The sequence below is a fragment of the Protopterus annectens genome, chromosome 3.part0, assembly GCF_019279795.1.
Source record: "Protopterus annectens isolate FY-2018-M chromosome 3.part0, PAN1.0, whole genome shotgun sequence".
NCBI lineage: Eukaryota > Metazoa > Chordata > Ceratodontiformes > Protopteridae > Protopterus > Protopterus annectens.
This window is the reverse complement of record NC_056731.1, coordinates 1787786761-1787930939: the sequence shown is the minus strand read 5'-3', so window position 1 is coordinate 1787930939 and position 144179 is coordinate 1787786761. Positions and strand designations below refer to the sequence as shown.

The 144179-nt window shown below is 38.8% G+C and overlaps 1 pseudogene; it reads right to left on the bottom strand.

Annotated features, from left to right (window-relative positions):
* Nucleotides 1–55735: 55735 nt before the first annotated feature.
* Nucleotides 55736–55889, bottom strand: LOC122797358 (annotated as a pseudogene).
* Between the last annotated feature and the right edge of the window lie 88290 nt (nucleotides 55890–144179).

Sequence of the window (144179 nt, the reverse complement as noted above, 5' to 3'; positions counted from 1 at the left end):
CTTGTTTTATACTTTCCCTACCCAGTCATGGCAAAATGTGTCTTGTAGCTGATATACTGCAAATTGGCTTTGTTCTGCTTTGACACTTTACTGTTTTCTTTGTAGTACAGCCCCTCCCCTTTCCTGTTCTGCAGGTAGCTGCTTGCAGCCTTGTTAGCTGTTGTCAATGGCCCACTGTAGGCTCCTAGGTGTTAATTAGTCATTTGTACTCCAATTTCCCTGCTGCAGCATTTTCTTATTTCTTTCCTATATCCTTCCTGTTTCAGCTGCAGTGCACGCCTCGCAAACCCATTTACCGGGTTTACGTGCGTTTTCATCTCTGTTCACATGCATACTCGGTTACCTTGTGTACTCTCAGCTAAGAAAAGCTATGGCAAGTTCAACACACCCCTATCCTGCAGCTTTGCCTAGCTAGGGGCACCCGTTTGGCAATGCTCCAATGTGCTTGCAGCAATGGCGACACACCCCTCTCTTGATGTCATCTTTCTCTCAAGGGCACATCTCGGTGTTAAAATGCTACACTGTGAGGTGCATCCTTACACCAGCGGGGAATCTATGATTCATTATTACTCCTGTCATTTGCATGACATTGCCTACTAATTTCTAGCTACCACGCATAACACTGTCACAGCCCCTTAGCAACCCTTGCTCCATAGTATGGTGTAGCATGCCTGCCATTGACTATTATGGGGAAATCGTGATATGTGTTACATTGCAGTTTTATTCTATATTCTTATATTTTCCTTGTGATCCCTTTTGCGCACTGCTGCCCTGTGCTTCCACGTCGCTATAGTGCGACTATATATATTAAATGTTAAATTTTATATTTTGTACATGTTTTTTTTTTATGCCAGTGGCTATATATTTAGCCATTGGCATATATTAACAATATAATACATGTGTTTGGTTGGCTATCATGGCTCCGATTTTATGTTTGCAAAAATGTAAACTGTTTACTATGACTTACATTTCTGCCACTTCCTGGATCACTACATACCTTCATTTGCATGCTACACTGCTGCACACGGGGTAATTAGCATATAGGGCCCGGGAGTTGTGCAGGCGTAGTGTACACGGGTAATGCACATGGGAGCAGCTCGTACCTGGATCGCTCAGTGGCCATATCTGGTGTTAGAATGCCGACGCTACGCCTGCACCTGGAGCAAGCTTTATGAATCCCGGGGAATGTCTTTACCTTACTTTGCTTGCTTCTAACACATTAGCACAAAATGAATGAATTCCTTTGCAAGTCTTTCACATTTTTTTTTAAAGACTTATGATCTCTTGAGAATCAATACTTTCTTTTAAAAACTTTCTTTACTACATGTAGGCAGAACTTGGCTCTTGGTAGCCAGTTACGATAATGGCTTTATTTTCAGTACTCACTTTTCCCCCTTTATTTTTTCAGTGCAAGGAGTTTGTGATTTCATGATAAATTTTCCCAATTTTTTTCAGCCCAAAAGTTTCATAGCAGCAACATAAATTGCTTATGAATAAACTTAGAAAATGGTAGATATGTATATGCATTATACCAGATAATAATCCAGTCTGCATTTACATTTATCTTTTGAAGATAATTGGGTCCATATTTGAAGACATAACATTTTGAGCAACAATTTGAATTCAAAATGAGTAATACAAAAAAGATATTGATATTTTCTTATGAGTAGTGAACCAAGAGGACTCTAGTCCTTGTCTACCCAGGTTCATTTAAATATATCCAGATATCTGTACACTGCTTTGTTAATCAAGTTAACACAGATAAAGTCAAGCTTGTACTAAGAGTCCAATTTTTTCTCAAAGATGCATTACACATAAGTTCCCTGTTCTCTAACAAAGATTTTTCATCATCATCATTTTTTTAAATAAATTAGGACTGCCAGGAGAAAGTTGCCATAGAAAAATGTATTGAACAGACACAGACATTTTTATAACGGCATAAATATCAAGAATAAAAAGATCCAAGTGAGAGATGATTTTTGTAAACATGTTAGATAATTTATTCATCGAAGCTATTAATCTAAACAAAAGTCCTAATTTCTAAATGAACAATCTCATCATCTTGATCCAGAGAAGGGTATTGTCAAGTGGGAGAATAAAGTGTTGGAAGTCATAATTAAATTAACAAATAATATTGCAGGTGCATTGCGCTTTCACTTGGAACATAATATTGCAGAAACACTGTAAAATAGGAAGACTTACCCCAAGTAAAAGTTGATCTTCTTTTTCTCTACCTCATCGATAAAACTATATACAGTGGCACAAGTCCTCCTCTAAGTTGTAGGAAAAGAAAACTCTGTGCCACAATAGCTCCCAGATTAAGAACTTGCATGTATCTACTATGCTATCAAACTCTGTATCATCTACAGAATGTTTTCATGATCCTTGGGCCCAGTTTATAGTACTTACTCCATAGTAGAATTTGCAACATAAGAGACTTCAAGAACATAGAGGGAAAAAACTTCTCATTTCTACAAAATGGAGCATCCTGCTTTAGTTTCACAACCATGTTATTATTTAAGTAACCTTACAATGACTAATTCCATCAGTCAATCTTTTCATAATCTAATGTTCATATCTATATAATGCATCCAGCAGGACCTTTGAAAATTATAAGATAAAAAAATCCCAATTTTTTTAGTAGATTTGAAGAAACCACAAGACCCTACTTTGGAAATATGTAAATGATGCCATGCTCTAATGATTTGTATTAGTTTCATAAGTGAATGTTATGCTATCAGTGTTATCTGTCTGCAGATTGTTACAGGCCTAACCAATAACCAGAGGTCATAAGAAAACCTGTACTTGTATCTGTGAGGTAAAGACGTTAACCATCATGTCACCCTTCACCCTTAAGATATATATGTATATATATTTATATATATATATATATATATATATATATATATATATATATATATATATATACATATATATATATATATATATATATATATTATATCTATGTATCCACACACACACACACACACACACACACACACACACACACACACACACACACATGATGTATACTTTCAAAAGTCATTACAGAAGTATTAACTTGTATATGTTTGCAAACATTATTACAATGAAGCTGTTCTTTTAACATTGCTACACATAACTTTATTCTTTCTTCTATAAATTATAGGTTTGGGCCTCTGCTAAAATAGGTCCATCTCTAATCATTCCACTCTTCTGGTAAACTATCAAAATCAATAACATTCTTGAGAGAGTGAAAAATGACTTGAGATTCAAAGGTCTGAGTCTGCTTTTCTCCATAGCAACTGATGGATTTCTTTTTTAACTACTTTAACAACTTTATTCATTGACTTGAAAAAATATCGGGAAAATATGTGAAATCAATTTTTTGTATCCAGACCTGCCTTAATTTTAAACATAGCTAAGTCAGCATTAATAGTGACATGTTAACCAAAGTCCTGTAAGTACATGTCACTTAAGTACTTGAGTTTGTTTAGTAAAGTACTAATGGAAAAAGCCAATGAGGGATTCATTTTTGTTACATTACAGAAAAGAAAAAAACAGCACAAAGCAGAACTGGTCAGAAATAAGGCATACACATGCAAAACTTCAACTTCAAACTACTTGCATCTGAAGTGGAAAGCTTCACTATTCCCTTGCAGAAGGATAATGATATCCAGGATGCGGAATCCTACACCAAGGCCCTCTATATGCATCTTCAGGATTGCATGGACCATGCTATCCCAAATAAAACCAAGACTCCTTCCTCAAGCAAGAAGAAACCAGTCTGGTGGACCCCGGACATAAACAAACTTTACAATAAAAGGAGGAGACATACAAAAAAAGGCCAAATCTCAAGTAGAAAAATCATCCCTGATCAGCATTAGTAAGAAATTGAGGGCCCTCATCAAGTCAACTAAAGCTAATTTTGAAAAGAAAGTTGCCAAGCATGCCAAGGATAACCATAAGGCTTTCTATGGCTACGTCAAAAACCTAAATGGCAACACTCAGGTCTGTTCTGAGCTAGTACAAAATGGAACAAAATACACTGACACTTCTGACATTGCCAACATCTTGGCTGACAGGTTCAGTGCAAATTTCTCCCCCCCACCCCTCACCACCTACAGGGCCTATTACCATTCTAGGGGATTGTGTAAGTCCAATTATTATTGATACATTGGTTAACAAGGCTCTATCTAAAGCTAAAAACACTGCCTCCATGGGACCAGATGGTGTCCTAGGCTGTATCATAAGCGAGCTCCAAAAGGAATTAACCTCGCATCTTAATACCCTGTTCAGTCTCAGCCTCTCCACAGGATATGTGCCCATAGAATGGCACATGGCAATAGTGGTCCCACTACACAAGGGTGGGGCCACAACTGACCCTGGGAACTACCAACCAATAAGCCTGACCAGTCTGATCTGTAAGGCTATGGAGCAAATCATTATGGAACTCATAAATGGAGAGATGGGAACCTCCAGTCGTTGGACCCCACACAGTTCGGCTTCGTCAAGGGCCGATCATGCCCCCTGAACCTGGTGGATTTCTTTCAGACAGTTACTCCGGCTATAGATAAGGGAAAGGAGGTACACACGGCTTACCTTGACCTTGCTAAAGCATTTGACACCATTCCCCATTCAGGTATTATTGATAAGCTCACCAGCCTGGGCATAAACCCTTATGTCACAAGATGGATCACAAACTGGCTCTCAGACAGATCCCATAAAGTAAGAGTAGTGAGATCTCTGTCCCAATCCAGACCAGTAATGAGTGGTGTGCCTCAGGGCTCTGTCCTGGGGCCCCTCCTGTTTGGCATATACTTCTCAGAAGTATAGGCAAGCACGTAAGGGCTGTGGCTGACTAAGTTTGCAGACGACTGCAAACTGGGTGCTATAACAGAGTCTCCGGCCGACATGGAGATCCTCCAGAAGAGCCTAAATGAGACTGATGCATGGTGTCAAAGCCATGGTCTCAAGCTAAATGCAAAAAAATGCGTAGTAATCCCCTTTGGAAAAAAGAGAGTACCCGCAAACTACCACATAGGAGGTAATCCCCTGAAATCTGAAGAAGTAATAAGGGATCTAGGGACCCAAGAAGATAGTCAGCTTTCCTTTGATAACCATGTTGCCAAAGTGGTTAGAAAATCCTTCTATGTGACCCATCTGATCACGAAAGGGTTTGCATCAAGATCTAAGGATGTAATGGTGCCCCTCTACTCTTCCCTCATCAGACCCATTATTGAGTACAATGCACCAATTGGAATGTACCTGGCTAGACATCTCCAGCAGCTGGAGAGACCACAAAGGTAACTAACCAAGAGGATTACTGGCCTCAAACAGTTGCCCTATGCAGCACGATTGAAAAAGCTAAGACTGTTCTCTGTTGCATACCACTTTCTCAGAGGTGATCTCTGTCTAACGTACAGAGCCATGTCCAACTCAGAATTGTTGAACATGCTCCATCTTAGCAAAACCAAATCCACTCGAGCTACATGCTCTAGGGATATAAACCTCAACACAACAATGAATAGAACATGCTGGAGGGATAGATTCCCTTCACAGAGACTTCCCTTACTATGGAACAGGGTCCTGATCTACATAAGACAGAGCACCTCACTATCACTCTTCAAGAGGAACCTTGATGAGTGGATGGGTAACAGAAAGTTCACACCGGGGATCACACCAACAGCACTACTAGATAGGGGCCAAGGGTACTAGCTGCTAATACAAGGGTATAGGGAACTACTAAAGGGGCGGTGAATACCGCACAACTTGGCTGGGCTAATATATGCCTTCGGGCAGATAGCCCAGTACCAACCTATGAACCTATAAAATATGTGAATTCTCTATTTCTGTATTCATCTCAAATTGCATTCTATTAGCAAATAGTTTTGATGTTCCCCTTTGTCTTTCACTTTTCCTAGCCACCATGCAATTCTCTTTCATTACTTCATTAGCATAGCTGTATTTCTCCTTTCGTCCTTCTGCAAAATCCTTTTTGCTATACTTTTTAAGTGCTTTATTCCCCATATTTCTGTTATCCAACTGCATCATTACTCTCCTCATTCACCTACTTAATTTTCTAACCAAGCTTGCTTACCCCATTTTCACCAATTCTCCAGCTTCAATGCTTTACAGCCACTCACGATCAGCCAATAAACCTACTCCAATAAAAATCACATCTCAACTCTTCCCTCAGTACCCTATCATGTGTTTTCTCTTCCTTTCAAAGGCTTGAACTATGATATATATAACTGCTGTTTGCATACAGCCTGGTCCTGTTCCATCCTGGATCTTATAATTTTCACATATCCCATAGGAAATGCACAGTCTATTAAAAGCAGGGGACAGATTTCACCTGTGCTTGTGAAAACCTTTACAATCTCTGCTAGGTGCCTTTCTTTTGATGACACCACACATTACTTGCTAGAGGTTAAGAGGTATTGGCATCTTGCCATAAATGATGAAGATGGAGCTGTGACCTCAGATGATACCTTACTCCACTGATCAGAAGAGTAAAAACAATGACTGAGGCCTTCACACTTATAGGAACATTGTCACTAAACAGACTTTACACATGTATGGTGAACTCAACTACTAGTTTCTTAGGCAAATATTTACATAGCTGTTACTACAAGGAATAATGAAACTAGTATAAGATTAGCACAAAGGAGATGGTGAAAACAAATGGATTTGAATCAGTTTAGAACTAGTACTTGCAGTTTCCTTTTAGCTAAGTAACATGTAACTTATACATGCCATAATGATATAATTTTAAAATAAAACATTACATCTGTACTGTGTAAATGATTGTCATTCAGTAAGCAGGTCACTATATATCTAAGAAATCAGTAACAGAACACAAATTGAAATTAATAATGTGTTTTGTTTTAAGTTCTTGCAGCATTCTCTGCAAGAATGCCTTTTTTAGTTAAGTCTGTTGACTAGAAACCTTGCACAATGCACTGGTTAGTCTCTTCTTTTGTTTGTATCATATTTTTCTAATTTGTTAGTGACATACTTCAGCTGCATGTTTCAGTAGGTAAGTAAAACTATTACTATTTTAACTGAAGCAGAGATCCAAAACATTGTACAAATAATTCTGAGCAGTATTCATATTACTTATGGCTATTCTCCTCTGCATTACTGTACTTCTGGCAGGTGACAGAGAGTCAGTTGTAATTTAACACCTAGACAAGCAGAAATATGCCTAATCTGGCAACTGGTATAATATATGATGTTATGATCCATGGTGAGTAAACATTAATATGACACCTTCTGGTTTCTGATTTGTAATTGACCTACAGGATATTATCTATATGTGCTCTTATTACCTGTGAAATGGACTTGGGCAATGGATGTATTCTTCAGAGACAGGACAAACACTTCCTCAAAATCCATATCACATAAATGTCTCACCAAAAGAGGTGTTTGATTAAATTCTCGTATGCAATTATTCTTTTTCATTTGAATTAAGCACATTTATTTATTCACTTAACATCAAGTACTAGTACACAAATTTATATTTGATATACAGTCAAGAAAGGCAATCAAGTATAATCTTTAAAATTACATAATACAGTCCACCTGTTTTATTTTTCTGAAACTGATCTCATACTCTTTATGTATAAAAATGTATTTTCAAGTTATTCATTGCAAGCATGAGCTTACAAGCTCCATGAAGTGGAAGGAACCACTATGAACATTAATAAGAAGATGAACTAACACCATCTCCAGCATATGATTTGTAATGATTTACCGACTGACAACACACGGATAATGAAATTTATGTAACAGCACAGGTAAACAGCTGTTCATGCTTATTGAGCTAAGCAACTGCTATCACAGTGTCATTCTTTTTCATTCCACATATTGTTTTGCTCACCTCTTCTACACCATTTTAAAATTATCTCTTAGAAAAGAGAAATGTGCTTTTCTTGTGCATTTCTGGCATGGAGTACATTTTTGTACATATTTTATGCATTTGAATCCACAGTTCTTTAAATATGTTGATTCTGTTATTCAAGATTGTGATGTTCAATATTTTGTATGTTCTTATTAAGCTTCCTGCCAAGGAGATTCTCAAGCAGCTCAGACATATCACCCAGTACTAGTAGGACACTAACTATGTCCCTAAGTAAAAAGTCCGCATGTAACACAGGAGAAAGTTTGTCATCATCCATCCACAGCACTACATAATTTCCTAGTTGAGGTCCGTTTTATGTGGATTCCTACCTGTGCTCCCTTTGTGTTATATGAGTTTTTGCTGGGGTCTTTAGATTTGTTCCATATACAGACGACAAGTCTATAGGTAAAGCAGACTGCTTCTCATCTGCTGATACATATATGTGCAGCATGAGCGTGCATGAATGCTTCTTGGAATGGAACATGTCACATCTGGATCTAGTGATCTGTCTTCTTCTTGTTGAATTCTACAAAGGTTCTAGCTGTTCTGTGACCATGAAATGAAAGTACATGTATGAACACATGACTGATGCACATTAGGGATCATGTATTGAGTTATGATATAAAGACAGGTATATCTGAAACATTACACTATTCAGCATTGATGTTGCTTCAGGGAACTTTAGAAATGTCCATAGGCCATTTGGCGCTATCCCTGTTACCACAATAAAATTAAGTCAAATGTTTGCTTTTTGCTTGTAATGCTACCACATTGCAGAATGGAACAGAGCCTGCTGGTTTTAATGTTTTCAGTGAAACAAATTTGAAAGTAATTGGCCCAAAATAATTCAATTCCTGATGACTTAACTTCAATGAACATGGACACTGGAGGCCTTTTGATTTATTTTTCTTTTATGCACAGTCTACAAATCACTCTTAGCTCAACATTCAAAAAGTTACACTTGCCAGTAAAGAACCCAATATATTTTTTTTCTCTAGGTTACTTTAGAACATTTATGTACTGTATGTCAAATTTGCATTGAAAATGTTTGGAAAACAAAAAAAAAAGATCTTTGTTATTAGCATTGGAGAATTAGGTAAATCATCTTTTATGAAAACTGCTACAATGCATACAATCATTATTTCAGTGAACAGTGTCATGGTTAAATAAGCATACCTACTGTGCATTTAACACATGCTGATGACTATAAATGTTGATATGTTGAAGACTTATAAAACACTTTATTACTTGAGTTTATTGGAGTATGTTGAAGAGAAATAGTATAATATGGCCACTGGACTTATGGTTTGTTCTTTCTAATCCATTAGTGTGCTGCATATCAGAACTGCAATTAAAATGACAATTTGTTTATCTAAGATTTGCCCTCTGTATCTTGCCCACGATGACAGAAAATGATCATTTGTACCTAGTAGATATTCTTTAATTGCAAAGCCTAGTAAATGCATAAAAAACAAGTATCTTGGTAACACACTCATGACTCTTGACCCTGTGCTAGCATTATGTTCATAAAAGCATTAACAATAACAAGAAGTGAGGACGATGAAAATAACATGCATATTTTGGTCTGCTGGCAACTTTTTTATCAGTATAATTCTAGTTTAAGTTAGTTTAAGAACAGGGTGACTACAATACCTATATTCAGCATGATGCAAGAAGGATCTCATATGAGTAACTGGTGTAAAAAACATATGTGAAGCAAAGAGAATTTCTGAATATGTTTACCATAAGGAAGACAGCACTCATGGATTTTGGCACTCAGTGATGTTGGGCTATTTTAATGGCAGGTAAATTAACATTTTTGGAGTTTTGAAGGCCAACATTATAACCTTATCTAAAAAGGTAAAGGAACACCAGAACTATAAGTGTGTGCATGCTGATTTGTGTATGTGTCTGTCTGCATGTGTCACATGTTTCAGTCTGTCTGTCTGTATATCCATCTGTCTGTTGGTCTGCCCCCACACCACCCAAACTTATATATCCTGAATTAGCGTACAGAATCCACAAGCAAAAGACGTTATAAGCAACAAAATCCACACGCTAGCTGCTAAAACTCACAGTACAGAACCAGCAAATAACCAACGAACTGCAGAAGTAAAAATCAAGTAGATTTAATGGTTTAGCGCTTTCTCTCGCTAAAGGCGAGCTTCATCAGAACCACAAACAATGTACAACAACTTCCTTATAAGTCAAAAATGGCGCCAAAAACAGCCACAATACAGGAAGTATTAAAATTAAAGACATATACACATAGTCTATTCAAAACATTTAAAAATCAATAAATTAAAATGACACTAAAGTGCATGTAGTGCGAATAAAACAAAACAAATGTATATAATGCAAAATAGAACCAAACAAACTACTGTTGACCCTTCATATCAGATATATAAATTACATTTTATTATCTAACAATAAAGCAGACCTAATCGATATACTTTCATTAATGCCTGGTGGAGTTGTAGCATCCAAGTGTAATTGCCACCAGAGCTCTCTGTAAGACAAATAATTTTTTACATCACCTCTCCTAGGGTTTCTTCTAACTGTCTCCAAAATAGCAAATTTGAAGGTGTGTGTAGCACCTAATTCCTGAATGTGCTTACAGAGGGCATTTTTCAAATCTAATTTCCGTATACTATATAAATGAGAATAGATCCTTTGACGCAATTGTCGTTCTGTTTTCCCTATATAATAGGAATTACACATTTGACATATTGCGATGTAAACAAGCATGTTTGACCTGCAATTACCCTTACTAAAGTATACTTTGCTTCGACCTACATTGTGTAAAACAATACTACATTTGTCAAATATATGAATGCATTGTTTACAAGTACCACATTTAGAAGAATGCAAAGCTGAATTCTGACTAGGTACATTCGTGCTTTCCAAGATAGATTTGAGATTCCTGCCCATTTTGTAAACAAATCTGGGTTCGGAACCCAAAATATCCACAATGCCCTGGTTTGTAGTCAAAATATACCAATTTTTGTATATAATATTTTTGATAACATTGCTGTATGGACCATATTCTATAACACACACTCTTTGTAACCTATCATGTCTATCCATAGACCTTAAGTTATCTACTGTAGAAACAGAGGATGTAGGGATTTTACTATTGGCCCCTAATAATGGGGTATATTTCTTGCCCCATTCATTCAAAACATATTCAGCAGTGTCGTCCAAAATTTTTATGTTATACCCTCGATCCTTGAAAAGAGCCTTAATATATTCAATTTCTTTAACCACATCCGGGTATTCAGAAGTCATCCTAATGGCTCTGATACATTGCCCTTTAAAGATGTTCCTCTTCATGTTAAAAGGATGACAACTATTATAGTCTAAATATGAGTTGGTAAAAGTATGTTTTCTAAATACAGAAGATTTAAAGCTACCATTTTCTAAGGAAATATAAGTATCAAGGTAGGCCACACCTATATCACTATGTGTGGAAGTAAATTTCAGAAAACTACTACTATCATTCAAAAATTTCATAAAAGATTCAAACAATTCAACGTTTCCTTTCCATAAGATGTATATATCATCAAGGTAGTGGGAATAATAAGCAATATGATGGTAAAATGCACTGTTGAACACACAGTTCTCCTCCCAATCAAGCATAACCAGATTAGCAAACATGGGGGCACAAGCTGCCCCCATGGCTACTCCTCTGGTTTGCTTGAATATTTCCCCCTCAAAATACACATAGTTGTTGTCTAAAACTATGCTCATGAGATCCACAAGTAAAGATATCTTGTCCCAGCTCAAATCTGTATGTTTCCTCAAACTACTAGAAAAAGCTTCTAATCCTTCTTCCCAAGGAATACAACTAAACAGATCTACAACATCTATAGAACAAAATATAATATGATCTTGTTGGGTATTCACTGGGAAATTGCGAAGAAATTCCCAGGAATCTTTAACCAAGTGACCTAATTTGTTATAGATAAATTTCAAAGTGTGATCAATAACTTTACCTATAGGAAAAGTTTTAGATTTACTGCCCGAAATTATAGGGCGTAACGGGGGGTTCAAGTGGTCCTTGTGGACCTTCGGAATGCCCACTATGGTGGCAAGAACTGGATTTTCCACCACCATAAAATCAAATAGATCCTTGGTAATTCTTTGATGTAGCAAATATTCCTCTAAATACATCTCTATTCTCCTATAGGCTATATTCAACTCGTTAATGGAAGAAATATGGTAATTGCCAGACTCATGGAGAATGTTGTGTATTAAGCCACTGTAGGCGGTGGCATCGAAAAGAACTATGCCTCCGCCCTTATCGGGCTGTGCACACGTTTCCAATGAGAAGAACAAATGTCAAGGTACTGTTTCAAATATGGTTAATGATTCTTTTTCACGTAACCATCAGTTTTTTGACAATACAGCTGAAAAAATTACTGTTAAGCCTAAATCTTTACAAGATTTTATAAGTCATGACTGCAAGTTTGACTATATGACAGATGGCAAGACACATTTCAAGCGCCAAGCTGTTAAAGGTACTTTGAGAGATCTTATTTACCTTTTAGGTAAAAAACTGAACAGTATTAACGCTATCAAACTTGACAATGCTTATTTGAATCATTGTATGGCTCTTAAAATAGTCCCAATGGGATTAAGATTTTTTAAATTCCCACTGGGTATTGATATTGATGTTGATGTGGAAACTGAATTCAATACACTGTTTGATTCTTTTGGGGTTGGATTTATGAAGCTCTTGATTAAGCATAATGATATGAAACTGTGTAAATTAATAACTGAGGTTGAGAATTTAGACAATACTATTACACAGGATCTTAATTTTAATCAGTGGGAGAAGCTTTATCATAAGCAATTCACCTTAGCGGAAGAAAGGGCTAAGAGGGCGTTTGATCGGAAATGCAAAAAGATAGTGAGAGACAAGGAGCAATACAGTAGACATTTGAGTTATAGGTGGGGTACTGACAAGAAGGATACATATGTAGGAGCTCAAAACAGACAGGTGGAATCTGTTTATGAAGATAATACTGAGCAGGATTTTTATTCACTTCCATACAACAAGAACATAGGCAATTGGAGGAAGAGAAGAAATTGGAGAAAGAGATAGTGCACTTTTCAACTGATCCTGAACAGCAGGCTGTTAGTGGAAATATTTATAGTCAGGAGTGTATTGCTGTTATGGACGATGTTATACATGAATACAAGAATTTCAAAATCTTTAATTACAGTAATGTACAATTGGTACCAGCGCATTTTAGTCTCCTCTCTAAAGGGTTGAAATTCATACCCACCCCCAGATTTCGTGTTGTTGATTCTTTACTAGACATAAAGAAATACACTAGAAAGCTTAATCTAGCTCTAATGTTTGAGAACAGCAATACATCAGAGATTTATACTGGTGGACCTTTGAAGAAAAAGAGTACCTTCATTCCGACCAACAACCCTGTAGTTTCTATTTTTGAGAAGAGGGTTATGAAGGAGATCTATTCTCTTAAAAAATCCACATATAGAAAAAAGAAATTTATAGATCAAAGGGAAAATCTGTCATTTGATGAAAAGACAATTTTAAGTGATTTATCCTCAGATCCCACTGTCAGGGTTATGAAGCCCGATAAGGGCGGAGGCATAGTTCTTTTCGATGCCACCGCCTACAGTGGCTTAATACACAACATTCTCCATGAGTCTGGCAATTACCATACCTCTTCCATTAATGAGTTGAATATAGCCTACAAGAGAATAGAGATGTATTTAGAGGAATATTTGCTACAACAAAGAATTACCAAGGATCTACTTGATTTTATGGTGGTGGAAAATCCAGTTCTTGCCACCATAGTGGGTATTCCGAAGGTCCATAAGGACCACTTGAACCCCCCTTTACGCCCTATAATTTCGGGCAGTAAATCTAAAACTTTTCCTATAGGTAAAGTTATTGATCACACTTTGAAATTTATCTATAACAAATTAGGTCACTTGGTTAAAGATTCCTGGGAATTTCTTCGCAATTTCCCAGTGAATACCCAACAAGATCATATTATATTTTGTTCTATAGATGTTGTAGATCTGTTTAGTTGTATTCCTTGGGAAGAAGGATTAGAAGCTTTTTCTAGTAGTTTGAGGAAACATACAGATTTGAGCTGGGACAAGATATCTTTACTTGTGGATCTCATGAGCATAGTTTTAGACAACAACTATGTGTATTTTGAGGGGGAAATATTCAAGCAAACCAGAGGAGTAGCCATGGGGGCAGCTTGTGCCCCCATGTTTGCTAATCTGGTTATGCTTGATTGGGAGGAGAATTGTGTGTTCAACAGTGCATTTTACCATCATATTGCTTATTATTCCCGCTACCTTGATGATATATACATCCTATGGAAAGGAAACATTGAATTGTTTGAATCTTTTATGAAATTTTTGAATGATAGTAGTAGTTTTCTGAAATTTACTTCCACACATAGTGATATAGGTGTGGCCTACCTTGATACTTACATTTCCTTAGAAAATGGTAGCTTTAAATCTTCTGTATTTAGAAAACATACTTTTACCAACTCATATTTAGACTATAATAGTTGTCATCCTTTTAACATGAAGAGAAACATCTTTAAAGGGCAATGTATCAGAGCCATTAGGATGACTTCTGAATACCCGGATGTGGTTAAAGAAATTGAATATATTAAGGCTCTTTTCAAGGATCGAGGGTACAACATAAAAATTCTGGACGACACTGCTGAATATGTTTTGAATGAATGGGGTAAGAAATATACCCCATTATTAGGAGCCAATAGTAAAATCCTTACATCCTCTGTATCTACAGCAGATAACTTAAGGTCTATGGATAGACATGATAGGTTACAAAGAGTGTGTGTTATAGAATATGGTCCATACAGCAATGTCATCAAAATATTATATACAAAAATTGGTATATTTTGACTACAAACCAGGGCATTGAGGATATTTTGGGTTCCGAACCCAGATTTGTTTACAAAATGGGCAGGAATCTCAAATCTATCTTGGAAAGCACGAATGTACCTAGTCAGAATTCAGCTTTGCATTCTTCTAAATGTGGTACTTGTAAACAATGCATTCATATATTTGACAAATGTAGTACTGTTTTAGACAATGTAGGTCGAAGCAAAGTATACTTTAGTAAGGGTAATTGTAGGTCAAACATGCTTGTTTACATCGCAATATGTCAAATGTGTAATTCCTATTATATAGGGAAAACAGAACGACAATTGCGTCAAAGGATTTATTCTCATTTATATAGTATACGGAAATTAGATTTGAAAAATGCCCTTTGTAAGCACATTCAAGAATTAGGTGCTACACACACCTTCAAATTTGCTATTTTGGAGACAGTTAGAAGAAATCCTAGGGGAGGTGATGTAAAAAATTTTTTGTCTTATAGAGAGCTCTGGTGGCAATTACACTTGGATGCTATAACCCCACCAGGCATTAATGAAAGTATATCGATTAGGTCTGCTTTATTGTTAGATAATTAATTGTAATTTATACATCTGATATGAAGGGTCAACATTAGCTTGTTCGGTTATATTTTATATCATATACATTTGTTTTGTTTTATTCGCACTATATGCACCTTATTGTCATTTTAATTTATTGATTCTTAAATGTTTTGAATTGACTATGTGTATATGTCTTTAATTTTAGTACTTCCTGTCTTGTGGCTGTTTTTGGCGCCATTTTTGACTTACAAGGAAGTTGTTGTACATTGTTTGTGGTTCTGATGAAGCTCGCCTTTAGCGAGAGAAAGCGCTAAACCATTAAATCTACTTGATTTTTACTTCTGCAGTTTGTTGGTTATTTGCTGGTTCTGTACTGTGAGTTTTAGCAGCTAGCGTGTGGATTTTGCTGCTTATAACATCTTAAACTTATATATCCTTGATCACACCAAATTGAAGAAGGGGAAAATCCTCTCCCCTAAAAGGGGAAAACTTCTGGTACAACTCGCCAACAGCGATTTCTTATGGAGGAACTGTGATGGTCAGTGTGTTGAAGCTCAGGCTCTCAAAGCTCAAGTGTTCAAGCTTCATCCACCCATATGATAATCATATATATATATATATATATATATATATATATATATATATATATATATATATATATGATTTAGTTGGAACAACTAACATTCATGTCGACATCCTGAAAGTAAACCACTTTACATTGAAAACTGAAACTTCAGCTATCTGTTAAGATGCACCAATGATAAACCCCAGTGCATGCTACTTTAAAAATAAAAACTATGTGGGGGGAGGCTGTACTCTCCACACCCCCTGCTAACTATTTATACTAACTCCATGATTACATAATCCCCAGGGAAAGGGAATATTCCCCTACCTGGGGATTGTCGATCTCGCACACTTATAGACTATCTGTATAATCAACCAAATGTGGTCAATTAAAACACTGACCAAACTCGCTGTTGACCAAACCAAAGGAACCCATATATATGTATATATATATATATATATATAGATAGATATATATGTGTGTGTGTGTGTGTATATGAAATAACTAAAATAAAGATGTGTGTGCATGTATGAAATAACTAAAATAAAGACACAAAGGAAAAAAGAGGTAGAGATAGCAGAATAGAAAAATGTCCAGCAATTGGCTTTGCTGATGATTTAGCTTTGCTTTAACTAAGCTTTCAACATGCTAAACAGCAATTAATTTTTTTTGAAAATGCAGTGAAAGTATTGAAATCAGCAATAAATTATAATAAAATCAAGCTAATTGTGTTTAGTACTGGTTAAAAAGATAATTATGCATCTTATGGGGAAGTAAGAAGAAAGTGGTATGCATTGACACATGTAAATATTTAGGACTAGTGCACTCTGCAAATATAAACTGCAAAGTCCATACAAAGGAGGAAATTATTTTTTATATATATATATATATATATATATATATATATATATATGTATTAATTACACTGGTTTTATGAAATTTAAATGTGTATATTATACACCCATTGGTAACAACAATGAAGGCAAAAACAAATATATGTTTGAGTATGAAGATAAAGTTTGGATTTTGGGAAGAACGTGGATATTTATAACTTGTTAATTCAAAGGATATTACTACCACTATTTATCCAAGCTCTGTATATAAAGTGAATTAATTCATTTTTTTATAAAAAGTGTAGTTTTACATACTGTAGTCATAACACATTGTTCCATATAAAAATGGACTTGGATGAACTACTAAATAAAGTTATATGAGAAAAAGAATGCTGAATGTTGAAATACAACCATATAGCAAATGCACAAAGGTTAATAAGTTTGGCCTTAAAAAGACATGGAATGGAGTATATATAAACATATTTTGGAAATGTAATACTGTTATTTTGGAAAATATAATACTGAGCAATGAGTATCTCCCCTATATAGAAATTGTTAAAAAAAACTTGAAAGGCAAATGATTTAGAAAAGATTTACAGAAGAAAAGGTTTATGCAAATGAGGAGATAATACATAAGAATAATTTCTACCAGAATATTTTATAACATAGGTATAAATATTTATTTATATAATATTTATTTGACATTTGCTGACTGGGAAAGTCTAACTTGGTCAGGAACCCATTTTCAGCAGAGGCCAGGGGAGAAAAACTCCACAAAGTATAACAATTGAAGATACAAATAAAGATAGAAAATAGAAAAACATTTTACAAAGATGAAAAATAATTATTCAACAATAAAAACATTTTACAAAATTGATTTGCAGTGATAATTACAATTCAAATGAAGTGTAGTTTACATATTATGGGTGGTTTTAAAGGCATATCACCATTTATACAACACAAGTTTGAAGTATTCAAAGAAAATATAATGGAATCAAGAATTAAGATGAATCTAGGGGTGCCATCCTTTTTCTCCAGACAGCTAATAGGAAAAGACTTCCCATGTGTGATCTTGAGATGCAGAAGATAAACCAAACAACATAAGGACTGCTTTCTTTAAAAAAGGATTTGGATCAAACTATGAGATGTATGTAATGGAAATGCAGATGAAATGTCTTAAATCTTAGTTTTGTAGACAGAATACAAATGAAAGAATTATCCAAATTCTTGTATAAGGTAGAGAGAGTAAGAACTAATCATATGAGAAGCTATGATTACCAAAGGATTTTAGAACATTATATGTTTATATGGAGGCATATTAACAACAAAATGGACATTGCATATTCACTTTTTTATTATTAACCACGTAGTAACAGACAACATACTGCTAAAAAATATTAACTGAGTGACAAATAATAACTGAGAAAGAAATTTTGCCTTTAAAAATGTATAGGGAAAATCTGTAGAGAAAAAGGGAGACATGAAGTGATCACAGAGAGACATGAAGTGGTAACGGACAAATGCATTAATTAATGTATGGTAAGACAACAGTGTTTGTTGTCAAACTGTTAAATGATCAAGTTTCTTGAAAGCTAAGACAGAAGTTGTGATGGATTTTTGGAATGTGTCATAGACAATCAATACGGTCATAGAAAGTTTCCATGGAAAATGTAAGACAAAACTGACATCGACAATTAGATTTCTATTATTAGTACAAATAAAAAAGTCAGAGTTTTGAAAAAAAAGCTTGAGGATAGTTATAAAATAGTTAATTGAATAAGTTAATTTGTTTGGTCATGGAATGAATATTAATAAATTATTAATCTAATTAACTTAAGGTATTTTGTAGTACTGACTATCAACTAGTACAGAGTAATATGTCAGTTATCACAGAGGATTTATTCTATGAACTGTTAAAGATCTACTTTCTGTAGTCCAAGTTTTTTTTTCTTCATTTGTCTACTTTCTGGTGCTTAGTAAGCCATTTAAACAAACAATGCTACCAGTTCACCACCAAAAAGGAGCATGTGGGCAACTGTCATAAGAAGCATAAGAACAACATTAGTGCTTAGGACTCCTTTGTCACCACAACCTCCTGACTATTTTTATATATGTGTAATTACTATCTACTGCCCTATATTTTAAAGTGCAATGTACTTGCATACTTTGTATATCACCATGACTCCCTCTCACAGCCCGCCCTCCCCAAACCTTTTTCCATTACTACCAGTTTTCTTGCTCACCATTTTTAATGCTTTATCATATTCTTGTGCACTAATTCTTAAGCTCTCTCCTATTAGTTTCTTTCTTTTTGATTCTATCTGCACCATTTCCTGCTGGTCTCTGTTTTATCAATGAAACCCTATCTCTGTTCCTAATAGCCACCCTCTATTCCCACTCTTGGTCTAGTTTGTCCTACATCTTTTTTCCTTTTTAATACAATTTCTACCTTCCTCAACTCTATATAATTGCAACTCTTTGTCTACTACAAGCCCTATTTCTTAACTATCATACATCTATTTTTTTCTCTGCAGTTAACTCCTGCTCAAATTGCCAGTAAATCTACTGATTGTTTTTTGTTAACAAGTTCTAGCCAGGTTCAACCCCCTCTGTTTGCCTACCCTACCCCCAATTCCCACCCATCCATTTCATGTACACTTATATCTACACAGCTCCACCCATCTCTCCTACTCCAATCAATCCTCCCACCTATTTACACTAACTTAAGCTCTGTTTTTAAACACATAACTACTACTCACATCTTACACCAAATACGCTACTTAGTTTTAATATCAATCCTTCCTAGCTCCCACATGTCTCTCTACCTCTATTTAATACTCCCCACTTCAATGACCTCCTTATTTACAGTACTTACACTCTCATTATCACTTCCTCAACTCAGTTGTAAATTAAGGAGTCCCACTAATACTTACTCATCCAGCAACCTAATACACCATCACAGTTTCCATAAAATGTCTCCTCATCTGGTTTCATATAACCTACCCTTTTACTTTTATATATATCACCCAATCTCATACCTCTCTTTATCAACCCCTGCAAAAAAAAAATATATATATATATATATATATATATATATATATATATATATATATATATATATACACTCTTCTGTAATATCTCTTCTACCACAATGTGGTGACATTCACCCTAACATTGGTCCTACAACTACTCACCATTCCAATACTCCCAACAAAAAATAAATATCATAACCCTCAATATCAGAAGCTTATGCAACAAAATTTCTACTCTTCATGCTTAGCTAGACCAGTACAAACCTGACATACTAGCCCTTACTGAAAACTGGATAAAACCCAACATTCATGACTCCAAAATCCTACCTCCCAACTATAGGATAATCATGGGATAATCATGTCTGATAGATCCCATAAGGAAAGTGGAGGTATAACTCTTCTTTATCCTGATAAATTTGATGTGACACCCTACAAAAATACCCCTAAGTTCTCCTCATCAGAATTCCTAATATCATTTTGAAACATCAATAACACTAAGAGAATCTGCTTAATTGTTCCATGCATCCCCCCAGGGCTCAACACTCTTATTCTTAAAGACATACTTTGCTGGGCCACTCAAACATTCCAAAATGAAACTATCATATTAGGAGACAAAAATATTGACTAGCATACTTTAACTTCCCATCAATCCATTAACATCAGCCTATGTGGATTTATTCAACTAATTTCCTACCCCACTAGGTATAATAAACTCTACCCTCAACATTCTACCTTAAACTGGATCCTGGTATCACACCCTTCTAACGTCACCAGTGTTGGTACATATCCTAATTCACTTAGTGACCACCTACCTGCTTATGCCAGTGTAAACACACACCCTTCAAAAACCCACTTACTAAAATCTGTATGCAATCTCTCTAACTTCTCTAAAGAGATATTTAATGATTTACTTTTTAAAACAAACTGGCCTACACTAAAGGTACTGCCACTAGATGAGGCAGTACACTACTTTAATAACTGTTTTCTAAACCTATTAGATAGCTTAGCTCCAGTCCATTCCAAAAGAATCAAAAACATTCCCATGTATGGCTTACTAAGGAAAGTAAAATCCTAATGAAAAAGGGATGCAGACTGGGCTGTATGGAAACATGGACTGCATGAGCTGTATGGAAATAAACCACTAAAAACAGAATAGGCAATGACAAGGAAATAGATGAAAAAATTGGTGTCTAATTACATTTGATGAGTCACTAAGGGGTAAGGTTAAAGGAGACCTAAATTTATTTTTAAAAAGTGTCAGAATCTAAAGAATTTATTGGAATTCAGGAAGCGAAGTTCCTTGAGACAACAAGGGATGTATAAATGTGAGTCATGTCCCTTTTGTAAATATATTGATGTAGGAACTCATTTTTTGGTCAGAGGACATAAATATAAGTGTAGGGTCAGATACAATTGTAATCCTACAGGTATTATTTATTTAGCCAAATGTCAGTCCTACTCTTGTTTTTATATAGGAAATATCTCTCTCTCTCTTTCTCTCTCTCTCTCTCTCTCTCTATATATATATATATATATATATATATATACATTTACCTTTATAACGTCAAATCACATTTGTGCGAGTATTCATATATTTGCATTGAAAAAATGAAACTGAAAGCGACAGTTGTTAATGTTCGAAAAGCAGCAAATCAAACAGCCAATTCGCTGATTTTCTAACATAAATGTCGACAAAAAAATTAGATAAAGTGTAATGCAGGGGGGCAAGCCCCTCTGCACCCCCCTACTTAATTATTCTAACTTCGAGATCACACTACAGTGGGGAAAGAAACCATTTCCAACTTGCCACTATAGTGCAATCTGCCCCAGAATGTCGAATGTGCAAGGAGCGAATCTCACTGTGCATTCACTCATTGCACATTCAAACCTTTTTCCATTCGATGTTTGCAAACCTTGCAAACTGTCTTTCGGCTAATTGTCGGTCACCCATGTGCAATACGCACATGTAAAGGTAAACCATATATATATATATATATATATATATATATATATATATATATAGCAAATTAAGGGAACATCTGTATGAACATCTGTATAGCATTAGGAAGGGTAAACCTGAAAATGCATTAGCAAAACACTCAGTAGGTCATCCAGGACATTCCTTTTTGTTCAAGCTAATAGCCCATGTGGAGTATGATGGGGGGGGGCACTGCCATTTGTATGATGAGAGGGGGCACTGTCATTGAGATTAGAACAACGGGAGTTATTTTGGCAGATCAGGTTGTATGCCTACAGTCAGCCTGGATTGAACGATGTGTGTTCTATAGCTTGCATGTTGAAGTTGAGAAGTTTAGCATGATAATACATTTTACATTTTACATACTTAAGTTTTTTAATTGACATTTTTAAAAAACTGTTATAACTTAGTTTAACTGATTACATGCATTTTGTAGGAAGATGTGGGTTGTTGAATGGGGAATTAATGAATTAATTTTTTGTATTGTCATGTGACTATTTACACACTCATGTGATATGTGAACAAGTATTTATTTGCTCTGTTCTGGTTACTGCTTTTGTCTGAAGAAGTTTAGTTATTAAACTTTACGCAAGCACTTATTTGATTAAAAGTTTGTAGGCTATTTCTTTGTCATTGCCTATTCTGTTTTTAGTGGTTTGCTTTTGGATTTTCCAGTTTGTTTGGTTGTTTTGGTGTCCAGTGGGATGGCAATGGAAATTAGTTCAAGTGCACCGCTTTTATTTTCAGGTGACATTGTTACATCAGAAGGCAACTCTGATATAGGGATATTGACTTTTCTCGTTAATAATCATCTGAAAGGTGTGACTTATCCAAAGCCACCCCCTCCCAACAATGCTTTTAGTGGTTCCAGTGAAGTCAATAGATAGCCTATTTTTGATACTAACTCTGAGGGTGATGACATCATCATGACACCATGTGATTTTATGTCTCCAACTGGTGAAGGCGATAATGGCCACCATCAAAGTGAAAGGCTGCAGAACCAGAATAATGGTTCTACTAACAACATGCAGAACCAGAGCTCCTCTTCAAATTTTCAGAACGTCCATGGCCAACGTCATCAGAACTTTTCAAGGCACAACAACCAGAGGAGGAACCGTCATGGACGAGGGCAACCGAAGAGATAATTCCTTTTGACTATGGTGATTATGATGACTATTGTGGTATTGGACAGAATGAAAGTGAAGGTATCAAAGTGTTTACTATTATAGAAGGTGATTTCAATGTTTGTAATTACTTGACCATCAGAAGTGGAGCCACTTTAGAGGACATTTTAGCTAAGGGAATTACTTTGTACTGTCTCATCGATATGATTTGGGTAGAACTCAAGTTGACCCGAAAATGTTCACCCGTAAGTTAAATTTATTGTTTAATGAGCAAAGTCAATAGAGTTGTATTCAAAGTACCAAGTACTTACAATCCACCGTTAAACCCTGTTTTAGATATGTTTGAACGAGTGTGTGAAGTTGATATAAGGAAAATGTTTTGTGATAAGAGGAATAGAGTAATGGCTTTTAGCAACATTTGTCATGATGAATGGGAAATGTTAGAGTTCCTGAAGAATAGTGGGGTTCGGGTGATGAAACCAAATAAAGGGTGAGGGCTAGTGTTTATGGATAACAATCAGTATAGTGAACGTATGTCACAAATGCCGAATACTGACAATTATGTATGTGTTTCTCTGAAGGAGTTGAACACAGCTTATCAGAGAATTAGGATTTACTTAAATGACTTATTCATAGAAGCCCGAATTGATATTGATTTATACAATTATTTTACTATGCCAGCCCCCCATATCTCCATTATATTTGAAATCCTGAAAATCCACAAGGATTTACAGAATCTCCCATTACGTCCCATTGTTAACAGTATGAATTCCATCACATATTCTCTAGATAACTATGTGGATTAATTTTTAAAGACAATTTTGGAAGATGAACCTTACCTATGTAAAGATTCTTGGTACTTTTTTGAAAACATTAATAACCTTGTGTTTGATGATGACTATAATTTTGCAACAGTGGATGCAAAGGACCTTTACACTATCATCCCCATGATTTGGGCATTGATTGGATAGGCCTCTTACTTACAAAAATCATGATTTGTCCTTAATTCAGGAACTGTTGGATATAATTTTGTCCAATAATTTCTTTTTGTTTGAAGGCAAGTATTTCTTGCAAAGAAAGGGTGTTGCTATGGGCTCCCCATGTGGGGCTAGTCTTGCCAATTTGGTTATTTCCTACTGGGAGAGTGAATTTGTGTTAAAAATAATCCATTTTTAGAATTGGTTCATTATTACACCCGATACTTGGATGATACCTTTGTAATTTTTAAAGGTGGACAAGAACGTTTTGCAGAATTCATCCAGTATTGTAACAGCACAACCAAATTTTTGGTGTTTACTCATGTCTTTCATAGTGACAGAATTGCCTACTTGGATGTAGATTTGTTTAAGGATAGAGAGAACAAATGCTATAAAGCAAGGAGTTTCAGAAAGGTGACTTATTCCAACTCCTTTCTGCATTTTTCCAGTGCACATCCACTGTATCAGAAAAAGTCGGTCGTGAAATGTAAACTGTTTAGAGCAGCAAGGATGTTTACCAGCAATTTAGATTTCCTTGCAGAGTGTGACCTATTGAAAAACATGTTTATGAAATGGGGTTACCCTGCTCAATTATTGAATGAACTTATAACGAAAGTACATGCAAAGAGAATGTCAGGGCACTTTAAGGCTCTTTTGAACAATTAAAATTCCCCCTAGAAGGAAATGACACAGTAAGGGTCGATAATATTGTTATAACTATATTAATTTTTGTTTAACATTCATTATACCTTTTAGTTTTGATGCCTTCAACATAAAACAAATTTTATTCATGAATTAATTAGTGTCTAATTGCATCCAATAAATCACTAAGGGGTAAGTTTAAGGGAGACCTAGATTTATTTTTAAAAAGGGTCAGAACCTAAAGAATTTATTGGAATTTAGGAAGCAAAGTTCCTTAAGACAACAAGGGATGTATAAATGTGAGGCATGTCCCTATTGTAAATATAATGATGTAGGGAACTCATTTTTTGGTCAGAGGACATACATATAAGTCTAGGGGCAGATACAATTGTAATTCTACAAGTATTATTTATTTAGCCAAATGTCAGTCCTGCACTTGCTTTTATATAGGAAAGACTGAGCGTAAATTAAGGGAATGTCTGTACGAACATCTGTATAGCATTAGGAAAGGTAAACTAGAAAATGCCCTAACAAAATACTCAGTAGATCATCCAGGACATTCCTTTTTGTTCAAGGTAATAGATCATGTGGAGTATGATGAGGGGGGGGGGGCACTGTGATTGAGATTAGAACAACAGGAGTTGTTTTGGCAGATCATGTTGTATGCCCTCAGTCAGCTTGGATTGAACGGTGTGCTCTATAGCTTGCATGTTGAAGTTGAAAAATTTAGCATGATAATACAGTTTAAATTTTACAGACTAAAGTTTTTTAATTGATATTTAAAAAAAACTGTTATAACTTAGTTAAACTGATTACATGTATTTTGTAGGAAGATGTGTGTTGTTGAATGGTGAATTAATGAATGATTTTTTGTATTGTCATATGACTACACAATCATGTGATATGTGAACGAGTATTTATTTGCTCTGTTTTGGTTACTGCTTTTGTCTGAAGAAGTTTAGTTATTAAACTTTATGAAAGCACTTATTTTATTAAACATTTGTCGGCTATTTCGTTGTCATTGCCTATTTTGTTTTTAGTGGTTTGTTTTTGGATTTTCCAGTCTGTTTGGCTGTAGGGAAACAAAGCCATAAAGAGAAAGATCTCATTACTTTCAAGTATCTGCGTAACCAAAAAAAAAAAAAAAAAAAAACAAGTTAGTAAGGATAAACAGACTTACTGTAATCTTCTTCTGTTTAAACATAAAACTAATCCAGAAAGATTCTGGTCCACTGTCACAACTCTACTCCATCCTGGAACCAAGAAGCAATCCAAGATTTCACTCAATTCCCCAGCCTATCAAATTGCTGAAGATTTTAACATTCACTTCATATAGTCTATAGTTAATCTTATCTCTAAATCAAGTGATACCTGCCTCTCTTCTCCTTTGGCTACACCAAATTTTGCTCTCTTTACTGACCACCCACCCCCACCTTTCTCTCTTTGGAGAGAAATCTTTACTGAGAACAATTCCACTTTCTCTCTTCAGCCAATCCTTACAAGTCTCATAAAAAATCACTGCTCAAACTCAAACCTTGCTCTACCTTTGCTGACAACCTTTCACCTACTTACCTAACATTAGCAGTTGACTCTATAGCTTACCCTGTCAGCATTCTGGTAAACTTATCTATATCTGAAGCTAAAGTACCTACCATCTGGAAAACATTCCATTTAATTCCCATTCACAAAAGTGGTAATTCCATAGAACTTACAAATTTTCATCCCATAGCCATACTTTCTCTAATCTCTAAAATAATGGAAAAATTTATCCATATTCAACTATTGAAATCCTTACAACTTTACAATCCACTTACAAACATGACTTCTGTCCTTGCCACAGTACAAGTACAGCTTTCCTAGCCTTCACCAATCATGTAAACAGAGCCAGTGACTCAGGCTGCTATGTCTCTGCTCTGTTTCTTGATCTATCAAATACTTTTGACATCATCTGGCACTCTTCACTTTTGAACAAGTTATCAAACCCAGGGGTTCCCCTCACACACTAAATTGGTTCCATAGCAACTTATATAATTTTGAACAGGCTGTAAAATGGTCTAACATTATTTCTAGCAAACCCCAAAGTTGTACCTTAGGAATCTATTTTAGGACCCCTCATTTTTAATATTTTTTTACAAATGAGCTACACTTAGCTGCCGCTAGTGGAACTCTCATTCAATATGCAGATGACTCCACAATAGTCTGTACCTCTAACACACTGCCCCAGTTTTTCTACAATACTCAGCTAACTTTTTCCTAAGTTGAATCCTGGCTCACTAAATGCCACTTATTCCGCAACCCTAAAAAGAGCATGTTGCTTCTCTTTCTGCCAAAGAACTGTACTACTAATCAAAATTTCTTCAAAATTCACTCTTCTGACAAAACCACCATTAAAATTGTCCATCACACTAAGCTACTTGGTGTAATTATTAATGCTCAACTAAAGTTTGATCTCCACATAAAACATAACAAAGAAATCCCATCAGAAACCTGGCACTTTATATAGAAATAAACACACCATCACCTCATCTGCCAAAGTCACCTTTGCCAAAACTTTCCTTCTACCCTCCCGTCTCTATGGAGCACCAATACTTACCAATTTACAGGGCACTTCCAGATCCAAAATGGAACAATGCTATAATAAGGTAGCCAAGTTTGCCACCAACTCAAAAACCAGAAACCATCACTAACTGGCACTAGAAAAACTAAACTGGATAGAATTCCCCAACTACCAACTTTATACACAACTTATAGCACTCCATAACTTGGTCTGTAAACCTCTAACCCACTCATCTCTAAGCAACATCATGAAGCCATACAAACCAAACAGATCACTTAGGTTCACAGATAAAGATCTTCTCACTACATCCAAGCCCTCTAAGTCAGCTTGACTAAGCCTCTACTCCTACTACATTTCAAAAGCTTGGAATTCTCTTCCACTAACTGTGAGAGCTACTTCTAACCTACCTGCCTTTAAATCCATGCTGAAGCAACACACAATTAATTCCTGGCTGTACCATTGTGACAATCCAGGCTAACCCTTTTCTCCAGATTAGACCATATTGAATCTCTCTATCTCCTTATGAACTTCTTTAAATTGTGTCTTTTGACTTGCATTTATTGGTCATTTTGACTGGTTATCAAACACTCACAACTATGTGCTTAAATTTTGGGCTATTGCATTTATCATGTTACTGTATAACTTTAAACATTTACTTTATTTGTATATTTATTTCTTTATTTGTAAATCTGTATTCCACTTCTTGTAACTCTTATAATCCCATATCTCTCAGTATATTTTTGTTATTTGTTCAAAGTTTGTATATCTCTGTAATTTGGAGCTTCTCTCCACAGGCCTTGGCTGAAAATGGGTTCTTTTTGACCCAGATGGATTATTGCAGTAAACAAATGTCAAATAAATAAATAAATAAATAAATAAATAATGTGTTCAGTGGCTTTCCCTGTTATTCAGTAACAAAAATATTCCTTGAGGGGAGCAAGGATGACTTGTAGGTTGTGATGCTACAAAGACATAATGTCATATGACCAGGTAAATCACAATACACTAAGGGGGTATCCTAAAAGAATATAAGATTGGATGCAAATTAAGAAATTCTATTCAGTCTGTATATACTGAGGGGCACCTCTGGGTAATGGGTGGGAAGGTTAGGAGATAAGGTTATATAATGAAGTCAGAGATAGATGCCTTTTGAGTCCGTCATCGTTCAAGCTTGCAATTAATGTAATGATCTGTAATATCAAAGTAGATGGAAGAATATTAGTTATGTACAATTTTAAAATGCATTATACTGTTAGTCATCTTTAAAAAAGATGACACATATGATTTTGTTAATGATGTAAAGTTTGTGGAATGCATAATTGATGTGTTAAGATGCAGACTTGCACGAGTAGAATTGCATTCAACTTTGATGCATGTACAGGATCTGGTGAATGACATAAGATATGGAAAACATGTACATTAATGACAAAGAAATTGAACTTTTGGGGGTGAGGAATGGAAATAAAAAGGTAAACCAGCAGTGGATGGGGGATAATTTTGAAAACAGATTGAAGGCATAAAGGTGATGAACAATTTTCTGGTAATAACATAAAACATGATGGAATAAGAATGCACTATCGAATTACCAAACATAGAGATGCCTTATCTTCAAGAAGTTTGTTTGCTAACTCCCTGCACTGATATTTTCTAAATTATTTTGGAACAAAATTATTGACTGACATGTTCTAAAAGGAAATCCTAGCTTATTACATGATCCTGGAAGGTGTAGAATGCATTTGTCGAGTTTTATTTCTTTCACTTGATGCAAAGTTACCTGATTTGATGACAGTTCCCCTGTGACATGTGGCAGACCTAGGACATCAAATAAGACAAAAAATAACTTAATGACATTGCACTAAGCGGGAGTCAGTGTAGTGGTATCATAAGAGAAAATGACTAATGAGTTAACAAAGTAACTTAAGACAAATACATTAGGGAATTTAAGGAATGGCAAGATAATATAATGTGACAAATCAGCTTGGGGTGCAACAAGACACTAAAATAAATCAGTGAAACCCAGGAGTTTTTCTCTGTATTACTAACATTCTGGTCCATATATGCTTATACATAGCTATAAGGTATAAGTGGTGGGGAAAGTTGCAGTTACTGGTTATTTTCACACCTTAGGAGCTTATAGCATCACAATTTGACAATATGCTGCAGAAACTATGGTTAGGTAGTGTCATGCAGTACACACAACAAAGATTGTAAGAAATGGCTAAAAAGAAAAGATGAATGATTTTACTTTACAGACATTAGTTCAGATGAAAAGTCACAAGTTTAGGGTAGAAGATGGGTTATTAAACAGCTGTAGGAATATAAATTAATGGATTAAAGAAAGGATTTCAGGCAGGTCAGAGGAGGAAAGGCAAAGATATATTTAAAAAGTTTTTAGGGTGTAGTAGGTCTCCAGTGTGAAACTGGAAGAGGTGTAATGAAATGACAGACTTGAAGAGGTTTTTTAAGTGCATGGAAAAATATTTGGAAGATTAAAAGGAAAGCCGAAGAGATCTATAGATAAAGAAGGATACAGCAGTATGTGGAGTGATAGTAATACAAGAAAAATAAGCTGCTTTTATATAGGATGGTATAAAACAATCAAGTAAATGAGATAGATTATTAAAAGGCAGATGAATAAGTGAAAGAAGGACAAAAAAATGAAAGCAACGGTTATCAAATCATTCATATGTGAGTCTCAAGGTGGAATAACTAGCAGATGTAGGAAAAGGTAAAAGCTGTAGGTTGTATGAATCACATTGGAAAAGGAAGATTTGATGAAACTTACTATGGAAATAGTAATAGATCTAACGGATAAGAGCTAGAAAGGAAACTAAATGGTGAGTAGGAAATAACAGGATGCAAGTGCAGTAATCTGCAAAGATAAGTTATTGAATGATTGGGTCTATATTAGCAACTCAAACAGTCAAATTGTCGAGTGCAATAAGATCGAGACATATAAGTCAATCTACCAATTCACCAAAATGTTAAAACACTAAAAAGCATAACATCGAACCATCATAGTTGGTCAACACCTCCTCCCTGGCTCCGCATTGAATACGTAAACTAAAATACGTGATTGAAACCCTACAACTAAAATCCATAATAGTAATTTAATATAATATAATATAATATAATATAATATAATATAATATAATATAATATAATATAATATAATATAATATAAATGCTGCCAAAAAGAAGCACAGTAGCAAACCAAGGCTGACAACAAAAATCAGCATAAATCCAGCAGTCACTGAGGCTTATTCAAGCAGCAGAAATAAATGCTAGTTCAAACAATGACTGAATCCGTGCCAAAGACAAGTAAAATCCAAGCTGTTTTATTGGTAAGCACTTTCACCCTGTAAGGGCTTTGTCAAACCATAAGAAACAAACACTGAATAAAATCAAGTCACATTTTATAAGGAAATAAGAAATACAGAAAACTATATATATATAAAAAATATACATCTGTATATAAAGGCAAATATAAAACATTTATTAACATTCTAAAATATGTATGTTTATCTCACAGTGAGTCTCCTATTCTTAAGAACAGGTTTCTCACTTAGATAAATAAATGACATGTGATGTATTGCAATTAGCACTAGTAGAGAATGTCCCTGATATATGCCCTGAAGTTAGGAATCCACCAGTTAGATTTTCTGTTAGTTATACGCAAGACATAAACAGTATAAGAGAGGTTTTGAACAAGAATTGGAATCTACTTTTACTTGATTCATAACTTAAAGACATTGTTGGTGAGGAACAAGTCTAACCTACATAGATTACTTTGTTACCCTCGCCTATCTACACAGCCTAATGAGTGTTTGAACAATATTGTGGGTACTGTTCCGTGTAATTGTTGTAATTTTTTCAGATTTGTAGATACCACCTCCCAGTTTATTCACCCAGTTACTTCCTATTGTTTCAGGTTTCAACTCAGTGCTAATTGCAATACATCACATGCAGGGCTGGCCTTAGACAAAATGGCACCCTAGGCAAAGTAGTGCTCTGGCGCCCCTTAAATGCCACCTGCACCACAGTCATGAAACACCCCTATCTGAGCCACACCCACAGGGTCACTCCCCAAGAAAGCCACTCCAGTCATTTCCTTAAATTATTTAAATGCATAAGAATAACTACATTACAAGGTATCTTTACTACAATTACCTCTGCATAGTATTTTCTACTTTAAATACCAGAACCGGATCACAGTCAGATAGGGCCCCAGGCAGGGTAATAGACTGCCCCCAGAGCAGCTGTTCCTGCAGCAACCCCCTTCCTCCAGCAGCAGCCCCCTCCTCAGCCATTCCAGTGTTCCATTATTTGGTTATTTCTCACCAGTTACCATGCATACTATACTCTTATTTGCTTCTACAGTGATTACAGATATTAAAATAAAGTAGCACAAACACAGGTAGCCATTTGCTAAACAATACAGTCTTGCAATGAAAACAGACTTAGCATAAGCAGTAAACTTCTCTGCCCTTGAAACTCACATTCATTTTAATGGAAAAACTCATTCATTGAAACGGCATGAAAACCCACATTCATAGAAAATGCATCTGGCCAGTGAAGAATTAAGTTTACCTTTGTGCTGTTTTCAAAACAGACTCCTTGCACACATTTTTTTAGGGCCATGCATACATGTATTTGTTCTTTGAGTCACCTTCCTGATTGCACTGAATTATATTTCTTGTATAGTACAGCACTACTTAGCTTTAAATTTATAGTTTTAAACATTTTTTAATAAGCAATGAAACTAAATGTATGAACCAATAGCTACCCTTTTCATAAAATTTCAACCATAAAAGTCTACTCAATACTTCTGTCATTGCAATCCACCACTATTACTCCATACAGACAATCTCTGCAGAAGTAAAATCATCTGAATTCCACATTAAAGAAATCTGTAACTAACGAAGAAGTTGCTACGGGCAAAACAACTTCACATATCAATGTTTCATCTACAAATTCAGTGCCTGCTGCCTTTGAAGAATTAGTTGCCTATATTACATTACAAAATTGGTAAGTTGCTAATATTGCAATAGGAAATGACTAACAAACCAGCAAGTTCATAGTCACTAGGCATCTCATACAAAGGACATATTCAGGAGTGTAGAATCCCTATCCCCCTTGTAATGCACCAATTAATCCACAATCATATGGGCAATGCAATACCAGCACTCCATCTACATGGTGTGGGAGAAGAATCCACAGCCGTCAGCACCAAAGGCAATTATACTACTAACATGCTTTCAGATTTTACAACACAGTGTGCCATTTGATAAACAAAAGCTAGTTGCACATAGAAACATTTACACTCGGAGTGTTTTAAATTTGTAGTTTTGAACATTTTTCCAGTAAGCAATGAAACAAAATGCATGAACCAATAATGACAAAACTACCCATTTCAGAATATTTTAACCATAAAAGGCCTCTCAAACACCTGTCATTACAACCCACCACTGTCAGTCAATAAGGACAATATCTGCAGAAGTAAAATTCTTATGAATAATTCTACATTAAAGATATGTGTAACTAATGAAGAGGCTGTTACTAGCAAAAAAAATTACATTTCAGTATTTCATCTACAAATTCAGTGCCTGCTGTCCTTGAATAATTAATTGCCTACATTAAAGAAAAATTGGTAAGCTGGTAGTATTGCAATAGAGGATGACTGAGAAACCAACAAGTTCATAGTTACTAGGTATCCTAAACAAAGGAGGGCACACTTTGGAATGCAGAACCACTATCCCCCCTTAAAATGCACCAGATAATCAGCAACTAGGGCACGGCATACCATGCTTCTATACCTCTCAACCTCTTGGCACAAGAAATCTGAACAAAGGCTAAAATTATGGGGAAGACAAAGGGCCCCAAACAGGGGCAGATTATAAATATTGCTCTTATAGACCTAGAAAATTGATACAATAACAGCATTTGTCTTAGCATGTATTTTCTGAAGGAAATGAAGGGTGAAACTCAAATGTATGACATTTAGTTATTTAAATCCTCAATGATTTGCCAGAAAACCACAACTTTTATGAGGAATGGGCCAAAATATGAGGCAAAAATCTGGACAGTTTAGAGGTATGTATAACTGTCAATCTCTTAGTGCAAAAAATCTGGACAAAGCCTAACAATGTGGATACAATGGCTGAAAAAATAGGGATAGATTTTAAATATTGCACTTTTTAACTTTGAACATTGCCAGAACAAGATTTGTGTAAAAATTAACCAAGGTCTGCTGTGTATATCTATTAGGGGTCAGATGATTCCAACTATCCAGAAAAGCAGCAGCTGTGACAACCACAAAAGTGAAAGCCAAAGTATGAGAAAAGTTTTTCAAGACCATGGAGAATGACTCTGAATAGCATCACATAATTTCTGGCAAACCATTAGGTGACTGATGGTGGATACTGTCTATACTGCTCCTAGCAAGGGTGCAAAACACTCAGACCATGACTGATGACACTGTTAGAATGTTAAGGAAACACTTTAAGGAACTCCTGAACATGCTAGTCTTTCTTTGTGGATGCACAGTCAGAAGCAGCTCTTGGGGTTGGATCCATTTTTGTAGAGGAGGAATCCATCTGAAAATGCTAAAAAAGCAGGGTGGTTTGGATGTCATTGTTTGTACATGTTTTGTGCCCATGTTGTGTGAAAGGAATAGGAAACAGAACCCCTAGACTAACCATTAACAACTGTGATTCCTACCTTCAGAAAAAGGGACAGAAGGGTGTGTTCTAACTAGACAGAGTTACTGCTTCACAGCTGGGATAGCCAGAGAGAGTTCTTTTGATAGATGAATCTCAGTGAGAAGCATTGTTGAGTCCATCACAGCAACATCTTCATCCTTGCACAAATAGGAATTCACCAGTATGCTCTGCATAGTGGATCTGGAGAAGCCATATAAATGTATACACTCTGAACGCCTTCTCTAAGGTATGGGGTCTGGGGTCCTAGGAATGCAGTTACATATTATTTGGCCCCTGTACTTAAGGAGGCGTAGTTGTGTACACACACAACATCAAGTCAAACATGTTCAGATCAGCAGATGATTCAACCATAGATATGGTCTCAATTCTCCCTCCTGCTCACTGTTTTCTAGGACAGGATTGCAAGATAGAGTTAAGATTTGAAGAATATCCAGTCTTGGGACATTAATTTTTCTGCTTGTAAATGATATTGTCTTCATGACCTCACATTAACAGGATTGCCAGCAAGCACTGGAAAGTGTTCTACAGAGTATGAAGCAGCTAAAATAAAAATTAGCTCTTCCAAAGCAGATAATTATTTTCTGGAAGAAAAGGTGACTGTTCTTGGCAGGTGAAAGGCAAACAGCTATGATAAGGAGGAGACATTTAACTAACCTGGTGTTTTGTTCATAGGCAAGAGTGAAGGGAACTAATTGATGACTGCAGCTGTGACAGAGCTTAGGCCATTGTACCAGGCTGTGCTAGGATGGTGAAGCAAGAGCCAAGTTCTGGACAAAACTAATAGTTCACCAAGCTATTTCCTAATCCACATCCTGGTGTAAAAGCCTCTCATGTAGTGATCAAACAAATGAGATTATAAAAGCAAATGGCAGAAATGAAGTTCTTTCACAAAGCGTTTGGGGTCAGTAACCATGATTGAGATCACTGAGCTACTCATTCTAAGTACAGACAGTGCTACATCTGTAGGAAATGTGACAACTGATGGGTTTGGGTGCCTAGTAAGGACGGCCCCCTAGGCACATCCACACAAGATGTATACCAAGCTGCCCCACTAGGAAGAGGCTGCAGGATTGCTTATAGCAGGGACTTAGACAAATAGTGCAATGCCAATTTGCATCCCTGCAAAAAAGTGTTGAAATTCAGAAATGATGCATAATGCATGTCTTTTTAGTTGTAAGCCACTGCATGCAGAGAATTTTTATTTATTTTTATTTTACATTTGTTGAGCGGGCTAGTCTAACTGGATATATGTCCATTTTCAGTAGAGGCCCAGGGAGAAAAACTCCAAACATACATAGTGGCAATGTTATACATATGTAAAAAAAAGACATTTAAAATCACATAAAGTGAAAACATTGGTAAAAAGAAATTATAATATGCAGGTTATAAACTCTGAAAATATTACCGTAAAAAAGAAATTATACTAAAAAGTTATTAGAGTAAAGAAAAACAATTATAATACATACAGTAGTGGGTATGAAAAAAAACAAATAAAGAGAGAGAAAGGGTTTTATGTTATAAAAAAATTACTGAGAAGAAAAGAGTAGTACCTAGATTTGGTGGTAAAGGATAAAAGAGTTTGGAAGGTGTTAGAGAAGGATGGATATCAGTCATCAGAACTTCTGAATATTAGCACTGTGCAAGTTCTCAGTGTCAGTCTATGAATTGCAGTCTAAATTTTTTACAATCCCAGATAACAGCTAGGAATTCCATAGGATGAACTAGGGAGTACTGACTGGAAATGAATGCCTGGTCTGCTATGAATAGAGCACTACCACCATTACCTTTAGTAGGATGTGGTTTAAAAAAAATGGATGTAGGCTTATCTGAACTGTTTTTCTATTTTATAAATGGGTCCTGGCTGAAAATGGGCCAACGTAGATTCATAGGTAGGTACTAGGCTATTGGCCCTAGGGCCTGTATAAGCCTAGCCAAACGGTACCCTGGCTTTTGTCACCCAAGACAATTATTTTCCTGTTCCCCTGTCAAGCAGAGCCACAGAAGTGATCCCAAGGGTGAATTTAATATCTCCCATCCAATCATCAAGATTTTTCTTGAAGAGTGCTAATGAGGAGCTTTGTTTGATATAGATAGGTAGTTTGTTCCAGAGTATGGAAATATGGGAGCAGAATGCTCGCCCAAGTTTGAATAAGCTGCCAAAACCTACTAGTTTGGTTTATTGATCAAGGATGACATCTACCTGGCAGGCAAGACTTTAGAGTTTGTTTCATTTGGCCACAACAGCTCTTCTCCTGTATCCTCATATGGACCAGGGCAGGAACTCTCTTGTAACAAAACCAAGCACACCCGGAAATACTCTCTGTTGCACAGATACCAGACATACACCCCTTCCCCTGAGGAGCACATCCTCAGTGTGCACCTGCATGGCCTGCCCAGCACACAAACAATTAGTGCAGCAACATGGGAAAGTGGAGATTAGCCGAGCAAAATCTTTCATGAGATGCTGTATGATGGCACCTCACAAACCTTCAAGTCTGTAGTGCAGACACGTGCCAACTCTTGAAGCTGGCACAATTTAAGGAAGGAGCACACAACTGTTCTTGTTAGGAGACCCTCACAGTGTGGGTGACAGTGGAGATTGCCAAGGGAGGAACTGCAGAGTAGAACTGAGAGTGCTATGTTCTAGCATACCTAAATATAGCAGAAAAATTCCATTAAAAAGGCAAATTACTCAAGGTTAGCTGCTGTCTTGGACTTTAAGAACTAGCCCACTAGTACTATCACAAGGTGCTCTTCTTTCCCTGGTTCTATCAAGTCATTCTTCTAGCCTGTACAGCATTCATAATGGCACCCTTCTCATCATACTCTCTCTTTACCCTTCATCTACATCAGAACAACCTTATCCCTTTTTGCCTAATGTATGCCAGAGTGAAGGATTAGAAATCAAATCTACAACCTGATAAAAATGGGACACCATCCCCATGATAAACTATAATGCAAGCCCTCTCACTATACACACGCAGACCTCTTTTTAAAACCACCACAGGAGAAAGCCTTTGCTAGACTAGGCCCAGCTCTTTGGTATCAGATACTCAAAGAAGCGAAGCAGAAAATGGCTCATTACTGAAACATTACCACATACCTACCTTAAACAAACAGATTAAATCTTCCCAACTAGGCAAGACATTATATTACAATGATTTGGGACATTATCAATACTTACTACCCATTATACCTTTCAGTCAGCCCCACAGTACCCATTTCCGACTAATCTAAATTCTACACCATCTCATAAAACACACAGACACACACCTTTTTTCTCATACACACATACCCATACTCTCTCAAACAGTAGCACATCACTTTACCTCTCAAACAGAAAGACTTAATTCAAATTCCATACATACACATACAGTTTTCCTCACATACAGAAGCCCAGTTTAAATGACACACACACACACACACACACACACACACACACACACACACACACACACACACACACACACACACACATACACACACTTACCTTCTTTTTAAAATGAACGGCCACACGCGCACATATCGACTTAACCCATCTTTTAACTTTACTACCAGTTTAACTTCTGCGCGATTGCAGAACGCCTTTACATCTACGTTGGCGTGCATGTATGAGATGTGTGTTCTATCTTAAAGGAGAAGACTCGTCGTCATTTAATTGCCAAAGCCTCCTGGCCAACCTGCAGGCTGCACCTACAAAAGTGGGAGTGTGCTCGCCCCTCCCCTTCGCCCTATGGTTCTGCTGCCAGCATAATTGAAAAATAAATACCTGCCAGTTGCGCCCAATATACGGATGTTCTGTACGGCGCCCTAGGCGGTTGCCTAGTTCGCCTATGCCTAAGGCCGGCCGTGATCACATGTCATTTACTTAGCTAAGTGCACTGCTTGTCACGCATTCTACATAGGCAAGACAGACAGATGCCTACGAGACAGAGTAAGGGAACACCTTTATCACATTCGTACACTGTCTCCACGCAGTGCACTTTCTAAACACATTATAGACAGTGACAATACACATTCATTTTTATTTTTAGTTATACAGATCAATGAACCCAGTGTTAGGGGAGGGGATATATGCAATTATACTGAAACACTGGAATTAAAATGGATTATCAGACTTAGAGCAGACTGGTGACCAGGTCTGAATGACAAAATTCCGTTGAAACCTGTTCTTAAGAATAGGAGACTCACTGTGAGATAAACATACATATTTTAGAATGTTAATAAATGTTTTATATTTGCCTTTATATACAGATGTATATTTTTATATATATTTTTTTTATATATATATTGTTTATATAAATATATATATATATATATATATATATATATATATATATAAATATATATATATAGTTTTCTGTATACATTTTTTATAGACGTATTATTTTTGCATACTGAAAAAGTTTTAATCAGGAACAGGAAGTGATGTCAGCCCTATTTCCTTATAAAATGTGACTTGATTTTATTCAGTGTTTGTTTCTTACGGTTTGACAAAGTCCTTACAGGGTGAAAGTGCTTACCAATAAAACAGCTTGGATTTTACTTGTCTTTGGCATGGATTCAGTCATTGTTTGAACTAGCATTTATTTCTGCTGCTTGAATAAGCCTCAGCGACTGCTGAATTTATGCTGATTTTTGTTGTCAGCCTTGGTTTGCACCTGTGCTTCTTTTTTGGATCATTTATTTATTTTATTAGTAACAGGAGCATTTGGGCCGTGATAACACTTACTCTTATAGTATAATATAATATAATGTTTATAATATAATAATATAGTATAATATAATATGTGTTTGTTGTGAAGTTTAGTTGTAGGGTTGTACATTACATCTTTAACTTTATGTATTCAATGCAGAGCCAGGGAGGCAGTGTTGGCCAACTATGTGGTTCGATGTTATGCTTTTCAGTGTTTAAACGTTTTGGTGAAGAGGTAAATCGACGTATATGTATCGATATTATTACACTCAACAATTTAACTGTTCAAGTTGCTAATATAGACCCGAATGATCTAGCAGAAGAAAGTGGGACAAGGAATGAGGTAGCTAACTTTACTGATATCCAAGAATATGTAAAGTTAAACCTCACACCAAATGTCCACTGCCAATAAAGTTAAAAAATGTAAAGGGTAAAAAGTATAAAAAATGGCAGGCGACGACCAGACTGAGTCACACGTTTATTAAAACGAAAAGACAATAAAAACAATAAAATCAAAGTTCACAGATAAGCGATTTCGGGTCTCAGACATCCATCAGATAACAATTGATGCATCAATTAGGAATTTAAAACACTGTCAACCAATCAACAATCAGTATTGTACCCTCCTACTCTTTAATGCTGGCTTTAAAGGAGCAACACCATTCAAACCGGGTGGTTTATCAGCCCCCAGTCTAATTATACATTTAATTTCACTATATTCAGTATAGTTGACCAAGTCCTCCCCCCTAATGTGTTTTTGCATAGTTTGTAAAACCATAAACAAAAACATATGTCCTGCATTCATTTTTATATGCTGATACAATGCATTGTGTATATTCTCCAGTATATTCTCCTGTCTTGGTCAGGTAGTTGCCTGCCACTTTTTATACTTTTCAACTTTATGAATACGGGACCACATTTATGATATTATGTTGGTGATATAGAGGTCAGAGGAATCATGACCAAAGGTCAAGCATGCTGAAAATACAATACCCATCTTCTCCTTAAAAATAAGAAATAGGTTCTTTAATAATAGTTAGCATGTCTGCAACAGATGTTTAAATTGAGACAATTTCTTGCTAGACAGCCAGAGCTGAACATTTTATATCTTTAATTTTGCTCTACTATATTTTTCTTTTCTTACTCAATAAGAAATATTGACAGAAGAGTTTACTTCAAGTGTAACTCAGAAGTAATGTGCTATATCATTAAAAAATAGCTTCTACTTAGTATTTGCTAATCTGCAAGAATGGTAAGAACATTTAGCAATGGGTTCACAATAACGCATTTCACTTAGCATCTTCTAATCTGCTGCATTACCAGGTAAAGTCTTACTTAGAATCACTTCCGTGAAAGCTCATTGGGATCATGCATCATTCACTTAATGCTTATTCTTCTTCAATTGAGTATTTCATATATAAACAAATAGATTAATTAATGAATTAATTAATGGTAAGGTGATGGAGAGTTTTTATAGTCCACAAGCTTAAATTCTCTTGATCATTTAAAACAGTTGGCTGTTACTGATGAATATAAACATATGAAACTGAGCAGGTTGTGATATTTTACTTAGATTATTTAGATTTGTGGAGTCAAGACCCACCAGTTTTGTAGATGTACTTTATGGCATAATGAAAAACAAACATTGATGTATTTTACCTCTTCATCCATTACTAATTTGCATCATTCAATGCATTAGTTTATCAGCACATTAATAGTTATTGCTACAAATAATAAAAACATCTAAGTCATTAATCAGACTTTATAGAAGCATTTTTCCTTTAGAACATGTTAGATGTTTTTAGTCATTTTGTTATGTTAGCAATAATGTACAATAAGTCCACATATGCTAAATTTTACCTTTAGAATTATAAAATGTCATTATGTCGCATGATGGCTTGCTTCTATTATTCATATTTGTGAAGGCACTCTGGTGTTTTTCTTTTCTTGCAGCATGAATAATTCCCTAGTATCCTTTCTAAAGTCTTAAGACACAGTGTGATCTGTGCAGTTAACAAGACTGCATAATAAAGGCTTTAAATGCTGTAGACTAGCTTATAGTAATAACAATTTATTGTTATTCATAGGATAGTTTCTCAGTAATAATATAGTGTCCTGCAGAGTCTATTACACAATTTTCTAAGGATGAAAAACAGCTCATTTTAAAAGGCTTTGTTTTGAGTGTTTAATGTGTAAATACTTAAACCAAATGTAGCTAAACAAGATATAGTGTAAGCTGCAGCCTTTTGAAAAACAAGCTATAAAGAAACAGTTTGCAGTAGTACTTCAACCTATTTGAAGAGAAACTGCAATTAAGCAAACACATCTTAGAACATATAACTGTATGAGTAACCCCCTCAATTCCTGCTTGCAAAGAGTTGTACATTCATTTGCCTTTAAATTACTTCCCTAAAGTGGAATAAACTTCAGGAAATGGGAGCAGCCTGTTTTGATATAGAATAAATGATTCTCCATTTCCTGGGGCAGTGTAATGTCAGGGTAAGGATACACATGTGGAAAGTGTCTTAGATATAGTACAGTACAAGGGTCTGGATGAAGGCAGAGAGACAGACCTAATATACTATGAAATGTCTGTTTTTGTATGTACTTTTGTACCACCTTATAAGATGAATGCTCACAAACTCTACCCACAACATATAATTGCTTTTGAAACACAGTCTTTATGAAATACAATACTGTGACAAGTTCTGTGTGAAGTTTAGGCTTAATGTTTTAACACTATTAAGAACACAGTTTAAAAACTATTTAACTGGAAAAAAATCAAGCATTCTATATTTGTTTTACAATTTTTTTGATTTACTGAAATAAAATATAATGCAGAACAATATACTTATTGGCATTTTTATTCATCATCATCATCATCATCATCATTATCAGAGGTCGCCACAGCGGATCACCTGCTTCCATTTCTTCCTGTCCTCTGCATCTTGCTCTTTCACACCAATCACCTGCATGCCCTCTCTCACCACATCCATAAACCTTATCTTAGGCCTTCCTCTTTTCCTGTTACCTGGTAGCTTCATCCTTAGCATCTTTTTCCCAATATACTCAGCATCCCTCCTCAGCACATGTCCAGACCAACGTAATCTTGCCTCTCTGGCTTTGTCCCCAAACCTTCCAACCTGGGCTGACCCTCTAATATACTTATTCCTAATCCTGTCCACCTTCATCACACCCAGTGCAAATCTTAACATCTTTAATTCTGCCACATCCAGCTCAAATTCTTGCCTTTTTGTCAATGCCACTGTCTCCAACCCATATAACATAGCTGGTCTCACTACCCTCTTGTAGACCTTCCCTTTCACTCTTACAGGTACTCGTCTGTCACAAATCACTCCTGACACTCTTCTCCACCCACTCCATCCTGCCTGTACTCTCTTCTTCACCTCTCTTCCACACTTACCGTTACTCTGAACTATTGACCCCAAGTATTTAAACTCTTCCACCTTCGCCACCTCTACTCCTTGCATCCACACCATTCCTCTATCCTCCCTCTCATTCACACACATATATTCTGTCTTAGTCCTGCTGACCTTCATTCCTCTTCTCTCTAGAGCATATCTCCATCTATCCAGGGTCTCCTCCACCTGTTCCCTACTCTCACTACAGATCACAATGTCATCTGCAAACATTCATGTTTTCTTTTATTTGCAAATAATACGCTTGGCACTTTAGATTTCTTCCTAAATTCACATGTTCTTGTTTAACAAGTATATTTTATTATCATGCACCTGTTGTTACACAGCTGCTATGTTTTTATTTGAAATTATTACAGTACAAGCACTGAAGCAAGGAAAAGGCTGGCATAATGAACTTTCTCTTTGCAGCATGATGGATTCTGTTTTCTGGCAAAGCTCACCCAGACTCTGCCACTACTTCCTGTGAGGGAAAGGTCAGTTTGCTTTTGCTTTATTACATTTTGCATTACTTTATTGCCTTCTTCTATTTTGTATATTATAGTTTCTTTTCTTTACACTGTATTTTACTTGTGTTCTGCTTTTAACTGCATATTAAAACTAGGAAAGACATCACAGCCGTGTCTCTTGTGAGTCACACAGAAATTTGTGTTGTTAAACTGCCTGTTATATTAATTTGACCACATATCTTCTTCCCTCTCTTGTTTCATTGACTACTGTGACTAAGCACAAAATTATCATTTTGTGAAATCACTCTCCTTCAACTATTTAAATTTACTGGCCATCCCACTGTATTCCACAGAACCAGAACACAAAGTGCCCACCCCCTTTCAATCTATCTTGCTCTTTTAAAATTAGTGTCTCTCCACTTTGACAGATAAAGCTTAAGTTGCCCCCTCATTCATATTTAACTGCTTAGTGCACACTGAAGTGTTTAGGATATTAACCCATTTTCCATCTGACTTTTAAAATCTGCAACATCTATTGCAAGACCACTAATTATTAGAGAGCCCACATTCTTCCTGTCAGTAGTCATCTTGGGATTAGTGCTTCTATTTTCTCCTGGTGAGTGAAGGAGCACAGAGACATTATTTTTTGGAGAATGCTGATCACTATAAATCCTAATAACTGCTTCAAGGGTGACAGCTAGCTTATATTCTGCTCCTGGTGAGAGAAGGTGAGAGTGTATTGATTCCTGACTGTTTCTGATTAGGCAGTGAGTGTCTGTGCTTGGCTTTTCTGATTGGTCTGATTGCTATTCAAGGCATCTACCAAGAAAAGGCTACAACAAGCCTACAGACCCTTTTATCATCTGGGACAGGGTCACCAAACAGGCTGTGACCTGCTTCTCATCTTGGGATTGGTGTTAATGTTTTGCTTCTGGTGAGAGAAGAAGCAAAGGAGCAGAAGCACTGTATTCCAGCAGAGTAAAGTTGTGATGAAACCAGCACTAGTAGTAGACAGGCAGTAGCCATTCATGTGACTACCCTCTTTTCATCATTCTTAACAATCAAATTCTTTGCTTTCAGTAAGTACTTCTTGATTTGTTTCTAACTTCAGAATATCTGCCTAAATACTTCATCCTTAAATTTTCAGAGTCTACTTATTAGTTTCACCTCAAGTGTTTGACAATGCCCTGTATAGACACAGACACCTTGAGTGACATTTTTCCTGTAAAAACACAACTGAAATTTCAGCAATACCTAGTTGCACAAAGGACAACTAGTTTGCAGTAACAAGCACTGTCCGCAAACGTGCAAACCGGATCCTCTTGACATTGCTTTATACTCTCAATCCAACTGTCTAATCAATGAAAAAGGGTCTGTTGTCATGGATATGAACTTTTCCACTATCTCTGTTACCAGCTTGGTGGATATGGGCATCCTGAGGCAATTCAGAAATTGACTTATGTTTACTGACAACCAGTTAATTCTCAAAAAATCTGAAATGGTATCTGAGAGATGTATTCACACAATGTCACTGAAGGCAAAACTCTCACATAAAAGTACTCCTAATGTCAATAAGTTTGTCAGCAGTACACATACTGCACCCATCACACACAATTTAAAGCAGACATATAGACCCACATATGCTGAGGCACTTAAATGTAAACTTCTTAAACCCCAAAGACCTCCTAGATGAAGTACACATAACAAATCCCCTCAACAGCCCCGAATGCATTCTTTCAAAACAACTTCCACATCAACACATACAGCTACATCTCATGGAGTGCCTACTTCTAAGCCCATAAGGCAAACCACCACACAATCCAAAATTCTGCTCATTGGAGACTTCATTGTAAGACACATTGATGTCCCTCTCACCAGGCTGAGTAAGGAGAAAGTCATGGTCAGTTGTTATCAGGGATTAGGATCCATCACATTACATATTTAATCAGGTAATTTGACCACAAGTACCGGTATGACTCAGTCATAGCCCATGCGGGTGTAAATGACTGGAGACGTACATCCCTAGACTATATGAAGAGAAACATCATTGAGCTCTCAGAATATGTGTCCCAGGTTGATATGACCCTAGAACTGGTCAGCATTTTACCTTCTCCAAGGATGATGCCACAATACAAACAAAAGATGAATGACTTTAATAATTGGCTTAGCTTCTGGTGTCATTCTAAGGGGGTACAATATTTATCAGCATGAAAGGATATGGTCAACAGACCACACTGCTTTGCCAGGGATGGTCTGTACCTCATCCGTCTAGGCTTTCAGATATTAACTAAAACATTGTATTCTCCATAATGCCTTTTTTAGGCAATGCCAAATTGAAAGTACTTCCAACATAGCAAATCAAAATCAAGAAAATCTAAAGGTAATACAGCTCAATACTAGGAGTCTAAACAGAAAAACTCCACTACCTAGAAGCTTTCATCACCCGAGAGAATGTCAATGTCTGTGCTGTCACTGAGACATGGTTTAAAGCCACGGACAGTACACCAGCAGTGCAAGCTTATAATGCCTTCCACACATTTAGACCTGCTAATACACAGACAGGGGCTAAAGTTGAAGATGTCTTGATTTACATCAAAAATAAATATACATCAAGGCTGGACAAACAGGACAATGCACTTGAGCTACTCTATGTTCAAATCACCATAGGCAAAATCCAATACCACTTCCTTGCAAGCTATAGGTCCCCTCTATGAACCAGGAAACCCTTACCATGTATTTAAACTTACTGGAAACACTCAGCATCTAACCCAATACCATATTCTTGGATTACTTTAATTATTCTGCTATTAACTGGGAAGCCTACATGACACCAAATGTACAGGCAGAGATTCCTGGATTTTGTAAACACAAACTCCTTGGACCAGATTGTCATACACCAACCAGGGGTTCACCATACTGGATCTGGTCATCATTAATATGAGAGAATGCTGCACACTCCCCAGTGTAATATCACCTTTGAAGGAAAAATAAAACCTGGACCTCCAGCTAATCCTGGAATATTCTGGAACTACTATAAGGCTATGTTCCTGCTATTAAGTGATAACCTGACAAATTTCAAGCCCCCATAAACCCTGAGAACACTGCTGACTATGAAAAACTGTTCACAGAAACCATGCACAATCATGTCAATATCTGCATAGAGGGAGCTGTACACACCAAGAAGAAGTACTGAACTAACTCAAAAAACAAGCTACTCTGATGGAATCACAAAAATCAATAAGACTGTGTAACAGAAGGAAGAAAATCATGGCAAAAATTAGGAGGTGCAGCACCCAGCAAGATAAAAGCATTCTCATAAAACTACACAAACAATTTAGAGGACAAATAAAGTCTATTAAAGCCAAATCTTAGGTAAAATTGGCCTCCCAGGCCAAGGGCAACCACAAGGCATTATTTGGCTATATCTGCAACCTAAAAGGCAATGCACAGTTGTGTGCACAGCTCATTTTAAATGGAGCAACCTGTACTGCGCCAGAGATACCTGGAGGTCCAGGTTTTATTTTTCCTTCAAAGGTCTTTCCAGGCTTGATAGTTGTTGCTGAAGCACCTACCAAGGGGAGAAAATGCTGAGAGAAGAAAGGAGCCACTTTTGAGATTTTAAGTATTTTCTTCTGATTTTTTGTTTAAAGTTATTGCTTTGCCACCTACTTTTCGGCATTTTCAGTCTTGCTAAAGTTGATATCTGTATTAGAAACAGTATTTAGAACACATCTAGAGCCTGTTTACTGCATTTCCTGTGTTGCACTTAATTTAAAATCAGTTTTCTTAAAACTACATTTTATCTGACTCTGACCTAGCACTCGAGTGTGGGGTCATTTATTGCACTGTTCTGACTATTTTGCTACTTGTGTATCTCTGCTACCTTTAAACTAAAACAAACAAAAAAAAAAAAAAAAAAAATATTGTTTTTTTTCCCACTTACTGAAATTTAAGGAAGTTCAGTTACAGATTTGCTGTTATGAACTGTTTGTAAGTTTCTTGGAGGCCAGTGCTTGCTTGGGCTAAAGGGAAGCCTCTGTGTTCACCAGTGGCAGTGGTTAACACTGAGCAGCCTGCCTGTCCCTGTAGGAGTGGTTACTGCCTAGAAGCTGTAGTTTTATTGGCCATTTTGGGTCAGTTCCAAACTCCTTGATTTCTCTCTCTTAAAACCCTGCTGCCTCATGGTGTTGGCATCTTTCCAGGCTTGATAGTTGTTGCTGAAGCACCTACCAAGGGGAGAAAATGCTGAGAGAAGAAAGGAGCCACTTTTGAGATTTTAAGTATTTTCTTCTGATTTTTTGTTTAAAATTACTGCTTTGCTGCCTACTTTTTGGCATTTTCAGGCTTGCTAAAGTTGATATATGTATTAGAAACAGTATTTAGAACACATCTAGGGCCTGTTTACTGCATTTCCTGTATTGCACTTAATTTAAAATCAGTTTTCTTAAAATTGCATTTTACCTGACTCTGGCCTAGCACTCAAGTGTGGGGTCATTTATTGTACTGTTCTGACTATTTTGCTACTTGTGTATTTCTGCTACCTTTAAACTCAAACAAAAAAAAAAAATAAAACAAAAAAAAATCTTGCTTTTTTCCCACTTTCTGAAATTTAAGAAAGTTCAGTTACAGATTTGCTGTTCTGAACTTTTTGTAAGTTTCTTGGAGGCCAGTGCTGGCTTGGGCTAAAGGGAAGTCTCTGTGTTCACCAGTGGCAGTGGTTAACACTGAGCAGCCTGCCTGTCCCTGTAGGAGTGGTTACTGCCTAGAAGCTGTAGTTTTATTGGCCATTTTGGGTCAATTCCAAACTCTTTGAACTCTCTCTCTCTTAAAACCCTGCAACTCTCTTTTTGTGAGGTCTTGCGCACAGAGCAGCGTCGGACAGCGCCGCTTAAACAGGTTTAAACCATTCCCAGCTCCTCAAAGTCTGCTCTTCACTTTTTCCCTTAGAACTGCTCTAAATCTCAAAATAAGCACTCTATTTTCATTCTAAAGCCCTGCACTTGTTTGTACAAGTAATCTCATAGGTAAACTCTAATAAACTTAAGCACTACATCCTCTTATACTCCTTTTAAGCACTTGCTCCCTATTGGTTCTTTCTAATCAGTCAATAAGTAGTTCCCTATATTATTCAGGCATGTCCAAAGGTCAGTTTCACGTTTACTCTCCAGTCCAGCTGGTGAATCTGGGAATCTTGAGGCAATGTTACAACTGCCTTATGTATACAGACCACCCTCTCCTCCTCCCAACAAGCTCAAATATATGTGAGAGATGCAACTATATAGCCAAACTGGTGGCTAAGCTCTCTCAACCAAGTACTGGGACAGTCTGTCAGGAGGAGAAGGTAACTACACACACCACAAATCCAGTCTCACATAGACCTATCGCATCAGCAAACCAAACACATAAAAACACAAAAACATACTCGGAGGCTCTAAATAAAAATCTGCCTAAGCAGCAGAGACCTCCAAAACAGACATACAAGCAACCCCTACCACGAAACAATACCAACATAGCACATAGCTCACAAAGTCAGTGTGCCACACAGTCACAGCCTTTAAGGCTAAATAACATACCTAATGCACTTGTAATAGGTGACTCTATTGTCAGACACACTGACGTCCCACACACCAGACTGAACAAGGAGAAGGTCACTGAAAGCTGCCTGTCGGGTGCCAGGATCCGCCACATAACACAAGCACTCAGGTGACTCCAAAGCACGTACAAATATGACTCCATCATTGTCCATGCTGGTGTGAATGACCTGAGACATACCTCCCTGGACTACATGAAAAAAGACATAGAGGTGCTCTTTGATCATGTCGCACAGGCCGGTATGACCCTGACCTTGAGTAGCATCTTACCCTCACCAAGAATGATGCCACAGTATAAAGACAAAATGACCAATTTTAACAATTGGTTAAAGTATTGGTGTCATTCAAAGGGGATCCAGTGTCTGTCAGCCTTGGATGACATGCTCGACAAGCCACGTTGCTTCGCTAGGGACAGCTTGCACCTGTCACCCCTGGGTTTTTGAATACTGGCAAAGGCTCTTGCCTCCTCCATAGTGCCTTTTTTAGGCAAGGCTCAAAAGACAAACCCACCTCCCTAGTCAACATAAAGAAAAAAAAAACTAAGGGTAATACTGCTCAATGCCAGAAGTCTAAACCTCAAGATGCATACACTCGAGACTCTCCTCAGTATGGAGAATATCGATATCTGTGCAGTAACAGAAACCTGGTTCAAGGCTCCAGAGAGCACCCCAGCACTAACAGGTTATACTTCATACCATGCTTTCCGGCCCCAAAACTCGGACCGAACCACAAAAGGAGGGGGAGTATCCATATTTATCAAAGATACCCACACCTCCGGGTTAGTGGCACTGCACGAAGCATCGGAGACCATCCATGTGCAACTAACAGTGGACAAAACTGCCTTTCAGTTTGTAGCCTGCTACAGACCACCCTCCCAAACACAGGAACCTCACTCAGCTTTCCTGAGAACACTTGAGAATATGAAGGTCTCTCCAAACCCCATTATATTGGGTGACTTCAACTACCCAAACATTGATTGGGAAAACTACTCAAGCCCAAACACCCTCGCCCAATGGTGCCTAGAATTTATAAACTCAAATGCTATGGAACAACTGGTCACCACTCCCACAAGAGGAGAAAACATATTGGATCTGGTCATCACCAACATGGGGTCTCTATGTTCCACACCAGAGGTATACCCCTCATTGGTAACATCAGACCATAAACTAATCTCACTGGACATCCATATTCCATCCCCACCCCTAGCCAAGGAAACCACAGTGAAGAACTTCTCAAAAGCAAACTTCACACTTCTCAAAACTGAGGTGGAATCCTTCAAAGCCCCTGGGCCAATGGAAAATATGGCCCAAAATGCAGAATCCTTTACAAAAGCATTCTATGGACACCTACAGGAATGCATGGATCATGCTATCCCAAATAAAACCAAGACTCACTCCTCCAAAGGCAGGAGACCTGTCTGGTGGACCCCAGCCATAAATAAGCTATACAACAGAAGGAGAAAGCTACTACATGATAGAGCAAATTCCCAAAAAGGGAAGGCGTCTCTGATCAGTACTAGCAAGAAACTACGATCCCTCATAAAATCATCTAAGGCCAGCTTTGAAAGAGAAATTGCACAAGACACTAAAGATAATCACAAGGCCTTCTTTAGTTATGTCAGAAACCTGGGAGGCAACTCCCAGATATGCTCTGAGTTAGTGCATAATGACAAAAAATACACTGAACCCACAGACATTGCCAACATGCTGGCAGAAAGGTTCAGTGCAAACTTCTCCCCCACTTCCCCCCAAAAGAGCAAATGTCTATCCCAACAGAGTGTAGCCTTCCTGAGATCACAGATGCACAGGTGAGAGCTGTCCTTTCCAAAGCAAAAAACTCAGCATCAATGGGACCAGATGGTGTCCCGGGCTGCGTCTTACACGAGCTCCAAGAAGAACTAAACCCTCATATAAAGTCACTGTTCAATCTCAACCTTACTAAAGGATATGTACCCAAGGAATGGCGTACAGCAACAGTGGTCCCACTCCACAAAGGTGATGCCACAACAGACCCCAGAAACTATCGCCCTATAAGCCTGACTAGCCTGGTCTGCAAATCTATGGAGCGTATCATCATGGAAATCATAAACAAAGACATTGGGAACCTCCAGACACTGGATCCTACCCAATTTGGCTTTGTTAAGGGCATATCTTGTCTTTTGAACCTGGTCAACTTCTTTGAAACAGTTACCAAAGTCATAGATGAAGGGAAGGTAGTCCACCCAGCCTACCTGGACCTTGCAAAATCCTTCAACACAATACCCCACTCGGGCATCATAAATAATCTCACCAGCTTAAATATCAACCCCTATGTCACAAGATGGGTTGCAAACTGGCTCAGGGATAGAACCCACATGGTCAGAATAGCAGGTGCCATGTCAGACTCTAAACCAGTTACAAGTGGCATCCCACAAGGCTCAGTCCTGGGACCTCTCTTGTTCGGTATATATTTCTCAGAGGTACAGGCTAACATGGGTGGACTATGGCTGACCAAGTTTGCAGATGACTGCAAACTTGGTGCAGTAATTGACTCTCCAGCTGACACAAGCATCCTCCAAAAGGGTCTCACAGAGACGGATAACTGGTGCCAGAGCCATGGCTTAAAGCTAAATGCCAAAAAGTGCATAGTCATCCCCTTTGGGAAAAACAAAGTGCCCACAAATTACCACATAGGTGGTAATCTATTAAGTATGGAAGAAGTAATTAGGGACTTGGGGAGCCAAGTAGATAGCAATCTCTCCTTTGACAATCACATTGCCAAAGTGGTTAGAAAGACCTTCTATATAGCCCACCTTATCATGAAAGGATTCACATCTAGATCAAGAGAGGTCATTGTGCCCCTCTACTCATCACTTATCAGGCCCATAATTGAATACAATGCCCCATTTGGGATGTACCTTACCTGACACCTGCAGCAACTGGAAAGACCCCAAAAGTACCTCAGCAAGAGGATCAAGGGGCTCAAACAGATGCCTTATGCAGCTCGGCTAAAGAAACTCCAGCTCTACTCAGTTGCGTACCGCCTACTCAGAGGCGATCTGTGTCTGACGTATAAAGCCATGTCCAACCCAGAATTAATGGACATGTTTCACCTCAGGAAATCCAAATCCCTTAGAGCTACATGCTCCCGGGACTTGAACCTAAGCACAGAAATAAATAGGACATGCTGAAGGGACAGATGCATATCCCAGAGGCTCCCCTCACTCTGGAACAAAATTGCAATCCATGTTAGGCAGAGCCCCTCACTGACCCTCTTCAAGAGAAATCTTGACGAGTGGATGGGAGATTGTAAGTTTACCCCTGGGATCTCTTCTGTGTCCCTGCTTGACAGAGTTACAGCAAACTAACTTTAAAAGGGCTATCTTCTGTGACCTACTATACAGAGGCACAGTCAACTAATCTAAAAGGGTGGTGAAAGCCAAACACACTCTGGCTAGGCTTATAAATGCCCTAGGGCAGATAGCCTAGTATCAACCTATGAACCTATGAACCTACTGGCTGACAAATTCATCTCCAACTTTTCCCCTCAACCTTCCCTCAGGAAATGCCATTAAATATAACTCTCCCTGCAATCAATAAGGAATAGGTCCTTAATGCTCTCTGTAAGGCCAAGAATACTGCATCAATGTGCCCAGACAATATCCCAGGGTGCCTTCTAAATAACATGAAATGTGGCCTATCAGACTGTCTGGAATTGCTATCTAACTGTAGTCTCCAAACAGGCTTCATGCTTCATGAATGGAGAACAGCAACAATCACCCTTCTCCAGTAATCTAAAGACCCTGGAAACTACATAATTATAAATCTCACTAGTCTTATATGCAAAACCATGGAAATAATTATCATGGCAATGATCAGTAATGATGCAGTAAACCTCTAGGCACTGGACCCAACATAGTTTGGTTTCATCAAGGGCAGATCATGCCTACTCAACCTGGTGGACTTCTTTGAGAAAGTCACCAAAGCACTGGATGAGGTAAAAATAGTTCATACTGTCTGTCTTGACATGGACAAGCCATTTGACACAATACTCCACTTGGGCATTGTTGACAAACTCATGAGGTTAGGTCACCTGGTAGATAGGCAACTGGAGCAGAGACAGGACCCAGGAAGTTAGAATTGGGGAGTCCACCTATACAAAAAGGACAGTAACAAGCGTAGTCTCTTAGGAAATGATCCTTGGACCGCTGCTTTTTGGCATTTATTTCTCTGAAGTCAAGGCCGACTAAATTGGCAGATGATTGCAAATTAGGAGCTGTCATTCAATCCCACACCAACACAAATGTTCTCCATGAAGGGATGACCCAGACAAACAACTAGTGTCAGGGCCATGGAGTAAAACTAAATGCCAAGAAATGCATAATAGTATTCTTCGGGAAGTCATCTACCCATGATAACTATCATATTGACAACAAACCCCTTAGAGCTGACTCAGTAGTCATGGACTTAGGGACATACATAAACAGTAATCTAGCCTTTGACCAACATGTGTCTGCAGTAGTGAGGAAATCATTCTATGCTGAATGACTTATAAACAAAGGTATGACATCTAGGTCCAAAGAAGTCATTATTCCACTGTGTTCAGCATTCATCAGACCTGTTACTGGGCAGAAATCACATCACGTCAACACCTGTCTCAGGCCTTCGCAATGCTTTGTTTTAATTAAACAGTTGGAATCCCTTGGTCTGCACCATTTCTAAGTCAGCTGCTAGTTGCCAGATCATGTGGGATACCGGCTGGGATCAGCACCTGCCACAGCTGGGGCGTTCCACAGGAAAGGCCCGACATGCATCCAGAGTTGCCGCTGCCACCCCCGTGCCTCTGGGAGAGGGGTGTGCAGTGATGGGGAGATGCCTCTTCCAGCCACTGTGTGTGTCTAGCCCTGCTTCATGCCCTGCTGTACAGACTGAGCCCTTAGAGCCAATCCTTATCCTGAAGTTACAGATCTGGCTTGCCGACTTCCCTTACCTACATTGTTCTAACATACCAGAGGCTGTTCATCTTGGGGGCCTGCTGTGGATATGGGTATGACCCAGCCGAGACTTATACCTTATCCCCCAGATTTTCAAGGGCCGGGGAGAGCTCACCTGATGCCACCAGAACCACGATTCTTTCCAGGGTGCAGGCCCCTCTCTCGGGGTGAACCCATTCTAGGGCATCCTGCCCTTTAGAAAAAAAGAGACCTCTCCCAGGGGCCCCCATCAGCTTCTCCCAGATTATTTGCATTACTGCACTGGACACCAAGAGGTGCCCATCTCAGCTGCTCTGGATTCGGGGGTCTGAACCTGACTCCTTTTCAATCAGCTGAGGATGACAAAGGCCATCACCTGTCCCTTCGGAATGGTGCTCAGCTATCTCTCAGGACTGACTGACCCATGTGCAACTGGTGTTCACATGGAACCCTTCTCCACTTTGGCCTTCAAAGCTCTCATTTGAATATTTGTTACCACCACCATGATCTGCACCCATGGCGGCTCCACCCAGACCCTCGCCCTGGGCTTCAGTGCTACTGCGGTGGCCCTCCTACTTATCAAGGTGTAGCCACCTTCGCTACTAGCACTGGTGATTGCTGGGTATGGGCATGATGCTCCAGCCGCATCCATTTTCAGGGCTAGCTGATTCGGCAGGTGAGTTGTTACACGCTATTTAGTGGATTCCAACTTCCATGGTCACCATCCTGCTGGCTATAGCAACCAACACCTTTTCTGGGGTCTGATGATAGTCGGCATTGGGCACCTTAACCCGGTGTTCAGTTCATCCCGCAATGCCAGTTCTGCTTACCAAAAGAGTCCCACTGGACGCTCGCATTCCACACCCAGCTCCAAGCCAATGAGACAGACTTCTTACACATTTAAAGTTTGAGAATAGTTTGAGATTGTTTCAGCCACAAGACCTCTAATCGTTCACTTTACCAGATAAAACTGTGTCCACCGAGTACCAGCTATCCTGAGGGAAACATCGGAGGGAACCAGCTACTAGATGGTTCGATTAGTCTTTCGCCTTTATACCCAGGTTGGATGACCAGTTTGCATTTCAGAACCACTACGGATCTCCTCCAGAGATTACTCTGGCTTCACCTTGCCCAGGCATAGTTCACCATCCTTCAGGTCCCACTAGGTATGCTCATGCTCCACCTCCTCGATGGGAAGGGTGAGATGGGTCAGCGGTCTGCTGCCTTCACAGGGGGGGTGGATACTGCCTCAGCCGGCACACACCGGCCCTCACTTTCATTGCACCATGGGGTCTCCTTCCCACCCTCGGACTCGTGCACCAGTCAGACTCCTTGGTCAATGTTTCTAGATGTGACGGGTGGGTCACCAACATTGCTGTAGACCCAGGGCACCTGTCAGGCCTCATTGAGGACAGTCCAGCCCAGTTGACAGTCCCACTGGGAGCCTGGGGCCCCTGGCCCTAGCCGCATGCATGGGTAGGTGCAGCAGAGGTCATCTCTCGACCCGGGGGTATGACGAGGGCTGATGCAGCGGACTGCAACATTTCCCTCCAGGGTGGAGAGCCACCTTCCACATGGCCTTCCTGGCTGACCCGAAGCCACTTCCAGTGCACCACCATGGAGGAAGTGCACCCAATGGCAGATGGCTTGTCTGGGGACGATCCCCCTCACTCCCAGAGGGACAGGGTGATCTGCCACACCTGGGTGGCCAACACGGGTGCTGAGTTGAATCCTCCAGTTGGACCAGGTGGACCCCACCAGTTTACCTCTGAACAGTTTCACGACCTCTTGGACTCTCTTCAAAATTCTTTTCAACTTTCCCTTATGGTACTTATCCGTTATCGATCTCATGCCAGTGTTTAGCCTTAGATGGAGTTTACCACCCACTTTTGGCTGCATTCCCAAACAACCCAACTCCTGGAAGGCCTGATCTAGACATGACGGGGGCTGCCACCAGCTTCACTCCATCCGTGGGCTGAGCATTGATCACAAGGACTTGGGCCCCCTGGGTGGCACTGGGAGACAAACTTCCGTATGCCACATTCCCCTATGCTCATCACCTGGGTGAGGATTTGGTGCTGGGCTCTTCCCTCTTCACTCGCCATTATTAAGTGAAGGAATCTGGGTTAGTTTCTTTTCCTCTGCTTAGTTGTTGTGTTGTGTCTTTTCCCAGTTAGGGGTTGCCACAATAGAACTCCGGTCCACTAATGATTGGCAGTAGATTTTTACGTGATGAGTTGCCGGCCCTGATGCACAACCTTCAACGAAGGTATGCCCATTCACGCATGTCTCCACACAGAACAGACTCTAGCTGAGAATCGAACAGGACACTGTCTTACTTTGAGGCGACAACACTACCGCAGCACCACCACCGCAGTCTATGCTTAAATTCAGTGGGTAGCCACATCTGATCTGAGGTCATGTTCTGAGCATTGTCACAGGTGGGAGGAGGCGGGCAGGAAAACCACGGGGATGGACTGATGTGCCTTCCCTCCCCTTGACCCTTGCACTTGCTCCCCCCTCACCCAGAATCCAGGTGGTGGATGCGGAAGGCCAATGCGGTCCTGGCGTGTGGAAATTGGACAGGCATCGGGCCTCACCCCGGTAGGATAGCCAGACAGTGGTACCACCAACAGTCTCTGGGGTGGTGGGCTGGATACATGCATCTTTCCTCTCTTCCATAGACAGGCTTCCTGGCTTGGGGGAGTGGGAGCTCCTCTCCTTCATCCACATCTTGCCCTAGGGGGACAGGGCAGCCGGGCATGGGCTCCTCGACTCCCTTGCTGCACCCTTGATGGGGGTGGGACACCCCTGGGGGTGATCAAAGGCAGAACAACCCTCAGACAGGCATAGCCCAGGGAATAACCTGGGGCCGCAAAGTGTGTTTGAAGGGTCAATGATCAATGTGTCCTGTAAATCACATTAGTTCTCACAGCTAGCTGCATTCTTCATCAACATATGAACAGAGTGATCCACCACTCATGGTTATACCTTTCTCTTCTCATTTGCCTGGGGCACCACTGCCCACGCGATGTTGCACCAGTCACGAGCATGCGACGTTTCACGTGCATCATCACTGCACCCAGACCGGGGTTATTGGTTCCGCATTGTGGGATGGCATGGAGACACACGGTGGCTAGCCCGCGTCTTTGAACTAATGCCCTGTGGGGAGCAGGCCATCCTCCACAGATACCCACGACTGCTGTTGAGGGGAGTTCCCCTCAGGGGGTGGTCCTACGTAGCTGGAGGGTAGGGCCAGCATCCCCTCACTCTCCCCCTCCAGCACATGGAGCCGGTCATCTCCAGGGTGCATGACAGAGGACAGCCTGCACCTGCCGCCATGCAGAGAGGACCCCCGCCATTCCACCACCACCTCTCAATTCCCTCCACCCTTTGGGTCCTGCTGGCTGCCTCCAGGGTGTGCAAAGAGAGAAGAGCGGGAGTGAGAGACGGAAAATGTCGGGAAGGCAGAGTGAGGAGTGGTGTTAACCAGGGTTGGCATGATCCCTGGGCTCTCAGTATTAATGATCCTTCTGCAGGTTCACCAATGTAAACCTTGTTTTGACTTTTACTTCCTCTAGATAGTCAAGTTTGATCATCTTCTCGGTGCACCACTGGGGCTGTGATCGACTCCAGCCATTCCTCGTTCATGGGGAATAATTGCAATCTCAGGTTAATTAAAGTACCTCAGTCTTGATGACGCAGTTGAATTTTTTAATACTACCTTCCTGAGCATCCTTAATTACCATGCCCCCATAAGACTTTCCAGAACCAAAGCACAACCCTCCCCATGGCTACAGAAAACCACTAAGTCAGAAATGAAAAACAGGGATACAGCCTTGGAGCACTGGCACAAAACCAAAACCCCCTCAACTAGACAGAAATTCCTAGAACTACACAATAGAGTCAAAAAGCTAATAAAACAGGACAAATTCCAATACTACCAGTCTGCCCTAGACTCCTCACAACACAGCCCCAAACAATTCTGGTCCTCCATAAAATCCATCCTCCACCCAGGTAAAGTCAGTACCCCTCCTCCTAACATCACTCACTCCTCAGAAAATATTGCTACCTCATTCAACACACACTTCACACAAACCATACTATCACTAGTGAAACAACACAACCCCCTCCCCTCCAACCCACACCTTCAACTAGTAATCTCCCCACTGCCTTCTCTTCTTCTCTTCTTCTCCTGTACCTACCTCCAACATAAAAAAAACTCTTAACTAAACTTAAACCCACCAAGTTAGCAGCAGACAACCTCCCAAGTGAATACCTACAAATTGCAGATGATGCTCTGTCCTACCCAATATCCATCTTGATTAACCGATCTGTCAGAAAGTTACGTTCCTACACTGTGGAAAGTATCACATATAATTCCCCTCCGCAAAGGCGGACCCCCCACAGAACTAACCAGTTACCACCCCATAGCTATTCTTTCTCCACTCGCCAAAATACTAGCCAGATGCATACACTCTCAGGTCTCAGACTACCTCCTTACTAACAACCTCCTTTCCAATACTCAGCATGGTTTCCGACCAAACCATAGCACCACCACTACCTTACTCACCTTTACTAACACTATTCTTCAGCATAAAAACAATGGCTATCTCTCCTCTGCTACTTTCCTAGACCTATCTAAAGCATTTGACATGATCCCACACAAACAACTTATCTCATTCTTCAATAACCTATCTTTCTCTCAATTAGTCACCAACTGGTTTCAGAGATACCTGTCTGACTGCCAACAATCCGTAGTATGGCAGAATGACATATCTCCCCAACTACCTGTCTCCATAGGGGCTCCCCAAGGATCCATCCTTGGACCCCTACTCTTCTCTGTTTACACCAATAATCTAGCCTCTGCCACCAAACATGGCACACTCATACAATATGCAGATGACTCAACCATCATCTGCTCAGCCCAGTCCCTAGCCAAACTGCAAAAAGTCACACAGGAAGCCTTTTCCTCTGTTGTAACTTGGTTATCAGATGCCCAATTAATACTCAACCCAAATAAAACTAAACTACTCATTTTCCAACCCACCAAACATACTCAAAACAACTCTCACTTTAACATCACAGCAAAAGACAACACCACTATATACCCAACTGAACACACCAAATTGCTAGGAGTGGAAATAGACAATAAACTAAAATTTGACATTCACATATCCATGACCATAAAAAAGTCCACAAAAAACTAGGAGCGTTATACAGAAATAAGCAACTTCTCACCAAAGCAGCAAAGATTTCAGTAGCAAATTCCCACCTTATCTCCACCCTACTTTATGCCTCTCCAATATATACCAACCTAAGGCAATGCGATCTAAACAAGCTAGAGACCTGCTACAACAAAATCACCAAATTCACCACAGGGGCATCCTACCATAGTCACCACTGTATCTCACTTGCTGAACTGGGCTGGCTTGAACTCCCTCACCTCCTTCAGTGGTATCAACTGTCACTAGCCCACAAACTAGTAAACCATCCACTAAATGTCCCATCCCTCCAGAATCTACTCCAACCCTATCGCACCACCAGCCCACTAAGATCCAGCAACAAAAATCACTTGCAGATCACTAAAGCCAATAACTCTGCTGATGAAGCACTATTCTCTTGCACCATAGCCAAATTATGGAACACCCTCCCACCCACAATTACCTCCATACCATCATGCACCCACTTCAAAACTTTACTAAAAGCGCACCTAAAAACATGCTGGCTATGCCCTTGAAACTCCCACTCTAATATCACCCACCCCATCCAACCACTACCTTTCTTTCCATTCCATTAACTACCTTGATTATAGCAAGCTCAGATGCTCATAAGCCTAGTACTTATTATGCAGGAACTTCTTATTGTAACATTTGTTAATGTCTGTTATTTACTTCACAGATAAAGATTCTAGTTGTCCACTGGTGTACTATATTCTTCGTCTGTAAATATGTTGTAAGTAATTGCTATGTTAAATTGTTAATCGCTATGGAATCCAATGTAACTACTGTCTGTTTATTTTAACTGTGGAGCTTTTCTCCCCGGGCCTCCACTGAAAATGGACCTACGTCCAGTCGGACACTCCCGGTCAACAAATGTAAATAAATAAATAACTAAATAATTACAATAAGTAAATCTCCTATCCCTATCATGAGTAGGGTTCAGCGGATTACGCAGACCTGTCGGCCTAGGGTAAACACATGCTGATCTATTCAGTGTAGCACATGTGCAGCCCAGGACATGTAAGAGCATCACATCATGCTCAATCTTGTGTGGCTGAAAGCCACTTGTCCCTTTAAGAAGTTGGAGACAACTGCACGGGGACTCATAACTAGTTAGCATGGTGGAGTCTCATTTGTTATCGGAATTAACTGGACAAATCCTTCCACCAACTAAGAACAGCCATGCACCAATCACCCACAGAATCAAGAAAGATCTAGCAATCTGTCAATCCTTTCCATGTCCGGGCCAGGTGGCGTTTCCCATGCTGAGTCAAATTCATGGTGGTGCCTTTCTGTCAATTCTTTTAAGTTTCAGATTTGCAACCATACTCCCCCCAGAACCCGAAGACTTTGGTTTCCAGGAAGCTCCCCAGTGGGTCATGGGGATAACACCACTCGGCATAATTTCTGGTCAAAACTATGATGGCATCTGATTGTCTTTGAACCTCCGACATTCGTTCTTGATTAATGAAAACATTCTTGGCAAATGCTTTTTCTTTCATTAATCTTGCACCAGTCAAGGAATTTCACCTCTAGCAGCACAATACAAATGCCCCTGGCCATCCTTCATAATCATGGCCCCATTTCTGAAAACCAGCAAAATAGAACTGTAGTCCTATTCCATTATTCCTAGCTGAAGTATTCAGGTGACTGGCCTGCTTTGAATACTCTAATTTTTTCAAAGTAAACATTTCAGATCCCCAGGAAACTCAGTTTAAAACATAGAGGAAACACTGAGAGGCAGAGGCTGGGACAGGTGGTACCTCACCTCACGGTGGACTGCCAGCCTGTTCCCAAGATCCAACCATGAGCTTTTTAACTGCAGCAACTTTAATATACAGTACTGGAGCTTGAATTACTGTGGCTTCTGGCAACAGACTTGCCCTCCAATAAATCCTCATTAAAGGATTTAAAGTGTACTCATTTCAATTACAAGGCCTAAAAAGAGTCCTGTATTGTTATTTTTTGTCACTATCTCCCCGAGTCAGGAGTGGGTAATTTGCTTGCCTGCTGCCTTCCTTGGATTTGGTAGCGGTTTCTCAGGCTCCTCTCCAGAATCAAACCCTGATTCCCTGTTACCCGTGGTCACCATGGTAAGAACAGACAGTACCATCGAAAGATGACAGGGGCAGACATTCGAAAGCCACGTTGCCACCACAAGGGCATGTGATCGGCCCGAGTTTATCTAGAGTCACCAAAGTTACCAGGCCAAGACCCGGATTGGTTTTGGTCTGATAAATGTACACATCCCTGGAGGTCAGCGCTCATCAGAATGTATTAGCTCTAGAATTACCGCAGTTATCCAAGTAACTGTGGAGTGATCAAAGGAACCATAACTTATTTAATGAGCCATTCACAGTTTCACTGTAGCATCCATGTGCACTGAGACTTGCATGGCTGGGACCCAGACTTGCACTCCGATGGGACAGTCCATCATCCGTTAACTCCTGAAGCTGCCAAATCATGCTGGATCATGCATGCCTTCCAGATGATTTGGGGAGTGAACCTGCAGGGTGCGACTGGCCCTGTGGAACTCCCCTCAGCCACTGAGGGGCCAATCCACTCTCATACAGACTTCCGGCCAGGTGGAAGATGCCCATGAGGGCACCTCAACCCTGTGCAGACACCTGGCACTGCGTTCTCCCCCAGGACATATACTATTTTGTCTTGTTGAATCCACATAGTTGCTTAAATAATAGTTCAGACCATGAATGGCTCTTCCACCCCATTCTGTGACTTAATAGGATATCACTACATGAGGTATAATTGGCAGTACAAGTCCTAGGTATAGTGACCAAATGGCCATTTCTATTATCTTTCTTACTAGCTTTTACGTTCCATTCAGTTTGTTGATAGGGTTATGTCACTTGATGTTTAATAGCAGGTACAAAGTGTAGAAAAAGTGGTGAATGGACAATTTTATACCCCCTTATATTGAAGCAGAAATCTCTAATTATGTTTTTGTTGGAGCAAGTCTCTTCCACTCTATTTAATGTTTCAAATAGCGTTTTTAAATGCTAGTTAGATAATATATTTGGAAGGTATTAATATACAAGTTTTTTATAAGGTGCCTGGTGTTTCAAGATTAGGAATAATGCAAATCTAAATTACAGGAATTGTATTTTCTTGCTACACTGTTGATTTTTTCTGTTGGAGAAGACTTGATACCTTGTTTTTGGTTGGTCCTCAGAGGTCAACTTACTTTATTAATTAATTGTTTTAAATATGTGATTTTCTATTTTTTATTTTATCTTCAATAGTTACTAGTTATTTTATATGCATGTCTTGGATATTTCTTTGTGGTCTGAAGAAGTGGTTATGTTTTTAGCACAAAAGTGCTTACCAGTTGAATAAAAATCTTGCCTCTACAGTTGTGGTAGCCTGGAGTTTGTTGTTTTTGCTGCGGCTTGTACTTGTTTTGACTCCACACTTCTGACCAGCAGTTTAAGTTTGATTTTGGATTTTGATTAAATAACATTTTTATTTTTGACATTTTTTTGGTCAAGTAACTACACTCAGAACTGTGATTCTTGATTTTGATAATAAACCATATCAATGTATCCATCTCTCTCTCTCTCTATATATAGATATATATATATATATATATATATATATATATATATATATATATATATATATATATAGATAGATATATATATATATATATATATATATATATATATATATATATATATATACACATATATGGGTTACCTACAACTGGTGAAACCCAGAAAATTGAAAGCACATCTCACTAAAAATCAGCTGATCACAAATGTCAGCAATTGTTCTATGGAAGATAGTTGTATAGTTGGGGAGTGAGGAATTTGTCTTTTCCCTACTGTTATGCTGTCTCCGAGATGGTATATATAATTAAAAAGGCTGTGAGGAGCATGGCTACTGCAAAAATGAAGGCTGTGTTTGTCCTTTTACTTTTTTCAAGTTGTGTTCGATCAGTTGTCGTTCGATGGGTTGAAGTTTTGAGGAATTGTAAGACTTCCGCACACACACACACACACACACACACACACACACACACACACACACATATATGTATGTATATATATATATATATATATATATGTATATATATGACTCTACTTCAAAATATTGAATACTTGCATTATGGAATCCCGTTTCTTTGAGCCTCACTTTAACAAATCTGATTATATCAAACTCCTGGTGGTTGAGTAGTGCCTTTCCTGGTTTCCTCTTTGTAGTTCCAGGAGTTCAATATAATAAGATTCAATGAAGTGAGGTTTGATGAAATGGGATTCGATAATGTGAGTATTCGATATATGGGATTCAGATAAATTGTATGCGGCCTACTATAGGTAGATTAAGTGTAGGAAAATGGAGTGTACAGTCAGAAATACCCACATTTTATATTCTCTGACAAGGGTAATATACAACCTATATATAAATCTCAGCTGCAAGTCTCTGCAGCTATGCTGTTACCCTAAACATTCAGTTGCTCCCCATAAACTGCTGGCAGATTCCTCATCCCATGCCCCTCCCTCCTATAACCTACACTGAGATTGCATTAGTTGCTGAATTACTATTGCTTTCCTTTCCTCCATAGCCCTATGTAAGTGTCCTATTCTCTCCCCTTATTTAGTTTAGTCCATGGTCTCCATGCCCAAGATCTGTTCACTCATCATATGGTACCACCCATTTGAACCATATCAGTATGAGCTGGGTATTTGTAAATGAATCTGTCTCCTCCAGTGTGAACCATTCCCTCACCTCTTTATAATATTTCAGGTTGCAGTTTTCGTATTCCCATCCATTATATAATCCCAAATCCATATCCCTTTCTTTATCCATCATTTCCAATATTCCATGGGGTTTGTCTCCATTACCTTAGGGTATAATCATATACAATTCATAGGTCCTTCTCCCCATACCTTACTCTCCAATACAGACTTTCCTAAGTAAATTGTAATAACCATTATTAAGGGAAAAAAGTTACCTATTTGCTCTCCCACATGGGATGTCCACCCTGGCTGAAAAAGATAGGCCATCTTATGAGGTGGCCTATTTTAAAGTCCACAATATCTAGCTATATTTAGGAGGCCTTTTCCTTCCGTACCCTTGGTAAATATGGCACATTATAAGAAATTATTTCCCCTTTTCCCTAGTACAGGCATGACAGCCATCTTTTGTATACAGGACACCATTGGGTTGTGACCTGTGATAGGAATATTTTTGCATACATCTAACACATGGGGCATTATTATGACTTAGTTTCACAGGTTCATCAGTTTATATCAGGCTAATGACCACCAGGGTCTTTATAAGCTTAGCTATGCAACCTGACCTAGTTTTGTCCCAGAGTACCTTGGGTACCTATATAGTGGGAGTATGGTTGTAAGGAGCTAGCTAAGGCTTTTTTGGGGGTATGCTAGTTGAGATTAATTTACTTACCATGAACCTCTGTCCGTTAGAGACATGGACGCCAGACCAGGAGTGAATGTGCAATTTCCCATCTAATGTTCAAGGTTTGGTTTGAATAGGATCAGCGATAAACTCTGATTCACATGGATGCAGAGCTTATTCCATAGTGTGTGATCCATTGAAGCGCATATCAGTCTCTCCAGCATTTTCAGGTTCTTGGATCGAGTGCATCTGGTGATGTTTGTTTTGTCGATGTGCAAGAGATCCATCAAAGCTGGACCTGAGAATGCCTTATATGCCAGACATAGACGCCTCTCTCAATAATCTGCAGAAGGCTGAGTACAGAGGTAGGGCCTTAATACAGTCTGTGTAGGACAGGGTATTCATACCTTGGATTCTACTGGTGAGGAAACATTGAGGGCACTCCAACTGTTGCATGTGCTGGTTAGGTACATGGCTACAGGGGCATTGTACTCACTGACAAGGGCTGAGTAGAGAGGTACTATGACTTCCTTGGACACGGATAACCTTCCTTATGAGTTGGATGATATAGAATGATTTTCTTACTATTTTCACTGCATGTTGGTAGAAGGCCAGATTACTGTCTACATATGTCCCCAGATCCCTAACTACTGGATCAACTCTTAAGGATGTTTTATCAATAGAGTAATTATCTTGGGTGGATGAGTTCCCAAAGAGCACTATACAGTATTTCTTTGTGTTGACTTATAATCTGTGACTTTGGCACCAGTCATATTAATGTGTTAGGCCCTCTTGTTGGATGCTGGTGTCATAGGGGAAATCTATGATAACTCCCAGTTTACAGTCATCTGCAAACTGGGTGAGCCAGAGCTCTTTGATATTGGTCTTGACTTCCAAGTAGTAGATGACAAGCAGGAGTGGACCCAACCTGGAGCTCTGGTGTACTTTGCTGATGATCTGTGTCAAGGTGGAGGTGGTCTCACCGATCCTGACTTCTTTGGTCCTATCTGTGAGCCAGTCATCAAATCAGTGAGTTATGTATGCATTTATGTGCAGTTCTCGAAGTTTTTCAATAACACCTAGGTGAAATATTGTATCAAATGCCATGGCCAGGTCAAGGTAAGTAGTATGCAGTGTTTTCCCTTCATGCATAGCCTTGGTGTCCCTCTCAAAGAAGTCTACTAGGTTGAGTGGGCAAAACCTTCCCTCAACAAAGTGAAACTGGGATGAGTCTAGTATCTGTGGGTTGCCAATGTCCTTGTTGATCATCTCCATGATATTTTTTTTCCATGGCACTGCATATTAGACTTGACAAATTGATGGGTCTGTAGTTGCTGGGATCAGTTGATGGCCACCCTTATGAGTAGGGATGACAGTTGCAGTTCTCCACTCCCATGGCACATAACCTGGTTTGAGGCTGTAGTTGAAGAGTGCATCAAGTTGTCCTGCTAAGTCATGTTTTAGGCTATTTAGGAAGCAAATGGAGATATTTTTGGAGCCCAGAGCAGAAGCATTTTTGTCCTTAGCAAGCACTGATGGGACCTGCTGCATGTTGATTGTTGGGGTGGGTGTATGCTAGAAGAGATGTCATAGGAGGTAGTGGGAGTGAAGTTAGAGCTAAATATGTCAGCCAGTAGATTCACAATTTTTCTCTGGTCAATGAATATTGTGCCATTTATGACAAGTTCTGCAAACTCCTGAGTGTCACCTTTAAAGCTCCTGTCGTAGCTGTTACAGGTCTAGTTGGGTTTTCTGGAATTATTTCTATTCAGGGGAAACAGCTTTGTGGTTCTACCTCACCAGTGAGTACATGATGTACGGAAGGGTGCAATGCTCTCCAATAAGGGAGAGTACTAGATCCAGCATATTTGATCCTCTGGTTGAAGTGTACACTATCTGGTGTTCATGTTGACAAAATCCAAGACACATTATGCCTGTGAGATAGAGGCAGTGTATATTTACCAGTCTACAGAGGGGTAGTTAAAATCTCCCGTGGATAGGGTATTTGGTTGGATGGTGAGCACCTCTAGTATGTCTACATATAAATTTTGAGCTTAATGGCTCATAGAGTGTCACTTGTAGTTAGCAAGGACATGGTAAGGAGCCATCAGGACTGGATCTGAGAAGGCACTGTAGGCTTGCACTGCCAGACCACTTCCTGCAGATTTAAACTAAGTCTCAGTAACAACACAGATGTCCACATTCTACAGAGGGAGGAAAGCTTGTAAGGTGAGGAGTTTATTTTTAGGATCTGGGCATTGAACAGTAACACCCGAAGGTTAGCTTAACTATATATATATTTTTTTGTTATGTTGGTAGTTTTGTCATTTTGACATTGCCTAAAAAAAGTCTCTAAAGCAGTGAATAAAATCTTAGCCAGTATCTGAAAGCCCATGGTGTGGGTATAGGTGCAGACCATCCTTAACAAAGCAGCTTGAACTGTTAACCATGTCTTCCCATCCTGATAGATATTAGATTCTCCTGGAGTGATACCAGAAACTGAGCCAGTTATTAAAATTCATAATTTTCTGTTCATAGTGTGGCATCATCCTTGGTGAAGGTAGAATGCTGCTCAGTGCAAGGCATGTACCTGTCTATGACACGTATTCAGACAGATCCATAATCTTTCTTTACATATAGTCCAATGAAGTACGTCTCAGGTCATTAACATTATCTTCTACTTGTCCAGTCTGGTGAGAGGGGATGTGTGTGTCATACAACAGAATTCCCTGACAAGAGTACTAGGTAAAGTGTTTGCTTGCCTTATGGGCTTTGTTCTTGGGGGATCATTGGGTGTAGGCTTCTATATGGTATTAGGTTTTGCTTTTGGTGTGTGCTTTAGTGATTGCTGAGGATAGTATTGCTGTTTGATGGCTTAGGAGGTCTTTGAGTTTTATTTTAAGAGCCTCAGCGTAAGAAGGTATATGTTTGTGGTAAGCAGTAGGTTTGAAGAATATAGTTTTTGTGTTCTTGACAACCTTGTTGGCAAGCAAGAGATTTGCATTGAAGGAAGTTATGTATGTACATCCCTCGCATACTGTATTATTTTTTCACTTTCAGTTTCCTCAGAATGATATTAAACAACTGCACTTTGGAAAGCAAACCAGTTATAGCATCCACAAGGTTCTCTAAATTAGAAATGATTGTAGCAGAAAGTGAATAACTTAAGTTGCAGACCTAGGTATCTAGATTCTGACAAAGAAGAAATCACTAAGGTCTTTGTAACTCCTCTGCCTATATTTCCCTCACACCACATATAGACAGATTTACTTCTATTACAGACTAAGTCATATTCCTTGTTAACCTATGGAAGATCTCCATCTCCCCATTCAATACAGTTACAATATTAATGCTAATCAAAGTGCAAACATTTACAAAATGGATAACTAAGCTCATAATCCATTTCCTTTCCTTTCCTTCTTCCAAGAAGGATCTTCCAATCCATGCCAATTCCTCTATCACTAAGACAAATAGTGACAGAGACAAGGGACACCTCTCCTTTTTCCCGTCGTCTATCTGGCCTATCCTGGATAGACATCTGTTTCCAAATACCCAGAGCCCTGGATAATTAAAAAAGGTTTTCAACCTGCTTAGAAATATCTAGATTTATTTCCTTTACCACTCTGAATAAAAATTCTGCTCCATTGTATCAAGTAGTTTTTTAACATCGAAAAGGGCCATCCCCACCTCTGGGAAAGAACCCCCCCCCCCAATAATTTGAAACATCCCTACCTTTTACAAATCTATTATGTCCCTCTTCAGTCATATCATGTAGAAACCAAGTCTGGCTGCTACAACTTTTGCTAGGACCTTAAAAAGTCATGGATATTCAGAAGCCATATAGCTGAAACACTTGATGGCCTTAAGGGGTCATTTGCATATGTCCCGTGGTCCTCAATTATTTATATCACAGGCAAGGTTTAAGTTTTACCCATTCTAGACTTAAACCTTGCATGTGATATAAATAGGACCTGCTGGAAAGACAGATATGTATCCCAGAGACTACCCCATCTCTGGAACAGGCTCTCCATCCACATGAAGCAGAGTTCCTACCTAACCCAGTTCAAGTGAAACTTGAACAATTTGATGGGGAACAGAAAATTCATCCCTGGTTTGGCATCTATGTCTCTAATGGACACAGGCAGCCTGTAAATGGATCATCTCCCGTGCCCCTTCTAGTAAATGTTTCCTCTCCCAAGCTCCTGCTTATACTTATCAAGGGTACCAGAACTTGTCAGAGATTTGGGATGCATGGTTAGGCTTAAAAAGACCCCTGTGGTCATTAGCCTGGTAAACACCTATAAACCTATAAACAGGAGGTTTAAGGTATCACACTGTGAAAACTGTAGCTTGACTAGATTTTTCTTGTAGATTTTATTAATTGGTTTGTATCTGTGAATTTTTTACTCTTTGGTTTAAAAGTGTGGATGGCATTGAAACTTTACACTGCTGGGACACTCTTTGAGCTTTAGGCCATGCCTCAATAACTGCACAGATATGTACGGAGGGCTTGAAAGGAGTGATTTTTATTTATTTATTTTTTTAATTTAAGCTCCTGGCATTAAGCAGTAATATTTTGAGGTGCAAATGAATTGATTTTGCTTTATCTTAGGTTTGTCAATTTGGCATTGCCAGTTTAGCCAGTACATAGGTTCATAGGTTCATACTAGGCTATCTGCCCTAGGGCATTTATAAGCCTAGCCAGAGTGTATAGAAATATAGGTACCACACCGCTAATATAAGTAAATAGAAATATAGCTACCACACCGCTATAATATAAGTAAATAGAAATATAGCTTCCACACCGCTAATAATAGCCAGAGTGTGTTTGGCTTTCGACACCCATTTTAAATTAATTTTGCTATGCCCTTTTTCGAGGTTAGTATACTGTGCCTCTGTCTAACAGTGACACAGAAGTGATACCCGGGGTAAACCTACTATCTCCCATCCACTCATCAAGATTCCTCTTGAAGAGAGTCAATGAGGACTCTGCCTAACCTGGACTGGAATTTTATTCCAGAGTGAAGGGAGCATCTGGGTTATGAATCTGTCCCTCCAGCATGTCCTATTTATTTCAGTGCTGAGGTTCAAGTCTCTCGAGCGCGTAGCTCGATGGGATTTGGATTTTCTGAGGTGCAGCATGTCCATTAATTCCGAGTTGGACATGGCTTTATACGTCAGGCACAGATCGCCTCTGAGCAGGTGGTATGCCACTGAGTAGAGTTGGAGTTTCTTTAACCGGGCAGCATATGGCATAAGGAATTCCCAATATTATTCTAGCATGTCCAAAGGTCAGTTGTCAATCTCCTCTCCGGTCCAGCTGGTGAATCTGGGAATCTTGAGGCAATGTTAGAACTGCCTCATGTACACAGACAACCCTCTCCTCCTCCCAACAAATTCCAACATATGTGAGAGATGCAACCATATAGCCAAACTGGAGGCTAAGCTCTCTCAACTCAGTACTGGCATAACCAGTCAGGAGGAGAAGGAAACCACATTCACTACAATTCCAGTCTCACATAGACCTACCACGATAGCAAACCAAACACATAATCACACAAAAACATACTCAGAGGCTCTAAATAAAGATCTGCCTAAGCAGCAGAGACCTCCAAAGCAGACACCCAAGCAACCGCTACCCCAAAACAAAACACGTGCAACACATATCTCACAAAGCCAGTGTGTCGAACAGTCACAGCCGTTAAGACTAAACAACACACCTGATACACTTGTAATAGGTGACTCTATCGTCAGGCGCACTGACATCCCGCTCACCAGCCTGAACAAGGAGAGGGTCACGGTGAGCAGCCTGTTAGGCGCTAGGATCTGCCACATAACACAAGCACTCAGGTCACTCTAAGGCAAGTACAAATATGACTCGGTCATTGTCCATGCTGGTGTGAATGACCTGAGACGTACCTCCCTGGACTACATGAAAAGAGACATAAAGGAGCTCTCTGAGCATGTAGCCCAGGCCAGTATGACCCTGACCTTGAGTAGCATCTTACCCTCACCACGAATGATGCCACAATATGAAGACAACATGATCAATTTCAACAATTGGCTTAAGTACTGGTGTCATTCAAAGGGGATCCAATGCCTGTCAACTTGGGATGATATGCTCGACAAGCCACGATGCTTCGCTAGCGACGGCTTGCACCTGTCACCCCTGGGCTTTCGGATATTGGCAAAGGCTCTTGCTACCCCCATAGTGCCTTTTTTAGGCAAGGCTCAAAAGACAAACCCACCTCCATAGGTATCACAAGGGATAAGAAACTAAGAGTAATGCTACTCAACGCCAGAAGTCTAAACCTCAAGATGCATGCACTCAAAACTCTCCTTAGCATTGAGAGCATCGATATCTGTGCAGTAACAGAAACCTGGTTCAGGGCTCCCGAGAGCACCCCAGCACTACCAGGTTATACCTCATACCATGCTTTTCGCCCCAAAACTTGGACCGAACCACAAAAGGAGGGAGTATCGATATTCATCAAAGATACCCACACCTCCAGGTTGGTGGCAAAGCACGAAGCATCAGAGACTATCCATGTGCAACTAACAGTGGGTAAAACTGCCTTCCAGTTTATAGCCTGCTACAGACCACCCTCCCAAACCCAGGAACCCCACTCAGCCTTCCTGAGAACACTGGAAAATATGAAGGTCTCTCCAAACACCATTATATTGGGCGACTTCAACTACCCAAACATAGACTGGGAGCATTACTCTAGCTCCAACACCCTAGCCCAATGGTTCCTAGAATTTATAAACTCAAATGCTATGGAACAACTTGTTACCACTCCCACAAGAGGAGAAAACATACTGGACCTGATCATCACCAACATGGGGACTCTATGCTCCAGACCAGAAGTGTATCCCTCACTGGTAAGATCAGACCATAAACTAATCTCACTGGATGTTCACATCCCGACCCCACCCCCTGCCCAGAACACCACAGTGAAAAACTTCTCTAAAGCAAATTTCACACTCCTCAAAACTGAGGTGGAATCCTTCAAAGCCCCCGGGCCTGTGGAAAATACAGCCCAGACCGCAGAATCCTTTATAAATGCATTCTATGAACACCTTCAGGAATGCATGGATCATGCGATCCCAAATAAAACCAAGACCCAATCCTCCAAAGGCAGATGTCCTGTCTGGTGGACCCCAGCCATAAACAAACTATACAATAGAAGGAGGAAGCTACTAAATGATAGAGCAAAATCCCAAAAAGGGAAGGCATCACTGATCAGTATTAGCAAAAAACTACGGACACTCATAAAATTGTCTAAGACCGGCTTCGAGAGAAAAATTGCACAGGACACTAAGGATAATCACAAGGCTTTTTTAGTTACTTTAGGAACCTGGGTGGTAATTCCCAGATATGCTCAAAATTAGTCCAAAATGACAAAAAATACACTGAACCCACAGACATTGCCAACATCCTAGCTGACAGGTTCAGCGCAAACTTCTCCCCCCCCCCTCCCCACCAAAAGTGCAAATATCTATCCCAGCAGAGTGCTGCCCCCCTGACATTTCAGATGCTCAGGTAAGAGCCGCCCTCTACAAAGCAAAAATCACAGCATCAATGGGACCAGACGGTGTCCCGTGCTGCATCCTACATGAACTCCAAGAAGAGCTAAACCCAAACATAAAACTACTGTTCAATCTCAGCCTTACTACAGGATATGTGCCCAAAGAGTGGCGTACAGCAACAGTGGTCCCTCTCCATAAAGGTGGTGCCTCAACGAATCCTGGAAACTATCGCCCCATAAGCCTGACTAGCTTGGTCACCAAAGCTATGGAAAGGATCATCATGGCTCTCATAAATAAAGATATTGGGGACCTACAGACACTGGATCCTACACAGTTTAGCTTTGTTAAGGGCAGATCCTGCCTCTTAAACCTGGTTGATTTCTTTTAAACAGTCACCAATGCCATTGACGAGGGGAAGGTGGTCCACACAGCCTACATGGACCTTGCAAAAGCCTTCGATACAATACCCCACTCGGGCATTATAGATAAGCTCACCAGCTTAAATATAAACCCCTATGTCACTAGATGGATTGCAAACTGGCTCAAGGACAGAACCCACATGGTTAGAATTGCTGGAGCCATGTCAGACTCCAAACCAGTTACAAGTGGTGTCCCACAAGGCTCAGTCCAGGGACCTCTCTTGTTTGGTATATATTTCTCGGAGGTACAGGCCAACACGGAAGGACTGTGGCTGACCAAGTTCGCAGATGACTGCAAACTGGGCGCCATAATTGACTCTCCAGCCGACACAAGCATCCTCCAAAAGGGCCTCATAGAAACAGACAACTGGTGCCAGAGCCATGGCCTCAAGCTAAATGCCAAAAAGTGTATAGTCATCCCCTTTGGCAAAAACAAAGTGCCCACAAATTACCACATAGGTGGTAATCCATTAAGTACAGAAAAAGTAATTAGGGACCTGGGGACCCAAGGTGATAGCAATCTCTCATTTGACAACCACGTAGCCAAAGTGGCTAGAAAAACATTTTATATAGCCCACCTAATCATGAAGGGATTCACATCTAGATCAGGGGAGGTCATCGTGCCTCTTTACTCATCCCTCATCAGGCCCATAATTGAGTACAATGCCCCTTTTGGGATGTACCCTACCAGACACCTGCAGCAACTGGAAAGACCCCAAAAGTACCTCACCAAGAGGTACATGAGGCAGTTGTAACATTGCCTCAAGATTCCCAGATTCACCAGCTGGACCAGAGATTAGATTGACAACTGACCTTTGGACATGCTAGAATAGTATTGGGAATTCCTTTATAATTGAAAAAAAGGGCCAATGGGGAACAAGGTACTCAAGGGGAGTTTGTGAGGGTGTAGTGCTTTTACTTTTTTAGTGCTGACTTATATAATTGCTTTAGTGAGCAAGTGCCAGGTAACTTAAATGCAATGTGTTACAGGTAACTTAAATGCAAAAATGATAAACAGTAACTTTCTTTCAAGTGAAACAAGGAAATAAGTACAGTAAGCAATACAGATGTCACTAGGGATCCACAGAAGCACTGAAAAGCCACGTTTTAGGTGGAATTAGCATTTCAGGGAAGAAATAAGCAAACAAGCATACAAACAAAGTTAGATTCAGCAGGCCTGGATATAATCTATGCTACAGCAAACAAGGTGTACCAATTTCACGAAAGCCCTTTCCCCTATAAATAGCTCAATGTTTAGGAATTTCTCAAAAGTAAATATTCCTCAGTTACTTGATTACTTAAATAAATTCTGCCACAATCCTCCATTGAAGGATCATATTGATAATGCTGCTTCCTATGCCTCTGAATTCTACTTACACTTAAAAATAGTTGTATAGATAAGACAGTAACTATCTCCAACAAATATAATGAGAAGTTTAAAACCAATCCCCTGCTGTGGAATACCCATATAAATAAATTGTATAACAATAGAAAAACTATGTAATTAACGCTTATGAGGTCTCTTTCTACCTACTTTAAGAGCACACTTTTCAGTATGAACTTAAAACAGACACTAAAACCACTATGTCAGTAAGTTAACAACTACTATGTAACTATGTTCATAGCTAGTCCACAATAATAGTACACTCTCTGATCCAAAATAAATAGCTAATATCCTAGTTAACAATTTTAGTGCAAAGTTTGCTCAACACACAGTTATAGCTATCCTACAGGTTCCACAATCCCAGCCACTCCCTTTAATTACTATGGAACATGTTCTCTCAGCCCTTTCAAAAACTTATAATATGTCATCCATGGGCCCTGACAATGTACCAGGTTGCCTGATTATCAGTGCCAAATATGGCCTTTCTGAACTTCTACTTAAACTCTTTAATCTAAGCCTCTCCACTGATTACATTCCCAAAGCCTGGAAAACAACTATTGTAATGCCATTACACAAGGACGGCCCAAGCATGGACCCCAGTAGCTATAGACCCATTACTTACACTAGCCTCATATGTAACGCTATGGCATACATTATCTCAGACTTCATTAATCTGGACATTGAAAATCTGCCAATCCTGGACTTTCATCAATTTGGCTTTAGCAAAGGAAGGTCTTGTCTCTTTAACCTCATTAATTTCATTGAAAAAGTAAATGAAACAGTGGATAGTGGGTATGCAGTGTATACAGGAAATCTAGACCTGGCCAAGGCCTTCAGCACTATTCCCCATTCAAGCATTATTGATAGACTGGTAAATCTCAGTGTAAATCCTTACACTGTGCAATGGATAGCTAACTGATTGTCACAGAACCTATGCAGTTAGGGTAGTGGGTACCACTTCTGAAAGCAAAACAGGTATTATTTTTGTACCACAGAGCTCATACTGGGGCCCTTTCCTACTTGGCATATATTTCTCAGACTTTCAGTCTAACACTTCTGGTTTATGGTTAGCTAAGTTTGCAGATGACTGTACATTGTGTGTTGTTATTCAATCCTCAACTAACTCACAATTGCTCCAATATTACTTAGACCATGTTAACAACTGGTGCAAGGGCAATGGTCAAAAATTAAATGAAAAAACATGTAGCATAGTTCATTTTGGTAAACAAAAACGTTTCCCTAACTTTATAAGAGATGCACTCCTCCAGTCAGACACTACTGTATGGGATCTGGGTACTCTTGTTAATAATTCCTTACCATATAGCCATCGTGTCTAAAATAGTTCAGAAAGCCTTTAATCTGGCCCATCTAATTTCCAAAGACAACTCCATTAGATACAAAGGATTTTTTTTTTCTTAAATATTTTTATTGACTTATTCAAAATGAATCTATTTTCAATAAGAACAATACAAAATCAAGCCATAAAAGCATCAAAACAAACTATTTACAAGGGTGCCTAGGTTTATACAAATCAATTACATTTTTACATTCAAACTTCATTACATGAAGTATTATAGTCATCTCTCGTCAGTATTTCTACTATCTTTAGCCATGAATTGTAGTAAGATGTTGATCTTTCAGTTCTTTTTTTGATGGTTCTCATTTCCATTCTTGATAAATTCAATACAATGGTTCTGTACTCCTTAAACATGGGAGATGTTTCACTATTTCAAATTATAGTAATGGCTTTATGTGCTGCTGCTAAAAACACCCATAAAAGTAGAAACTTTGTTCTAGGGACACTGAGGTATGGGAGCATTAAATAAAATCAAAGATTTAGACAAACAAAAATTATTAAAAACTACTTGTAAGAAGGAATTAATCTTGTCCCAAAATGGCTTAAATAGATGATAATCATAGACTGCTTTTAAATTCCCTTCACATCTCCAACATCCTATATTTTGTTTGGCCATAAGCTCCATTTTATGTGGTGTTATAAGATTTAAAAATAAAAATAAACTTCCACATGAAGAACTTAATTGCAATGAAAGAGATGTTTGTTTTATAGATAGAGGTATTAATTTTTATCATTGTCAGTTGGGAGTTGATTGTTGATAGCATTATAGTAGCCTCAAAAGTTTTTGTTATAATATATAATTTTATTTTCTTAATTATTTTATAAATGTTTGATAAATAACCTTTCCCATGTACAGCTTGTGTTGTTAAAAATACCATGGGCCGGATTTACGAAAGCTTGCACAGAGTTGTAGAGTAGAGTAAGATGTCAGACAGCCAATATGTCTGCCGAGCGATCCAGCAACAGCCGGCAGGGGCGTGCATGAGAGCTTCTAAAGCTACTCTTGCACAGACAGTGTCATGGTATGCAAATTACCTGATTTGCTGCTGAAAGCTATGCAAATGAGGTAAATTTGCAATCCAGGAAACACTAACCTGTCCGTGGAAGAGTAGTGTTATTTGCAGAAATGTACTCTGTTGGTAACGGAGTACCATTCTGCAAATTGCTAAACAAAGCTATGACAGCTCCAAATAAAGGATGCATCCAGTTGAGGAAGCATGCCAATGGCCAAATATAAGGCCATTGGCATTTTTAAATGTTTAAAATTATTAAAACCTATTTTTTCCCCGATCTCCGATGTTAAGCATAGCGCAGCGCCGCACAAACGTGCGGCACTTAAAAAAAACAATAAAATAATTTCAAAATAGCCACAAATATGCATTTTCACTAAAAAGCTTATGCTGCCATGCAGGTGAATGGCAGGCTGAAGGCAACATGGCCACTGAGTACTGGTTGCTAAGGGGGGGAAGCTCAGTGTGAGAGATGTAACCAAGAATTAGTATGCAATCCTATGCAAATGAGGATAAGATAGAGAATCCTAATTTTCCCCGACATGTGAGCCATGTCCCAAGAGTGTAAGTGTAGGAGTAGGTGAGTAGTAAAGTAGAAGATAGGTGACATCATGAGGGTGTATGTCAGAAAGACTGTGTGCTTATTGCCCTGAGTTGCTCAGGATTGCAAGAGGTATGTCTACAGTTGTCCTTTTTGAAAATCAGAAACCAAAGGTGTACAAAGATGTACACTGTGAAAATATCTGAAATTTCTTACAAATGGGCACACAGCATGTGCGCGCGCGTGTGCGCCTGTGTGCGCCCATGTGCGCGTGTGTGCGCGTGTTTGCTCTTGCTTGCACGACGCTGCCCCGGACGGAAACAGAAAGGGAAAAGGAAGGAAAAGAAGTAGTAGGAAGTTAACCAAGGCAAACTAGCAGAGCTACCAGGTGAAATATATCAGAATCAGCCAATTACATAGGCAGCAGACTAGCCCAGCCCACCACTTTAAACTCTGCAAACAGCATTCTTCCCTGTTTTTTCCCAAGAACTCTGCAACACTGCAGTATACAAAGAGGGAAAGCTTAAAAACTTTAAAGTCAGACAAAATGTTAGGGGCTGCTCTTGCTATCATAAACCAACATGTGCAAGGTGCTGAGGGTGGTGATGTTGTGAATGCTGCTGAGCAACCCACAGTGAGGAGACGAAGAAGAGTGTACAGACCCAGGGTAACCTACCAATGGCTACATGAGCTGGAGATAGTGGAGCGCTATAGGGTGGACAGAGACCTCCTGCAACAAATTGTTGAGCTGTGCCGGCCACGCCTCACACACAGAACCAACAGATGGGAACCCATCCCAGTGGATACCAAGGTATGTGTTGGCCTAAGAATACTAGCTACAGGTACCTTCCAGAGACCAACTGGTGATATGATGGGGATTTCACAGGCATCAGCATCCAGGGTACTGCACCAGTTCCTGGATGCCATGTCAGCACATTTCGGTGAGCACGTATATTTCCCCAATTCCCATGAGGCATTGGCCAGCAATATGTGTCTTTTCTATCAAATAGCAGAATACCCTGGGGCAGTGGGTGCAATAGACTGCACGCACATACATATCAAAGCACCACCCGGTGAGCGGGGTAGGGTCTACATCAACTGCAAGGCCTTCCCCTCCATCAACTGCCAGGTCATGTGCGATGCCTAGGGCATAATAATGAATGTGTGTGCTGGCTGCCCTGGAAGCTATCACGATTCCAACATCTGGCATCTGATACAGCTGTACCAGAGATTTGCCAATGGGGACATCCCTGATGGTCACCTAGTTGGGGATGCTGGATACACACTGGAGCCATGGCTGATGACACCCATCAGAAATGCACACACACTCGAACAAGAACTCCATAATGAGGCACACGCACAAACAAGAAACATTATTGAGCATGTGTTTGGGATGCACAAGTCATGGTTCCGGTGTCTGGACACATCTGGTGGAGCCTTGCAGTACTCACCAACTACATGTACCCAAATTGTCATGGTATGTGCTATACTACACAATATAATCCTGCAAAAACAGCTGCAGCAGGAACAGCATGGGGCAGGGCCAAACAGCCCCCCACCATTGCCAAGGCCTGCACAGGCACAGCGTGACTCGGAGGAGGAACAACCTGAGCCTGCCCCAGTAGGCAGAAGTAGGCATGCCCAGTATGGCCTGGCCTTGGCAAAGAGGCAACACATAGCACATACACTGACTCAGTAGGAACTCTGGAAATGACACCTCTCTCTGACTCACACATACAGTAAAAGGGATGCCTAGCTTGATACTACCTGTTTTCAAACATGTATAGGGAGTGTACTATGTGCACCTGACATAGGCAGCCCTGCAGCACCACCTGAGGCATGAGTGCCCTATTTTAAGCAATATAAAGCACTGCTAAGCAAATTTTACCAGTATTAAGTATATTTAAATTCAATTGGCATAGCTGTGCACCGCGCTAACCAGCGCAATGTCGGGCAACCTTGAGCAATGTTGGGCAATGCTGTGCAAAGTCGGGCATAGTCGGGCAAAGTTGGGCAAAGTCGGGTAAACATGCTCACACCTGCTTTACTGTTCCTTAAGCAGTCTGGGCTGCCCAGCAGGAAAATAAAAAGCAGTGACTGGGCTTGGACTCAGGATACTGTGCACTATAGTCACAGTACTGAACAACTAAGCCATGACAGCATTTCACTGGCACAGACACAACTTAACTCACTCACACATAACAGTTGGGGGGGGGTCACATACCTAACAGTCACAGCCAGCAGGACAAATGTAGACAAACACAAACAAATGCTGTATCATGCCCTCTGAAGAGACATATGAGTAACCTCCCCCCAGGCCTATGCAGACAGATAACGGCAGGCCAGGCAGTGTGATGTGGGTTGGGTAGGCTATGAAGTCACAAACTGATACGCATGTAATTGGAAGCTAAGGTCTCTAGTGCAGTGGTATGCCTCAAGCCAGTATGATAGGCAACAGTACAGACTGAAATGGAGTACCTGAGATAGCAGTACAGGCCTAGCAAATGTGTATAAGTGTCAGGTGAACCCTTCATCCTATGTACACCCACAGTAAAATCAGGTGTGCCCCCCCGGGTAGAAATGTACAAATAATAGCAGTCCCCACTGTATGTAGAATGACTCATGGAAGCCCTGCAGGCACACTGTGCTTCCTGTCAATGTACAACACAAAGGTGAGCCCTGAAGTAAAAAAACAACTTGATTTTCACACACATATAGTATATATGCTCATACTGGGCATGCTCACACACTTAAACAAATTTAGCAAATTTCAGTCAGCAACATACTGAAAGTTCATTCTGGGTATGCTCACGCACTTAGGCCATGTCTGAGTACAGCAGTGGGCCACACATATCTGGCAGTTGCAGTTCTTACTCCAGACACTTGTCAATATTCACCAATCCTGCTTTGTGCACACACTGATATGAAAACAGACCCATATAATATATTGGACACCTGTCATAATCAAACTATGTACTCCAAGTACTTAAGTTGTTCAAAGAAAGTGAAAAACAAAGATCAATAATACTCTGATCAGTATCATCAAGAAACAACGAGCACTCCTAGCATTATCCAAGCCATGGTCAAAGAATCCATAGAGAACCATGAAGCTTTCTTTCGCTATGTCATAAATATCAATGTAAACTCATATATTTTCTGAGTCAGTGCAAACTGTAAATGAATACATGTACATGACTGACATTGCCAACATCTTGTCAGACAGGTTCATACATATTTACCCCCTTCTCACTGACAAAAGGGCCCATTATCATACCTGGAGATTGTGAAAACCCAGAAATCACATACAGAATGGTTAAACAGCTCTTTCCAAACCTAAAAACACGGTGTGTATGGGATAACATGGTTTCCCTGGCTGTGTCATTTGTGAACTCCAAAACAAACAGACCCTGCACCTGAACAGTCTGTTGAGACTCACCGTCTGTACAGGATATGAAACTGTTGAATGGGTTACAGCAACATTTGGCACATTCCACGAGTGTTGGTGCACAATAGACCATGGGTACTATTGTCTTATAAGCCTAATAAGCCTGATGTGCAAGGCCATGGAGTCCATCATTATGGAACTCATAAACAGAGCTATTGAGAGCCTACAAACACCCAACCCTACCCATTTTGGTTTGGTCAGGGGCAGATCATGGTTCCTAAACCTGCTAGACAGTTTTTAAGGCAGTCACCCAGGGCATGCATCAATGAAATGAGCTACACATGGCCTACATAGACCTTGAAAAGCCCTTTTCCAACATCCCACACACATGTCGTATCCACAAAATCAACAACCTGTGCATAAACACTTATGTCATCTGATGGATTTCCAACTAGGGCACAGATAGATCCCACAAGGTAAAAATTGTGGCCTCCTGTTCAAGCTGTTAACAACTGCTGTCCCCCATGGCTCAGTCCTGGGACCCCTCCTGTCTGGTGTATACTTTTCAGAAATACAGTCAAACATGAGGGCTATGTTTAGCAAGGTTTGTGGATGACTGCAAAAAGGTTGTCATAAATGATGTGTGGGACAACAGAGAAATCCTTGACTCAGTCTCAGTCAGACAGATGTGGTGTCAAACTTGTGGGCTCGATCTACAGTCATACAAATACCACATAGGTGCCAACACCCTAAATATGGAGGTAATAATAAGGGATCTATGGACACATGTGGATAGTCATCACTACTTCCAGAAACACATTCCCAAAGAGGATAGAAAAATATGCTATATATTCCCACAAACTGCCAAGGTCTTTGCATGTAGGTCAAAGGAGGTTCCCTCTACTCATCAGTCATCAGACCCATCATAGAGTACCACAACACACTTGCGATGAATCTGACTAGGCAACTTCAGCAGCTGGAAAGATCACTTACGTACCTCAACAACAGCATTACTGGCCTCAAACAGTTGCTCTATGCAACAAGACTGAATTTAATTCAATCTGTACTCTGTTGCATACTGTCTACTCAGGTGATCTCTGCCCAACATGGTCCATGTCCAATGCAGAACGGATGTACATGTGCTATCTGAAGTAACCCCAAGCTCACTGTACTACATGCTCTAGGGATATCATCATCATAACAATAAATAGAACATGTTGGAGGGATACATTAATAACTCAGTTTTCCCTTTCTTTGGAACAGGCTCCCTCCCAACCTACATTAAGCTGAGTCCGTCACTGACACTCTTCGAGAGGAGCCCTGATGAGTGTATGTGAAACTGACCTGTCACACCATGGATCACTTCATCAGCTGTACTACACAGAGGCCTAGGGAAATAACTCCATGGGTGGTGATAGCTGCACACTCTGGCCATACTAATATATGCCTTCAGGCAGATAGCCTATTACCTACCTATTTACCTATATATATATATATATATATATATATATATATATATATATATATATATATATATATAGGGGGAACACAGTATAATACGCCAAAGATGGATGGGCAGAGATGTGTGTAAGAGGGTGACCATGACAGGCAGCCATCCAGGACTGTCCCACCCAGCACACATCCCAATGGCACAAAAGACATGAGTTGCACATCTCAACCAGTGTACATAACAGCCACCAGTATCTGTAAGCATTATAGTGTATGTGGTCCATGTGCCTGCTGTACAACATGACGGTACAATGAAGTACATATCTACTATCTGTAGACATGTACCTGTCACATAGTCTACTACATACCTATGAACATATCTTAAATAAGGCATATGTTAGCCTAGGCAAGTTGTGCAGCTTTCACCACCCCATTGGTAGTCTCCCAAGCCCTCGTTCTAATAGTTAGTACCCTAAGCCCCTTTCTAGTGGGGCTGCTGATGTGACGCCTGGCGTGAATTGTCTGTTTCCTATCCACTCATCAAGGTTCCTATTGAAGAGTGTCAGCAAGGAGCTCTGTCTGATGTACATTGGGACTCTGTTCCACAATAAGACAAGTGTCTGAGATGGTACTCTATCCCACCAACATGTTGTATTCATTGTTGTGATGAGGTTCATATCACTGGAGTGTGTAGGGCAACTCAATTTTGTTATCTGTAGATGGAGCATGCTCAGCAGTTATGTGTTGGACATGGCTCTGTATGTTAGGCAGAGTGTGCCTCTGAGTAGGTGGTACGCAATGAAGAACATATTTAGTTTTACCAGTTGTGTTGCAAAACACAACTGTGTGAGGCCAGTAATCCACTTGATGAGGTACCTCTGTGGTCTCTACAGCTGCTGGATATGCGTAGTCGAGTACATCCAAAATGGTGCATTGCACTCAATGATGGGTCCGATGACTTAAGAGTAGTAGGCCACCACTACCTCTGGATCTGATGCAAACCCTTTGTTGATTAGGTGGGCCACATAGGATTTCCCAATCACTTTGGCAACATGGTTGTCAAAAGAAAGATGACTATCTACTTGTGTCCCCAGATCCCTTATTACCTTGTCAGTTTTAAGGGGGTAACACCTGTGTGGTGGTTTGTGTGTACTTTGTTTTCACCAAAGGTGGATCACTATGCATTCCTTCACATTGAGATTGAGGCCATGATTCTGACACCACACATCTGTCTCATAGAGTCCCTTCTGGGGAATATTTGTGTAATTCGGGGAATCTATTACGGCAAACACTTTACAGTCCCCAGCAAACTTAGTCAACCACAACCCTCCTGTGTTGGCATGTACATTTTAGAAGTCTATACCAAACAGGAGGGACCCCAGGACTGAACCTTGGGGGCCACCAGTTGTTACTGGTGTAGAGTCTGACAAGTAGCCAGCAACTCTTAGTTTGTGGAATCTATCTGTGAGCCAGTTTGCAATCCATCTTGTGATGTATGGATTCATGCCCAGGATGGTGAGGTCATCTAGGATATCTAACTGGGGAATGGTGTCAAAGGCTGTAATGAGGTATAGGTAGGCTGTGTTGAGCTCATTTCAATCATCTGTAGCCTGGGTAACGGTCTCAAAGAAATCCATCCAGTTCAGGAGGTGTGATCTGCATATGATGAAGCCAAACTGGGTGTGCTCAACTGTGTGAAGGTTCACAATCTCTTTATTGTTGACTTCCATTATGATTGGCTCCATTGCCTTAAAGAGCAGACTTGTCAGGCTCATAGAGCATGAATGCCAAGGGGTTTTTGTGGCCCCACCCCTGTGGAGTGTGAAGAATGTTGCTGTGCAGCATTCTATGGGTACATATCCTGTACAGAGCATGTAGAGAGAGGTGTAGGTATCCTTGATGAATATGGATACATCCCCACCCTATGTGCTATGATCCAGGTCCTGATGCTGGAAGGTATGGAATGAGTAGTATCCTGGTAGTGCTGGTGTGCTCTCTGGAGCCTTGAACTAGGTTTTTGTTACTGCACATATATCAATATTCTCCATACTGAGATGTGCCTCGAGTGTGTGCATCTGGAGGCTGAGACTTCTGGCAATGAGTAGCATTTAGCTAACTTTGTGGTTATTTGTGTTGGTTATGGGGTTTGGTTTGTCCTGAGTGACCGGTGTTCCACACATGAAGTCAACGGCTCATTGGTCCCATCTAACCATAAGCTAATTACCTTACATATCCACATTCTGGACCCACCCCCAGTTAAGAAAACCATGTTAAAAATGTCTCCAAAGCCAACTTCATGCTTCTTAAGATAGAAGTGCTGAACTTCAGGACACCCATGCAGATGGACAATACTGTCAAGACTACTGAATCCTTCACAACTGCACTTTATAAGCACTTACATGAGTGTATGCATTGTGCTATCCCAAACAGAACCAAGACGCTATCCTCCAAGAAAAGGAAGCCAATCTGGTGGTCCCCTGCCATAAACAAACTGCACAACAGAAGGAAGAAACTGTTGCAAAAGAGGGTAAAATCCCATGAGTGGAGGAGCTCCCTGGTCAGCCTCAGGAACAAGCTGCGATCCCTGATAAAATCCTCCAAAGCTAGTTACGAAAACAAAGTCGACATTGATTCTAAAGACAACCACAAAGCATTCTATAGCTATGTCAAGAATCTCAGTGGCAACACTCAGATCTGTTCTGAGTTACAGCACAATGGCATTAAATATACAGACCCAACTGATATTGCCAACAGCCTGGCAGATAGGATAAGTGCTAACTTTACCCCCCTCTCACCCATGAAAGAGCACATCTCTATACTGGAAGAATGCAAAGTTGCTGTCATCATGGCTGCACAGGTAAAAAACACTCTCCAAAGCCAGGAACACAGCATCCATGGGACAAGATTACATCCCAGGCTGCATTCTACACGAACCACAGAACGAACTGGCACCACACCTACATACCATGTTCATTCATAGCCTCACCTCAGGCATTGTGCCTGCTGAATGGTGCACAGCGATGGTTATCCCACTACACAAGGGGGGGGGTTGGCACCACAGACCCCGGGAACTAACTCCCCATTAGCCTGATGAGCCTGGTCTGCAAGGCCATGGAACGTATCATCATGGAACTTATAAACAAAGACATTGGTAATCAACAAACTCTGGACCACAACCATTTTGAGTTTGTAAAAGGCAGATCATGTCTCTTAAACCTGATAGACTTCTTTGAAGCAGTCACCAAAGCCGTAGACAAGGGTAAGGTGGTTCACACAGCCTATCTAGATCTTGCCATGGCTTTTGAAACTAAAGTAGGTATAAATCCCTATGTCACAAGATGGGTTGCCAACTGGCTGACTGACACAACCCACACTGTGAAAGTAGCAGACTCCAAGTCCGACTTTGGACCAGTGACAAGTGGAGTACCACAGGGTTCAGTCCTGGGTCCTGTCCTGTTTGATATCTACTTCCCTGAAGTACAGGTTAACATGGAAGGTCTCTGGCTAATGAAGTTCCCAGATGACTGCAAACCAGGAGCTATAATCTAGACTACTAACAATGTGGACATCCTACAAAAGGGCCTCACTGAGACAGATGCCTGGCATCAAAGCCATGGGCTCAAGCTCAATGCCAAAAAGTGCATTGTCATCCACTTTGGTAAAAACACTGTACCCATGAACTACAACATAGGTGGTAGTATACTTAACACTGAAAGTGTGATAAGATACCTTGGAACACAGGTGGACAGTAGACTCTCCTTTGATAATCACATCACCACAGTAGTCAGGAAATCCTTCTATGGAGCACACCTCATCACAAAAGGTGTCTCATGCAGAATAAAAGAGGTCATTGTTCCCATCTACTCATCACTCATTAGATCCATTATAGAGTACAATGCCCCTTTTGCTATGTACCTCACAAGACATCTACAACAACTGGAAAGCCTGCAGAAATACCACACAAAGAGGATTAGTGGCCTCAAATACATGCCATACACAGACTGTCTCAAAACACTACAGCTTTACTCTGTCACATATCGCCTACTCAGGGGTGATCTCTGCCTAACATACAAAGCTATGTCAAACACAGAGCTGTTGGACATGCTCCACTTAAAGAAATCCCAATCCCTCCAAGCGTTGGCCCCAAAACCCAGACTGAAATACTAAAGGAGGGGGTGTATCCATTTTCATAAAGGATACTCACACCTCCAGGTTAGTGGCACAGCACGAGGCCTTGGAGACCATGCAAGTGCAACTTACATTAGGCAAAGCTGCTTATCAAATTGTAGCCTGCTATAGATCACATACCTTGTCTCAGGACCCTCACTCAGTATTCCTGAGAACACTGGGAAATATAAAGGTCCTACCAAACACCATGATATGAGGAGATTTCAACTACACAAACATTGACTGGGAGAATTACTCGAGTACAAAGTCCTTTTCCCAGTGCTTCCTAGAGTTTATAAACTCAAATGGCCTGAAACAGCTGGTCACCATGCCCACTAGAGGGGACAACATACTGGACCTGATCATCACCAACATGGGGGATCAGTGTTCCACACCAGAGGTAAGCCCCTCGCTGGTAATATCAGATCATGAAGTAATCACACTGGACATCCACATCCTAACCGCCCCCCCTGTCAACAAAACCACTGTGAAAAACTTTTCAAAAGCCAACTTCACACTTCTCAAGACCGAAGTGGAAAGTTTCATAGCCCCCTTGCTACAGGATAATGCTATACAATCTGCAGAATCCTTTACAAGTGCATTCTATGAGCATTTACAGGGATGCATTGATCGAGCCATCCTGATTAAAACCAACACTCACTCCTCCAAAAAGAAGAAGCCAATCTGGTGGTCCTTGCCCATAAATAAGCTATACAACAGAAGGAGGAAACTAACACATTATAGAGCAAAATTCCAAAAAGGAAAGGCATCACTGATCATTATTAGCAAGAAACTATGATCGCTCATAAAATAATCCAAGTCCAGTTTCTAAAGAAAAATTGGCAAGAAATCTAAAGATGACCACAAAGCCTTCTTTAGCTATATCAAACATTTAGGTGGCAACTCTCAGATATGCTTTCAGCTACTGCAAAATGGCAAAAAATACACTGAACCAACTGACATTGCCAACATCCTAGTGAACAAGATCAGTGCAAACTTCACCCCTCTCACCCCCAAAATGGCCCGTGTCCATCCCAGAAGAATTGCAGAGCCCCAGACTTCATGGACATGCAGGTAAAAACAGCCCTCTCCAAATCTAAGAACACAGCATCAATGGGACTGGATGATGTCCCAGGCTGCGTCTTACACGAGCTCCAAAAGGAACAAAACCCTCACCTACATTCACTGTTAAGACTCAACCTTACCACAGGCTATGTACCCTAAGAATGGTGTACAGCAACATTCATCCCACTCCACAAAGGTGGTGCCACAACAGAACCTGGGAACTATCGCCCTATAAGCCTGACCAGCCTGGTCTGCAGAGCTATGGAGTGAATTATCATGGAACTCATAAACAGAGACATTGGGAACATCCAGATACTGGATCCTACCCAATTTGGCTTTGTTAAAGGCAGATCCTGCCTCCTAAACCTAGTTGACTTCTTTGAAACAGTTACCAAGGCCATAGATGAAAGGAAGGTAGTCTACACAGCCTACCTGGACCTCACTAAGGCATTTGACACCATTCCCCACTCTGGCATCATAGACAAGCTTACCAGCTTGAACATTAACCCCTATGTCACGAGATGGGTGGCCAACTGGCTCACAGATAGAACACACATGGTCAGAGTTGCAGGTGCCATGTCCGACTCTAAACCAGTCACAAGTGGCATCCCACTGGTCTCATTCCTGGGACCCCTCCTGTTCAGTATATACGTCTCTGAGGTACAGGCAAGCATGGGAGGACTATGGCTGACCAAGTTCCCAGATGACTGTAAACTGGGGGTCATAATCAACTCTCTGGCTGACACAGACATCCTCCAGAAAGGTCTTACAGAGACAGATACCTGGTGTCAAAACCATGGCCTCAAGCTGAATGGCAAAAAATGCATAGTCATTCCCTTTGGAAAAAATAAAGTGCCCACAAATTACCACATAGATGGTAATCCACTAGGTATGAAAAATGTAATTAGGGACCTGGGGACCCAGGTAGATAGTAACCTCTCCTTTGATAATCACATTGGCAAAGTGGTTAGTTATTCCTTCTATGTAGCCCACCTAATCACAAAAGGGTTCACCTCTAGATCAAGAGAGGTCATTGTGCCCCTCTACTCATCACTCATTAGGCCCATAATAGAGTACAATGCCCCATTTGGTATGTACCTTAATTGTCACATGCAACAGCTGGTAAGACCACAAAAGTACTTCACCAAGAGGATCATGGGCCTCAAAGAGATGCCCTGTGTAGCTGAACTAAAGAAACTCCAGCTCTACTCGGTTGCTTACTGCCTGCTCAGATGTGATCTATGCCTGATGTATAAGGCCATGTCCAACCCGGAATTAATAGACATGCTCCACCTCAAGAAAAACAAATCTCTTAGAGCCACATGCTCCAGTGAATTAAACCTCAGCAAAGCAATAAACTGGACATGCTGGAGGGATAGATTCCTGTCCCAGAGACTTCCCTCACTCTGGAATAGAATCCCATTTGATGTTAGGCAAAGCCCCTTGCAGTCTCTCTTCAAGAGGAATCTTGATGAGTGGATGGGAAAGTGTAAATTTACCCCTGGGATCACTTCAGTGGCCCTGCTAGACAGAGGCCTAGGAAACAAATTTAAAAGGGAGGCAAGAACCAACACATTCTGGCTAGGGTTATAAATGCCCTTGGCAAGATAGCCTAGTACCTACCTATGAACCTATGAACCTACACACTCTAGGGACCTAAACCTTGTCACCACAATAAACAGAACATGCCAGAGGGACAGATTCCTTTTCCACAGACTTCACATACTCCAGAATAAACTACCTATCTATATCAAACAAAGCTCCTAATTAGCACTCTTCAAGGAAAATCTTGATTATTGGATGGGAAATAGAAAATTCACCCTGGGGATCACTTCTGTGTCTCTGCATGACAGTGGCACAGGAAAATAAATTTATTGGGTGGCAAAGGCCAGGGTACCTTTTTGGCTGGCCTTGTATAGGCCCCAGGGCTGATAGACTAGTACCTACCTATGAACCTATGAACCTTTGAGCCTTGCCTAAAAAAGGTAATATGTGGACAGCACGAGCCTTGGCCAGTATTCATAAGCATAGGGGTGACAGGTGAAAACCATCTGTAGTGAAGCAACAAGGCTTGTCTATCATGTGATCACAGGTAGATAGAGACTGGATCCCCTTTGAATGACACCAGAAGCTCAGCCAATTGTTGAAGTTTATCATATTTCTGTTATATTGCAGTATCATGTAGGTGAAGGTAAGATGCTACTCAAGGTTTGAACCTGTGTGTGCCAGCATGTGGTGCATCAACCCATATATTATATGGTCATGGCCTATGCATACAATACACTCACAATACACCTAGTATGATAAGCCTGCTGAGGTTAGCAGATGTGAAAAAACCTTTGTGCAAACTGTCAGCAAGTAATGTCTGTATTGAACCTCATAACTCCATATTGCTTGCTGAAGTGTAAAGACGTACCTAGTTTGGATTACGAACACCGTACTTGCCAACTGTGTGTGTCTCCCTGGGGAAAAGCAACCTTTTTGGAGACTACTCAAACACCTTAAAAGTGGTATACTCATCTTTGTCAAGTCGGATGGTGTCACCATCCTACAAATATAGCTGTGGAAAGGTGAAACCCCAGTAATGTGTATAGCGTGTCATGTAAATGTGTACTGCTGTAGCATCATAATGTAGTTAGGTAGGGGTTTGAATTCTACACTTGCCAACTGTGTGTGTGGGTGTGTCTCCATGGGGAGGAGTGAACTTTTTGGAAACTACTCAAACACCTTGTAAGTGGTATACTCATCTTTGTCAAGTCCGATGATGTCACCATCCTACAAATATGCCTGTTAAAGATGCAATCCTAGTAATGTGTATAGCGTGTCATGTAAATATGTACTGCTGTAATATCATAATGTGGTTAGATAGGGGTTTTAATCCTCCACTTGCCAACTGTGTGTCTCCCTGGGGAAAAGCAACCTTTTTGGTGACTACTCAAACACCTTAAAAGTGGTATACTCATCTTTGTCATGTCCGATGATGTCATCATCCTACAAATATACCTGTGGAAAAATGAAATCCCAGTAATGTGTATAGTGCGTCATGTAAATGTGTACTGCTGTAGTATCATAATGTAGTTAAGTAGGGGTTTGAATCCTCCACTTGCCAGCTGTGTGTATGCGTATCTCCTATAATGTAGTTAGGAAAGAGTTTGAATCTTGCACTTGCTGACTGTGTGTGTGTGTCTGTGCTCCTGGTGTGTGACACCATTGGCCAATGGGGAGTGGGTTTTGATTTTTATAGTGCATGACATATCACAATGACAACTGTATGTGCATTACATATGTAAGGTAGCTGTGGGTCAAATCCATATACATACATGTGACCTCAAGTATTTCATAGGTGGGTACTCTGCTTTCTCCATGAATGCATGTGTTATCTTTGCCAGATGGTGCTGGCACTTTCCAGACCTTAGGTCACTTCTGTATGCTTGTGACAAGCTTAGCCACTGCAGTGATCCCTGGGCTATGGCTTCTGTTTCACATCCACTCATCATGGTTTCTATTGAAGAGTGTGAGTGAGGGTTTATGCTTGAGGTATATTTGAAACCTGTTCCAAAGCAAGCAAAGTCTGGCAAAAATGACTAATAATTATAGGTGTGCAACAACCTCTATGGATCTGCATGCAAACCCTTTTTTGCTTATGTGCTCCACAGAGGGATTTCCAAAACCCTTTGGCAATGTGATTATCAAAGGAGAGATGACTTAACACATGGCTGTATGTATGCATTAGTACCTGTTCCACATTTTGGGGGCTACTACCTATGTGGTACTCTGGGGATAGTTTGTTTTCAAAAAGGGGATAACTATTCTTTCTAAGGCTTACAGCTTTACAGCATGAGTTTGACACCAGGTATCTATCTGTATGATACCCTTTTGGAGGATGTGTGTGTCATCTGGAGAATAAAGTATAGCCCACAGTATGCATTTTCATCAGACGTGAACAGACATATCCCTACTGTGTTTGCTTGTACCTATGAAAGCTATATGCCAAACAGGAGTGGCCCCAGGACTGAGTGCAGGTGAATACCACTTGTTACTGGCATAGAATAGCACATGGAGGCTGCAAATGTTACTGTGTGTCCTACATCTGTGCATCAGTTGTCAAGCCATCATCTAACAATCGTTTATGGTCAGTCTGCTGAGGTTATATCTAATACCAGTATGTGGGATGGGTATGATTTGCTGGTGAGCTATAGCTTGGCTGTGTTGACCACCCCTTCCTCACCTATAGCTTTGTTGACTGTCTTGAAGTCTACTAGGTGTAGGAGCCATGATCTGGCCTTTAGAGAACCTAAGTGGGTATGGTGCAGTGTTTGCAGGTTCATAATGTCTCTGTTAATGAGCTCCATAATGCTGTGCTCCATAGCCTTCCAGATAACATTGATCTGGCTTATAGGGTGAGAGTTTCCAGGACATGCTGTAGTTCTACCCTTAATCAATTTATGTTAACATTCACACTGGGTGTGACGAGGGTGGACAGGTTTAAGAATAAGTACATTAGAGGGTCAAGCCAGGTTTGAAGGTTAGTAGACCATGCCAGATAGGCAGGGTTAAGTTGGTTTGTACATGTGCTGAGGAGGGATGCAGAGTATATTGTGAAATAGATGCTAAGGATGAAGCTGCAAGTTAACAGGAAAAGAGGAATGCCTAAGATGAGGTTTATGGTTGTGGTGAGAGAGGACATGCAGGTGGATGGTGTGATTGTGCAAGATGCAGAGGGCAGGAAGACATGGAAACAGATGATGTACTGTGGCGACCCCTAATGGGAGCAGCTGAAAGGAGAAGAAGACATAGCTCAACCCTTGTGGACTGTGAACACCATTACCGTATGTCATTCCACATGTATATAACCTGTATAGAGGCTACATCTGGACAGAGCGTTTAGGTGAGTGGTGACTTCATATGTCAGCTTGTGTATGACACAGCCAGGGACACTGTCCAGTACCTTTGCCACTGTGGTGTGGACCTTGTTAAAGAGATGTTTTAACTAGAGTGTCTGTGAATCATCAGGTATTACGTTCTGCAGGTTTGGAAATGTGGTCCTTTTATAGTGACAGGGTGGTGAAATCCGCATTCAAACTGTTTGTCAAGGAATTGGTAATGTCAGTCAGGTAAGTGTACTTTGTGACCATTTACATTAACTGTGACCCAATCTGAGATTTCCCCTGTAGATTATGAACAACAGTAAAGACAGCTTTAGTGTTGCCTTTGGAATCGTTGCCATTTTGTATTTTGATGCTTGCCTTGTATGTTTATTGAGGGATTGAATTTTCCAAATGATACTGACCAGAGAAGTTATCCCTTCTTGGTATGTAACTCTTTTTTGGTATAACATCACACCTTCTATTATATATTTATTTTATGGCAGGGGTCCATGAGACTAATGCACTTTTACTGTATAAGTGAGAATTTCTTGTGTTTGTGATAGCACAGTCCATGCAACCCTGTAGGTGAACAGTATGCATTAATACAGGATTATGCAGCTGGGACACTGTTAACCTTAGTAATGCAAACCAATGACAGATAGGAGCAACAGCATCACCCACAGCACAGTGTCAACCCATGTCGTACACACACATGCGTACTCAAGTTCCAAAACGTGTGTAGTACAATGCATACTGGCCACTAATAGAAACTATGGAGTGTTAACACTGGCCAATACAGGGCATGTCACCCTGCCCATGTGTCCAATATGCATGTTAATGCAGACAGTGCACCTCCACAATGTTCACAAATGCACACCTGCAAACCTGTGCTGCACACACCCTACACATACTGTCCACTGTATAACACATACTCACACAACTACACACATCAGCCAAGTGGCACATGGGCAAACAAAACACAATTGGAATAAACACTGGTGGAAACAATACCACATTGCTAATTGCAGCTTTAATGCATCATGCCTGCTCAGCTACACCTTCAAGGATATCATTACACTTTACTGCTGACAACATGCTACCCATTCAACCATTGCTATACTTTATCAAAGTCACCCTGTGCATCAGCACCATGTTAGCCTGTTCCTGCATCAATGTTACAGATGACAGGAGGTGGCACAGGTTTCATCATATGCACAGGGTGTGTTGTTGGTTTGCCAGAGGCCTACACTGAGCCATGCAATCGACATGTGTGTGAGTGTGTGTGTGAGGGCCATGAGTACTGTTATGGGCCACTGTTGATGTTATGTGTGCGGGTATGTGTTTGCCCTAGGTTTCTGGTTTATGTGTGTGTGTGCCTGCATGCACACAGTTCCACCATGTGGCTGCCATATACGGGGATTTGTGGGACAGCTACAGACTGTACCTGTCAGGCTTTACAGATCACTGTCTCTGGCCATGGATACAGAACCTGTGCTTGGCAGGGGTGCTGCAGACAGTATCAGGTACTAATCCAGACTGGGTACTATCGTCAGAGGTTGACATATATCCACTGGATCCAGGTCCCTGCTGGGACTGGCCAGAGCCACATGCACATGGTCTTCTAGGACGGTCTATGGACAGCCCCCCCCCAACATTGCTGGGGCTGGTACTGGCACTACGGGAGTGGCTGTGACTTGCTGGCATCCATGGCGATATCCAGCTGCTGATGTTGCTGGCATACATCCACGTTGACATCTCAACCATCCCACACTCTCCTGACACATGGACATGACATTGTGTAGGACATCCAATGTCTAACCCCAACGTCTATCAATGACCTCAGTGTAATTACGTATGGCACCTGTTAGGTCACGGATACTGTCATTTACAGAGGTGTTATGAGCTCTCTGTGCCCTTAGTCCCTGTCTGGTGTACTGCTCCATTCGTACCTGTGCCTCCATGACAGCCTGGAACATGCATGCGGTTGAAAGAGATGTGGCATGTCTGCCAGGGGCATGATGACCAGCAGTGCTCTGACGAGAACCCCTGGGCATCTGCCTATGTGGTACTGTTGCAGACATCTGGCTATGGCTGCTGTGTCCTGATACATGTGCCATAGATACCACACTGCCCTAGTCAGTGCCAACTGTACACTGTCCCTCAGCTAAGGGCAATGGTGATGATGGATGTACGGGCAGTATGATTGTGTGCATGGATGGGGTGGAGACTTGTGTACTGTCACTTGGTGGCCCAACAACAGACCCTGACAAACCTGCGTGTGCCTCAACACACCTATCCTCATGATTACTGTCTGTCTCAGTGACATCAGGTTCCCTGCTGTACTGAACCAGCCTCACCGCAGCACCTGTGAGAGGAAAACAGGAAACACACTTTAAGACCTGAACATGATGTCAGACCACATGCACACATGCACATGCACACATGCGCACATGCACACGTGTGTGCATGCACACATGCACACATGAACACATGCACACATGCAAATGCACATGCACACATGCACATGCACACATGCACATGCACACATGTGCACATACACACATGCACACGTGCACACGTACACACACACAAATACACTCCTCCCTAAAGCACACACACACACACACACACACACACACACACACACACACACACACACACACACACACACACACACACACACACACACACACACACCAGCAATCTCAGAACATACACAATAGCAGGAGATGGTGGGGTACAGTATCACAAACAAAACAGGCACATCACACATGTCAGCATGTAGGGCATGTGCTGCTCAACAGCATGCAGTGCAAGTGTAGAAAGTCCTTGTTACTAACACTATACATGGCTTTGGTGCATGTGTTTTGTTATTAGGTAATTGGCCTCCCCCTGGAATGCAATGCATACATGGACACAACATTGCTGTGCAAGTATTCAAAACTCTGTAATGTACTGTGCACCATAACTCACAGGCCTAGATACTATGGCTGGATGTGTATCTGTGTGTCAGATAGGTATCCAATGCTCATTACAGCCTCTGTGTCTTTAGCAAATAATTGTGGACACAGTTTTAGCACATGCATGATGAGTATTCATACAACATCATCAGTGGTGCATGTATAATTGATGGAATACCATTCGTCCACATACCCAATGTACAGTAGTTATGGTGAGTGTAGATCATATTGTGGACATGCCAGTGCCATCCATGACATGGCATGCTAAAACACAACTGCATATTTAAACATCACACATACCCAATGTGTGTCATATGACCTAGCAACTCAATAGCATCAGAAGACATATATGTGTCAGTTGTGCAAATGGTGATTGATATGCATATTGTTTAGAGGTGCATATATTTGCACACACACACAACATTGAGGTGTATAGCAATGAAAGCTATGTGTAGTACTGTGGTTACAATAACTGGATGGGGTATAGTACCATAGGCCATCATCATGAAGCATCATGTGGTCACTCAAGGCTACAAATGTTTCCCAAACCAGCACTAATGCTGTACCGGAACTGTACTACCTGGGCTACATTCACCATTTTACAACCAGTTGTTACATGGGTTTGTAAGGAGGCCAATAAGGAGCATTCCCTGACATGAATGTGTAGTGTGTTGCAGAGTGTTTAAATGCCCCATGATAGGCCTCTACCCCTCAGGTATATTATGTGTAATGTGTGGATCAGATTTTGGATACTGGAGTGTGTCTTTACAGATGGTTTGTGAATTCTTTATGTGTAGCATGTTAAAATACTCTGTTTATGACATAGGTGTGTATGTTATGTGCATGTTGAGTATCAACTTTGCCTATCCAATGGTCACTACAGTGTAGCCACATTTGTCTGAGATGATCTGGGTATCGCATGTGTTTGAGGCAGCTAATCACATTACTGTGATGTGCGTGGTCTTACACCAAACATGCACAGCATGCATTATGGGTAGGTGTGTTACATGTGTACATGGCCTACACCTTAACTATGATGTGCACTTTTTATTTACAATAATACATGTAGAACACACTTACCACCATCTGTCAGCTGCCTTGATGTCACCCAAGAGGGACCTACATAGAGATGAGACAGTTTCTCAGTGGACACATCTGTGGCATTGCTACTCTGTGTTTGCAGTCTTACAGTACAACAACAGTTTACATTCACAGGGCTACAGATTCATAGGTTCATAGGTTCATAGGTTAATACTAGGCTATCTGCCCTAAGACATTTATAAGCCTAGCCAAAGTTTTGTGGCTCACGCCACCCCTTATATGAAAAAATACTGTGCCCATTAGTTTGTTGTGCCTCTGTCCAGCAGTGACACAGAGATGATTCCCGGGGTAAACCTATGATCTCCCATCCACAGGTCAAGATTTCTCTTGAACAGAGCCAGCGAGGTTCTCTGCCTCACATGGACCGAGATTTTATTCCACAGCATAGGGAGTCTCTGAGTGATAAATCTATCCCTCCAGCACGTCCTATTTATATCCGTGCTAAGGTTTAAGTCGCTTGCTCTAGTGGTTTTGGTGGATTTGGATTTTTTGAGGTGGAACATGTTCATTAATTCCGGGTTGGACATGGCCTTATATGTCAGGCACATGTCACCTCTGAGCAGACGGTATGCAACTGAATAGAGCTGGAGTTTCTTCAATCTGGCAGCATATGACAGATTTTGGAGTCCCTTTATCCTTTTGGTGAGGAACTTTTGGGGTCTCTCCAATTGCTGCAGATGGCGGGTGAGATACATCCCGAATGGGGCATTGTACTCAATCATTGGTCTGATAAGTGAAGAGTACAGGGGAACAATGACCTCACTAGATCTGGATGTGAATCCCTTCATGATCAGGTGGGCAATGTAGAAGGTCTTTCTAACCACTTTAGCAACGTGAGTGTCAAAAGAAAGGCCACTGTCAACCTGGGTCCCCAGGTCCCTGATAACCTCTTCTGTGCTTAGTGGATTACCACCTATATGGTAGCTTGGGGTTACCTTGTTTTTCCCGAAGGGTATGACTATACATTTTTTGGCCTTTAACTTCAGGCCATGGCTCTGGCACCAGCTATCTGTTTCTGTGAGTCCCTTCTGAAGGATATCCGTGTCCGATGCACTTTCCACTATGGCGCCCAGTTTGCAGTCGTCTGCAAACTTTGTCAGCCAAAGTCCTCCCATGTTGGCCTGTACTTCTGAGAAGTAGATGCCGAACAATAGGAGGCCAAGGACTGAGCCCTGTGGGACACCACTTGTGACCGGTTTGGAGTCTGACATAGCCAGCAACTCTAACCCTGTGGGTTCTGTCCTTAAGCCAGTTTGCAACCCATCTTGTGACATATGGGTTTACATTTAAGCTGGTAAGTTTTTCTACAATACCAGTGGGGTATTGTGTCAGCCTTGCAAGGTCAAGGTAGGCTGTATGGACTGCCTTTCCCTCATCAATGGCCTTGGTGACTGTTTCAAGAAGTCGACCAAGTTCAAAAGGCATGATCTGCCCTTGACGAAGCCAAACTGGGTCGGGTCCAATGTCTGCAAGTCCCCTATATCTTTGTTTATGAGCTCCATTAGGATCCTCTCCATAGCTTTGCAGACTAGACTTGTTAAGCTTATGGGGCGGTAATTACCAGGGTCCGTAGAGGCACCGCCTTTGTGGAGTGGGACCACAGTTGCCGTCGCCACTCCTTGGGCATGTATCCTGTGGTAAGGCTGAGATTAAACAGCTGCCTTATGTGCTGGGGTTTAATTCATTTAGCTCGTGTAGCACACAGCCGGGGACACCATCCGTCCCATTGATGCTGTGTTTTTAGCTTTAGAGAGAGCAGCTTTCACCTGCGCATTTGAGATGTCTGGGAGGCTACACTCCACTGGGATAGTTATCTCTCCTTTAGGGGAGAGGGGATGAAGTTTGCACTGAACCTGTCTGCCAGTATGTTGGCAATGTCTGTGGGTTCAGTGATTTTTGTATCATTTTAGACTAATTCTGAGCATATCTGGGAGTTTCCACCCAGGTTCCTAACATAGCTGAAAAAGGCCTTATGATTGTCCTTTGAATCCATGGCAATTTTTCTCTCAAAATTGGCCTTAGTTGATTTTATGAGTGCTCGTATTTTTTTACTAATAATGATCAGGGGTGACTTCCCTTTTAGGGATTTTGTTCTATCATGTAATAGCTTTCTCCTCTTATTGTAAAGTTTGTTAATGGCTGGGGTCCACCAGACTGGACGTTTGCCCTTTGTGGAAAGAGTCTTGGTTTTATTTGGGATTGCCTGATCCATGCAGTCCTGGAGATTATGTTCCAAATGATCAGTGTTGCACAACAACAGGCTCCACATCTTCTAACTACACATTCCACATCTCACATATGCATGATCTACCAATACAGATAACAGTAGTCTACAGATATGCCATGTTACCTGCATGGTCCATGTGTGGTTGCTGGGTGGCTCCAACCTCCATCATGGTGTATGTCTGCTGCTGTTGTTGTTGGGCAGGTGCCACGAGGCTCAGGAGCAGCTCCTCCACTCTGGTGAGGAGGGGATGGATATTAACACCACCTCCTGTTGCAAGCTGTTGTCTCCGCACATCAGAAGCACGCTGACGGACATGTCTGAGTAGATCACTGCAGTGGTGGTGTACCTGCTCATATGTCCAGTTATGCAGGCCTACCTCATTGACCCTCGAGACAACATCTTGCCACATTGCAGTACGCTCCTGCTGGTTCTGGCTGGTTCATGAGAACATTAGACTGTAGTGCTGAATCATACAGCTAGTAATAATCTCATCTTCAGCAATACTATAGCTGGGATTTCTGTGATGTGCCATGATCCCTGGAAGACATAAAGAAAAAATATGTCTGAGCAAGTCATATGGCACATTTAACATTATACAGTACACATATCACTGAACTGCCATATATAGCAACCTATTAACTAACTGAGAGTGAAACACTTTAACTACCACTTATCACTGCTCACCCCACAACTGCTTGAAAGTGCCTGGCTCGCTCTATCTAATGAACCATGTTCTGCACAGCAACAAAATAAAATCACTATATAAGACTATACAAGAGTACCTGGCACACTGTATGCAACACAATGCACCATCTAGCCACAGCAGATATACATCAAGCTGATGTGTAAAGAAATATGTCATCCATCACAATGAGTGTAAGGTCCAGCAAATGTATTACTATTATACCACACAACTTGTTAATGGCAAACCCATGGCCAAAATATGTGCACAATTGGGAATATAGGTTGCATACTGCTGTAGTCCACTATAAATGTTGCTAGATACGCAGTTATATGTTTTACCACACATATGACAGAGGACATGTTACAGACATACCCACACACACATCAGACATAATTACAGGACACAAAGGTATGGCAACCCATATAAGCTTTACATGTGTACTATACAGTACTGTGTGTCAGTACTTACATAACATTAATCTTGGGGAATGTAATCTGTGATGAATACAGGGACCACACAAAACAGTGGATGCAAGCAATGTGGACATACACCATACTTTGCTGTACAGGCCCAGAGCTTCAAGTAGTACTACAGTACACACAGAATTTGGATTCAACATCAGTACCAGTCAATAATCATAGATGTAGTGCTTTAGCCTCCAATGACACCCCCCCATTAAAACCAAGGGACTTAATCACACTGTATGCCATAGCACTTTTTCTGCCTAGCAACAGAATACACAGCTTTTGCTGGGATCAAAGCAAGGACCCATAATAGCATGACATAAACAGTTTCCCACTAAGCTATCCCACAAATACATATCTTTAACATATTCACAAACACATTGACCATCACAGTCAGTCAACAGTACAGAGAATCTATTGCAACAAGTAGATGTAGGTGTGTATGAGTATATATGACTCTCTCTCTCTCTCTCTCTCTATATATATATATATATATATATATATATATATATATATATATACACATCCATTGGTGTACATATACATATATATGTAGGCACATATGCATTTCACCTTTCATAGTGGGAATATCAATTATACAATGGATGTGAGGTGTACAGTAATGTAATAATATTGCATAGTCTTGTGATAAATGCATTGAAAGTGTTCGCAGCCCAGGTAGCTTTAGCAGGCCTCACTGGCTTCAACATTGCAAACTGAACAAACCACCCACACTGTTTAACCACCACATGTCATATACCAGCACTGTATGCTGTCTTGTTCATCACACACTTAAACCTACATACAAATATGTGCATACTAACTTTCACCAACATATATATTTCCACCCATCACAAACAGTTGCAATATGTCCCCTGCTCTATGCACATATACAGATGTAAATATATATGACACATATATATTTCTCTGTATGTGTGTGGCATACACACACAAGGTCCACACTGTTGTAAGTCCCTGGATCTCACAGCTGAACTGTTGGGCCTTGCTGCAACACTGGCAGGTGTCACATGTGAACACACACTAACATTAGAGGGGGTATATATAGCTACAAATGCTAGATAAGCATACTAGACTGCTACAGCAGTTACCAATGCTAAGCTACTCTTTAATATGACTATCATGCATGTGTTGCTCTGTCACACCCATGTTTATATAATGGCAGCACTAATCCTCCCAACAGCCATTGGCCACACTACTGTACAGAACACAGATAACATGGATCAGATTTTTGGCATTTAATGCTGAGCTACACATTTCACAGGTATGTCCGACTGCCCACGGGTACACACTGTATTGTCCATAGCAGTAGTTAAGCAGGACATCTGTGCATAGATAAGTACTGCTGCCACATATGAATGGTTCACATTATGTAGACTACTCTTCCAAAACATCTACTACATGCCAGTAAATACATATGTGTCACATACCTTTCTTTTGTATGATTTGGTATTATTTCTTTTTCTTTTTCCTTTTCTCTGTCTCTCTCTCTCTCTGTCTATCTCTCTGTCAGTCTACGCAATAGAGTGATTGAGTTTGATGGCAGCGACTGCAGCCTGCTTTTGTAGGTATTTGCACATGAGCATGTGATGGCCTCTGCACCAATTAGTGGCCACCATTTGCTAATTCCATGCAGCTTGCTGCGCAGTAATTGCAGTAATCACTGTCATAGCAACCCAATACTATAAATTGCTAACTCAGGTAGGCGTAGCCCTTTCAGCTTTCCAAGATGGAGATCATCCTTGTCTGGTGTGGACATCATTGTTTAAGCAGAAGGTTGGTATAGTTCTTATATCAGAAGCCAGGGGTGTAGCCAGTGATTTACATTTTGTACTCAGACCTAAATGTTGCTGCTTCCAGTACACACTTGTCAGTGTAGAAATGTACTCACCCCTCAAAATGTTAACACAAGATACATGGAAAGATGTACTTTCTTTTCAACTTTTATAATTAACTGCCATACAATGCTAGTTATTGAGATGTACTCCTTTGCCACAAGAATTAGTTGAGAACTGCTATACTGTGAATATTCATTTACTCAGTTCTAAACAGTTTGTGTTTTTTTAGTGTTGACATTAGCACAAGCTGCTCACGAAAACTGGACACATTTCAGTACTGTGAGTATGCTTACCTACATCCTTGGTAGACCCTGCACACACAGGTATATTCTACATTTGGGTAGGGGTGCAGAAGTACAGAGAGCGTACGTATTATTGTGTGAATTTTATCTTGCTGAACTTACAGGGTTGCTGTGTACATGTTAGTTTATCAAGGCAAGTAGTCTGTCTGCGTAACTCCCAACTGTGGACCTATCCACATGGTAGCCAGAGATTAGCCTGTTATTCTTTGTCTGTGCACCACACAGGTCTTTTCAGCACTACAGCAATGGCATTGTTACAGTTGGTTGCTACCAGTACATGGCTACATCCTTTTGTATTTCAGTGCTGTATTCCTACATAAGGGTATGCTTCCAGAACTCCTTCCAAAGCTATTTGCACAGTGTGTAGCAGCAGAAGGGCTGCTATGCCTCTGTGTTTCTGCCTCTGCCAGACCTCTCAAACACTCAGGTACATATTTGAGCAGACTCAGGGAAAAGTAGAGAAAAAGTCAGGGACACCTTTAAAATATTAGTGCCATTAAGTTGAGACTTTGAGAGAACCAGAGCATATGAATTAATACACCTTTTCTGAAGTAAAAGAAGTGTCTAACTCTTAATTCTTGTCATTACTCATTACGTGTAATTCACCACCTTTCTGGCCCAAGTCAGTAGTTTTCAGAGGGATTCAGAAGGACAGAGCTATTTTTTTTCAAAATCAGGGACATCCCTGAAAATTAGGGACAGTTGGGAGGTATGGCCTCTGCCGTAAACAGATATGCCAGTGTTTGTCCTGCTGTGATACTGTGTGGGGGTTGTAAAGTGATGGTGTAACATTATTTCCTGCTAGAATGGCTGCTTCTCTTATCACAGTCATGTAATGTAATCCCACAACAACTGTTGGTAAAGATCCACAGAACAACTTGTGTGGTATGGCATTCCTATTTTTCCTTTACATTCACTCATTCTGATACATGATATATTTATTTCAGCACCAACATGTTGTATATCTACTGTGGCTTAGTGGTACTTCATGCAGTGTAGTGTGTACAAGATCTCAGGTTCGAGACTGACAGAGGTGTTTTATTTTGCTGCTGAGCAGAACAAGGGCCCTCACATACAGGGTGACTAAGGCACTTTTAAGCAGTTGTGAGCTGGTTTGTGTGGGTTTGCACGATGCTTAGCAATGCTTAGCTAAGCGCAAACACAAGCACACTCGCACAAACCCGCTAACTACTGCTTAATAGTGCTTACTCCCGCTAACCCCGTGCTCATTTCTTTGAAAGAAAAGAAAATGGGGAGATTGGAAAGTGGTGAAAAGGGGGCACAAAGAGGGAAAGACAGTAGGGAAAATAGCTCGGGATGTGCAGGACAGGTGTAGGGAAGGTCCATAGTTGCCCATTTCTTTAACAGCAACAGCTGTGCATATGGAATAAATTTGGAGGTACATATGAAACCTTCAATCCCTGAGAGAGGGGTGAGGACAACAAAGTATGTTGTAATGCCAATTAAATTACATTTTATGTGTCCAAGGGACATGTGTGCAAAATGGGCAGCTATGTATGGGGCGTCATTTTTTTTTGGGAGCAGATTGCACTTTTTTTTCAGGTGAGAGTGGAATGTGGGGTAGGGGAAGTAGGTATATTTGAGGAGGTAGGCTGAGGAGGTAAACAGACAAGACAAACAAGATGCATACAGGGGCGGAATATGACACATGTGGTGGGTGAACACCATTGATGGGGAGGGATGTTTGGAAATCGTAAGCCCATGAGCCCACAGATGGCAACAGTGGAACTGAGATCCCCACCCATGGGCAGTCAACACTGCACCTTCACAGCCCAGAGGGGGGCTGTGCTGGGGGCTGTGTAGGAGGGGCAGGCTGACCCGGGAGTTGCGCCACTCATGACTCAAGCTGGCGTAAAGGTTCTGCAGTGGAATTCTCGATCTCTCTATGCACCTCAGCCCGGACCATTCGAAGGGTGATAGGTGGCCCTTCTCCACCCACGTTTGCACTGGGGGGCAAGCCCCATCCCCTGCAGAGCTTCCACCCAAAGGTGGCACAGGGCCAATGGAGGAGGAGTTCCCAGGCTGGGCACCGGACTTGCTGGTGCCAGGTGCCATGGCCAGCTGAGGTGGACAGGCGGGTCTGCTGGGACCGGCCTTCCCATACGAACTATGTTTTGGAGAATATAATAAAGATATGGGTTAGTAACAGTCAACAGCATTCCCAGTTAGTTATAACAGCATGCAGAAGTATTCCCATTAACCCAACACACCAGAGTTTCAACAGTTGAAAAGCAAGCATAACACATGTATATATATAGAACAATAGTGGACATTACAACAGCATGCAGGTTTAATTGATGGCAACAGGCCACCAATATTGTGGTATTTGAACAGGGCACATGCATAGAAATGAATGCAAATATTTATAAACCAATAGGACATATGTCGCAACAAATGTTTTGAGATTAGACATACCCATTGAGGTGTGGAATTGCATTTTTTATGCACATACAGTAGGGTGGAAAAGATACCTCAATTAACAACTTATATATCCTTCTCATTTGCACTACATTCCTATTAGCTGCAGTTATATGTCCCTTACATGTATTGTTACACTCCCCAATGTCCTTCTAATGTGCACTTGGATTTTGCTAGATCATTATATACATCAGCTGTATCTGACATACAAACTGTTCAGGATGCAGATGTTACTGCTACATATTTTGAGAGTTGCTCACACACACACTACTGCTGTGATGGTACATTGACAGCTCTACTTTCATATAATTATCTAGATATGTTCAGGTGAAATTATCAGTTATATGTTAACAGTTCCCTACATTTCTGGCAACACACTGACATTTCTGGGGAGCACAATACCAAGCTACTCATGTGCCAGATTAACCTGAACATGCTGGGCATGAACCAACAGTTAAGGGCTGTAAATATGCATAAAAGCTACTAGCACTCCCTTCATCCACTTTATATGGGCCTATCCAAGTGTGGGTTAACTAACACTGCTTAATACAACAGTGCTATTTCTAAAATGCAACAGTACAACAACATATCAAAGAAAATCACACAGATGCACTCCAGCAATTATACCTTTATTAAAGAATTATTACACCTTTATTTATAGGGTTAAAACACTTTTTTGAAGCCCCTCTCATTTATTTTATATAACAGTACATGCAGAATAATTACTAACCTGCCTGGTGACACAGCCTTTGCAGCCTATCTTCATGGGCTTGCTGATTCATAGCCTGGACACCTACAGCTGTGAAGTAAATGCAGTGATAATGAGACATACCTATCCATAGTATAGACAAGAATAGCAATTCTTAAATACTTAATACAATGGCTACTTACTCAGTACTGGGGCATTTGCCATCCCACAGGCCTCCTGGATCTACTGGTCCTTGCATTGCTTCAGGTCAGAGTAATGGTGCCTGACCTGCTCACCAGTCTGAATAATGCCAGTAGCACTGGTGAGATCATGAGCTAGACAGTTCCAGGCCTCCATTTTGTATTGGGTGCCCTGGTACTGGCCCCGCAGGAGTCTTTCCTCGTGATTGTGGACAAGGAGCCAAACCATTACTTTGGTCTCCTCAATGCCCCAACGTTGCGCTCGAACTTGAGTGCCTTCCCCAACCCCGGCCATGCTGACTGCAGAAGGGAGCTACAACCAGTTATGGCAAGTATTCCCACCTGTGGAGGTTAAATATGCCTCATTTCCCACAGTTATTTGTGATTGCCAGTTTGGAAAAAACTCAGCTGTAGGCACACCTGCTTAGCTGATGTTAGCAATGTTTAATATTCCTTTGATAGATATGTGTCTGTTGGAAGTACATGATTCTGAAATGCTGTCATGGCTTAGTGGTTATGTACTGTGCCTATAGTGCACAGTATCCCGAGTTTGAGCCCTATCACTGTTTTTTATTTTCCTACTGGCCAGACCTCAATGGTTAAGGTACAGTGAAGGAGGTGTGGCCGTGTTTAGCCAACTTTGCTCAACTTTGCCCGACATTGCTCGACGTTGCCTGATGTTGCCCGACGTTGCTTGACGTTGCCCGATGTTGCGCTGGTTAGCGCAGTGTGCAGCTATGCGCAAACATGCTCTGTTTGCTAGTTTGCCAAATGCACAGCTCCGCACAAAGACATTGTACTAGTTAACACAGTGCTCAGCTATGAGCAATTAAATATAAATATGCCCAATACTGGTAAAATGTGCTTAGCAGTGCTTTACATTGCTTTAAATAATTTACTCATGCATCAGTATGCATAACCATTTCACCTTCCTGTATATATATATATATATATATATATATATATATATATATATATATATATATATATATAGACATATATAATTCGTTCACTACTACATATATCATTTCAATGCTTTTTACAAAACTTTAAATAATGCATGTCAGGAAATATTTTTGTATGTAGAATTTCCAACAGAAAATGAAAAGTGTAGTGGTAGGACTCGAACCGGGAATGCCTCCTCTTTGTGTGAAGGCTCTAACCACTACGCTATCGCAATTTCACTTAATTTGCATATATTTTTCTTATTATCCTCTTCGCTGTCTAAACTGCTAACTGTAGCTAAGCAATGGGCAAACCCGCACAAACACATGCAAATACGGGCAGCTATATCGGAAATGAAAAAAAAATTCTTTTACGTTTTATATTTGTACGGGGTTTACTATGTGGGGGAGTTTAGTGTTAGAATGTACACATGTGAACGGACTCGCTCATGTAACTAGACATTTCCCGTGTTTCAAATTTGCAGGGGCATGGATGTTTGGACTGATCAGCAGTCCGACACACCCCCTACAGTCATCCACGCTCCGTGTTAGTTTTAGAGTTGAGGCAGCGCGCCCTCATTAATATGCAGGGTGCGCTGCCATCTTATTCTTAGACTGGCTCTTCTGTGTAAGACTAATTTAGTCTTACATGGAAGATTAGTGAATCCTGGGGCATATACACTATGAATTTGGGTACATTTTGGCTAATTGTTAACTGCATTGGGTCGAGTCTGTTTAATATATGTTGCCTGATATGCTGTATACTTAGCCATACGTCATTATGCAGGTCAAATTTACTTCTTATTTGTTTCATTGTTAGAACTTTTCCAGAATATACCAATTGATACCAATAAACCAATTAATTTTTAAGTGTCTTGATTATGTGTATATCAAAGGTTTTAATACAATTTTGTATACATGCCATAGGGTATAACAAGAATGACCAAGCTTTTATGCTGGGATTTCTATTCATGAATGTTTTATAATCATGTAAGATGTTTTTTGATGAATGTAGAATTTATATGTGTATGTTTACTTTCTATAAAATGTTCTCTTATTAAGCAAAGAAAATTGTTTGATACCAATTCTGTAAACTGGGATGGTAAATTAAGAGCAACAAAATCCAACGTCAAGAGAAAAAAAACTTTAATAAAGAAGCAAAGCTTTCGGGTCCACACCCTTCCTCAATACTAAAACACATTACATCATGAAATTAAAGAATATGAGTCGATTTTACATTTGATGGCTGACCCCCCCCCCCGTTTAAACAGTGCTTTAGCTCTAAAACCTATTTTAGTTAAAATACAACAGAACAAACTTTGATTTTCAACTTTTATCTATTTTAAGTAATTTTTTTAATGTTTTAATTGTTGCTCTATCACATGCTTGGTTGGCTGTAGTAATGTGATGGATTTGGTGTTCATATTTAAAGTCTTAATAGCTGATTTAATGTGTTTTAGTATTAAGGCAGGGTGTGGACCCGAAAGCTTTGCTTGTTTATTAAAGGTTTTTTCTCTTGACGTTGGATTTTTTTGCTGCTATTTTTCTTCTTACAGCAAGAACTTTGTTGTTTCTTCATGGCAAATTAAGACCAGGTTGTAACCATAGTTGTTTCCATCTGGCAGAATAAGCATTATTTTTCCATAATGAGATTGTTTTTATAACAGATGACAATACATATATTTCTATATCAGGAATATTTATACCTTTCTCTCTTACCAATCATTTAAATGATGATTCATAGCTATTCTGAGTTTATTAGAATACCATAAGAAGTTTAATATCAGTTTATTGAATTATTTTATGTAAGGTTTGGGAGTAGGGAGAGAAAGGGCATGTAATAATTTTGGGAAAAAATCATTTTGATTATATATAACCTCTCTTCCATTTAAAAAAAAAGCGTGTTTCATGTATGTATAAGAGAATTAATATTGTTTAGGATGTTAGTATAATTTATTGTGATTACTTTGTCTAATTCATCTGTTAGTGTGACCTCTAAGTAGTTTATTTTATTGTCAACAGTTATGTATTTAGAAAAATCCTTATCTAAGTATTTCTTATTAGAGTTTATAAGTAATATCCATGTCTTATTTTCATTAAATTTCAAGCCTGTGAGTTATTGAAGTATTCAATTATGTTAAGTAAAGTCTTTAATGAGGCGTTATTATCTTTTAAAGTACGTAGGATATCATCTGCAAACAATTGTACCATCATTTCCAGGTTATTATCAAGTTGAACGCCTTTGATATTTTTGTTTTCCCGAATACAGTTTGCAAATGGATCAATAACCATGGCAATAAATCCAATAAAGGAGACAAGGTGAATCCCTGCGTTTTGCCTTTGGTAACTTCTATGGATTTGGAAAAACATGACCCAGTCTTTATGTAAGCTAAAGATTTTTCAGAGAGCGATTGAATCAATAGCATATTTTTTTTGAAAAACCATACTCTTCTAGAAATAATCAAAGATAATCTCTGTGAACAGAATCAAAGGCACTGTTTATAGCTAGACTGACTATAGTCATGTTATTTTTTGTAAAACGAATGTAATCTATTAATGACATGATTCTTTTGATATTATCATATGTGCTTCTGTCTTTTATAAAGTCAGTGTCTTCATCTATTAATAATAGGAGTACCTGCTTAATTCTGGTTGCATGTATTGCCATAAACATTTTGTAGTCAATATTTAATAAAGATATAGGTATGTAAGAAGAACATTCAAAGCAGTGTAAGAAACTTCTCTGTGTGGAAGATTTTCAGTCCATATATTTCTAGTTAATCACTGTATATTAATCAGATCAGACAATAGTAGTAGAAGTAGCGAACGTAAACTCGTCAAGTCAAAAAGTAATAATAGAAAATATATAATTCTACAGCATTACTAAGTATTCAAAAGTAATCCAAACAAGGCAGGCAGTCTGTTTCCAGTCGAAAATCCTTTATTAAGTACACAGACAAGCGATCCAAGTAAAACAAAAATAGAGTAATAATTTCCTCACAAGCTTTCTAAATATATATATACTTTTTATCAGGCATGGGAGTGGTTTATTGTGCTGTAAAACAAAGTGTTATTGGTGCACATGTTAAATTCACATCTCTTCCCCCGTCATTGTGACATTCGAGCTGGTCCTGCCCTACCTAGTAACTGTCACAATAATATATAGCCCTAATGTACTTTAATGGTACATCTTATTTAACCAAATTATTAAGTCTGTGATTTTATACAAGGCAATATACTACACGGCTGGAAATATATCAACCTTAGTTCATCTTGCGATCAAAAATTATATATAAATATACACATATACATTTTGCATGTAAAAATCAGTTTCTATTTTCATAACCTATTGTTAACAAAGATCGCTTTCGTCCTTCCAGACTTCGTCAGGTCTGTGTACAAGAACCGTAAAAACCTATATAATTGTATAATTAGTTAGTATTGTTATTACCATCATTTTGAATAAAGTGGAAAAAAGAGAACCAGAAAAAAAAATATATATATATATGATGATGGAAACAAAATAGACACTTAAATTTCAAATGATTTAAAATGGTATTTAAGACCAATTTGTAGAAAAAAATAAAATAACAATTAATCATGTAAACAATGTGGCAATTTTCTAAGTTCCAGTGCACTTTTAATTGAACAGTAGTAGTTTAGTCCAGGCTTTCTAAAAGAGTTCAGCTTTAATTGCCACATGAGTTCCTGTTTCTCCAGAATATTCTGGATGTCTCCTTCAAGATCACCCATGTCTATGTGATCCAGGATCTGGAACTTAAAACCTGAGTGTTTTTTATGAATAGAAAGATGTTTGGCTAGTGCATTATTTTTACATCCAGAGTGGATTTCTGACAGATGACATGAAATCCTTCACTTGAGTTTATTTACAGTCTTGCCCACATAGAATGCATCACATTCATTGCACTGTGCACTGTAAATTACTTTTTTAGTGATACAGTCACCCCCTGCACTGGTTTTAATGATCTTCTTTAAATAAGGACAATAAAAACTATCACCTTGCTGTATAAATATACAAAATGTACAATTAGTTTCACATCTTTTAGTGCTTTTCTCACATGGTCTAGGTTTAAATTCAACAAAACTTCTAATATTCCTGGCCATCCTATAAACAAATGATGGGGCTTCACCTAAGATTTTAATCAGAAAAGGGTTTCCTGTGACAATGTCCCAGTTTTCTTCAACAATATTTTTGATACTCTGATAATCCAAAGTGTATGTCAGGATGCAGCTATTTTTGCATTTGTTATTCTCTGTGGGATTACTTAACATTTTTCTACTGGGGAGGTTGAGTGAAGGTGCTTCAGTCTTTTTTAGTTCTATAATGGGTTCCAGGATGTTTTTTTAACATCTGTCTTTCATAGCCTCTCACTAGAAAATCATTCTCTAAGTTGTTCAGGTTTCTCAAAAATGGTTCCATCTCTGTGGTAATTCGAGCTAATCTATAGCCTTGGGATTTCATTACATTATACTTGTTTTTTGTAGGATGTAGACTTTTACTGTGGAGTAATAAGTTAACCCTCGTTGGTTTTCTGAATAACCAGCACCAGTACCAGAACAAGAACGATGACCACCACCAGAGCCCCAGAGCTTGTCCCACTTACCAGGTCCCCCCATACCACAGCCACAGCGAGGAATACTACTACAACCCACCGACATTCCAGAAAGCAGAGGAGGAATTCCACAGGTCTTATACTCTATCCACAAACTCCCAGGGAGACAGGAGAACAAAACAGTGGACAGGGCTGAGGGAAATACAATACCTGGGCAATCCCGACTGGAACCCCGACTACAACCCAGGTCCCAGGCTCAGACAGAGGAAACAGCCACAATAACAGGTACAATAGCAACAACAACAGGTACCACAATAACAGGTGCTCCAGTTATCTGGAACCACTCTGTTAAAGCACTGACAGAAGAGGAAAAAAGTGTGTTATCCAAAGGACTTACTTTTGTACCAAGCTGCAGGAGTGAGGTTGCTCAAGTACTGATAGACTTTAAAATGTTTGTGAGGAAGCTCAACTTAAGGGTACAGTTTCATGGCAAAAGTAATGACACTGAAAATAAGCCTATTGATGAAACTATAAAAAGGCCTACCAGCTATTGTCCACCACTACATCAAACACTAGCTGCTTTCGAAGTGAAATGTGAGATGGATATCAGGAAACTGCTTAAAAAACCTCCAAAGAAAAAACTTTATAACTTAACACAGGGAGAAAGAAAAGCATTGCTTGAGCTAGGCAATGATAAATCCAGGCGTGTAATGAAGGCAGACAAGGGAGGAGGTATACTTGTGACTGATACCACTAGCTACAACCAAAAGATAGAGAACATCCCAAACAAAACTAAGACTCTCTGTACCAAAGGCAAGCGTCCAGTCTGGTGGACCCCAGCCATAAACAAGCTCTACAACAAAAGGAGGAAGCTACTACAAGATAGAGCAAAATCCTTGAAAGGTAAGACACCTTTGATCATTATAAGTAAAAAACTAAGAGCTCTCATAAAATCATCCAAGGCAAATTTTGAGAGAAAAATCGCCAAGGACTCTAAAGACAATCATAAGGCCTTCTTTAGCTATGTTAGAAACCTAGGAGGAAACTCCCAGATATGCTCAGAATTAGTTCAAAATGATGTGAAAATTACTGAACCTACACACATTGCTAACATACTGGCTGACAGGTTCAGTGCAAACTCCCCCCCCCCAAAAGGAGAGATATCTATTCCAGAGGATTGTAGCCCCCCCAAACATCTCCAACGCCCAGGTGAGAACTGCCCTCACTAAGGCAAAAACACAGCATCCATGGGACCGGATGGTGTCCCCGGCTGTGTGCTTCATGAACTCAACGAGGAATTAAACCCACAGTTAGGACAGCTGTTTAATCTTAGCCTCACCTCAGGATATGTACCCAAGGAGTGGCGCACGCGACTGTGGTCCCACTTCATAAGGGCGGTGCCTCCACAGACCCTGGAAATTACCGCCCCATTAGCTTGACAAGCCTTATCTGCAAAGCCATGGAGAGGATCATAATGGAACTCATAAATAAAGACATAGGGAACTTGCAGACTTTGGATCCAACCCAGTTTGGCTTTGTCAAAGGCAGATCCTGCCTCTTAAACTTGGTTGACTTTTTCGAGACAGTCACCAAGGCCATTGATGAGGGAAAGGCAGTCCATACAGCCTACCTCGACCTGGCAAAGGCCTTTGACACAATACCCCACTCAGGTATCATCGAAAAACTCATCAGCTTGAATGTAAACTCATACATCACAAGATTGGTTGCAAACTGGCTAAGTGACAGAACCCACAGGGTCAGAGTTGCTGGAGCCATGTCAGACTCAAAGCCTGTCACAAGTGGTGTCCCACAGGGCTCAGTCCTGGGTCCACTCTTGTTCGGCATCTACTTTTCTGAAGTACAAGCAAACACAGGAGGGTTATGGCTGACAAAGTTTGCAGATGACTGCAAACTGGCCATAGTCGAAAACACATCTGACACAGATATCCTCCAGAAGGGCCTCACAGAAACGGATAACTGGTGCCAGAGCCATGGCCTGAAGTTAAACGCCAAAAAATGCATAGTCATACCCTTTGGGAAAAACAAGGTTACCCCTAGCTACCATATAGGTGGCAATCCACTGAGCACAGAAAAAGTCATCAGGGATCTGGGGACCCAAGTTGACAGTAGCCTTTTGTTTGACACTCATGTTGCTAAAGCAGTTAGGAAAACCTTCTATATCGCCCACCTGATCATGAAGGGATTCACATCTAGATCAAGGGAGGTCATCGTCCCCCTGTACTCATCACTCATTAGACCTATGATTGAGTACAATGCCCGTTCGAATGTATCTGACCAGACACCTGCTGCAGCTTGAAAGGCCCCAAAAGTTCCTCACCAAAAGGATAAAGGGTCTCAAAAATATGTCTTATGCTGCCCGACTGAAAGAACTCCAGCTCTATTCAGTCTCTTACCGCTTGCTCAGAGGTGACCTGTGCCTGACATATAAGGCCATGTCAAACCCAGATTTGATGAATATGCTTCACCTCAAAAATCTAGATCCCTCAGAACCACAAGGGCGGAGACTTAAACCTTGACACGGTTATAAATAGAACGTGCTGGAGGGACAGATTCATCACCCAGAGACTCCCTATGCTGTGGAACAAAATCCCGGTACATGTGAGGCAGAGCACCTCACTGGCCTTGTTCAAGAGGAATCTTGACCAATGGATGGGAGATCGCAGATATACCCCAGGGATTACTTCAGTGTCACTGCTTGACAGAGGCACAGAAAAATGATAGGCATAGTTTTTATTCAAACTAAAGGGGTGGCAAAAGCCACATAACTATGGGCTAGGCTTATAAATGCCCTTGGGCAGATAGCCTAGTATGAACCTATGAACCTATGAACCTATGAACATGCTGGAGGATAACAGATTTTATGAGTTATTTACCATGGATGACATAAAAAGAGCATATGATTTATGGAACACTAATCTCACCACATTATGGGAAGAAAAACTTATCATTGAAAATCTTTATAATTATTTATGGAGCCCATGCCCACGTTTACCTTACTTTTTTGGAATACCAAAGCCACACAAGAACAGAGAAGACCCACCTTATAGACCGGTGGTAGCAAGTGGAGGTTCCCTTACTGAAGCCACAGCCATTTACCTTGATTACTTGCTGAAACCTCTACCAGAAAAGAATAAGTCATACAGAAGAGATTCAATGGATTTTTTGAAGAAAATAAAAAACATTACAGTGGAAGCTGCAGTATTTTGGTAACTATTGCTGTGGAATCCTTGTACACAGTGCTCCCTCACAATTACTGTATAACAGCAGCTATGGAGTCTTTTAAGAAACATAATCAGGGTACACAGGCACAACTGCAAAAGTTAAGCAAGCTCATTAATCTTGTACTGGACTTCAATTTCTTTACTTTCAATGGCAAACACTACAAACAAAAAACTGGTATAGCAATGGGGGCTGCCATGGCTCCCAGCATAGCTAACATAGCCCTGGGCAAATGGGAGGAGGACTTTGTGTTAAACAACACAGACTACATGCAGCATATCACATGCTATTTACGTTTTATTGACGATGTCTTTATTGTGTGGGAAGGTGACACCTTGCAGCTTGGAGATTTTATCACTTACCTCAATCAAACAATCCCCTTCCTTGAAGTTTACCTCTTCCCATAGCTGTACTTCAACCACTTTCTTAGATATGCAGATTTCCAAGGACATCAACAATAACAGAATCACCACTGATCTATTTAGAAAACCAACGAGGGTTAACTTATTACTCCACAGTAAAAGCCTACATCCTACAAAAACCAAGTATAATGTACTGAAATCCCAAGGCTATAGATTAGCTCGAATTACCACAGAGATGGAACCATTTTTGAGAAACCTGAACAACTTAGAGAATGATTTTCTAGTGAGAGGCTATGAAAGTCAGATGTTAAAAAACATCCTAGAAAATTATAGAACTGAAAAGGACTGAAACACCTTCTCTCAACCTCCCCAGTAGAAAAATGTTAAGTAATCCCACAGAGAATAACAAATGCAAAAATAGTTGCATCCTGACATACACTTTGGATTATCAGAGTATCAAAAATATTATTGAAGAAAACTGGGACATTGTCACAGGAAACCCTTTTCTGATTAACATCTTAGGTGAAGCCCCATCATTTGTTTATAGGAAGGCCAGGAACATTTGAAGTTTTGTTGAATTTAAACCTAGACCATGTGAGAAAAGCACTAAAAGATGTGAAACTAACTGTACATTTTGTATATTTATACAGCAAGGTGATAGTTTTTATTGTCCTTATTTAAAGAAGATCATTAAAACCAGTGCAGGGGGTGACTGTAACACTAAAAAAGTAATTTACAGGGCACAGTGCAATGAATGTGATGCATTCTATGTGGGCAAGACTGTAAATAAACTCAAGCGAAGGATTTCATGTCATCTGTCAGAAATCCGCTCTGGATGTAAAAATAATGCACTAGCCAAACACCTTTCTATTCATAAAAAACACTCAGGTTTTAAGTTCCAGATCCTGGATCACATAGACATGGGTGATCTTGAAGGAGACATCCCGAATATTCTGGAGAAACAGGAACTCATGTGGCAATTAAAGCTGAACTCTTTTAGAAAGCCTGGACTAAACTACTACTGTTCAATTAAAAGTGCACTGGAACTTAGAGAATTGCCACATTGTTTACATGATTAATTTTATTTTTTTCTACAAATTGGTTTTAAATGCCATTTTAAATAATTTGAAATTTAAGTGTATATTTTGTTTCCATCATCATGCATATATATATATTTATATATATTTTTTCTGGTTCTCTTTTTTCCTCTTTATTCAAAATGATGGTAATAACAATACTAACTAATTATACAATTATATAGGGTTTTAGGGTTCTTGTACACAGACCTGAAGGTCTAGAAGGACGAAAGCGATCTTTGTTAACAATAGGTTATGAAAATAGAAACTGATTTTTAGATGCAAAATGTATATGTGTATATTTATATATAATTTTTGATCACAAAATGAACTAAGGTTGATATATTTCCAGCCATGTAGTATATTGCCTTGTATAAAATCACAGACTTAATAATCTGGTTAAATAAGATGCACCATTAAAGTACATTAGGGCTATATATTATTATGACAGCTACTAGGTAGGGCAGGACCAGCTCAAATGTCACAATGACTGGGGACAGGATGTGAATTTAACATGTGTACCAATAACACTTTGTTTTACAGCACAATAAACCACTCCCATGCCTGATAAAAAGTATATATATATTTAGAAAGCTTGTGAGGAAATTATTACTCTATTTTTGTTTTACTTGGATCGCTTGTCTGTGTACTTAATAAAGGATTTTTGACTGGATACAGATTGCCTGCTTGCTTGGATTACTTTCAAATACTTAGTAATGCTGTAGAATTATATATTTTCTATTATTACTTTTTGACTTGACGAGTTTACGTTCGCTACTTCTACTACTATTGTCTGATCTGATTAATATACAGTGATTAACTAGAAATATATGGACTGAAAATCTTCCACAGAGAGAAGTTTCTTGCACTGTTTTGTTTTTAGACCCACTACACTTTAGTGGGTTGTTTTGAGACTTCGGGGATATCACGGAGATTACTTGTTTTTTAAGAAAAACATTCACTTGCATTTTTGTCTGGCTTCAAAATGGGAGATATTATGGTGTATTTCCAAGAAGAAGGAGTGTTTTTATTCTCTTTTACCAATGTAAACACTTTCAGTAATAGTACCAAGGCTTCTTTGGTTAGGAATTTAAACATCTCTGGGATCATATTATATGTACCAGGTGCTTTGTTTAGTTTTAAGTTAGTAATTTGGGATTTGAGCTCTATAGTTGTAATTGGTTTGTCTATTCATTTTATATGTATATCTGTTAATGTTGTTTTAATATGTCTTCTCAAGAAAGACTTTAATATGTTTTGTGATTATGTATTTTTTTCTTTTTAGGTATTAGATTTATGAAAATATAGTTTAAATGCTTCTAGTATTTCTTCTAAGTCTGATACTTTTTTCCTAGTGTCTTGGTATATTTCCTTTACCTGATTTGCTTTTATAATCTTTTTAGTTCTATTAGCTATTCTTTTTTTTTTATTTCTGGGATTTACTGAATAAGAACACAGTTTAATTTTCTCTAGATTAACCATTGTCTTATGATGCTGTGTCTCACAATATTTCTCATTTTTTCATCTAGCTCATTTGTCAAATTTGCCTTTCCCTTCTGAATGTCTAATTTCAATGTATCAGTTCTTATTTGTAATTCCAGTAAGTCTTCATCCTACTGCTTTTTTATTATTATACCAAGGTAACACTTTGCCATATAAAAATGACTTCAAAGAATCCCATATATAGCTCAGACACATCTTCAATAAGATTCTTAATCCCCCTGTGCTCATATCTTATAAGACCCACTATTGAATATAACACACTTTTGGCACATATCTATCTAAGCATATCACACAACATGAGAGACCTCAGAGATCAGTGGCTTCAAAAATCTTAGTTATTAGGAGACACTAGAAGTTCTTTCCTCTGTACTCAGTCTCCTACAGTCTCATCTGCAGAGATCTATATCTAGCCTTTCATGCCATGAAAGATCCAAACCAATTTGATCTCCTATTCCTTTGGAAAAGTAGTGGTACATCAAATACTGTGTTAAAGAAACGTAAAGAGCAAGAGACTTAAACCTCAACACGGATATAAATAGGATGTGCTGGAGGGACAGATTCATCACCCAGAGACTCCCTATGCTGTGGAACAGAATCCCAGTCCATGTGAGACAGAGCACCTCACTGTCTCTGTTCAAGAGGAATCTTGACCAGTGGATGGGAGATCGTAAGTTTACCCCGGGGATCATCTCTGTATCACTGCTGGACAGAGGCACGGCAAACTAATGGATATAGTATTCTTCAACCTAAGGGGTGGTAAAAGCCACACAACTCTGGCTAGGCTTATATATGCCCTAGGGCAGATAGCCTAGTATGAACCTATGAACCTATAAACCTATAATCTTCAGCAGCAGATAAATAATACATGTTGACATGATGGATTCATATCCCAGTGCATCACTCAGCTCTGGAACAAACTTACACTATGTGTCAAATAAGTAGCACCCTTGCCACCACCTTCAAGGTAAACCTAGATAATTGGATCAGCTACAAATTCTCTCCAAGTCTATCTTGTCCTGCCTTCTTGAGGCTAGAGAAAAATGCTGAACAGGGTTTTTTGGCTAGGTTTGAAATGGTTTTCAGACCTATGTCTGAGCACTTACGTAGGAACCTGTAAATCTCTGGACTTAGAGGGGACATTTGCAGACCATCCCTGACAAAGCAACGTGGTCTGTTAACCATGTCCTTCCACGCTGACAAATATTCGATCCCATAGAATAACATCAGAAACAGCAACTATTCAAAATCAATCATCTTTTGTTGTGTTGTGGCATCATCCTCTATAAAGGTAATATGCTGCTCAATGCATTGTGACATCATCCTCAGTGATGGTAATATGCTGCTCAGTGCATTGTGACATCATCCTCAGTGATGGTAATATGCAGCTCAATGCTAGGCTCATACCAGCCTGAGACTCATAGTTTGAGAGATCCATAATGTCTCTATTCATATAGTCTGGACAGGTACGTAACTGTTTTTACAAATATGCTGCATGTTTATCAGCAATGCCACACTATCTGTTTCAAGACATGTATGCAGCTCTCAGCCATCAATTAAGAATTTACATTTAATTAACTCTGCAGTAACAGAGAAACAGTATGCAGACTTAACTGTTGCAGTGGGTAATTCTTTGTATTCAACTGGCATAATAACATTAGTTGCATGCTTTTTAGAGGTTATAGTTTACATGGATGTATCAGCATTACCAATGCCAGTACAAAATCTAGCTATGTGACCTTATCCTACATTTATAATAGAACATATCTACAGTTCATACATTTGTTTGGCTCTAGACCTCGTAGTTCTATGCATAGCATCTTTACATAACACTATTTCAACCAGTATAACAAAACTTTTAGCATTTTTTCTTAAAGCAATAGGTACAGATTTATCACATTTAGCAATGACTAATACGTCTATAATTTTAGTTTAGTATGCTGATCTTCAGGATCAAACCATAATTTAATTCTATGCTTTATGTCACATAATTGTGATCTTCCAGTCTTGTTATGAGAAGTAATAAAGCAATGGAACTTTTGAGCTTGTATCTTTGAGGTACCACCAGATCTGGCAAATAAAGCATTTATCTTTTTCATAATTGTTATCCTCATTCCTTTACATGCTGATGAAGACTTTCATTGGCTCATTGGTCAGATGGGCTGAAAGGGTCCTAGTCCAGTGAAAGTACCATTCAAAGGCAACACGATAAGTATGTTTCCAAGTCATCCTCTCTGGATATTTGTTTTTGTGGTAGAAATGCCACTGGTTTAGCCAATGGTTTTGCCACTGCCACCATCCCTTCAGCTGCAGCAGTGAATTTCTGAAGTAAATGAAATACAGTTGACATCCTGACTAATGGGCACTCCCCAAGTTGCACTCAAGAAACAGGAAGAACTGTCAGTACACACAACAGGACTGCCCATCTTATGTTGGGGAAAAGCTTTGCCAAAACAGAGCTGCTGACTCAAGGTAGGAAGAATTATTGCTCAAATCACATGACCTTCCATGCCCTTCTTGTAGAAAACTCAAGGTACAATGTTAGGACTTGTGCATGGAAATGTGTGCAAAAGAAAGAGCCCCCCTGCAATCCACCAGTATAAATTATTAAATTTAGAGACATCAGTCTTAGAAAAGCAACACAGCTTATTCTCCCAAAAATAATGTTGTTGTTGCATCTTTCAGCTTTTCCCGGTTAGGGGTTGCCACAGCAGAACTCCGGTCCACTAATGATTGGTAGTTGATTTTTACATGCCAAGTTACCAGCCCTGATGCACAACCTTCAACGAAGGTACGCCCATTCACACATGTCTAGACGCCAAAGATGCTCTAGCTGAGAATTGAACTGGAGAGCGTCTTACTGTGAGGCGACAATGCTACCGCAGCACCACCACCGCGGATTCATTCTTCCAAAAATAATAATTAAAAAAAATAAATATTTAGGTTCTTCCCAAAACAAAAGTCTTACGGCTTTACAAAAGTATACAGAAACTAACTTCTGCACAGTCCCGCAAATTGGGTGCACTCTCTTTCAGAACGTCTCTCTCTCTCTCTCTCTCTTTCTTCTTGTTTATGGATTGCTATAAAAGAAACAATCCCCAGCTTCTTCCTGGTTTCTTACTCAAGGTCTTCAATCACTCTACTGTCTGGCTTCTAGAGCAGCTGTTCTGGACATCAATTCCCCAATAACTCTCCTCTGCTCTTAAAGGAACATTCTTATTTAAGTGATAGCTACAGTGTTCTGACTAGTATAACAATATTCAGGATCCATAGCTCTCAACAGTCCAGATTTTCACAGAATGCCCAGATTTTTACCTCATATTTTTGGTCTACTCCATATAAAATTTGTGGTTTTCTAGCAAATCATTGAAGATTGAATTCACTAAATAATAATAATAAATAATGGCAGACATAATAATGCAAAACCTGACAGTCTAACAACTTTCTAAGTTTATATGAGCAATATTTAAAATCTGTCTATTTTGGGGCCTTTATCCCCCATTACTTCTGGCTTTATCCAGATTTATAGTGTTGAGAGGTTGAGCGGTATGTCAGTATCTGCTCTTAAAGAAACATTTTTATTAACTTTACATGATTACAAGAAGTGTTTATTTACACAGCATTTTGTCTTAAACATGCTACACACAGGTACAACACTATTTGCAATATTTGAATTCATTTCTATTTAAAAATATATTCATCATATTTTAATTTGAAACATGAGCTCACAGTGTTAATAATAAAGTTCAAAAATGTTTTCCATTTTCATCTTTATGCAATATGCATTTTCTAAATGACTTCAGTATTACTCTTTCTATCATCCATTCATACTGTTCAGTAACCACCAGCCCACATTCATCACTCATCCTCTTGAGCTATATTTTGTATGTATTTGTTATGCTATTTGTTCCTTGCATCCTCTAAGGACTATTAGAGACACTCTCCCAACCAGTATATTTTCTACTCTCCATTTATCTTTGACATTCTGCTAACTAGCCACCACAAAATCCTTGCTTCATCAATTTTATATGTTCATTCCTGTCCAAATGCTTCTCCTGTGACATTGCTGTTTTCACCCTATATGTCTTAATTCATTTTTATCTTTTTTAGTAAGACCATTTACATTCTGTGTTAATACTGGCAATGCAGCAATTCTGTCAAATAAACATTGCCATCACTAATAATGCCTGATATTTCAGCTTATACAGACATGCATGCAGTTACAAAATATAACTTTTATATATTAAGAACATCTTTTCCTTTAGAATTTCTGTCAGTTTGTTTCAAATATTCCATTTTAAACATTCTCATATCAAGGGGCTTGCAACAATTATAGAGAAACATGAAGTCTTACCGTAGAGATGTGTTCCTATGCAAGCCTTGCAATTTTGCTTTTGTTTTTAGTAGATAGGATGCTTGTATAATGTAATAAAAAAATCTTACACACACAGACACACACACTCATGCGTGCATATCTGCATGAGGATATATTGAATACAGATATAGATTGAGATAAATATATTTTAAAACCCTGGATGCACAAGTGCACTACAAAGAATCTCCAACAATTCCCAGCTTAATGTTTACTCTCAATTCTCTGTAGTATCAGCAGTATTCACAAAAAATTGAGAACTAACAGCCAACAAATATCTGCTATTAGTGATGTTAATTTGCAACTACAAGACCCAGAGATACACTTTCAGTTTAACAATGTTGACATGCAGCACGTGACTTGGGCATAGATAAAAAACAGGTAGGCATTTCACTTGCTGAAGGCCTATCAAGAAAATAACATTCTGCAAGTACAGATGCATTTTTAATATGGATGTTAACAAATGTATGCATATAAACAGAGAACAGTGTTCCATATAAGCCAAGACAAATCAAAACTGTAAGCAATTCTCTGTAGTAGTCATATTACTACTATATGCAGAAAAAGACACAATGTTCTTAGAACAATATGGCAAATTATCACCAGCACTACCTTTGTGTTGCATTTCACTGGGACAGTGATACTTCTGGACTGATGACTGAGAAGAACAAAGCATTTTGGACCCTCCTTACTGAGGATGAGGCTAAGAAGATTAAGTCCACCAAGCACAATCGTCTTCACCTGTGAATCATTTGGCCTGTACGTACTCTGAACAAGCAGGAGAGGTTCTTTTTTCTTCAAAACAGGTTTATTGTTTTAACATACAAGAGAAATATCATAACAATTTTATACAAGTAATTAAAAATAGATATGATTATAACATTCAACAAAACAACTAAAGTATTTACAAAGACATCCACTACAATCAGATCAATTAATTAAACTAAAATACCATGCTATTGAAATTAGGATTTTTTTAACAAATTTTGTAAATTATCCCATACAATATAATAAGATGGTTTTCTAGTTGTTCTTGACCTAATTGTGTTTATTTCCATATGGCACACTATATTCATAACATTTTTAAATTCATTGAATGAAGGAGGTGTATCTGAAATCCAATTTCTCGTTATTATTTTCCTAGCCACTGCTAGAATAGACCATAACAAGGGAAGTTTAACCTTTTTAACACTTTGAGGTACAGGTGTGTTGAATAATATAAGAGATTTAGAAATAATGAAATTATCTGTAAAAAGAGCCTGCAAAAATTCATTAATTGACTTCCAGTATTCTTTCAATTTTATACAGTCATAAAACATATGAGCCCAGTCAGCATTAATTTCTACATTACATCTCTTACATAGATTATCTTTATTATTTATTTTATTCATCATCAAAGGTGTATAAAAAGATCTATGTAATAATTTCCATGTATAAAGTCTCCAGACAATGGAAGACGTAGTTCTATAGGCAGATTCCAATATATATTGTTTATCTTGTTGATTTGGTGGGTCCCCATTAATAGAAGTGAAATAATTCCAGTATGAATCTACACTGTAAAAAGTTTCTTGTCTGATAATTTTATGTATGTATGAAAGTTTACCTTTATCAGAAACTTTATGTTGTAAATTTAATATCAAGTAATCAATCAGTGTTGGAATAGATTCTTTAACTGTTATAGACATTAGATCTATTTTATTAATGAGATGTTGTCTAAAGGTCTGAACCTCTAACCAGCAAGTTTCTCTTAGATCAAATTCTTGTTTTAAGAAATCTAGATTTTTAACTTTATTATCAGATATCAACTGATACCAGTACTTTAGATCATTATCTATAGCTAAATGAGTTCCTTCAGAAGTAGATGACAAAAGCATACCCTGAGTATACATTATAGGGAATATAATAAAATTCCATTCCCTATACTTAGGGTGCATGAATATAAAGTTACGATAGCTAATAATAATATTTAATGGGTAACAAACCATATGTTTAGGTGTAATAGGTGAAGTACAAAATTCCTTTAGTAATCATAACATGAAGTTATTTACAATCATATTTTTATGTGTTAAGGAGATTTTCATGAAGTGCATACTAATTAGCTCACAATAATCTTTCCATTTTGCAACATATGACTGATCTATTAATAAAGTAATAACTTTTACAATAGAAGAGATAGTATATAAATTAAAGTCTGGAAAAGAAATACCCCCTTGAGACCAGCTATTAGTATGTTTCTTTAATGCAATCCTAGGTCTATTAGGTGCCCATAGGAAATTTAACATTAGTGTATTCAGTTTCTTGATAATTATTTTTGTAGGTGGAAGTATTATTGATTGCATTAAGTATAAAATCTTGGGGAATATTATCATTTTAATAATTGTAAGTCTCTCCTCCATAGTAAAAAACATATTATTCCAGGTATTAAAAAGGTTTTGTATATTAAGAAAACAGGTATTATAATTATTATATATAATAGATTTAATATCTTTAGATAGTATTATACCTAAATAAGTTATCTGACCTGAATTGGGTACATATTTAGTAAAATCACTAATGAGAATATTTTTTCGTGTATATATAGGTAATATTTTAGTTTTTTCTTCATTGAATATTAAACCAGAAATACTTTTGAAATTCATCATTTTATCAAATAGAGACTTCATAGAAGAATTAGATCCTGCTGATGTAATTAGAACATCATCTGCAAAAAGTTGAATTTTGGATGTTGTATTTTCATCTATTTCAAAACCCTCTATGTCAGTACTGTTTCTGATCAAATTAGCCCAAGGCTCCATTACTAAAGTGAATAATAGTGGAGAAAGTGGACATCCTTGTTTTGTACCTTTAAAATGGGTATTTATTGTGAAACATATGTTCCTACCTTAATATAAGCCAATGTTCCTTTGTATAAATGCTCAATTAGATTTACAAATGCATCTGAGAAGTTTGTGCACTTCAGTAAGGTAAACAGATAGTCCCAACTTACTGAATCAAATGCTGAACTTATATCAAGACTAATAAGTGTTAAATCTTTCTTTTTCCTATTTGCAAAATCAATTAATGTTAAAGTTCTTCTTATATTATCAAAAGTATTTCTATTTACAATGAAGCCTGTCTGATCTATATCTATAATGCCGGGGATGATTGTCTTCAATCTATCAGCAAAAATACTCATAAACATTTTATAATCAACATTAAGTAATGAGATGGGCCGATATGAAGTACATCTAGTAGGATCTTTATTAGGTTTTAAAATTGGCGAAATAAATGTATATTGCCAAGATGGGGGGTTATTAACTCAGTTTGGGCCAAAATAAAAACCTTATGTATCCAAAAGAAAATCCAACACCAGCCAGAGAGTCCTCAGTAAATATAAAATGATAAATAGTAACAGAAAACTTCGGACTCACCACGAAATAAATAAAAACAGTATATTTTATTAGACAAATGGTAAAAGCTACAGTATTCAGAGATACGCTTCCTCAGACCATGGCATCAAGTCAAATACTGCAAACTTATATAGTTGAGTAACCACTTAATTAAACCCAATCAAATGATTAATTAATTAAATAATTAGGCAATCAAACAGATCTTTTAAAGAAACAGCTTATAAAATACATGATTCCTAATATAAAATGCAGTATCATGCTATATGGAATAAATGCAATCTTGTTAACTGCTTACAAACTTAAAAATACATTTATATATAGTTTAAAACTAACTAACATATAGGCAATCATGTGTACAGCCTATATAAAAAAAAACCTTATGTATTAATGAATATGTACTTTTAGAAATGATTTTATATATCTCTGGTATAATACCATCATTACCCAGTGCTTTGTTTGATTTAAGCTTATTTATTTGTGTAATAACCTCTGTATATGAAATACTCTTGTCCAATAGTTTAATCTGTTGTTTATTAAGCTTTTTATTCATGTTTGTGGTTATAAACTCCTTTATTTTATCTTTAGGTTTCATGTTAATGTTATTATGGTTAATTTTGTGAAAGTGATTTCTAAATTCATCTAGTATTTCTGGTATACTAGAAACATTCTTCTTTTTCCTTAGAGAAACGATTTCTTTGATATGGTTTTGTTTATTCAAACTTTTTGTTTTATTTTTAAGTCTATGTAAGTATTTGGGGCTTATTGAATAAGACAAAACTTGTATTTCTAAAGTTATTTTAACTTTATGAGTTAAAATTTCTTTGTATTTCTCATTTAGTTTGTTTATTTCTTCAATAACTTTCTTGTCCATAATATTTTCTTTATTATTATGTTTAGAAGAGTCTAATTTACTTTGAATATCTAACAATTCCTTATCCCAAGATTTCCTTTTATTATTATACCATCTGATACTTTGTCCATATAGATATGATTTTAAGGCATCCCAAACATAGACAATGGAGACTTCAGGAGTATTATTTATGTCTAAAAAATGCTTTACTTCTGAAAGTATATATTCTTTATAGTCTTTTAGTTGAGTTAAGTATGCTGGTATCCTTTTGATCTGAACATTATGAGTATTTTTATCATGAATTCAAAAACAATTGAATTATGATCAGATATAGGACATGAAATGATTTTGGAATTAATTAAATCTGTTACCATCTGGTTAGAAATAAAGACCCTATCTATTTTTGAATAAGTTTTGTATCTGTTAGAAAAAAGGTGTATGGTAATGATTTTGAATCTATCTGATTATTAATATCATTCAAATGATAAGAATTAGCAAAATCATTTAAATGTTTTGCATTAGATGTAATTCTTCTTTTTCCTATAGTGGTAGTATCACTTTCATGTAGTATACAATTAAAGTCACCAGCTAAAATAATATCTCCTATAGAGAATGATATGATCTTATCAAGATGATGTTTCACTGTATTAATACCAATTCCAGGTATCCAATATACATTAATTAAACTGTAAGTCTTCCCATTAATTTGTATTGTAACCATACAAAACATTCCTTTGTCATCCTGATAAGACTTAATGGTTTTAGGAATGGGCATACTTTTATTCCATAAAATAGCCACTCCTCTTTTTTTCTGAGTGTGCTCTGAACTAACCAATACTGTATATTTGTTTGTGGCTAGTTTATCAATATCTTTTTACAAGAGATGGGTTTCTTGCAGGAAGACTAAGTTGGCCTTATGTAAATTAATGTATCTTATTAGGCTTGCCCTTTTACACGGATTATTCAATCCATTAATGTTTAAAGAAATTCCTTTTAAAGATGTCATTTGGCATTTTTAAAACTTAAGAATCTTATGATCAAAATAACAAATAACAACATAAGTAATGTTACATCTCCTCCTTTAGGTGTACCTTTAAATATAGTTGTATTTATTGAATCTCTTATGGGATTTTGTATAGGATTCAATTTTGTTTGTAGTGACAATGAGTGTACAAAATATATTGTGGATGTCAAAACTATATACATATAACAATGAACAAGTGAAAATAATGTAAGGATTAAACCTTGCATCCAGCCTGGAGTTAAAAACTCCAACTTAGAGTAGTATTTACCACTCAAGTTAACCCCCTACCCTAAGCAGCAGTACCTCAGCTACCACCTTATCAATTTAATACTGGTTATATTTAACTTAAATTAACAGCTTTCAATTCAATTATCTAGCAAGACAAGACTACACATTTGGTAAAACAGCATCATATAAACTAAAATAAACTTTTTTTTTTTTAAAAACGATTCATACTACTATATACATCTGTGTAATATAATAGACTTGTATTCAAATAGCATTCAAATAATCTTGATATTAGGAATCAAGAGGAGAGAGAGAAATAAAAGACATGAAAGAGGGGGAGAGAGTGAAAGAAAGAGAGAGAAAAAAAAAGGAAGGCATATTTACATATTAATTTATTCAAAGTATGTAAAAATAAGTTCTAACATTCATTTAAATCAAAAACTTTGGCTAATATGGTTCAGACATCACATATATTAAGATGCATCTATTTTCTGTCATGTAAATGCAGTCAACAGCTTCCAAAAAAAAAAACTTGAATTGCTTGTATATGAGCATTTTACTCATACTCATTATTGTCAATAGAATAAAATATTATATTTATAGAAATTGTTATAAATCATACTGCATAGTTATGCAAATTCTCAGAAACACTTGCATTATTGTAAAAAGCCATCTGTATTTTGTATGTCTATATTACTGCTTTAAAATATATCACATGACAATTTCTTCCAGAATAGAGTTATACAGTTATTTATGCTTGTCAATCAGATGAATTAAATGAGTTATAGTAATGTATATGTTTGGAACATAAGTTTTAACACAGATTAGTATGCTGCAGTCAAGTAGATTTTCAAAAACACTTGAATAAATGTTTCATTTTCTATGCCTTCTAAAATAAGACATTTACTTACTACAAGAAACTGCATCATTTAAAATCATTATAACTGACATATTTTATGAATTATAACATAGATATTTAAGTAATTATATAAAATAACTCACATTTAGATGTTAAAGAGTTCATTTTCCTTCACATAGACGCATTTGCATCAGTTCTACTTCCTGGTAGAGTGTTCTTCCTGAATCTGCAATGTGTCAGTGTGATATCTGGGTCAAAGGTCAGATTGACTGCTTTCAGCTTTTCTGTGAGAATTCTGAGAGTTGAAGTTTGGAAACAACTCGAGGACACTGTTCATGAGGTAGCCCACATCCCAGATTGTCTCCCTTAACATTTTGGCGGGAAACTTGTTAAAAACTAGTGACAAACATTCATTTAGCAGTGTAAATGCATCTAAACATGACAAAACCTTTGCAATGTATTTTACAGGTTATTACAGCCTCTATGTAAGTGAAATTAAGCCCAAAGTTATTAATAAGTAATAAAACTCAATATTTTTGTCCCTACTCAATTTTTATGCAAATGTTATTATTTACTGTGTCTATATGATCAAAAGCATTTCTATATATTAATATGAAAAAAATAAAGAGAAAGAATAAAGAAAAGAAAAAGAGAGTAGAAAATAAAAGAGTGTAAGGCAGAAATAAAAAAAAAATGTAAGAGAAAGCTATAAGAAGTATATCCAATGGAATATTACTTACTGTTTATATTAATAGAGTTAAAAATAAAACATATTATTTACTATTATTTAGTTCTAATTATTATTAGTTAAAGCATGACAGATTATTTACAAACAAGCATAAGCAGTATAATCAAGAAAGTATAATTAGGAATAGCATTTGAAGAACATATAAACTTTTTACAAGGAATAAATATGTTATTATTCTATTAATCATATTTTCATTACTCTTCTCTCCTGCCCTCCCCACCCTTTACCCACTACATAATCTAAATAGAATGTCATTGTTTAAACAAAGAAAAGAAGAAAAGGAGAAAAAGAGAAAAAAATGTATCAAATTACTGACCTTACTTCTCTTTTCAGAAAGAGAAACAAATTGAATAATAGCTTGTTATTAGTTCCTCAGATATTTTGACTGGTTATGAAACAAAACATTTCTTTGCACACAGAGAATAACCTTGATTAAATCTTTTCAGAATATTTGTGGCTTTCTGGAAATGCAGGAACTATATTTAAAAAGATTAATAATGAAGTAAAATGATGAGAGAAAAAGAAAAAAACATAGAACAAATCATTTGTTTTTAGTCTCTTCTTCTTCTCTGAAGTCTTCCACGAAGTTTCAGTTGCCAGTCTCTTTAATGAAGGACTAGCCCATTCCATTTCCTCTATTTTATCCAAAATCTTATTTTTTTGATAAACAGTAAAGCAGAGTCTAAGTCATCAAAATTTTAGGACCATCAGGAAGGAAGATTTTTAGCTTGGCAGGAAACAGAAGGTATGTTTTAAACTGTGCTTTTTAAGCTCCCTTATTAGTGGCAGAAAAACTTTTCTTTTAGCTATTACCAAGGAAGAATAGTCATTGTCAAAACGCACAGTTGTCTCATTAATCTTAACAGGAGCTTTAGCCCAAGCAGATTTAAGAACCATCTCTTTATCAAAAGATGATTGAAATCTAACTATAACTGATCTAGGATAGTTTTTGTTAGAGTTAGTATTAGCTATAGATCTATGTGCTCTTTCAATACCAAAAGAGAATGCTTCTGGTAAGTCTAAAGTTTTAGGGAGCCATGTTGTTAAAAAAGAAGTAATATTGTTACCTTCAATATTTTCTGGCAGTCCAAAAATCCTAATGTTATTGCGCCTAGATCTATTTTCCAGGTCATCCAGCTTTGTTTGTAAATGTGTATTTTGTTTCAGCAGAAACTCAATGTTGATTTCCTCTTCTTGGATTCTATTTTCCATGTCATTCACAGCTTCTTCTATGCCTGTCATCTGGATCTTCTGTTGTTGCAGGTCTATATGTAACAAGTCTATTTGTTTTGTAGTTTTTTCTATGAAGGTATCTATTTTAGTATCCATTTTATCCATCTTAGCAGTAAGTTGCTGGATTATAGTTATCAGAGACTGAAGTTCTTTCTTGATGCTGGAGTCTTGAGAATTTGTCTTACTGGAACTCATTTCAGACAGATAAACTGACAGGAAAATTTCCAAAGTGATTTCTGACAGGAATAGTGTTAAAATTTCCTTTCTTTTTTAGATATAGTTCAAGAACTATATAAAACAAACATGTTTAGAAAGAAAATTACTTCAAAAATTAATTTTTTAAGTAATTAATTCCTGTCAGTGTAATGAAATTGGTGGAGCTGAAGAAATCTGCTGCTATCCTGTGTTCATCCTTGGCCCAAAGCAGGAGAGGTTCTGAAAAGACGCAATATAATCACATCTAATCTGAGCCATAGCAATGGCCAAGGTGGTGATTGCCCATACTCAAGTTGCACAACTGGATGTGCCAATCAAAAAAGTTCCAAACCAGCACTTTAGTCATTCATTCTCAAGCAGAACTGAATAAAAGAACTTTGGTTAATTAAGGAAAATATAATTGAGTTGCAGTTATTGTGAGTGATTCGAGAATTTTTGTTTTGCCTGTTTATTTTGAGAGGTCACTAATGCAGGGACTACCCAAGGTGCCAATTTACCTAGCTACTGCTCTGTGTCCACTGATCAGGCAGAGTAGACTGAGGTGTGGGGCAAGTGGTCTCATCAGGTATACACGGTACCACTGTCTTAGGCCCCCAAATGTTCTCAGTGTGGTATACACTCTACCAGTAATGTCTTAAACCCCCAAGTGTTTTCAATGTGAAAAGTCTCCCCACCAGAGAAGATCATAAAGAACATAAGTGACTGGATGAATTTAAATCCCTCTCCTTCTACTTGTACTGCCTAGTATGACCATAATAATCAGAACTTTTGATGACAGACAGATATATACCATTGCTACAACTAGATATAGGAGCCTGAAAGAGTCCACGAGTAAAGAGATAAGAAATTAGACTTGTGTAATGGGTAACCTGTCTATTTAAGCAGAAAATGGCTATACTTATGAGCTTAATTTTAGTGGTCTGCAAGGCAAAGGAGAAACAATGTGTAAAGTATAAGGAAGCAGCTGAGTTTTTCTTTCCTTTTATTAAAAATCCCTTATGTAGGCAGTCAAAGACAACCCATCCAGAAAGCTATACTTCATTCAATTATAATATACAACCCCAACAGATACATTTCTGAAAGTGTGGGTCAGTGGCTAGGACCACATCATCAATAGATACTTCTTGAGAAATAGAGACCATTTTGTTTTCTAGACACAGCTGTTGGACAGCAACACTTCTTCAGCCTTTAATAGTACTCCTTCCTCATACAGGAGAAACAAGTTTGAAGGTATGGATTAGAAGATCACACACTGTGTCCAGGAGCATAATGTCTTTCTGAATGTGGTTAATTTACTCATTATGATATCATTCTGGAAGGAAGCAGAAAATAAGAATAGAAACTTATAGTAAAATCGTCAGACTTGTTAGCATGAATCCTAATCAATATTCAATGTCAAAATGGCAATATCTGATTTGAAGGCATAGCCACTTCTAAGTATGATGGCAGACTGTATTTTTGCAAAGATTTTTATCTTGAAAATGAAGTGGATTCTATTATCAATAAATGTTTATGTACTTGATGAGCTATGGTTGTGGTTTGTGAACACCAGAATTGACATAGTTATGTAGAAATGTATTTCTTATCTCATAATGTTTCAATAGTGCCCTAATGGTGCAGTTATCCATTTATTTCTGCTGAAATAAATTGTTGTATATTATTTATAACCTCTGATGAGTCAAATTAGTTGAATTTCTCTTTGGACATATTTATCTTAGCAGAGCAGTAATACTATACAAATATGACATAGCATGTGTACAGATGGCTGAAGGGAAATATATAATTACAAAATAAACTCCATGCTGTTCTCATGCCTGTTGCAACATCCATGGTGCACAACCACAGCACAAGGACCCTGAATTATTTAAAGCATTTCAAACAGAGGTTTGTGTTTATCAGAAATAAAATATCCCCTTTGCACAGAGGGATATAATGCATTAGGAGTACTTAAAACATTATAGCAAGGCATTATGTGCTGCTTCTAACTGTGTGCTTATGTTCATCATGAAGCAGAGATGACATGTGCGACAGTAAGCCATATGTTGCTATTATTATACAACCAGCAGTATTCCATAAATAAGGCAATGTGAAAATCTTGAGAAATACAAGAAGTGCACAATATTAAGATGAAAACTATTTTCAAACCTAAGCATTATATAGAAAACTCATAAATAAGTGTGCAAGTAAATTATGTTCAATACAAAACGCAGGCCACGATCTATTAAAAAAAGATATTTAATACACTAAGTAGAAACCAGAATGCAACTCTTGTTACTGTATGTTAATAATTACATGTAAAAATTACATTTATAGTGCATTGCAAATGTTACATTATTAGCTACCCAACAGTGCTATTATCTGTGAACTTGCCACCTCCACTGAACAACAATGAAAACCTAAGGTGCTTTAGTGCAAAACATAGTAGTAATTGTCTATGTCTTTCCAGTTAATGTAATCATGTATATATAGCTATATCTATCTATCTATCTATCTATCTATCTATCTATCTATCTATCTATCTATCTATCTATCTATCTATCTATCTGTCTGTCTATCTATCTATCTATCTATCTATCTATCTATCTATCTATCTATCTGTCTGTCTCTCTATCTATCTATCTATCTATCTATCTATCTATCTATCTATCTATCTGTCTACCAGTCTTGGAATTTAATCAACTTCTGTTTTGTCAACACATTTTGGTCAAAAAAACAAATGGTCAGCCATTGTCCAAGATCTCAAGATCCCTGTTATTGGGAAATATGACCTATCTCCTAGTATTGTGTAATCTCAGAATTGAAATAAATAATTAGAGAGGTATGAGGAGTGCAGGGAGATGTTGCAAAAACATGCATGGTCTGAGGAATAACCTCAGAACACGTGCAGAAAAGTGTTGATGTTTGTTGTTTGATGATAATGCACAGTGTTAATGACACAGAAGTTCTATCAATTTGAAAACAGACACTTCACCAATATCTATCTATCTACATATATATCTATATCTGTTTCCCTATCTCTTTCAACATATATATATATATATATATATATATATATATATATATATATATATATAAAGAGAGTGAGAGATATGTATATGGATGCAGAATTCTACATCACACAGACAATAGATCGACTTCCTTAACAAAGACATAAAAATGTTGATAAATAGAACACTGATGCATAATATGCATCCTCTGAGGATTAACCTCAGAACAGGGAAAACCAAAAGCAAGTGTTTTTACACTGATTCATGCCCTGGACTACCGCACTCCTTCCCATTTATATATACTAACTCCAAGATCACACAATCCCCAGGGAAAAGAAATATTCCCCTACTCAGGGATTGTTGATCTCATACACATGTTGTCTATCTGTTTCCTTTGAGTAAATGTTGTCGTCCAAATGGACATTGACCTAGTGAACATTTGACATAAGGTAAGGCATCCATATGTGTATATATATATATATATATATATATATATATATATATATATATATATATATATATATATATATATATATATATTTATATATATATATATATATATATATATACACACACACACACAGATATATATATATATATATATATATATATATATGTTTACATGAAAAATGTCATCTTAAAAAAACATCGACTGCTTTATTTGCATGCTTTGAGACAAAATCTCAGAACATGCAAATAGAAATCAATGAAGGCTCCCTGCCCAGGTAATACCTGCTAGTCCTAACCCAAATCCTGCCCTTGTCCAACCACTAACCCTGCACCTTAACTTAAAAATCATTTCTGTAAGACTATCACCATCACCATCACTATTCAGACAAATTTGGCCTAGATTCATGTACATTTTTGGTGTGCAGATCACAAAAGGATTGTTTTCCTTTTGTGATCTTCTGTAGGTTAGATTTTAGTGGTGTTTTATTTCATGAATGATCAACATGATTAGTGCTGGTGTTTTCTTTTTGGCATTTAATCCTTTTTATAGGTTCATAGGTTCATAGGTTCATAGGTTTATACTAGGCTATCTGCCCTAAGGCATTTTTATAAAAGCCCAAATTTATTATTGTGGCTTACCTTATATGAAAAAATGAAAAAAAAAAATACTTGTTGTGCCTCTGTGTTGCAGTGACCAGCAGAGATGATTCCTGCAAACCCTGCATCCTCCCACCATCCCCATCTCTTTTCTTGATTTCTTGAACAGAGTCAGCAGTCCTCACATGCCTCGGGATTTATTTCCACACAGCAGCATCTCTCTCTGATAAATAACGATTATCCCTCCTCCAGATTATTTTATATAAAAAGTAAGGTAGTTTCTTTTCTGGGTTTGTTTTGGTTTTTGGCATCAGGTGGGGCAATGGTAGTCTTTCTTCTAACCACTTTAGCAATGTGAGTGTCAAAAAGCCACTCACCCTGGTGTCCCAGTTCCCCAGTTCCCTGATAACCTCTTCTGTGCTTAGTGGATTATATGGTAGCTGGTGGGGTTACCTTTTTTTTTCCTAAAGGTTTTGACTTTATACTTTTGGCCTTTTTTCTGGCTGCCTTGGCAGCTATCTGCAGCTATCTCGTCTGAGTCCCTGAGAAACTTTGTCCTGTCCACTTCCCTGCCACCATGGTGCCCAGGTGCCCAGTTTGCAGTCATCTGCAAACTTTGTGTGTCCTCCCATGTTGGCATGTTGGCCTGTACTAGTAGATGCCAAACAATAATAGGCCAGGAACCGACTTGTGGGGGTGGGACACCACTTGTGACCCGGCTTGGTCTGACACAGCGCCAGCAAACTCTAACCCTGTGGGTTCTGTCCTTAAGCCAGCAACCATTCATGTGACATATGGGTGGGTTTACATGCCTTGACAAAGCTAAACTGGGTCGGTCCAATGTCTGCAAGTCCCCTATATCATCATTCTTAAAATCAGGCTAAACTTATTATTATTATTTTTTTTACATGTGTGAATATATTAAGTTCACCACCTTTTCTCGTAAACCATTTATGCTAGGATTCAAAAAGACTTGTGCTTTGTTGCAATGTGTAGTTTGAGCTATGGCTCAGAAAAGATAACTGGCTGCAACCAAAAAATATAAAAGAATGGAACAAGCAGCCAGAAAAAGCCACTTCCAGTTAACATTTCACATGGCCAAAAGAAGCAATTCATAAAACGATGCAGGGCCAGAAGTGTGTCTCTCCTGCATGCTAGCATTATATACCAAGATTGCCAGGGCATTCCTATGTTTTTATGTATGAAAAAAAGAAAATAAAACACCAGCACTACTCATATTGATCATTCATGAAGTAAAACACCACTAAAATCTAACCTACAGAAGATCACAAAAGGAAAACAATCCTTTTGTGATCTGTACACCAAAAATGTACATAAATCTAGGCCAGATTTGTCTGAATAGTGATGGTGATACCAAGAGAATTAGTCAGGGTACAACTATGTATAAACAGTTTCTCCCCGTAAAGCTTCCAAACCTGTATACACTTACCTTACAAAATTTATAACTGCAAAAGAAAAAAAAATGTACCTCTGATTGTCTACTGTAAGAAATGTTAATCACTAGCATGGTGTCCTGTTGTGTGTATATATGCCATATGTATGTATGTTCTACTTTGTTTTACTCTCATGTAATGTATTGTAATGTGTAGCTTTTCTTCCCGGGCCTCCGCTGAAAACGGACCTGTGTCCAGTCTGACTTTCCCGGTGAGCAAATGTAAAATGTAAAATAAAAAAATAAAATAAATAAATATAGAATATTGCTGTTGCTGTAGCTGTTATGTACAATTATAGTGAAGCACAGAATGTATTTTGTAGCATTTTTCTTTTGCATTTTACTGGATTTCGTAATATAACCATATGCCAAAGGGTTCTCGTGGAAACAGCATCAAGAATGGTATTACCTGCAGTGTCAAGCTGCTAGGAGTTACAGTGATCATGGAAAGGCTCAGTACAACATGCTGACCCACCTGATTAAATGATCATAAGGACTCCACCTTGAGTCAGTGGTAGCTCCAGGTTTGAAGTCTTGGCAAGGTGTGATAGTGGTACATACCTGGAAGTTAGTGAGGCATATTTGCTATGGAGTTTCTTAACCCTGACCCCAAAAGCAAAATTAATTTTGATTATTGCTTGGTTGCATCCTTCATTTGTAGTACATCTAAATCTTTTTTAAGTTTATCCAGGTCCTTCCAAATATTGCAACTTGCTTGATTAGCCAGGCAAAAAAAAAAAAAGTAAGTCACCAAACATATTACGAATAATAATTGCAATTAAACACCTTATCCTTTAGCCTTCTGAAGAACAAACCTAATCTTCATTGCCTAAATAAATATCATCTTCCATTATATGAATGAGACCATTATTAGTCCCTCCTCATATCTCTTGTGACAAGTCGTCCCTCCCAGTCCATGGATAGAATGTCCTCAATAGCACCACTTATTGAAGTTGCTGTGTTAGGGTGCAAGAGTCAGGAAGAACAGCATCGTGTACACAGCTGGGACAGGGATTTTGTTTTACAAGGGGAAGACAGTCTTAACTGGGGCAGATCACATTATAAGTTAACACATCACTGCATGATGTAACTCCAGTCCCTCCCATTTCCAAATGCTTGGTAGTTTGCTTTGGTGGACATGACATTGCCTTCCTGGGTTGAGTTATCTGACATAATATATTCACTCTTATCCCTCACCTACCTCATTCAGTTCCCAAACTCTTAATCAGTCATAGGCTGTTTGAGTTGCAGTCATAGCTTCATCCATCTGTACCACATAGCCAGACAGTGAAACTAATTCCTAATGTCACTGGTGCCTTACCTTCCAAACCATAGACAAGAATAACACAACAAGGATGTTGTCAACAGTTTTATTAATCCAGAATAAAATTCACATACAAAGCTTGCGTCAATAAAATAGATAATACAACACTCATGGACAGTATATCAAAATGCTCACCTCACAGTTTGCCAGCTGAAATTACAACCAGTAAAACACAGACCATAATTAATACAATCCAACAGACTGCTCACTATAACAAACAGTAGCAACATCCTCAATACTTAGCCTCTTTTCTTCCTTAAGCAGCTTTGCACCTCTCAGAGAAAATCCTTTTCCAATACTGTTGGAATTCACAACTCACGGAAAGGAAAGAAAGAGTGTGAGGAAGGGTCTTCCTTCTATAACCAAAGCAGAGGTCCTGTCTTCTGCCCTAACCTCCACCCCCCTTACTTAACTTACTGAGATGGGCTTGATGGTTTACTTCCAGCTGCAATGTCAAAGAGGCTGACACTACACAAACTTATTCTGACATACTAGGTCTCTAAACCCCAACTATAACAGTTAATTAACACTCCCCCAAATTACTATAACCTATTCCACTTTCTATCCAGACCCTGTCCCCCCCACATTCAACTAACAGGGTTTAGCAACAACTGTGCCTGCAACCAAACACCATTTGTCACTAGTGCCCTTACCTTCCCAAGATAAGACAAGAGTAATACAAAAAGAACATTGCGCCCATTGCTTTATTAACAGAGAATTAAATTCACATACCAAACTTGCATCAATACAACACCTAGTACAACACGTACAGACAATGTGCCAAAATGCTCACCTCACATTTTGTCTGCTAGAATTACAACCAGGAAAATACAAAGCATATTTAGTACAATCCAGCAGTGTGGCAGACCACTCACCGAAACAAATGGCAGCAGCATCCTCAATGCATATTAACTGTCCAGTGTCCATCCTTAAGCAGTGTTGCACCTCTCACTTGAACCACTTTCCAATGCTGCTGGGCTTCAGAACACACAGAAAGGAAATTAAGAGTGGGGAAAAAAGTTCCTCTATTCCATAACTCAAGGAGAGATTCCTTTTTCTGTCTATCAAGTGGCCATGCAGCCTGTCTGCCCTGCAGCTAATGCCTTTTGGCTCCTACTGCAACTTATTTATCTGCTAATAATGCCTTTCATAAACATCAATAACTGAAATGTAAACAGGTTCATTCCTATACCATTTAAATGAACCCCTTCATGATGAAACCAAACCGGGTCTCTTCCTGTGAAATACTAGTGCACAAACACAAAAAACCCTAAAGCAGCACTTGCCTTGCTACCCAGTGTATTACAAACTTCCTACTAGCATCTGCTGTCCTATACTTAATCACTGACTTCCAAAAATCTCAGTATTATAGCTAACCCAACCACCATAGTAACTGGGAACAACTATTTAACTTTTAACAAATAACGTAAAATCCAGAATAGTAATCTCCTCTTGGCACTACCCCCAGATCTTTCCGTCCCAAATGAATGACTAAACAACAGTGCCTGCCATATTTACTTACATGTTCTACTACTGACATCAATTGTGACCAGCACAAACCTCTTAGACCTCTCCACCGTACTTCCCAGGCTGCTGGATCCAGGCCAAAAGTTGCTCCTCCTGATCTCACCTCCACAATGCTGCCCAAAACACATAGGAATGTCCAACAATGAAGACTCTTTTTGGAATCTATAAAAATAAGCAAATTATAACCATGAGAAACAAATGTTAACAGCTACACTAAAGAACTTTGCACTACCTAATATGCTAATTTGAAAACATTACTCTGCCTTATATAGACCAAGAATGCCTTGGACTGCCATCTACCCACGCTCTTTATCACATCCACAGAACAACGTTCAATAGCCAGATCTGATGCACCATCTATTCTAAATGAATGCATAGTATAACTATTATCTTTTATGCCTTGGCTCTCCAAAGCCATCTTAATGATGTTAACAAAAAGGTCAGCCTCCACCTGTTTGTCTGAATGTTCTACATTCTTAAAATATACATTGCAGAATACAAACAGCAAATTGCATAATGTGATCACCTTACTCTCTTCCAGCAAGACTGACTTTTCAGGTTTTAATTTCATCTACAAAATAATTGCGGTTTTATTTTCCTATAACCTTGACTAATTATCTCAGACTGCATCAGATTTTTACCACACACAAAACAGCGGGTTATTTTACACTTGCAAAGCAATAAATCTGCAAACTAATGACTGCTTTCCCTGTTATGGCCACCTATGCTTTTGAATTATATATATATATATATATATATATATATATATATATATGGATCACCTTCATATGCCTAACTCACTTAACCCACCCCTAAACCCACAGTCCCTCACGGTTCTCACCTTGTCGGTCATCTTTTAGTCCCGCCGGATTCGTGTCGGCCAGCGTTGTCGGGCATCTATATATATATATATATATATATATATATATATATATATATATATATATATATATATATATATTTATTTATTTTTTTAATGGCAATTGGCTACCAGAGTCAATTTCTTTTATTTGCATGCAATTAGTTCCTGCCTGCAACTACAGATTGTTACAATTTGCATTTACACTACATTACCATTATGTTATGGTTTAATTATTTGCATATACAAAAAATGGCCAGCACACAAAAAATAGGCAAAATTAATAGTGGTATAGTTAATTTAATTATACCACTGTTAGATTCACTGACTTTGTTGTGTGCTGGCCATTTTTCTGTATATTCTTTGTTGACTTTGTCCATTGCACCTTTCAGTACATGAGGGGAATCTGCTTTGAGTTAACTATTTGCATGCAATTAGGTCCTGCTTGTAACTGCAGATAGTTACAATTTACATTTCCATGACAAATTCCCTACAGTCCCTTCCTTTTTTCTTTTTTTTTCATTTTTACATTTAAAGAGGATTACATAACATAAAAGAACAAATACAAACACAGTTTTCCTGTCACTGTTAAGACATCTTATTCATGCAATTTCACTTTGCAGTCTCTGTACACATTTAAAAAAAACCTAAATATAACTTGCAAATACATTACAGTTTGATTTGAGAAAGAAGCAAAGTACAGGCAGTGCATGTTAAACTCAATCATTGTTATTTTGGTATCATAACATATTTATTATACAATGCCTCCTCTAAAACGTGCACGCTGATTGGCCAGCCCAACCAGTGTTCCTTAAATAAGGTCCGTCGCCCGGACTTTTTCGTTAGTATATACATTGTCTACCGCTATGTTAAAAGAGTTTAACATACTCCGCTGCTTTTTAAAGCTGTCTCGCCTGTTAAACTCCTTTAACATAGCGACATATTGTAAAGCAACAGAGATCTTTGCGACTCCTTTTTTTTTTTAACCTAAGTTAAATGAGTTTAACATAGCGAGACAGATCTAAAATCTCCGTTTTTTTTTTATTTTTATTTAGTGTACCGCGTTAATAACATAGCGATTTATACTGAAAATTAAAGCAAGCAACGGAGATCTTCTATTTCTTGCGCCGCTTTTGCTCTGCACAGTGATGATACATGCGAGTACCAGCATCAGAGAAAACACCTAATGGAGTTCAGAGCTGTTATACAGGATGGATGATTTGCCATTCACATTGGGCTTTTCTAGTTCTGGAAACCTTGTAAACTAACATGTTGGCAATTTTGCAACCCAAGAAAAATATTGTCATGGAATGTAATAGCCAGCATCTTCAGACTGGGAATATTCTGATTGGGGAAGCTAATGTCTGTACAGTTTAGAATTAAATATCTTACACCTTTTTTCAAGATTTTTTGTGTGAATGCCATAAGTTTTGGTTGTGTAGCTGTGCTTTCTTTACTCTGACATATATCATGTGTGCCATCCCTGTTTTGAAAGCAATAGAGAGGTGGTTATGAAAATGTGGATAATTTTCAGTAGTGATGAAGAAAATCTTAAAAAAGTAGGGGAGAAACCTTTGATAATATATAAAAAAGATCTGAGCATAAGAAACCTGTTGGAAAGAGGGGGTGTTGTTAAAACAAAAGGGCACATGAAAAAATGTGGACATTGTGCCCAATGTCCCTATATTTTGGAAAACAACACTGTTTACATCAAAGAGTATGGTAAACTGACTTTACAACAGCATCTTAAATGTTTAAGCAAGAGCTTGGTTTATGTTGCTATTTGCCAACAATGCAACAATTTTTATAACGGGAAAACCATTAACTCCTTTAATAAATGCATTTACCAACACCTATATGACATACGAAAAGGCAACATGAATAATGTCTTAACAAAACATATCCATGAATTTCCCAAACGCCACTTTAAATTCAATGCATTGGAACAAGTAGTGAACCAGGGGAGGGGGAGACCCACCCCATTGTTCCTTGAATACAAGGAGCTAGTGTGGCAACTGAGATGTGATGCCACACACCCACCTAGACTCAATGATATGGCCTCCATTTCTAGATTACTAAAATTAAAGGCAGATTTTCATATTTGAAGACATTCTCAAATAAGTGGTATTTAAGAGGGCTTGTGTAAATGAACAGGCTATGGCCAGACTTGCATATTGCACTTTATTTATTTTATTTATTCTGTGTTGCACAAACATTCCTGACTGTATTGAAGAAGGTACTGTGGTGTTGTAGTGGATTTTATTTCATTTGAATGTAAAGCTTTTAAGAAATGCATTATTCAGGAATCATGTGACTGATTTTGGTATAAAAGGAAGTGACTTTTTTGTATAAAAGGAAGTGATGTTTTTTGTATAAAAAGAAGTGATGTTTTATGTTCAGTTAATCTGAAGAAGTCAGATGGTTTTACGCTGACGAATGTGCTCATATTAAAGTGCAGTCTGTTCCTGTGAGCTGGTATTCTTGCTTTATTATTTTTTATAAGTTTCATTCATGTTTTGTGCCTCAAAATTTATATTTATATAAAAGTAATCACTGTATTAATAAGTTCAAGTTTACAAAACATTGTACTTCACATAATATTGCTATATATCATACAGCCTAAGCAACATTACATAAATTATTTAATTCATGCCCTTTTTATAAACAAGAAACATCTTTATTAAACCATCACTCATTATGTAGGCAATTATACATTTATATATATGAAAACAAACCACACCAACACAATCCTAGTTGCAAGCATTTTACATAACAATCTGTACTGATACACTTTCAGTTGCAAACATTATACATCACTTATAATCTACCCAATCATTCAGTCAACATTACATAGTTCATTTAAGTCCTGCCTTCTTTTAAACCTCATTCCTTCCATGTATGTATTGTTCCCACAATCCCATGTTTTCCTACGTAGTTTGCTTCTACTCTTTTCTAAGGATCTCAGTTCCAGTTGTTTTACAGAGCAGACTATGTACGAGGACCTTATGATTCAAGAACAAACAGTGTTCAGTCTCTCAGAGTGGTTCCCAGTGAGAGTGGGTGTACATCAGGGTTCAGCTCTGACCCCACTACTGTTCATACTGGTGATGGAGTACATTAGCAAACTGGTTAGAGGGGACAGATCAACAAGGTTTCTGTATGCAGACAATGTAGCATTACAGGCAGACTCTGAGCAAGAACTTCAGCAAATGATAGGGGAATGGAATGCAAAACTGAAGGCAAATGGGATGAAACCAAGTACAGATAAGACAGTGGTAATGGCAGTAAACTGGGCAAATCAGAAGAAGCTGAGAATTAAAATAGAAGGCAAGTCAGTGGGACAGGTTAATAGCATCAAATATCTGGGAGGGTTGGTTGAGGAGAAGGGAAGTCTGAATGAAGAGGTCAAAGCTAGAATCAGAGGGGTTGCAGCCAGTTGGCACAGAGTGTTATGTGTAGTGAATGACAAAATAATGCCAAAGAAACTGAAAAGGGTGTACAAAACAATGGTGTGACCAATACTTATAAAATATGGGCAGTAAAGGCAGAGCAGATGAGGAAGCTAGAGGTGATGGACATGAAGAGCCTGAGACAGGTATATCACTCAATGTAGTTACAGAGCATAAATCTCTGTTCAGTGTTTGCTACTTGTATTGTCATTTTAATTTTCCAGTTTTATTTATTTATTTTTTGCAAATCAAGATTTCTCTGATATGTGAATTTAGCACATACACCCACTTTCTCTACCCCCCCCCACACACACACAAAGAGAGCTATCTGATAGACCTATTCCACGAGTCATTATCTATGCAGTAACTATCAATAAAGTCAAGTTTTTCGGCCAGTCTTTTCCTGGCCACTGCTCCAATCATAGACCATTTTGCAGAGGAATGCACTACCAGGAATACCTTAGGATTGCAGGAGAATGATTATCAGTCAACTACAATAGGGTCATAAACCCAGAAGCAAATATGTGACTATTTGCTCAGTGAGTTGGAACTCTAGAATATGTTCTCCATGTTGAATATGATGTGAAAGTATTCAGTTTCCAGTTTGATTATTGGCCAGGGTAACTTCAGTGTCAAATCTGCATGTTTCCTGTGTCTGTGTGAATTTTTGTCAGTGCTTCAGTTTCCTCCCACATCCCTATGATGGTTTAGGTGAAATGATATTTTTCTCACTTGGTCAAAGCTGTCTCTGTATGACTCTGTGTGTGTGTGTGTGTGTGTGTGTGTGTGTGTGTGTGTGTGTGTGTGTGTGTGTGTGTGTGTGTGTGTGTGTGTGTTTCTGTGCCTTGTCTTCCAGGAGTGCCAGGTATTTATATTATTGTCTATTTGTTATCTTAGATTACGTCTTGTTAATTGTTGTTGTTTTTATATGCTGCTGGAGGAGTTGCAGAATAAAAATGTCATTTTACTTTGTGACGCTGTCTCTAGTACATATGTCAATAAAATTGAATTGAATTAAATTGAATCCAATAAGCAAAACCTCCACCAGAACCCTGCATTGGATAAAGTAGGCAATTGGAGAATAAATAAATGAAATTAATGGAACAAATAAAAAGAAAAGTCCTTAAGACTGCTGCAATAGTTTTATTTTTCATAAAGCATTAGAACTGCTACCAGTTCTAATTCCATTAATTCAATGGTAAGTCTCTAGTTGTCTTTGCAAATTACATATTTTGTAGATAGTTCTTTTGGGGGGAAATTAAACAATTGATTTTATTTATAATAACTGATACTAATTGCCTATAATTCTAACTTTATGATAGGAATTTAAATTTTTTTAATGAAGATGTAAAACTTTACAGCCTATATGCAATGAAAAAAAAAAAAACTTCAGATAATTCAGACTGTTTTGCATTTGAGAAGGAAGCCGGCTGAGCTTTTATGAGTTTTAATGAGCATATTTCTCTTAGTAGATCCACCTTCTATGCAATTTGCATCAAAGAGGGAATGAAATATGAGCAATGTATTTGTGAGTCATATTTATCTTTCATAACTTAATTCCAGGGCTCTGGAAAAAATGTTCCATAATCTGTTTAATATTTGATGGATGATTTCATAGATGCAGAAATCTAAACTGACTTTTTATTTAATTTTGACGTTTTTCAATATGTCATTCATTTAACATTTTCTTTAGATAGTGTGCGGTAATATATTTTTGTTCAGTAATCTAATAAGACACTAATGATCACAAGGATTTCATATTTTTATGTAAATATAAAAATCAGTGCTTAAAGATATACATATACCAATGAATAACTAACAAGCACCTATGGTCTATGAAGATGTCAAATCAGCTGATCAGTGTTGAGGAGACTGACACAGGACAGCAGCAGAAGCACTCATCTGTATTAATGGAAACATTCAAACTAGCAACAAAGTACTCTAATGCAGGATGTTTAGGACTCAAACTGGTATTAAACTGACACTTTGTTATTCAAGTGTGCCTACAGTTTTATGTCCAAGATAATTTTAACACCTTGGCTCTCCACATAAATTAGAAAAGTAGATTATATAGTCTTTCTTTTGTTTCACTTTCCAATTCATCATATTTTCATTTTGTTTTGTCACTCAGCAGTGCCTCATGGATAATGGTGTGAAATGACTTACAGGCTTGTCTGTTAGAAAATGCAACAGTGTACATTTAGAGGTTCCATATGCTTCACTGAAAGATACATTTTCTGAGGGCTAGTGTTTTATTCTGATCAGGCAGGCTCCCTATTGAAATGTTGACACTCAAAATGCTGACAGCCAACAAGTTGGAAAAAGAAAGACCAAAATACAGGAGAAGAATGAATTTCAAAAATCCGTCTTCTCCTTTAAATTCCTTTTTTGCAGAGTGGGATGTGGGGATGGTGGGGCTTCTCCCCTGCACTCTGAATGTGGGGTGCAAGTGCCCCCACACTTCCTGAACGTATATATACCAACTCTGAGATTGCCATATCTTGGAGAAAAGGAAATATTCTGAGAAATGGCATCTTGGACTGGGTAGGTAATAGTCTGACCTTTCAGCCATTCAGTCTCCTTATTTTGGGACCTGTTCTAGCAGGTCCAGACATTTCAAATGGTTACCAATCTGGCCTAAGTAGGATGCTCAATAAGTCAGATACAAGGAACCCTGGCTGCATAACCAGTCATAAGTGCGTAAATAACTGTCTCAAAGCTCACAGTAACTTAAACAGAGATTGGGAATTGAGTCATTTTATGCTCAACTTCTGAGAGACTTGCTTGGCTACAAACATCTGCATTAGAAGCTGAAGTTAAGTGAAACTTGCAGTAGTGTATTTTAGTCTTCTGTTAAGTACAAACTTGCAGTTCTAAAAGTACTGTATTTTCATTTTTTTCTGTTTCCTCATTGTGTTTCATTGAACAGTGTGCTGTTTGTCTCCCTGCTATAAGAGGGGGAGGTGTTATCACTTCTTTGTTATCTGATATTTAATAGCCTAGAGGGATTCCTCTGTACTTTAAGTGCTAGCCACAAAGTTTGAGAAATCGTTTTATGCTCAACTTCTGAGAGACTTGCTTGGCTACAAACATCTGCATTAGAAGTTGAAGTTTAGTGAGACTTGCAGTAGTGTATTTTAGTCTTCTGTTAAGTGCAAACTTGCAATTCTAAAAGTACTGTATTTTCATTTTTTTGTTTCTTAATTGTGTTTCATTGAACAGTGTGCTGTGTGTCTCTTTGTGTTTCTCTCTGCTATAAGAGGTGGAGGTGTTATCACTTCTTTCTTATCTGACATTTAATAGCCTAGAGGGATTCCT